Source organism: Dermacentor silvarum, chromosome 1 (assembly GCF_013339745.2).
Source record: "Dermacentor silvarum isolate Dsil-2018 chromosome 1, BIME_Dsil_1.4, whole genome shotgun sequence".
In the NCBI taxonomy this organism is placed as follows: Eukaryota; Metazoa; Arthropoda; class Arachnida; order Ixodida; family Ixodidae; genus Dermacentor; species Dermacentor silvarum.
In genome coordinates, this window is record NC_051154.1 from 61,895,743 (window position 1) to 62,016,637 (window position 120,895).

The following is a 120,895-nucleotide window of genomic DNA, read 5'->3' on the forward strand; positions in this document are numbered from 1 at the left end:
GCTCTTTCATATGAATGCAGCACACATGACAGAAAAAAAAAGAAAGAAACAATCCGGAAAAACAACACAAGGACGTCAGTCGCAAATGGACAATGCATCAATGAATCATTATTGGCGTGTGCTAGTATTAGCAAGTTGTGGTCGACAAACGAAGGAGCATGATACAACAAACGGTCAAGCTCTGAGGAAGATGGAATACTATTAAGGGAAACTGAGACTTCCACCCAAATGTAGCAATTGCTACAATGGAAACCCAACCGGGTTCCTCGAAAGAAAGCCTCGCAATTGAAGAAAAATTCGTCCAGGTCCGTGACTCGATCCCGGGACCACCGCCTTTCCGGGGCAGCCGCTCTACCACCTGAGCTAACCAGGCGGCTAGCAGATGGCAGGGCGAAGTCGAATTTGTCGACAACTCGAAGCAAAGGCAAGTGTTTGATGTAATAGTTCAGCGGAAATCCGCTAGGTGGAGATAAGTAATTAAGGGAAACTGAGACTTCATGTACTGAGACTGGCATGTATATGGGAACAAGGCTGGAATGCAATGGCGAGAACCAACGTCAGAGAGCAAAAAAAGCCGAAGGGATACTTTAGAGGATCATTCCGATTCCTTCGGGCTCGTCTGTTTGTCGATTTGTCGTCCGTTTGTCTGACTTGCTATTACCAAGACATAGATTGAGGTTCATTGCTGCATTGGCCCTTTACCACTGACGTCATCATGCTATCGCTTTTAGGGTTATTCTGTCATGTTGACAGCATTGCTCATAAATGGCCGTCTCGTATGGGAGCAAGACACTTTTAATCGGTGTCTTTGTGGGCCAAGTGAACACACCTGCATACCATCCTCATCCTGTGGGCCCGATTTATAATTATTGTGAATTATTGAAACTGCTTACGTTTATATGTAAACCAAGGTCAGTCCCACTGAAATGTGAAACGCCAACATAACTAAGTAAGCACAAAATAAAGGCACATCAGCTAAAGTCGAGCATGGGCCATCTCAATACTGAGCCGAACTCAAATGATTGCAGCATCATTAAATTTGATACCTGCTTGTGCCACGTGATAAAGTTTGGGCAGCACGTGTCTAATGCGTTGTTGACGACTGCAGCACGCAGCAGCAAGGGACTGGGGTCACGGGTAGGGTGTGTCGAGAACATTGCAAGGGGAGCGAACGCATGCAAGGCGCGTAAAGGCCAGTAAGCAGATTGTCTCAGGTGGTAATGCAAACCGCTGGCGTATCGACAACAGTCTGACGACTATCAAAAATGAAGCGATCGCATTGGTAGTTAGTGCTGCCGCAAAGTACTCGAAGTTTAGAAGGACTCTGGTTACCTTATCGCGCAGTAATGCGAAGAAGCCGAATGCTTTCTGCCTTTTATTTTTCTTGTAAGAAAAAGGCGTAACGTAAGTGCATAGCGCAAGAAACATATTTCCTCTAGATAGGTAGAAATCCAGCGAGCTGCATCGGAATTCAAATATCTGCGGTCTTGTTACAGCCCGCGATTAATAAAAATCGAGTTTTCAAAGCACGCAAGGCGCTGTCTGCGCCTATCTAAATATGAGAGCTCCTTTACATATCTATATAAGCGGCTGTGCACTCACTTGCACGGTGCTGTGTAGGCAGAATGCATACAGCTCTATGGTAACTCTGTGCTTGCACTTCTTGCTTGCATGGCTTCTCGAGTTCCCAGCATTTCAGTAAGAAAAATTCGGCCTTACGCCGCGTCAAAATTTTAGTACCAGCGTTCCTGGAATTCGTAACTTTATATCCAGGAAAGTACTTGCGTCAGCATAGCGCGAAAAGAAGCAAATAACGTGACCGCAACTAAGAAAGTTCTGCGCGAGCTCAAACTGCATTGTTACTCCTAAATTGCCCGTATGGCGTCCTGTGCCTCGCGAGCCAAAGTTACGTGTCTCTTAACGCTCTTGAGTGTTCCGACTCCTCATTTTGCAAATGCGCGAATGGCTGACTTCTTAAAGTGTAGATGTCATACTTTTATTCGTAAATGAGCTTGGAAAGCTGATAAACTTGATAAACTACATGCGATACGCCACGCGCGAATTCTGTGAACATGTGAAATCCCTGAAGGAAGGTCTCGGTATAAAAATGACGTCCATCGTAAACACTTGCGTCATCTCAACTGATGCAGCGTCGGCTTCCTTGCAGAATGTGACACAAGAAAACGCGGCGGACAAAAACGCTTTCGAAACATTGACCGGCTGAAAACAACGGGAGTACTAAGTGCCTTGCAATGCGAATGATGTAGCGGTATGCGGATTGTATGTGAAAGCGCAATATTTTTTTTTCTGCATTTGCATTCCTTTTCGAAAATTTGTTACGCAATATCCAGTGCACCGAAAGCATAATATATTCGAATGGCTAACAGAAAAGGGGTCATGAGCATTGCCTGTGATGCCATCATCTTTTATTCATACTAGAGCCACTCTTGCGGATGTGATGAAACGAGAGAGCGCATTCTGTGCCACTGTCCAGCCTACGTTTCTCAGCGGTATGCTCTGCGTACCAGTTTTAGCCGCTTAGACGACAGACCAAGCTCGGAGGCTAAGTTCCTTACATCTTGGCCTCAGACTTATAGTATGTATACTAGGTCACCAAAGCTCGCGCTTCTTGAAGACAACAGGACTACAAAGACTCTTGTGACTATAAACGTGAGTGAACATTCATCTGCGGGTGCGCGCACACGGACTATCCTTCTTCCTTCTTTTCTTTCTTTCCCCTTTCCACACGTGTGGATTAGCCAACGGAGCGCGACCTTGGTTAATCTCCCAGCCTTTCATTCTTATCTCGCCCTCTCTCTCTCTCTCTCTACGCGACACTTTACGAAGACAAGCGAACGAAGGTAGCTTCTTGCCTTGCTCGGATAGTTTTGCCGTAGCGAGGGCCAAATAACTCTTCCTGTACATGAAGCCGCCCGAAGTCACGACAAATTGCAGGCCGTCTCTTGCGTCGAGCACGTCTGCGCATTCGGACCCATGTGTTACGTCGACTTAAGATGTCGGTAAGACGTCGATTTAGATACGGGGCACAGGCTGTTACCCGTAGTACCCGTGTTATGTCTTGCACTGTCCTTGGTCTCCTGTACGCTGCCGCCATGCTCCACTATACGGTGCCTCCCATAGCCCCTACGTTGGTCTTGGACGTTAAGCCCATTGATTCATTCAATGAATGAATGAATCAATCAATCAATCAATCAATCAACTTCAACATTGCTAAATGATACCATTTCCCAGAGAAGAGTTTTTGACGTGGACCATAAGCGACGGTTACCGAAGGGAAAAATAAATGCAGAAAAATAGGTAGGAAACATTTCCGATAGAGGAACGTTTCGTAAATATACGATGAAGCAAGACCCGATCAAGGGGAACTCTCATAAGACGAATTGTTCATCGTGGTAATTTTCTTCTCCCCGCGACTCCTCAGAACAAGCATCACTCTCCGAGCTGTTCACGTGAATAGAGAGGTATGCCCGGCCAGCAAACGCCTAGTCGAACGCCCCAGCCAGCGCGGCTTCGAGGGCAGGGTTCGGGTTCCGAGGGGCTCCATCTCAATCCTCGTTCCGTCGTCGTCGCCGCGCGTGTGTGTCATGTCCTCCGGACCTGCTTTAAGAAACGAGCCCCGTAATTAACGAACCGCGGATGATTGCTCACAGTCCGCTGGGAGCGCGATATATCACCACGTGCCAACTCCGTTTTGCCTCCGAGGCCGCGCTCATTCCGGCCCCGAAGACACATGGCCTTTACCACATGGGAGGTCGCCATGGCAGCAGCGGCGCAGACACAGCGGCCCGCCGCGGCACGCGCGGTTAAAAGAGAGCGCGCGCGCGCCGCTGCCCTCCGCCAACTTACGGGAGCTCCAAGCAAACTGAGCCAAAAATTGTCCCCGGCCATGATCGTCGCCGTAATAAGGGAGCAAGTTATATAAACTGTAGACACGGCTTCTGGCCAGTACCACTCATCGTACTCGAGAGTAAACACTCTTTCTTTGCGCTTCTGCGGCTCTCCTTGTTTTTTGGCCGCGCTGCGGTGCTCCCGGAATGAGGAGCGGCGGCGGGGGCGGCATGCGAGCGCGGCGGCGGCCCCCGCGTCGGGCCTTTTAGTGCGCGCGCCTGGCACTCGTCAAGCGCTCCCGAGGAAGCCGACCGAGCCCCTCGGCCGACGCCGGCAACAGGGGAATTATTCAGTGTCCAACCAATTATAGATTACCCATTCACCTTCGCCGTCTTTTTTCTCTCTCTCTCTCTTTCCTCGCTGCTCGCGCGGCGCGCCGGTTTAGCCGCGCTTTGGCCTCTTGCCACGCTGCGCGTATTACCCACCTATGGTTCAGCAGATGCCTCGCCGCTCCGAACGTGCTCGGCGACCTATAGGTGCAGTCTTCCTCAAAATTTTCCAAGTCACTGCACGAACACGAGACTTAAGCCAGAGAGACTCTAGCAGCCACTCTCGGGTGCTGTAGGCTCCTTCTTGCTTAACCAAAAAAATACGTCACATAGTCCGACTCAACGAGAAATGACAAAAATAAAGCGTAAGTAAGGATCGGAACGCGCATAGCTCCACAACGTCTTCATAAACACTTCTAAAGCAACGGAATAACCATTGGGGATACCACTGTCGAGGCTAAGTAAGAATAAAAAAAAAAAAAAACTGAGGGGTTCGATTTTTATAGAAGCACGGTATGACACCGACCGTCAGTGAAGAAAAAGAAATACGTAGGGGGGAATTAACTTTTTATTATTAAGTAGGGGTCAATGAGGCTTAAGCTTGTGATAAATTTATTATTCTTAATAAAGGAACGAGGAAGTGGAAATGGGAGGAAGACAACTGGTGAGATCGCGCCCAAAACATGCGCATGAAGCATGCGGCGCATAATTGAACTGCAGCGACGGCTGTCCCCCACCCAATTTCTTGGGCGTCGGACATAGATGAAAAGAAAAGACGAAGAAATTCCGCATGCCTTTTCATAATTCCGCAGGCTGCCTGTATCATTCGGATATATGAAACACGTGCTGAATTGACAGCGAACCCGTATTTACTTCCGTATACAATGCGGAAAGCATATGCAATGTGAAAATGGCTGTAACGGAACGTTTTAGTGGGGTAAAGGCAACAGAGAGATAAAAGACTAGGCCTGAGCAAAACGTCCTATTAAGAAATGAGGAGTCGAGAGCCGGAATGCCATAGAAGAGTACTTCGGAAATAGCATATGCAGCGCATTTAATAACATAACATAAAACGAAAACACAAGGAAACTAATCACCCCTCTGTAGGCACCTCTTTCAAACAAACAAACAAACAAACAAACAAACAAACAAACAAACAAACAAAAAAATATCTGGCGCATGCTATTCTTACGTCTCAAGTGGAAAGTCTAAACTGTGGGATTTACTCAAATCTTTCTTACTCAAAGGGGGCAACCTCAAGCAAGAAGGCCGTAACAATAATTTAAATTATCCGTTATAAGTAATATGATTCATTACTAAATAAAGTTACTAGTGTCTAAAATTCATTACAGAACGCACGCTTAACACATGTAACAACTTTATGGCTCTTATTCCCCTTCGAAAAGACCGAATATCAAACACAGAGTCGGAAAGCTGAGAGTGCTGATAACCTTCGGAATGTATAGAGTAAAATTTAGTCGTTTTGCATTCTTCTGAATGCGAAAAATTCCCAGATCTGTACATTTTCGTTAACATTACACAGTTAGTTAGACAACCAATTAGAATTACGTATCAATGTTATAATTCTCAGGATTTTTTAAAAATACAACCAGAATTTATATCCTGTGTTACTTATCTGCCCGGACTAAGCGATGGCGTGTTGTTGCAGTATGAGCAAAACGGGCCATTGCCACGTAATGTTGGGAAACCAAACATCATTCGTGGTTAGAGAACACTAACTGTGATGTCTTTAATAAAGAAACTGTACAGTTTCCAGATACAGAGATGTATCTGGATGACGTTACACGGAGAAATATTGAAAATATGTTGTAATAAAGTAAATGAATGAAGTATCACACATGTGCCATTTAGAAGTACCTACGAGATATGACAGAGAGCCCTTGGTGTAATAATACTCTAAAGCGACTTCGCAATAAAAAGCGGCGCCTTTTTCTTCAGGCCAAACTGCACAACACGAGTAATCGTTGGGGAGTGGACTGCGCTGCCCAGGCAGAATATGACGCTGCAGTCTCCCCGAGGCTAGAAGGTCATTTTTAGCACCACCTTACCAAGTTTTTTTGACGGACAAACCCCCAGAATATTGGAATATTGTACGAGGAAACAATAAAAACGAGGTGTCATTTAACTACGACTCTGGTGAGCCTGTACCTCATGAAGATTGCGCGCTGGTCGTCAACAATGTTTTTGCAAGCAATTTTACTTCTGTCGAAATAAAAAATGCAACTCGCTTAAGGTTTGAAAGTAAATAAATCATATAACGATGTTTCGGAACAGGCTACGGGTCCCTTCTTCACAACGAAAATGGGCACGAGAGTGGGCCATTATTTATGTGTTAGGTGGCGCAGAGTGCCTATCGGTTAATCTCGTGTTCAGTCGATTGAATATGCAAATATTCTAAGAGAAGCCGTGAAGATAGGCGCTTCTCTCTCTCGATTACGCTCACAACATCCCATTGAATGATGGGGTTAGTAGTCATGCGATGATACGCCAAGGCGTCATTATGTATTTTATTTCCTTTCAAATCTTAGGCGGGAGCCTGTTTTACACATTTTTTTTCTGTTGTGGAAAATATTGGTAATGATATGAAGTGTGTTTACTCTCTTCCCAAGTTTCCGGTTACTATCGAGCCCTCTGGCTACCTAATCGATGCGTTGAAGATTTCATCTTGGTGTAAATAATATAAACTCGAAATGTTTTACACAGACAAAGATATTCTCCTCTCTTTTCCTAACGACAATATTTCAGCAATCACTTGATCTGGATATTTTACCTGAACACTGGAAACCTTGTAAGGTGGTACCGCTTCACAAATGAAGCACCAGAGTCTCACCCTTAAACTATCAACCCATCTCGTTAACAAGCACTCTCCGAAACAGCATGGAGCACATACTATATTCTCACATAATTGAATTTTTGTGGAATGAATTAAAAAAAAAACACGGTTTCAGAACCTAGTTTTCTTGTGAGACGCGGCTATACTTCTTTATGCGCACCGTTTGCATGCCATACTTGACCGGAATTCCGAAGTGGACTATATAGATATTTTTATTATTTCGCCATAGCCATTGACAAAATAAATCACGCACTTCTAATGCTTAAGATATTAGCGCTAAACCTGGATCCTAAAATATTAACCTGGATTGAATGTTTTCTTACTTACCATTTTCAATATGGCATCATTAATGATCATGATTCTCCTTTGACTAATGTGACTTCCGGTATTCGATTCCCACGGTTCTGTTTTAGGTCTGCTAATCTTTCTAATATGTATTAATTATTTACAGGCCTGGATTTCTTCTTCTGTTCACCTATATGCCGATTACTACGTTCTTTATATTCACAATTCTAATGAAAATGACACGCATATTTTACAATTCGACTTCAATAATATCACACTATGGTGCGATAAATATTTAATGAAGTAAAATCCCAACAAGTGTAAACTAATGCGTGTGTCAAGACGAACTGAGTGCTCTTCGATTCACAAACTTTACGATACTTCTTACTTTATACAAATACTGAGGCATACTAATATCTTTAAATTTAATGTGGAGCGCTCACACTGACCGTATAACCAGCAACGCTAACCGTACGGTACAACACTTACGTCGTAATTTTATCAACGCCCTAACTTACCTAAAATTGCTTCTTTATAAAACGCGAGCACGTCCCAAATTACAAGTACGCTGGGTCATTTTGAGACCCTTACCACGGTACTGTCCAAAACGACCTTAAGTTAATGCGAAATAATGCCACTCACTTTATTTTCTTCAATTATCGCGGTACAACCAGTATAACGTTAATGAAATATTGCTTATCTTTACCACCGCTGGTAACTCCGCAGGAAAGTTTTTCGGCTTTGCCTCTATCACAAAAGCTACCATCACCAATACTTACGAAGCGAGCTTATTGCAGCACCTCTTTATATCTCTCTTCTCGCATGAATCAATATAATGTGGGGTATTCTTTCTGTCGAACCTAAGTCTTTCTTCGCTCCTTCATTTCGCAAAATTCTACAAATCAAAACCACCTCCCTGCGGATATTGTGTTCATTAATGTAATATGCTTGTTTTCGAAAATCATTAATCCCGTTGTTTAATCGTTATTGAAAGAAAGTTTTCTTCTTTGTGGTGTTTTACGTGCCAAAAACAGTTCTGATTATGAGGCACGCCGTAGTGGAGGGCTCCGGATTAATTTTGACCCCCTGGGGTTCTTTAACGTGCGCTACAGCGCAAGCACACGGGCGTTTTTTTGCATTTCGCCCCCATCGAAATGCGGCCGCCGAGGCTGGGATTCGATCCCGCGACCTCGTGCTCAGCAGCGCAATGCCTTAGCCACTGAGCCGCCGCAGCGGGTACGAAAACAAAGTTATGTACCTCCTTTTAGTACCAGTAACGGGGTTAATTTCTTTTTCTATCTCCCTGGCACTGTATAATGCAACCATTTCATTATGTAGTGTATTGTATTATTCTATTATTTAACCTGTATCATCTGTCTGCCACATTTTTTTGTTGTTCTTGTGTCACCATTATTTTGTTCTGTAATCCAATCCTCTTTATAATATCTCGGCGATTGAGGGCATTCAAATTAATGAATTCTAACGAATAAGAAGTGCCGGTTAGCCCGGCACATCTCCAGCGTATGAGATACAACGAAGTGCCGGTCAGTCCGGCGCATCACCAGCGCTTTACGCACGGGGCCGGTTCTGACTGCTCGCGGGGTTCTGATTGCCGCACCGAGTTCGACCTCTGACTCCTTGCGTACCCTGTCAATAAACACCTTGACATTTAGTGGAGAGTGCTGGGTACGACTCCATCAACGCTGGAACTTCGAAGCCCAACCCTTCAACCATCTCGGCCCATGCCGGACGATTCCACGCAGCCTTCTCGAACCATGCCTGACTAACCGGCACTTCTTCGTTGTTGTTGTTGCTGTTGCCTCAGAACATGGCTTGCATCTCATACGCGGGAGATGTGCCGGGCTAACCGGCTCTTCTTCGTTACAGAATGAATGAATGAATGAATGAATGAATGAATGAATGAATAATGAAATAATAAATAAATAAATAAATAAATAAATAAATAAATAAATAAATAAATAAATAAATAAATAATTGGTAAAAATTCACGCTCTATATAGTGGCCATACTAGCGCTTACGCGCGCTCCTGACGCGCTCGGTTTCAGTTTCGCGCTGAAAATGAGTCGGAGCACTTTGCACCAGTGTGCGTTAAACAATACCTTATGATGCGCTTTAAAAGACGATTTGTGAACTCGCCATTAGCCACAAACGCCCAAGTGGCTTTGGCGCTCTAATGTTGATAATTAGAAACTTAATTAGCTAACTTTATTTAATTAGGCTGCTAAATGATCCGACAGGGAGTTTTCTTTCGTCCACCCTTGCTTCGAAGCTTGTCCTGCAAAAACTATTCTTGTGTCTTAAATCTCCTATTTTAAATAATTAGAAAAAGTAGTTGCTGAAACAACCGGTACATGTGTGTGTGGTCTCCATGTTTTTTGTGTAAACCGCTTCAAACCCACAGAAGACTGATTCGTCTTCTTCGTAATTCCGGAAATGGTCATGTACTCATTGTACTGTCCCAGTTACCTCGAACAGTTACCTAGGTACCAAAGGGGACAAGAAGGTGTTGCCGCTGGCGTATAGGTTCACCGTTTACACTCGTGATGAGCTATGATCAGTCGTAAAAAAGTACTACGGGCTCACTGTGCACACGACGAAGCAAAGTGATGCTTGGATCCTTGAAGACGGAGAGATTACGATCAGAGTGAGTAGACGGCTACGCAAGTTGGGAAAAGATAATATTTGGTGACGATGGTTATAATATGAGAGATAGGTAACCCTCCTCATTGATCTTTCTAACATACTTATATAAGAACAGCTTTTGTATCTTGCAAGGCTCGCTTGACAAGCGAGCGTATGCGCTACCTACCGGAGAAACAAACATTTCGAGAGGTTCCTCAAAATTGGGGCTAGTCGAGATGCATTTGCAGCGTCACGGACACACTTGGAGGCCAGTTGCCTATGAGAACGAAGACGCGCCAAGATCATGTCAGGTAGCCACGGAAGATGGCAGAAGGTTACGACGCAAGAGGTGGCAACTGCTGAGGGCGCGTGAGCAGTGTCATCAGGAGCCAGCGGAAAGCGAGATTGGGAGAGTGATGGCCACGCCAAGCCGGAAATGCCCCCACATAAACACCGCCAGGACAACCGGAGCCACCAGTGCTCAATTAAGGCACCAGTCCCGCACAGCTGGTGTCGGCAGATAGCCAGGACCATGCCGTCTCAGCCAGTGCCGTTCCCAAGATTCAGTTCCTGATCCAGCCTCCCGATGATCAACACAGCAGACGAGACCACTAGATCGGCTGCGCTATAACAGTAACATTTAGCAAGCAATACCCCTGAAACACAGGAACTCCAAAGGCGTTTGTACTAGGGGACATCTACCGGAAAGGCGCTCGCGCAGGCTAAAACGTAACAATGGAATATCTCCTTTTTGATAAGAGTTATTTTCGAACAAAGAGATATCCGAACTAGATCCTTTATGGACCTAGAATGGGGAACCTCATTCGCAGCTCTTCAACCACACAATGCTTGACAAAGCTTAATGGTGACTTATTAATAATTTTAATTATTGCAAAAACAATTTTAGTTAGCAGTTGCGCAGTTTGTCTGACAGTGAACTTTGGTTGCAGCGATTATCTCAATGCGTTGTAGCCGTTGCCACAATTATGTTCACCACTGTCACGTCATAGCGGCCTCTGGCTGGTTCGTCGCTCAATGGCTTTGTACCCATCCGGCTTACACGGGGCAGCGTGATTCGCACGGTCCTAATTTTGTCAGGGCTTCGAAGCACCGTATATCTTTTTAGCTACCAGCCGTGATTGCTTAGTGACTATGGTGTTGGGCTGCTAAGCCCGAGGTCGCGAGATCGAATCCCGGCCACGGCGGCCGTATTTTGATGGGAGCGAAATGCGAAAACACCCGTGTACTTAGATTTAGGTGCACGTTAAAGAACCCCATGTGGTCCAAATTATTCCGGAGTACCCCACTACGGCGTGCCTAACAATCAGATCGTGATTTTGGCACATAAAACTCCGTAATTTAATTTTTAATTTTAGCCTCTTTAGCTCGACGTTTATTGCTATTCAGGCCAGCGTATCCTAACAACTTGCATTGCGGAATACGCTTGTTCGCGTTCGCACAAAACTCATTCCAGTACCTAGATAGTAAATGCAGGTAGTAACCGTAGTAACATTACTAACTAAAAAAAGTAGTAACCGTTACTATTGACACTCACAAAAAGGTACTAAGTATCACTAATGCGTTCACATACCAAGTACAAAACGTAGTAACGCTACTAACACGACTGTACTATAATTGACAATAAATAATGGCGACTATTTGGTTTAAGCGCCATTTATATTTGTCATGTTTCGTCGAAACCATTGTAAAATTATAATAATGTAAACAAATGAAAACGATAACCGCGTTCTTTTTGTCACATCTATTCGCCATGCTACCTAACGATCATGTTCACAGGGGAAACGTTATGGTACACCTTCAGGTAACCATGCCCAGGAAGTCATATACACACACTCAGAACAACGCACATACAGAAGCCACTTCACGACATGCACTTTATAAACCATATACGAAGTATATCGTTGATGACTTGGTGGAGTACCAGTGAGCCCTTATGTATTAGGATAATTACTCGAAATTATCGACCTGAATTTATAAATATTACTGCCTGCACATAACTGCGCGACGACGTAGTGAACAACTGTTATCTAACATAATGAAGAAAAAAAAAAAAGCTAGAGTAGCTTGCACTGGAGGCGCAATGCACATACAGCGGAGCTGATCGGCACCTAGCTAGTCCTGGCTTTTGGGCTAAGCTAAGCACTACCAAGTCATCTCCAGCATTTTCCAGAATTTATTATTATTGATCGATTATCGATTAGCTATTGATTGGCTATCGATTGGCTATTGCAAGATATTGGCTACGTATTTGGGCTAGGCTAAGCACTACCAAGTCATCCCCAGCATTTCCCGAAATTTATTGATTATTGATCGATTATCGATTAGCTATTGATTGGATATCAATTGGCTATCGATGACTGAGTAAGCTTAAGTAGTCCCAGCCATGCTTAGCTAGACTTATCCAGGCTCAGCTTCGCTAATCACAGGGGTATGTGCCATTGCGCTTGGACGCTTTCTGCACTACCGCCAGGATCGGCCCACATTTTTTGTGGATGACTAACGAACTAACGGCCGGCTTAAACCGCTCCGCTGTTAAAAACATGTTTTATCTTAATTGCACAAAAATGGCACAAGAAAGCTTCATAGACAACGGCCAAGACGAGGGTTACTAGACTTTACTAACTTATCTTCCATGCACTTGAATAGATCACCTATCTTAGTAAATAGGTGCAAAAAGTTAGAAACGTCTGTCGCAGGTAGTACCTGCCGCAGTTACTAACTTATTACTACCTTTTTTTTTTTTTTAAGAGTGTATCTCACTTTCGCCTTTTTTTGCCACATTCTTTCGCCATGCATATGGCCGCTATAACAGTCAGTTGTCCTTGTCCATACAAAAAGATTAGTGACATAAATCTATGGCTCCACTTTACTCAACAATTCGTCTACTGAATGTAAATTCTTTGTTTGCTTGTTCGTATGGTAACGTTTTTCTTTATTACCCAACTGATCCTGCGAATGCGTCAAACCTTTACACTGATTTCAGTTACGCGCGAAGCTGCTTGGGAAAAATCATGAAAAAACAGAAGAGCAGGTCTTACGCGCAATGTTGATTTAGCCGCCAACGTCAGCGATTAAAGTGAAACTATACAAACCGCGTGTACGTAATATGTAGCTCACTTGGGCAGCCCGACACAATCCAGACAAAATAGGATGCATGAAAGGGAATAGACAGGACATCCGTACCAACTTGCTCGTTTTTCAGTTATTCTACGCAATACGTGTGCTATTGGAATAAAAAGACAACCTGTTTTTTTTTTTCTTTTCTTTTTTGCGGTGCATTATTCGTTTCAGCGGACGTCGGGAATCACGCGATAACCACTGTTTAAATTATTAACTGAAATTCACTATTTAACGATTTCATGCAACTGCGGGATTGAAGTCATCCAGTGCTCAGGGCTTGTCCCTTTCAATAGGCATCCTGAAACTTACGAGAGAACCGCCCGAGACTTATGGCGAAGTGTATTGTTATCCGCTTATATCAGAAAGTCTTTCCTAGCACACAGCTAAACAGAAATGTGTATAAAACACGAATGCTGAGCATTGTATTTCATTAATTAAATAATTGTGTAGTCATTATTGTTCAGTTAATGTTATCAACCGACAGCAGTAATGTGCCGCCGAATAGATAACAGCTTTATCCCAACTGTACTGTTTTTCTTTTCTTTTCTTTGTTTCTTTCTTTTTTTTCCTTTCTTTAGAATTGCTAGGTTTTAGCTGAAACGCCTGGTATATATATACGACTTACAAATCGAAGCTACAGTTATCCGGTCGAAATAAACACATTTTTCTTTTTTTTTTTTTCTTTCTTTCTTCGTGGAGTAGTGCGGAAGCAAACTCCTGCCTCGATGGCGTTACTGAAACTGCGATTCAGAAATAAACTTTCGTCGTTTGTCGCTCTGCTGTATGTGTATATGTAATGCGTTCGCACAACTGTTAGAAAAAGAAGGAGACGAACGTAAGCAGAGACGGGATGCCGCGCTTACTCTACGGTTTGTTTCCGCGGCGCCGCTGTGTTTGTTGGCTTGTATTCTAAACGCCCAGCAGAATGGGTGGCCGACCTCTCTTACACGCCACAAACTCCCTCCTTATGCTGACACAAAATAGTTTGCTTTCGTTTGCCGAATTCCCACTTGAGCCGCCTGAATCTGTTCAGCTTTCTCGCTCCTTCCACCCTCTTCCCGCTTTTTTTTTTTTTTTTCCTACTGTACAGGCAAATCTGCGCCTTCCCAGCTTTTCAAAAGTATTTCGACAGTTCAGTAAGACCGCTTATTGTCATACAGCAATATCAAAAGTCGGAACATTGAGTTGTGCTGTATTAGTAAAGTAGGGTTCTGCAACCGCAAAATGGCCACACTTACCGTGACAGGAGGCTTGGTAAATCAGAAAACATGGCCAATCGAAAGACAGGTGGAAACGCCCCCCCCCCCCCCCCCTCCCCCCCCCCTGGTATTTCCACACCAGAGGGCCGTGATGCCACAGATTTTGGTAACGACTGCGCGGTTCCCCGGCACAAAAAAAAAAAAAAATCCAGCGGGCCGACGACGCCGCCAGAGCCCAAGGGCTCGTGGCAGACGCCTAGGCAGGGTGAAGCCACCCCTATTAACTTGCTGGACAAAAATAAAGTTTTCACCTACCTACCTACCAAAAAAAGAAAGAAAAAAAAAGGACTATACCGCATTCTAAAGGAATCAAATACACAATGTAGCGTGTTTAGAGAACTTCTCTTGCGCCAAAATGACCCAAATGCGAGAAGCCACTGTGACATTCATGACGTGACACTGACGTACCAACGGCGATATTTCGTCCCGATAGTCAACATAGAGAAGTTTGGCATTCATTTCTTTCATATGAGTAATAATGAATTATTTTCCCCACCAAGTTAATGAAGATAGGGTTTTGAAGGACTACAGCAAATATTTTATTTACTGTTACTTGGTTAGTGTCCCTTAAAGCTAAAATATCTATAATAAAAAATGAAGGGGTTAGCTCATCTACAAGCAGGGCATGCTACTCCATAGACGCATTACGATAAAAAAAAATTATGCAGGTCCAAGGCACATCTTTGTGAAGCGTAGCTCTCGTGAAGCGGTTTTGCAAATTTGCCCATTTCATTCCTGCTTCTTTGACGTAAAGGAAACTGGCGCGCGTGCACAGGCTTTCGTGCCCCGGTGCGACGCCATGTGACATATTGGCTTTCATTACTTTATTTCCTCTTATTTATTTTAAATGTACCACCCGCTTCTTGGTCAATCCCTTGTTGTGTTGGATATGTGCTATAGTATGAAAATAATAATCATCATCAACACGCGGCGATCACCTCAAAGAGCTAGTTGGCGTTGGCACGATAGAAGTGTACGTGCGATTGGGGCCTAATGGCAGAATACAAGAAATCTTAATGTTGTTTTGCCAGCGAAGATAGGCTGACTCGATTGAACAATTTTATGACGTTTTGTTTTGTCAAAACAGGACATAAATTTTTAAAAAATAGTTTAAAAAGGGATTATGACCTAATGGTAGTTAGAGCATCGTGCTGGGGGTGGGGGCCGAGGTTCGATCCCAACATCAAACACGTAATTCAGTTTCTTTCTTTCTTTTTTATTCTTTTTTGTACTGTGGGCGCCATTTGGCATGACAGCAGCGCTCAGCCAGCTGCCATGGTCGGAAAAGTCCAGGAGGTTTTGCAAGTAAAGCGTCGCTTTAATAAAATGTCGCAGTTCCGCCCGAAAGGCGGAGCATCGATTGCGATAGCAAATTAGTAGAGAGCTATTCGAAGCATGGATAGTAGCTTAATGGACCGTATAAAATTGTAAACATTCGCTTAATTACTAACTAAATAGACGAACACTGTTTCACACGCGCACAGTTAAACATGAACACATCTCGCTCGATGACTGCGGAAACTCGCTGTGAAAGCACCAGACTGAGAAATCGCGCCAGCAGCAGCGGGCAAATTCGTCTCACTTCAACGCAAACTAAACGTCGAATGCACAGCGCATACGAAGCTACCGGCACTCAGGGCATGCACTTTGTCCCCGTCGCAGATCGCTTTGAAGATGAGGCCCGTGCGGGCGCGCACTTAGCCCACATAGCAGATCGCTTTCAAGATACGGCGCCCGCGCGGCCGCGCTGTGAGCAGCAGTCGACGGAACCGAACGCACCCCTCCCTCTACATCTGCCTCTCCGTCGCCTCGCCCCCGTGAATCGCGCGCGAACGAAGACCGCGCGCTTCCGGCCTGCCTTCCTACCTAGCATGTGCTACACTGAGCCGTGATTGCCGGTTCACCCTCGTACGCTTTCACTCGCACACACACGTACGGTGCGTGGCAACGATTTTATCGCCGTTGGACTTTAAACGGAACCTCACGGCGATGGCGACGACAAAAATGCGCTTGGAGTGTCCATATAATTGCTATCGCAATAAAAGAAAGAAAGAAAAGAAGCTCACACACGTGCATTCACCTACACACATGCAAGTATATGCAGAACATTCTTACCAACGAGCAAAGAAGTGGAAATCTTCAACCTGAAAGGCCTCCTGCGCCGCTAAAAGTATTTAAGAGCGGTGTACAAGATTACTTGTGGGAATTACTGCAAATAAGTGACAAGGAATCTTTAACTTACAAGGAATTACCTTACGCTAGCGTTTTGACATTCAACGTAACTGAATAGCAGCAGCGCACGAAGATGGCAGCCCTAGCCATTTGACATACCAATATATATGTATATATTGCACAAAATATACTGCCACATTCAACGCACAGCACGTTGCATGATGCTTCTTTTTATTGTTTCTCTCTTAGCAGAGCAACTTGGTAGTCAACCATGTCATGGAACGCCAACCAGCACAAATATTATATTATCGGTGGATATTAAACATTACATATATCACATTTTGGTGCAGCTAAACAAGCAACAGAATTCTGCTTCTTTACACAAACCATTGCAAGCTTTGCTGTTGTCTCGGTATAAGCGACGGCTTTCTACCGAACGAAGACGTTGAAGACCACGTACGAACTGAACAGGAGCCGTTCGGCCATGCTGGCAGCGAGGTATGTGCCATGTTGAAAAGGAATCAACATCAACAGTGAGGATATATAACGTGGTTAGTTCAGATAAGTCGTTGCATCGTCAACAGTGGACGAAAAGCTAAGCATAAGTTTTTTTCGCATGACTTACAGTCCCAAATGACTAACAATCCCAAAACATTATATAGTGTACCATTCCCCCGGCTTCCTGTCCCACTAATTTAGCACTACAGGATGAAACCGGTGATTCGATTGAAGAAGAAAAATGTGTCGATGTTTTAAACAAGTACTTTACATCCGTATTCACGAAGAAAGACTGCTCAAAATATTCTTAGTGTTGCTGATGTCAATTATAGGTATATGAACCGCACTCAGTTAACCATGGAAGGTATCGCATCCGTAATAACTGAACTTAAAGTATCCACAAGCTCCGGCATTGATGGAATCAACACTAAAATCCTCAAACTAACAATAATTCCTTGCAGTTTAATCATTTACCATATCTTCAATAAGTCATTATACACTTGTAAACTTCCACACGATCGGAAAATTGGCAAGGTGATCATCATCATCAGCCTATACTTATGCCCACTGCAGGACGAAGGCCTCTCCCTGCGATCTCCAAATTACCCCTGTCTTGCGCTAGCCGATTCCAACTAGCACCTGCGAATTTCCTAACTTCCTCACCCAACCTAGTTTTATGCCGTCCTCGACTGCGCTTCCCTTCTCTTGGTATCCAGTCTGTAACTCTAATGGTCCACCGGTTATCCATCCTACGCATTACATGGCCAGCCTAGCTCTATTTTTTCCTCCTAATGTCAACTAGAATATCGGATATCCCCGTTAGCTCTCCGATCCACACCGCTCTCTTCCTGTCTGTTAACGTTATGCCTAACATATTTCGTTCCATCGCTATTTGTGCGGCCCTTAACTTTTTCTCCAGATTCGTTGTGAACCTCCAAGTTTCTGCCCATATGTTAGCACCGGTAAAAAAATCATTTCTTTTTTCGCCAACAACACGGTTTTAGAAAAGCCTTGTCGTGGGAAACCCAGCAGCTAGAATTCCCCCATCACCTATTTTCTAATATGGACGGTAACTTCAACAAAACTTCGGTTGGGGCTAGTTGGTCTATAATTTTAAGGTGACACTTGTAACAAGCAGTAACACAGAGTAACACGCGGTAACACGCACAGACTGCATATATGTCGCTTTTTCTAAAGCTTTTGATCATGTAGCACATTCCTGTTTCATTACTAAACTGTTGTCCCTTAACCTTGACTCTTTCACTATATCTTGGCTCCGGAATGTTTTATCCTAACGCAAGAAGTTTACTTGGGTTAATAACACTTCATCTCCGTTATCTGACGTTACTTCTGGTGTTCCTCAAGGCAGCGTCCTGGGTCGTTTATTATTTCGCGTCTACATTAACGACCTTCTATCTCACATAACATCCAGTAACCGTTTGTTTGCCGACGATTGCATAATATACCGTAAAATTATGACTCACACAGATCATCTGGTACTACGACAGGATCTCGACAAAATCACATTCTGGTGCTCGAAGTGGCAAACGACGGTTAACACTGACAAATGCAAACTAATGACGCTCAGCCGAAAGCAGTCAAACTCGACTTACACGTACTCTCTTAACAATAACTCTATATTGGTGACATCCAACTACAAGTACCTTGGCATTAACTTCACTTCCAATCTTTCCTGGTCAACACCCACTGAAAAAATTACTGCCACGGCATCAAGCACACTAGGATACCTGAAAAGTAATCTTCATGTGGCACCTTCCATAACAGGGAAACTAGCATACCGGACGTTTGTTAATCCACAGCTCGAATATGCATCATCCATCTGGTCACTTCAACAAGTCTATCTAATCAAGTTAACTGGAATCTGTGCAAAACCGCGCTGCACGTTTCATCGCTAGAGAATAATCGCCACTCCGGTGCGACTAACATGAAGACCTAATTATCACTACCATCCTTGGAATCACGCAGGAATGTAGCCATTCTCCGTTTATTGGATAAAATAGTGTACAGCGTGCACGCAAACACCTTGCCACTATCAAAGCCACATCGCATATCCAGCCGGCTTCATAATCAACATAGTTTCACTCGTCTTTTCGCCGCACCCAAGCCTTTAACGCATCTGTACTTCCACGTGCAGTTAGTCAATGGAATGACCTCCCTGATGATATCGTCTGTGTTCATGACCATGTGGCATTTAGAAATAAAATACTAACCATCTATGACTGTTTTTGCTAACCATATGATGGTTAGCCCACTCAAATTTGTATAATACACACTAAATATTTTATTATTACAATGTTACACCATATCTACTACTACATTTTGCCATTGTATAATACCTGGTTCTTGAATTTCTTTTGTTTGTTCTTGTGTTCTTGTTACAAATTTCTGTCAGTCCTCCTCACATAATAGTCCTACATGGAGCCTGTGAGGTATTTGCAAATTAATAAAAAAATAAACCACGTCGAAGCCGGCTTGCAGGCAGAACCACACAGCTTATCATACCATATTTGAGGGCAACGGTTCGCAGCGCGAATGCTTATGCCCGAGGCGTAGGCGTGTGTCCCAGCTAACGTTAACCAAGCTGTTCAACGAACAAAAAAAAAAAAAAAAGAGAAGAAGAGACGGCGCAAGATGCAACTCTAAGACTTCCGGTGTTCGGTCGTCAGAAGTAGCGGTCTGACAACCGCATATCGGAGGTCTTAAAATTGTATTTTGTACCAGTGTTTCTTTAACCCTTTTTTTTTCGTTGAACAGCTTGGCTAAAGTTAGCTGGGACACCCTATATAGTGCAGCATGGAGAGGTGGGTGGCGGAAGAGCTCGGCCACACAGCTCGACGCCAACTTCGGCTAGAGGAGCTGAGCTTGACGGGCCCCGCAGCGACGAGATTGTGAAATAATTCGTTCACGTGCTAGTTGGTACATTTTTCTTGAAAACTGAGTTTCTGCAGTGGTAACGGGCGGGTAAGACATAAAGAAGCGCCCGTCGACGTCGCTTGTGTTCCTTTATGTTCTGTCTGCTTGCGCTGCACAAATTCAGTTTTCAAGAACAGTGACTTAGAACAATGAAAGTGACTTAGAGGATTTAGATAGCCCTGATTGTTGGCCGACAAAACAATGCGAGTGAGGGCCCTTCTGTTCATCGTAAGCCGACAACAAATCAAGATAGAACCGTTACATATAATGTCGGCTCTTAGATATATCTAAAATATACAGACCTCTTAATGAAATAAGCAATGGTATTCAACGGCTTCTTTGGCTTCACCAACTTTCTTATTTGGGCTTCTCATCAACCTATTTTTTATCCACAACAGGACGAAGGCCTCTCCCAGCGTTCTCCAATGTTTCGCTAGCTGAAGTTGGAATCGGCTAGCGTAAGACAGGGATAATTGGAGATCGCTGGGAGAGGCCTTCGTCCTGCTGTGGGCATAAAAATAGGCTGATGATGATGCTTGCGCCACAGATTATGTGCCATGTTGACACGTCGGGTATAACATTCTTAATCGTATATCTAGATACGTGCCCTACTTAGGGCCCCATGTACCTCTCATCTCCATCCTTCCCTCGACAAGCGTCATACATCGCCTTCATCCTAGTGACATCACTGCATCGAAGTCCTGGTCGGTGTCTCACACTGAGCACCCATCTAATTTGGTGCTCGCATGTCGGCATAGCTCGTGAAGAGTGGAGTAGTACATAAGCTTAAACATCGCAGTGAGATTAAAGTTGTGACGGATGTGGCGTATACATAAACCTAAATATTGCATGAGTATACACGCTGCATATTGGCTGAACACAATTGTGCGCATTGCATTTAGCTGTACAGCATTCGATTAACCGCTTCACATTGATCCGACGTGTGTGTTGGATCTGCGTAATTTTTTTTTTTCTGCAAGACGGCCGCCACATGCGCCGCGGAACATCCTGGGCATCATCGGGCTTTGCGGCACCTCGCGCATAAAAAAGGGCGGGTTGCACGAATGACAGGTCTGCAGTACCGACCTCTTCCTGTCATCGCTGCTGTCACTGCTGCTCGAGGAGCCAATACGATGTTGACGCCTTACACAAGAAACCACTACGGAGAAGGTGAGCGTCATTATGAGAGTTATTGAAGAGCAGCAGCGACAAATGACGTGACACGGTCAGCTAATGAAAACACTATCCAGAACCTCCTGCCAGGAGTCCGACGTCCCTGCAACCTGAAGCGGCTTCCTGCTGGTGTCAGCACTGACAGGAGCGGGGCCAGTCAAGTCTTTGACTACACCGACGTTGCGCCTATGCATGACACGCGGCAACCGTGAAGCTGAAAGAGAGAAACTGATAAGATTCTCAAATTCACACACCGTTAAAGAAATGTATACGGCATAGTATAATTGCCAGTGATTTGGTAAAATAACGACAGAATGAAAGCTACAATTTCAGAACGCAGTTTAATATCTTTAATAAAACCTAATTTAAGCCATGTTTTTTGCTCCTTGTACATAATGCAGAATGTTGTGATTGTCCAAAGTACGCAGATGCGAACTTTGAACAATCATGATTTTATGCAAATGGCCTATTTGGCGAAAAAGCCGGTGTCTGTAGCAGCGAAACGGTACCTAAATTCCTATTGGCTGAGACGCCACGTCACGAGCGCTCCTCGGCGGAGCAGAGCGAGCGAATCGTAACACCTGCTGCCGCGTTGCGCGCCAGGTGTTGCGTGAGGGGAGAGGGCATCGCCGCGACGCCACATGACCAGCGCGCCTCGACGGAGCAAATACGGGGAAGCGACGCCGCGGAGCGAGACGGGTTGTTGCCGGCGAGGCAGTCGCGTGACGCGCGCGTGCAGGTGCCGCCGTCTCGCTCTCGGAAGCCGGCGCTCGGTCCGTATCTCTCTCTCACCGCCACTGGACTTAGCAGCTGCACGCGCCTGCCAGCCTTGGTGGCTGCTGCTGTTTCCTCGGTCTCTCCTCGCGCAGGACGTCGGTGGCATGCGGCGTTGGCACCGCAGGCTGCTGCTGCTTGCTGGCTCAGGCAACACGTAAAGCTATGGTACACTACTCGCAGCGCAAAACTCGAAGGACCGCTCAGCGGCGTTCAAGTGGACATTAATGCTTTCGCATTCACAACTCATAAGAAGTGCGTAGGTGTCCTCGGATTTTTTTTCTTTTGCATCATTCTTTGCCTTATACCAGGCACGACGGTAGACAGGTAAGCTCCTGCCTCGCCTCGTTTCGGACGCCTATAGTAAAAAAATGGGTGCCCGATTGTGGGATCGAACCAGGGTCGCCCACAAAAGCCATATGCTCTGTTCATTAGATCAGACGCGTTCCCCCCCCCCCTTGTTTACTGCATGGAAAAAGACAGAAGCTATGTACAAGCTCTAAGGTTCATGTACATACATGCTCAGTCCGGCAAAAGAATGCATCTGCAACAACCATTCGAGCAACGACTCTCGAGCAACGACTCTCGAGCCACGTGCGCACTGCGTACATATGCCACAGTTTCCCGAAAAAAAAAAAACGATTTCGTTGTTCGCGGCGTGCCTGTCGAACATCCCACTTATCTAAAGGCTATGGAGACCAATTAGTACAAGCATATCATATCGATGATTTTCGAGAACATTTAGAGGCAAGAAGCCAAAAGAGAAAGCTGTTGCACCAACATGCATTTTGAAGGACGTTCCGGAAACAATGGACACTTAAGAACCTCTCACCTGTAACTATGTCTTAACGGGGTGGGTTGCTGTGCGCAGTTAAAAGAGAAACGAAAAAGTGCGCGTATAGACACTATAGTGACAGATTTTCTTCTAGTTATTTTAGTGCAAAGTTCAATGTAAGTGGCCCATAATGTTCACTATGGTGTTCACAAGCCACTGCAAAACGCGGAAGATACAGGTCTTATTGACATTTGCTGCCTTTTGGCTGCTTGTTCTCTCTGCTAAGGAACACGCATCTAGATGTCGAAATCAGTCGCCACATAAGTTCACGAAAGCTGCTTACTTAGACAAAAGCTATCAGAATATTGCACGCATGTAATATCGTGGCAAAAAGTGCCTGACGGAGTAGCCGACTATGAGCGATAAGTATATCTACAGTAATAATTAGGTAGAGTTTGAGTTATTTGTTTATTTCGAACGCTTTCAGAAAGAGGAAGCAAAGGAAATTGCTGCTGACCAGATTGTAACTGCCTGGTTTTCTCTGCTGACACCCGAACCGTGCTTTTGCGAATGGTGAACATGCTTATTGCATGTATAACAGCTGGGTTGCGAGATTCGACTGCAACGGACTGCACCGCTGGAGCAGGGTCTCCACTTCCCTGCGGTTGCTGCAATTGTTCGTAGCGGCAAGACCCACGCGTTGCATGAGCGCTTCCATCCACATGCACCCGACGCGCTACTGTAACGACCCCGGCCACTAGTTGCTGCCGCGAAAGGTTCCGCGCGTGATACGCGGGTCGGGGTGCTGTTGTTGAAGGCGGCGTCAAATGGTGATCCACATGTCTTCACTGCTTTCGTTGCCGGCCACGCCGCACTGGCTTGGAACTCATTGCAATCGGGCCTTGACCGCCCATCTGCGCTAGTTTAGCGATTTTGATATGTATCTCGCCCACTAGAGACGAGCTGCGGCCTTTATCCTGGACATGGCAGTATAGAGGTGAGAAAAAATGTGACCCGACTATTACTAACTGAAGCAACAAGCGTGGTGTGAGCGCGCACAAACAAACATGAAGAGATCACACTGAATGACTGCAGACAACGACTGTCAAAACGCTGGCAGGAAGCATACGCCGGTGCGGGCGAAGGTACGTGCGGTCTATCGCTTCAACAGGAACTGAGCCGCGAATGCACGGCTCATAAAGGTCAGAGCCGTGTGGAGATAAGAGACGGTGCGGCGAGCGACGAGCGCGGTTGTTGGCAAAAGAAAAGTGCGCCCCCCCCCGCTTCCTCCGGCGCTGGCTTCCCGCTTCCTTGCTTGCGCGCGGGAGAGATAAGAGACCGTGCGGCCGAGCGACGAGCGCGGTTGTTGGCACAGTAGAAGTGCCCCCCCCCCCCCTCCCTCCGGCGCTGGCTTCCCGCTTCGTTGCTTGCGCGTGGGGGATTAAGTGCGTTCGCTCTCCGTGATAGCGTGCGTCCTAGCACGCTTGCGCTCGGGCATACGGCGCGCGGTGAAGATTTTATCTATACGGAACCTCACGGCGACGGCGACGGCGACGACGACGGCGACGGCGACGGCGACGGCGACGGCGACGCCGACGGCAGAAATCCGGTTGAAGTGTCCATATAATTGCTATCGCAATAATAGCAGCAGTGTGGCAACACATGTGTGTCCCTGTTAGATCAAAGCACTAAATTGGCCAGTACTGGCATATGCCTTGTGGCAGGCACTACTATACCGCCAGATCTGGTCTCAGTTATTGTAACGTATAGGACTCTTACGATTTTAGACACCTCTATTCTCATAAAGCTGGTAGGCGCCGGCGAATTCAGCGCCTCTGCGTTCGGATACCCAAAGACACTCCTCCCTGATTATAGGAGTACCATTGCACACAAACTTGATACAGATGGTACACCTACTCACAGTGCAATCTGCACGATTAGAAATCCTAAAGCAAAGTAAATCTTTAAATAGAGACGCACATTGCGGTGAGTCCCCTTCGACCGTATACACGCCTCGGTTAACAGGGATCTCGTACTTGATGTGCTCCAAACTCATAAATACATATACATCAGCATTAAAATATGCCAGTAACAATTTTTCTAGGATTTAGAATTCAGTTTCATGAGCAATACGAAAGGGAACAGCCATATCAGTACTGAGTGGGCCATAGCGGCTGTGCGCCTGATCATGGGCGTTCCGGTTCAAAAAGGCTATGTTCGCATGTTAGATTTGAATCCGCACAACAGGAGGAACAATCGCTCAAAAACAAATCTAGTGTTCCGCTTCACGATTAAAGCGAAAATTCGGGCTAATCAATTGGTCATCCATAATGAACTATGCTTACAAAAAGGAACATGCCGAATAAACTGCATGGACTTTATGAGTTCAACGTGATGCCTTTTGGCCTCTGTAATGCACCCGCAACAATCGAGCGAATGATGGACACTGTTTTGCGTGGCTTGAAATGACAATCGTATCTGTATTACCTTGATGATATATTGTCGTCTTGGCTCCGGATTTTACGACGCGTCTTCACCATCTCAGGTGCGTTCTGACGTGCCTAACCAAGACTGGGCTCCAACTGAATCTCAAGAAATGCCACTTCGCCGCTCGAGGGTTGACCATCCTCGGCCACGTCGTATCTAAGCACGGCATACAACCTGATCCCGCGAAATTGCGTGCCATTACTGACTTTCCAACACCGACAAATCTAAAAGAACTTCGCAGTTTCATCTGCTTATGTTCGTACTTTCAACATTTTATTCGCAACTTTGCATCTATAATAAGCCCTCTGACACAGCTTCTGGATATAGCTCCGGCGACCTGTCGTCATGGTCTCCAGCCTGCGACGCGTTCACAACTTTACCACGTCTTCTCGCCTCGCCTCTTATCCTGCGTCACTTCGATCCTGCAGCTACGACAGAGGTACACACACGCCAGCGGCATCGATCTCGGCGCCACCCTAGCACAACGAAAACCCGGGCATCCTGAATACGTTGTTGCTTATACCAGCCATACACTCACCAAAGCAGAGCCAAACTATAGTGTAACTGAAAAAGAATGCTTAGCCATCGTATGGGCACTTAGCAAGTTCCACCCTTGCTTGTACGGCCGTCCTTTTGACGTCGTCACAGATCATCACACCCTTTGTTGGCTATCAACTTTGAAAGACCCATGTGGCCGCCTTGCCCGATGGGCTCTTAGACTTCAAGAGTTCGACATCACCGTCGTCAACCGCTCTGGCCGCAAGCATTAGGATGCTGATGCTCTGTCGCGGTCTCCTCTGCCTGCCGACCTTAGTTGCCTTTCAACACTTAACATCGCCTCTCAACATCGACAACACTGCTTCAGAGCAGCGCCACGACTCCTGGATAGCGGCCCTCCTCGACATACTTTCCGACACGCCGATGCTTCCAACCTCTCACGCACTCCGCCGCCAAGCTGTTCACTTCGCCATTCGCGACGACATTCTGCACCGACGCAACTAAGCATCCGATGGCCGCAGATGGCCACTCGTCATACCGCGCAGCCTGCGGTCCGCTGTCTGCGCATACTTTCACGTTGACCCGCAGTGCTACCGCGCCGGGCTCTGCAAAACATACGAACTGCTTCGGCAGCGCTACTACCGGCTAGGAATGTTCACATACGTCCGCAATTTGTTCGCTCATGTACTGAACGTCAGAAATATCCTCCCTGCCGTTCAGCTGGAGCTTTGCAGCCCCTTCCCTGCCTCGCCCGTCCATTTGATCGTGTGGACCACTTCCAATGAGACCCGTTGGTAATCGCTGAACCATCGATGCCGTCGACCATCTTACGCGGTATACGTTGAAACTTCAGCATTCCCTGCTGCCATGGCACGCGATGTCGCCTCCTTCCTGCTTCACTTTTTCATCCTCCGCCACAGCCCACCTCGTGAACTACTCAGCGACAGAGGGCGCGTCTTTCTGTCTGAGGTTGTTGAAGCTTTTCTCGTTCAGTGCCACGTTATTCATCCAGCCACCACTGCCTGCCACCCCCAGACCAATGGGCTCAGAGAACGTTTCAACCAGACCCTGGGGGACATGCTTGCCATGTAAGTCGCATTTGACCACACAGATTGGGACCTTATTCTACCATTTGTTACATTCGCATACAGCACTGCAACCCAGACAACCACTAGCTTTTCTGCCTACTTTTTTGCTCTACGGCCGTCACCCATCCCACACCGTGGACACTGCCCTACCACCCCATTACTTCGGAGTGTATGCCCCTTTCGACCGCAGCACGCCATGCCGAGGAGTGCCGAAAATTAGCACGCCACTTCACCACTGATGAGCAACAGCGCCAGAAAAGGCGCCCACGCTGTACAACCTGTTTTCTCTCCCGGCGACCTCGTCTGGCTGTACCTTACAATGCTCCTGGCCTCTCTTCAAAATGTCTTCCCCGCTTCGATAGCACACATTTTCGGTGAATTATCTCATCGAACCACTGACGCCCCCCTCTGACCTCCATCGTCGTGAACGTGACATTGTTCACATAGATCACTTGAAGCATTACCGTGAGCCGCGCATTGTAGCTACTGCTTTAGATGCCAGTACGGGTGCTTTTTCCTCCGGGGGTGATTGCGATGAAGAAGACGAACATCACGAACTGAAGGTGACGAACACCCCCAACGGCAGCAGCATCGTCAACTCTTCGCGCAAAACAACGCTGCACTTACTGTTCAGAGCGCTGCCCAACGTAACTGCTCTAGCCACCTGTTCAGGACAATAAGGACAATAAACCTCATTTTAATAGAAAGAGCTGTATTTCTTTGTTATTCTGATAGCACAAATCTTACGAGTGTACAAGTCCAAGTACACTCGTGTACTTAGATTTGGGTGCAAGCTGAAGAAATTAAAGTGATCAACATTTATCCGGAGTCCCCCACTAACGCGGTTCTCACACTAAAATCATGATTTTTGCATGTAAAACCCCAGAATTATTTTTTAAAGTTATTGAATAAATCTGGGGCTACACTGTCAACAGTGCGTTAAACAATTCAGTAGCCTTGTGTGAGGTTTAGTTCGTAACTTCCGTACCAAAGGGGTAAAAACGGGTAGCTTCAGTGACTTCCAGCTGCAGCTTGCATCGCTTAGACTAATTAAAAAATGAAGACAATACTAAATTACGAGAGACTCAAAGAGCTAAGAAACGCCAGAAAAGCGCGGCGCACAATAACATTTATACGGCTACCTGGATATTGTAATATTCCAGGCCGGCGCGGCAGCATGAGAAGCATATCGGTAAGATGAGATGTTTTCCCTACGACTATAGATCGTAAGTGATCTGCGCCGCCTTCTAAAAGCCGCATCAATCCATATATATAGAAGGACATGATTTGACTATGATTGCAGGAGTTCAAATCTATTTTCATATTGATTCGCTTATTTATTTATTTACAAGTACCTTACAGGCCTCGCAGATGCATTGTGTAAGGGGGGGGGGGGGGGGGGGCGATACAAAGTAAGAACAAAGTAGGAACAAATTAGGTTAACATCAAAGCCAGTAAGAACAAGCAGAACAAAATGAACAACAGCCGAAAAAATGTCCAAGTAAAAAACTAGTGATATGTATGTCACGTGAATAGGCAAGTTTGAAACACAAAAGAAATTCAACAGCGTGTTGGACAGATCGAATGAAGCGTAGTGAAACAGACTACGCAGTTTACCGGTACTAGTTGGGATAACAAACAGAACCTAATGCAACAGCATCACTTTGAAAAAAAAAAAAAGGGGGGGGGGGGGTGCATGAAACATGGGAGCAAATGGAACAGCTAAGCATTATCAGTGAAATGGTTGATGAGAAGCTCGCGAAATTTATTGTGATTACGCTGAAGGGCGATACTGTTTGGAAGATCATTCCACAGTCGTACGGCACGCGGGAGTGACGAGTAGTTGAAAGCATTAGTGGTGCCGTAGACACGGGCGTAGCTGAAGTCATTGCTGAAGTCAACATTCCGCTTACTTTCATTAAAGGAAATGAAAGTCTTATTATTTGATAACTTCTTGGCACCGCTTGCACGGAGCCCATTCTGTAAGAATTGGGCACGCTGAAATTTTAGTGTGATAACGGCCATGCAGACGAAGACGCATCTAGTCTCCTAGAATGCCCTCTCATGATACGCGAATACATCGAAAGAAATCTGCACTAATGACTTTAGATTGGAGGCCTTTGTTTGTAGAAGTTAATAATTCCGTGTTCAATAAGTGCTATATAGCTACGCGAAAGTGCGCACTTCAAGTAAATTGCAAAGGACAGTGGCATTGTTGGACAGTATAATAGCGTATTCACATACACTACACGATTGCATCAATCAGTTTTGCTTCCACTATTGGTTTGAGAATTACTTGATAACGTTGAGTTGTGTTGACTGTTGTATTTTAATACCGTTCCGTGCGTATTCGATGCAACTAACTCTTTTTAGTGTACGAACTAGGTGCACAAATGTATATAATATGTGTAGAACTGTTCTAGCTCATGAAACAAGATGCCGGCGCCGCATTCACGCGCCAACGTCTTCTCTTTATCACACCAAAAAAAAAATAATAATGTGGGGTCATGTTCTCAACAGTTTATTGTGCTTGTGGTGCAAGTAGGGCAGCAGAAATGCCTTGCTACTCGACCGCTTCCTCTTGAATGTACGCGCGACGCCAGATCGAGGCCTTGACATCAGCGAAAAACACGGGTAATGCTACAAGGAGCGGAGCGATACGATTGAGGACTGGGGCAGGGATGTTTTTTTGGTGCGTGAGGCACGTATCACATTGCTGTCATAACGTCCCGAGATCAAAATAAACACCTGTCATCATAATGTATCTATTCTTCCATCGCACTGACACACACGACCATTCAGACCACTTGCCGCGTAGCGTGCATGATGTGCATGTATAGGATGATCAAGTTTCTCGAAAAAACAAACGGCCGCTCTTTTTGTCGAACGCTTTCGTGGAGCCTTTTTTCGTACATCGGCGGCAAATGTGCATACATAGACAAGGCTTTAGTGAATTTTCGCGGCGGACTGTTAAACAAAAGATTTAAAAGCAGAATGAATATTAGAGGGCTTCGCAACACCTTTCATCGAAACAGCCGTTCCTTTGTTTCTGCGGCTGTCTGCGTCCCCTCGATCGCAACTGAAAGTGTGCTGGAGGGAAGAAGCAGGCCTTATGCAGCACGTCTAGCGGTTGTGATATCAGGTCAGTCGTAAGCAGCGATGTTGCGCATTTTTTCTTTATTATTCTCCGATGCGCTTCTCGGGGGCGCCCAAGGATACATACCATTGTTATCTCTTATCTTCAATGAAGCATTTTAGCGGACGTAATGTAAATAAGAAGACGATAAATAACTATTTCAAGTCGTCTTGTTTCGATTGCTCGATGACGGCGATGAGGGAGTCTTGATGGTGCTACCATCGTGGTGCTACCGTGGTGAAAGGGACGCTCTTGTTGAGAGCATACAGGAAAAAGACCTTCCACATGCGTGCCCACAACACCTTGTGTTTCCAGAAGGACCCAATATAGCCTAGAGCACTGCACGGGCCGATTTTTGCGGCCCGGGCCCGGCCCGGGCCCGTTTTTACATTGGGCGGCCCGCCCGAGCCCGATAAAAACTTTTATGGCGAGACCCGGGCCCGGCCCGGGCCCGGAAATAATCTACGTTACCCGCCCGGCCCGGCCCGCCACCCCTTTACTTTAAGCCCGAGCCCGGCCCAAGCCCGGCTCGAAACCGGCCCGAACCCGGCACGAGACCGAAAAATACATGTTTTTCAGAGTTGAGAAGCCCGAGAATAACTCGCAGAAAGCCCGAGCCCGGCCCGGGTCCGCGTTAAAAAACCCGAGCCCGGCCCGGGCCCGGGTCAAAAAGCACACGCCGTGCCCGAGCCCGGCCCGAGCCCGTGAAAAAACTGCTCTACCCGGCCCGGCCCGGCCCACGGGCCGGGCCAGGCCCGGGCTTTCGGGTAAGCCCGAGCCCGTGCAGTGCTCTAATATAGCCCACAAGGAAGCTTCACACCTTCTTCTTGATTTTTATGAGATTTGCTGCACTCGTGGTAAATACTCCAGCGAAACTGCAAGAGACGCTCAGGCAGATCCTTCGCCGGCCTCGATCACCAGGCTAAACCCGCCTGCTTCTACATATACAGCCTACCGCCACCAAAATGGTGGCAAAACTAGATGAAACACATTTGGATGTTAAGTTTATTGAAACGCTAGTAAGAGTAGGCTGCCTTTCTTGTCCTAACCGATTCAAAGTTGGCTGTAGAAACTCTTCTTCTTCTTTCTGGTGTTTTACGTGCCAAAACCAGTTCTGATTATGAGGCACGCCGTAGTGGTGGGCTCCGGATTAATTTTGACCACCTGGGGTTCCTTAACGTGCACTACAACGCAAGCACACGGGCGTTTTTGCATTTCGCCTCCATCTAAATGCGACCGCCGGGGCCGGGATTCGATCCCGCGACCTCGTGCTGTAGAAACTCGAAATTTTTGTGACCGTGTGCACCTTTCAAAAGCGTTGGGATTCAACAAAGGTGGAAGGATTAATGGTTAGCAGTCGAGATAAGTAAAAGACGTTAATAGTATTGGTGGAAAAAAATGCAGGGAAGAGATTGATAGAACTGGAGTGATTGCAAGCGTAGGTAACGGTGCAATATAGTGATATATGATTTAAATATGAAAGATAACATTGAGATGAAATAGGCGAAAGGCTAGATGCCGATAGATGTAAAACCTGATTACATCAAGCAGGCTAGGTGACTGTCGCTGACCCGTTTCAAAGGGGATGCCGATCATCATCATTCTATAATAATAATCATCATCATCATCATGTGGTTGGCGAATCCTACACGGGCCAAACGTACCTCTGATCTTTGAGAACAATTCAATACGGGCACTGAAGAAATTATAATGAATTTCCCGTCACATTGACGTTACAGAAGACGTGAAGCATGCAGCTTGCTACAGAATATTGAGACGAAGGCGTTGATGAAGGCAGATGCAGTAAGTGCGGATAAGATGGCTGCGGCGCTTCGGGAGTTGCGCTTTGATGGCCATTTTATAGTTTTTTTAAACCTTAAAGGAAGACACATAAATACCCAAAAAATTTTTATTTTCTATCTAAATGTGCAAAACACATAAAGAGTAAGCATAATCACTAAAAGAACATTTTTTTGTAGATTTTTTTCAGCAATAGGAGGTAAACTTCATGCAAGAAACTGGAAGTGGGCTTCACCCCAAGCCACCTTAGGCTTCGTTTTCAATTTGTATAGACAGCTCTCATCATATGTGAACCATAGGTGTACATTTCATTTGCTGTACACCCCACGTGTGACACCACTGCAGCTGAATATCTTCTATCGGCCTGTCTCCCATAACCTTGCTTTCAAAAGGCAGTGCGTCGCGTACCAAACTTCTTACTCGTCCAGTGTTATTGCTCTAAACCAACAAATGACGCTTGCTGCCTGTCATTCAGTGTTGGCCGAAGGCATTTCAGGCATCCTGAAACTCGGCAAGAAGAAAAAAAAAATCTGGTTTGTTGCCTGTAGGCAACACTCGTCAATAAAGGGTTAATAAAGTCTGTTCTGACATTTGTTTCCTATGCCTGGTGGGGGAAGCCGTGTCACGGATTGGGCGTTTCATTGCCTATACATACGCGTATAGCCAATGCATGTGTCGGGTGTGTCGCGTTCGGCAACATGTGAGGTAGGATACGTAAATGCCTACGTTCCGATATATAGGTATCAGTTGCGAAGAAATACACGTGTTCATAAACCTATTTTCGACCAGCTAGATAAATGAACGTTCCTTTAGTGTAGAAGAAAGTGTCGCCCGGAACACTAACACTCCTCCTATTTATCGTTTGAACAGTGTTCCATTAGAATTCGTAACATCTTACAAATACGTAGGTGTTCATATACCAAGTAATTTAAATTGGACAATGCACACAGAATACATTATTAACAACGCTAGCCATATGCTAGGACACTTACGTCGCAACTTTTCCACCGTTCCTTCTTCAGTTAAACTAACACTTTACAAAATCTTAATACAACTAAAGCTTGAATACGATGCTTCTGTATGGGATCCTATGCATGTAAAATTAATCACTGTCCTGGAACTTGTTCAAAATAACTCGACTCGTTTCATTCTCTCCAACTACAATCGCACTGCTAGCATAACAGGCATGAAAGCCAGCCTTTCCCTTCCGTCTCTAGCACACGTCGAAAAATTAGCCGCTTGATCTTATTTCATAACATATACTACCATACATTTCTTCACGTCATATTTATTCTATCACCGCAATTTATGTCCAATCGCATTGATCATCGCTATAAGGTAGGTATTCCATTTTGTAAAACAAAAATATTTTCTGAGTCTTTCCTTCCGCGCACAGCAATCGAGTGGAACCACCTTCCTGCTGACATTGTGTCAATCATTGATAACCAACGTTTTCGCGAAGCACTAACCACCATTATTTAAATACATGCCAGTCTGCAATTGTTATTATTACTCACTGTATCTTGCTACTGTATTTGTTTGTATTTTTTCCCACTTCCCTCTATAATGCCTTCGGCCTTGAGGGTAAATAAGTAAAAATAAATTAGGCCATGCCATAAAGTCAAACTACCCGCCGTGGTTAATGGCTGTGGTATTGGGCTGCTAAGCATGAGGTCGTGGGATCGAATCCCGGCCACGGCGGTCGCATTTCGATGGGGTGAAATGCGAAAACACCAGTGTACTTAGATTTAGGTGCACGTTAAAGAACCCCAGGTCATCCACATTATCCCGGAGTCCCACACTACGGCGTGCCTCATAATCAGATCGTGGTTTTGGCCCGAAAACCCCCATAATTTAAAGTCAACCAATCAAACAAAGAAGGTCGCTTCTAAAGGTGTTGCTATAAATTTTTGAAGATAGGTGAGAGTCGAAAGAGGTAAATGAGATGCAAAAGGCAGGGAGGTTAACCGGTAGATATCCAGTTTGCTAAACCCTGCACTGGGAAAGGGGTAAGGGGAGATATATAAAGAAAAGCACAGAGATAGAGAGGGATATATATAAAAAAACACGAACACACCACAGAAACACGAGTGTGTCACAGTGGTTAAACTAGGTCGCTTGACCGAAGGAACTTGAGTAGAGGCTTTGTCGCCCTCTGGTGTGAAGACCGCATCAGCCGGCTCTCCAAGATCGTCTGCTCAGAAAGTGGCCGGTCGTCGAGGCGTGCGAATGTCGTCACGAGCGACTGTCTTTGGGAGCTGTATAGCAGGGACAATAACAGAGAACATGTTCGAAGGTTTGTTCGCTGCCGCAACTGTCACAGGTAGCACAAGCATTGCTTTTAGTTACCAGGCTGTTCAGTATGCTTCTTTTATAATATCGTTATTTCATCATCTTCCATTAATTGTCCTTATCTCTCTCGCAGGCGAATTCCTTGTATACGGGTATTATGATATTATTTCATGTTACATCGCCCTTTGGTTACTCTTGTATTTAGTAATGTATACCGGGTGTTTCAGCGAACACTTTCAAAATTTTTTTACAGGTTGCCTGTGGCAGATAGCCCAATTCTAGTTCATGTGCGGGTCTACTCGAAGAGAATTGCAATGTGGGTCACAAGCTAATTAGTTAAAAACTTAATTAGTGATCGTTTGTTAATTAGTCGTTTATACATTTCAATTTTTTTCGTGCAGGAAATGTCCGCCTCTTTGAGTAGATCAGCTCATGAACTAGAATTGTGTTATATGCCACAGGCAACCTGCAAAAAAATTTTGAAAGTGTTCGCTGATAACACCCGGTATATGAAAGTGAAAAATTGTGGTGCTCGTGGTGCTGGACCGTAGAAGCAGGGGGTAAGCCTGGCGATCGAGGTAAGCAAAAGCTGAGCGTCTGTTGCAGTTTCGCTGGGGTATTTACCGCAAGTCCAGTAAACCTCTGAGAAATGCTAGAAGGATGTGTACATGGAGCTTCCTTGCTGGCTATATCGGACCCTTCTGGAAACACAAGGTGTCACAGGCACGCATGTGGAAAGCATTTCTTCAGTAGATTATCGATATGAGCTTCCCTTTCACTGTAACTTGGGCACGATGCTAAAATTGTGCAGATGCCAAGTCCTATGGGAATCAGTGAACGCGAAGCTTTCATGAGCTAGTAAGGCACAATTACGCATTACGACAAGAGACACGCTGCAGATTTCAGTGACAAACGCGTCTCTCAGCCACCATGGTGAACCTTGCATGCAGGGCAAGCGCAATGTTTATTCAGCATTAAAACGTATTCAATCATACGACCCCATGTGCTCAAATTTGCGCAAACTGCACCACAGCACCACATTACGATGAGAGACGCGCAGCGAATTTCGGCGACGAACGGAACCCATAACTTCTATCTTCATCGTCCGCTATAGAAGATGCGCGCGCTCATTTTTATAAGTAAACTTGGTACTATGCGACGCGGCTAACGCGTCAAGCATCTCAACAGCGCAAGATTGCACGAGCGAAATTTTAAGGGTGTTTTATTCCGCCTTTGCAGGCATTCGTCCGTAGCCTGTTGGTTAGAGAATCGGCTTCTGCGCTGGGGGAACCGAGTTCAAAGCCAACCATCGAACATGTAATTTCTTATATATCATGCACCCAATGCGAACGGTACGCGAGCGGTTTTTTTTTTTTTTTTTTTTTGCATTGCATTCCACCTCCGTCGAAATCCAGCCGCCGCGTCAGGGATTGAACCCTTGACCTCCGCAGCGCAACGCCATAGTCACTGGGCTAACGCGGCGGGTTACGATACGGGGTGATCATTTTTAAGTCTTCCGGAATTTCTAAAACTCGCCTGCGGCAGATCCCATAATTCTTGTCCTTGAGCTGGATTATTCAGTACATTACTAGCACGAGAAATCGGAACATATATTTCACTAATTAAGTATTTTAATTTTATTTATTTTTATTTATTAAATACTGCGGACACGTGGTCCAAGCAGGGAGGGCGACATATGGTACATACAATTAAAATCAGATAGACAAAACAAACAGAACCATGAAATTCCAAGATTAGGAAGTGGGTTCAACTATACAATTCCATTCGGTTACAGTTCGAGGAAAAAAAAGAAAACTTATATGTGTTTGTTCTTGCAAAGTAAGGGGTTAATGCGTCATGTCTGCGGGGGCGTGTAGTTCTGGTTGATAACTGCGATAAATGTTCAGATGGGTCAAGGGGTAAATTTTTATTGTGAAATAGTTTGAGGAATTCAAGTCTCTGTTTCTTTCGTCTAAGTTCGAGTGGTTCAATGATGTTAATTTCCGTAAGTTCAGTGGGGGAATCACATCTGGAAAACTTGTTAAATATAAATCTGACCGCTTTTCTCTGAATTCGCTCAAGACTATTGATCTTAGTTTTTGTGTACGGATACCAAACTATGCAAGCATATTCCAGCTTAGGTCTAATTAGGGAGATGTAGCATAGCATTTTAACGTTAGATGGGGCTTTCTTAAGTTTGTGTTTCAACAGGCATAGTTTTCGGAAGGCTGAAGCGCAAGTGTTAGTTATGTGATCATTCCATAATAGTGTATTGTTTAGGGTCACTCCTAGGTATTTATAGCTAGTGACTTCATGAAGAGGTGATGGACCTAACTTATATGTATAAAGCAAGGGTGACTTCTTATGTGTCATTCACAGTAGTACGCTTTTATCTGTGTTTAGTGTCATTCCCCAGCACCTGCACAATGCAAGAATATTATTTAAACTACAACATAAACTAGTTTGATCATGGAGAGAAACAATATCTTTAAAGAGCACACAATCATCGGCAAATAATTGAGTTTGTACACCACCTTCAACTGTGTTAACAATATCATTAATATATAGAACAAAAAGAAGAGGACCGAGTACACTGCCCTTTGGAACACCCGATGTGACCGGAAGGCAGCCCGATTTTTCGCCAATTATCTCAACGAATTGTTTCCTGTTAGACAAATAAGCAGAAACCCAAGAGATAAAAATCTGAGGGATTCCTGCATTTTCAAGTTTTAGAATTCATTTATCATGAGGGACCGTATCGAATGCCTTACGGAAGTCAAGAAAAATTATGTCTATTTGTCCGTTAATTCTTGTCAAGGGTTGATGCAAAGGATGAACTACAGTGACCAGCTGTGTGACAGTCGAATACCCTCTTCTGAACCCGTGCTGAAAGTTTGTTGAAATTGAATGCTTTTCTAGATATTTGGTTATGCTTTTTGCTATGATATGTTCGATGAGTTTGCAGCATGATGACGTTAAAGAAATAAGACGGTAATTTTCTACAAGTAGACGGTCTCCCTTTTTATAAATTGGTGCTATTCGGGCTGTTCTCCAATCACTCGGTAATTCAGGCGACAATAATGAAACATGGAATAATATAACAAGAAACTTTGATTAATTACTTCACGGCGCATTTTGCAATGTACGAGTTGTAGCCGGCGAGCTTGCAAGGCGTATCCACTTGAAATGAATATCCAGGATAACACCAGTTTCGAGATATCATTTCCCAAAGTGTGGGAGGAAATACATGCGCATTCCATTTACGTTAGTGCTTCATTGCATAAAGAAGCAGTGTTTTGTTCGAAAAGAAAGTGGAACAACAGTGCATCTTTACGGCGAGTTTGATAGCGCATATCTCCAAACTGGTGTCATTCCTGGAAAATCATTCGAAGCGATTACGCCTGACAAATTCACCAGCTCCAATTCATAAGTTGCAATATGTGCCGTAAAGTAATTAAGAAGTTATTTAGTAAACATTTGTTGATTATTCGAATATGTATTTCGAGTTTTCGTGCAAGTAATGTCCGCCTATGAACAATTCAGCTCGAGGACTAGAATTACGTTATCTGCAACAGCCGATTTTTTAAAGTTCCATAAAACTTAAAATGATCATCCCGTATATCGTGACACAATTTCCGTGAGTTGCGGGAGCGCGGCGTTTTGACTTCAACGTGGAACTGGCAGTCAATAGCGATTACATTATTTCCAACGTGCTGGAAGAGGCTAAGAAAGCTTCGCTTTAAAAAGTTCGCGATGTCTCCTGCGTCGTTGCATATAGCACAGAGTGGAGAATTGGTACGCCCTGTCTATATATGTTGGCGTATAGGCAGATCCTGTCTTTATCCGATGCAGTAGTGATGCTTTTTTCGACGAAACCGCTTGGTTTGATTTCGTCATTTGGTTACTCTTTGGGACATTGACTGTCGGGAGATGTTAGAGTGCTACACATGCAAGAGCATTAGGTTCGTCCTTGCCAGCAATACCAGTTAGGAAGGGGAAAGGGGATTCACTGAAACATCAGCATGAAGCCTTTCTTGTTGAGATCTTTCACGCCCGACACCCACCCGACAGTAGCAAGGCGCCACATAGTGTTGTTGTTTTTTCCAGTGTCAGGCGCCATTCCATGCCTGGGCCTCTTCGATTATCCATCTCTGACAGTCCCGGACTGTCCGAGAAGCTGCACACGCAACGCTCATTGGCTGAAAGCACTGCTTCGGGCAGTCCGGGACTGTCAGGGGCGGATAATCGAAGAGGCACCCTGAAAAATATAGTGGACTGGAGGAGGATTCGAACTTACGATTTTCAGATTATAGGCCGGGTGTTCGACCTCTGCTCCACGCCACCACCACCATCAATCAGGTGATCGAGAAATCTGCGGAGTGCAATCAACCTTTCTGTATGGATGGCTTTCATAGATTATGAAAAGGCATTTGATTCAGTAGAGATACCAGCCGTCATGGAGGCATTGCGTAATCAAGGAGTTCCGGAGGCAGACGTGAATACCTGGGCAAATATCTACAAGGTTTCCACAACTACCTTGGTTCACCACAAGAAAAGTAGAAAGTTGTCGATCAAGAAAGGGGTCAGGCAAGGAGACACAATCTCTCCAATGCTATTCACTGCATGCTTAGAAGAAGTATTCAAGCTCTTAGACTGGGAAGGCTTAGGAGTGAGAATGAACGGCGAATATCACAGCAACCTTCGGTTTGAAGATGACATTGTCCTATTCAGCAACAAGGGGGACGAATTACAGCAAATGATTGAGGACCTTAGCCGAGAAAGTGTGAGAGTGGGGTTCAAGATTAATATGCAGAAGACAACGATAATGTTCAATAGTCTGGCAAGGGAACAAGAATTCAGGATCGCCAGTCAGCCTCTAGAGTCTGTAAAGGAGTACGTTTATCTAGATCAATTACTCACAGAAGGATCATGAGAAGGAAATTTACAGAAAAATAAAATTCGGTTGGAGTGCATACGGCAGGCACTACGAAATTCTGACTGGGAGCTTACCACTGTCATTGAAAAGAAAAGTGTACAATAATTGCATTCTACCGGTACTAACATATGGGGCAGAAACTTGGAGGTTAACAAAGAATCTCGAGAACATGTTAGGGACCGCACAAAGAGCGATGGAACGAAAAATGTTAGGCCTAACGTTAAGAGACAGGAAGAGAGCGGTGTGGATCGGAGATCAAATGGGGATAGCCGATATTTTAGTTGACATTAAGAGGAAAAAATGGAGCTGGGCTGGCCATGTAATGCGTAGGATGGATAACCGGTGGACCATTAGGGTTACAGAATGGATACCAAGAGAAGGGAAGCGCAGTTGAGGACGGCAGAAAACTAGGTGAGGTGATGAAGTTAGGAAATTTGCAGGCACATGTTGGAATCAGCTAGCGCAAGACAGGGGTAATTGGAGATCGCAGGGAGAGGCCTTCGTCCTGCAGTGGACATAAATATAGGCTGATGATGATGATGATGATGATGATGATGATGATGATGATGATGATGATGATGATGATGATGATGATGATGATGATGATGATGATATAATGTTACTGTAGCTTCGGGATATAGATCGAGTGGATGATAATTTGTACCCGATTATGAACATTTCTCCACCTTGTGTATTTCTGCAGAACTGAGTTGGCCAAGTAATGTATACAATTTGCTCACAGCACTCACATTTTATACTTGACAATATAGATGTTAGTGCTTCGTTAATATAAAAACCTTTAGTTTACGTCCTGTAATATTCACTGTTAGTTTAATATCAAACTATTTCCTGATGAGGGAAACTAAACGAGAAATGTCGCCTTTTCTTCAGACGTCACTTAATCTAAAACTGAAGCAGAGAAAGGGGGCAAGCAACTGTGTCAAAGTGCCCATTACATTATTTTATAGTTATACGGCAGCATGTTTAAGAATGTCTGGCCCGTAGGTATTCTGATATAATTTCTATTCAAGAAGTGGCATACATGAATACTGCACCGAAATCAACGCAGAAGTATATGGAACTCTTGCATTTAAGAACCTATTCGCAAGTACTTTATTCGTACAGCCTTGTCGACCACTTCTTTCTATACAAAGCGGCGTTATTCAACATGATGTTTATCACTGGTCATTGTTTTGCCTTTGTTAAACTATATCCTCCAATCCTCACAAAAATTTCCGCATGTGCGAAGTTGCGCTTCCTATTACACATCTATTTTCACTTCACCCATATCCTCCAACTGTTCATTCAGGAAATAAGAATGAAGGCATTCCATACTTATTTTCTGACTTCAAGACTCATCATCTGATACCACTACGTGGGAAAAGAAGAACCCTCATTGGCTGCACCAGCTAAGAGCGTGTTTCGAGACATCCATCCTGTTACTCGGAAGTGAACGAACTAAACCAGGCTCGTTTCACGGACCCTACTGACGTTTTCTACTAACTCCTTTTTGTCGTTATGGCATTGACCCCAACATGAACACAGCTCCTAGTTCACGTTCTTATGACCAAACGGGTTTAGAGAACACTTATTCCGTTTGTCCACACAGTATTTGCTCGCAAGACAGTGATTTATTTATTTATTTATTTATTTATTTATTTATTTATTTATTTATTTATTTATTTATTTATTTATTTATTTATTTATTTATTTATTTATTTATTTATTTATTTATTTATTTCTTACTTACTTAGTGAGCTGTGACCTAATGACCCCGGCAGGAGAGAGAAGTAACAATAGACATGGGATTTATGTTTTAGCAGATTTAAGCAATATACAATACAGTGGTCTGAGTGCTCGTCAAGGTGGAGTGTGTTGAATTGTGTTATTGACTTACTGTTCAAGGCCATAAATCATAGTTGAAATGTTAGTTATGGCATCGGTGTTGTTAAGTTTGAATACTATGCTATTTCATGGTATCCGTAGATGAATAAGTGGTTTAGTATCTGTAAAAAGAATAATGAAATGGTCGGTTATTTATATGTCGAACCATTTTCAATATATCGCCTTTTGTTGTTGTACGAGAATGCGATACTGTGCAGATATTACACAGGGTAGGTCTAATAATAGACGTATAAACAAGTATTTTCATTTCTAAGGAATAGGTATTTAATATGTGCCATAAATACCAGCTTATAAAATGATGACGCACATGTGTTCATACAAGTCCGTGCCACTTCATGCGACTTCAGGACACACGACTTCATTTCAGTGCACATGACAGTTACCGCGGACTGGTTGAAATGTGTAGCTGTAGCACTTATTTAGATCTTCGTTATCAGATCCCTATTTAGATGCGCTATACAGAGTAAAATACTTTAATACATTTTCTATACTCAAAAGAGGAGATGACATGTATCTGTAGTAGAGAGTGTCAGAAACTGTAACTTCATTCTGTCACTTCCTACGCTTTCTCAGCGGCGCATTCTAGCGAGCGCCTCAGGACCATGCTTTCTTCTCCCAGCGCAAGATTGCGATGATTCTGGCTGCAAAATAAACACGTTCTTCCGGACCAACGCATGACTGCTCTGTGTGCGCCTATTTTTGCAAAGGGCTGGGCACTGCTGGCTCTTGAGCCGCAACGGCAGCAGCGGGGCAGTAATTGGAGGTGTCAGTGACTTTAACGCGAAGTGTAGCCGCAGCGCGGTAACCGGGGAGACGGCGTCAGCGGCGGAAACCGTCTGGGCCCGCGCAAAAGCAGGCACGCGACCGCGGCGGCGTGGGGCAACTCGCCGGCGGCGCGCCCCGCTCAGCGCCCTCCCCCAGGGGCGTCCGCCCACTCGAGGGAGACGTTCGGGCCGTCCTGATTTACGATTAGCCCCGCAACCAATGTGGGCAAGGCCCGCCCCCGTTGCTCTTGTTTTGCTTGCCCGTTCTCTCGGGCAGCCTCCCCCGTCCTCACTGCGTGTTAGAGCGAGACAAGTGCGCCAACCGTCAGCTGCCTCGCGTCAGGGCTCTCCCCTCGAGTGACGCAGTAGAAGTGCGTCCGGCGGTTTCGACCTCGCGACTCTCCGGTTTCGGATAGCGCGCCCACATTGCGACAGGTGCGAGAAGCAGAAGCAACAATGGTCGCACGGTACCGCAACGTCAGGCCCCCGGTTTCGTGAGTGAAAGTTGGTGAAAGCAGTGGGAGCAGGCGCTGCCTCGCGGCAGCCGCAGTATGAAGATGGTCAAGGTAGAGATGCCAATGCCCAACACAATGGACAGCACCCACAGTGTAAACCAGCTTTGTGAGCACACCCGTTTGGACGAACTATCCATCAGCATGCCTGCTGTGAGCACCACAAACAACTGCACGTCGAGCAATAACGCCAGTCTCAACGCCTCCACTGAGCCCGACTCTGAAGACAAGGTCGTGTCCACAACAAAGAAGTCTGGAGCAGGTGTGCGGAGACAAGAGAAGCCCCCGTATTCGTACATCGCCCTCATATTTATGGCCATCGAGAGCTCCCCTGCCAAGCGAATGACTCTCAACGAGATATACAACTTCCTTCAACAACGGTTTGCCTTCTTTAGGGGACCCTATCAAGGCTGGAAGAACTCGGTCAGGCACAACCTTTCCTTGAATGAGTGCTTTGTCAAGCTGCCCAAAGGACTCGGACGGCCAGGAAAGGGCCACTACTGGACTATCGATCCCAGCAGCCAGCTCATGTTCGAGGAGGGTTCCTTTCGGCGGAGACCCCGAGGATTTCGGAGAAAATGCCAGACCATGAAGGCTTACACAACGTTCTACCCAACGCCTTCTAGCGCAGGTCTCCTTCCTCCAACACCATACGACCTGCTCAGCCAACAGCAACACCAAGCCGGTGTCCTACAAAGTCATGCTCAAGTTGCAACAAGCCACCACCAAGCCTACATGTCCACCGACCCACAGTCGATGATGCCGTCTTCCACAGCGGCGCTGGCTCCCACGTCTCACTGCAGCTTTGCTTCTACGGGGCAGAACTCACTTGGCCCAATGAGTCACCACTACTTGGCCAATTGCTCACTGCCGCAGCCCATGACACCCATGTCCAGCGCTGGCTCTGGTGATCTTCCCTTGAACTCGTCCATGTACTCTGCCGCGGCTCCGAGCATCTCCATGGACACTATGTCGGCGGCCTGGAGTAGCTGCCCGCCGCACCCGAGCGTGACGCATAGCTCACAATACATCAAGCAGCCCCCGCCTAGCCCCGTGCCTAGCCCGGTGTCCCAGATGCAGAGTCTGCCACCGGACCTAGGCCCTATGTCTTACTCCTCGGGATCGCCAAGCATCCATGGACAATCGCTGTTAGGAAACACTGCGGACAGCATGGACATCGCTTTAGCAGGTAAGCCGCTTTAGAGACACGCTTATGACGAACGCAAAAGTGGAAGTCTTTATAGCAGCAACAAATCACTTCTGTGCTTTCTGCAAAGTATAACCTTTAAGAAGATATCAAACAGTGCCGATATGAAAGGGTGGAACGTTCTTATGTCACACCACAACCGAAACAACCATTGCTTACTTTTTACCTAAATTAGACATTTGTATAGTAGTTTCGGATATGAACGTAGGTATAGTTCTCGCAGAACCCATTGGGTTTTATCCAATACACTCCGATGAAGCAATTTATGGTCCTGATTCGACCACACCGAACTCCTGCAGGAATCTGTCTGGTCGGGTCAGGAAGAGCATGCTTAGGAAAGGACCAAAGAGATGAGTTAAGAACTGCTTTGTCTTCTAGTTAATAGCATAGCTCTAATGATTTCAATAGAAACGAATTTTTGGCGTTTGCCTGTCATTAAAAATGTAAATTTGACAGTCATGTCGCTCCAACGCACACAAACAGTACCCTGTGTGTCTGTTTAAGAAATTAGCAGAAAATGAAACGTCGATATTGATTGTGTTATTGTAGAGCTTTTTTTCTGCGCAAAAACGTATATCTAGAGATTATTTTGCTTATTTCACGATGTATTCTTATACTACAGTCGCCTTGATTCACGTACAACTATAGTGGGATAACAAGGAACGAAACTGACACGTAGATAACTTTTCTTACTTCTTACGTTAATCTATGCATAAGAGGCACCTCTAATAGATATGCACACTAGCGAAAAAAAAGATAAAAAGTTCTGCCTGTGTTGTTCTGTTTTGTTCTGCCTCTTTCAGTCATTAAAACATTAGGTTACAAATGTATTAGGTTTAGTTTGTCTTCGACCTCTTTTATTTTTTATTAGAGACAAACGACAGCGCTTATTCTTTATAGATATCTGTAAAGGGGAACAAAAAGAAAGTGTCGAAGGACACACGCTTTGTCTCCATGTTTGCGTGCCACTTTTGCGTCTTCCTTACTTCAAGTGGGCTAAAACACTCAATTGCACTGTGTTATATTTGGTCATAAGACACATTATTCACATGCAAGCTCCTCCTCTTGCCCTGTGATATCAAATAGCGACAGACATACACGAGGGGGAAGGCTTCTGGGAATGCCCTTATGAATTGTAAACTTTACTGCATGGTACTTTTTAGAGTAGCTTAAAGCAGGTCTCGTTGTCTCTGGGCTGAAGATTTTCTGTAGCGAAGCCAGATGGTGGTCTCTTTTGAGTTAGTAGAGGATACACTTCCTACATAAGTGATGAGATGTGGTTGGACTTACGAATCCTGTGCAGAGGCCAGCTAAAGCATAGTCTCCATAGATGAGTTGAAGCACGGCTGGAGAGATGTGAAAACACACTTGCCTCTTGGAGGGGTGCTTCTCCGCTGTGTGTCACGCGTACAGCACATCTCCCTTGCCCTCCAGTGCTTGCATCTCGACATCTTCCTGTTCCCATTGCACTGTATCTTCATGCGATTCTTTTACAGGGTTGGGTGGCGTTTTATTTGATGTGCTGCGTCTCGTCTCAACTGATAAGAGCTCAGATAATATCAATTGTGCCGCTTTCTTTCCGAGGCACTCACACTTGTGTCACCACTTGCGACGACGAAATTCGGCAATCTTAATGCATCTCCTTATTCTTTCCTTATCCCAAATCCTACATGCACGATATAAGCCAAATTTACAAAGTATAATTATTTGCATGTGACCAGTGTCGCAGACGAATTTATCAGAAAGATGAAGCACAGAGTCCTTGGCGCGCCTGGTTCTTGGGACAAGATGTAGGCGGGTAACTGGTTTTTCTGTGCCTATATTTCGAGGCGTACCTCACCCATTCTCTTCTAACTTTTCCTATGCGCCCCTGGTTATGGCACCAACGACACCATAGTGTACAGCATGAGAAAAGTTAAGACATAAATACCGCGCAATAGTCACTGAGAAGAATCAGTCAAACAAATTTGATGTTACTAAAGACATAAACGTAGACAAAACACCTACCCTCTCAAGGTGCAAAATTGCAAATAGGTTAACATCATGGAGCGTAATCTGCAGCTATACGTTAGTGGTGATCTATGCTCAACAGATGGTGCTCGTAAAGCGCCTAAAAATTCTTTCCGAGGGAATAGGAGCAAGGTGAAACGTCCGGCATGAGTAGCTTAGTGCTATTTCACCACCGCAGCTTAAGAGGGAGACAGAGAGAGAGACAGAGAGGTATTTATTATGCGAGAAAAGCTAAAGTGGGTCTGAACCGAGTTACAGAGCTATAAACTTGATGCTTCATTTTGTTTATTTTGTGATGAACAAATTTTGTAAAAAAAATGAAATCGTAAACAAAACAAAATCTTCTCCATACAGTCGGTAGATTTGAACATTTCTTTTAAATGCAACAAACCTCATCATATTTTAAGCAACCGATCGTGAGCAAACCATTTCTCATTTCCCATGTATTTAGATAAACGCTCTTGAGGTAAATAGTTCGTTACGAGTTCGTTTATGAGAAGGCTGTCATCGAGCTTTCGAAAGCAGTGCCGCCCTTTGCATATTTTTCTTATGAAGTTCAATGCTGTTGCTCTTAGTATGGAGAGCAGAATGAAGCTGTGAACAATTTCTAAAGCATAATGCTCACTTGCCTCCTAATCCAGGAAGAACTGAACAAGAGTGGAAAACTGTGCCTTCTTAATTTTCCCAGCGACGAGAAAGACAAAGTCAATTAACCGCATCATTATGGACAAGAATTAGAGAGGTAGAAACATATTCATGAAACGGAAGAGTTCAGAAATATGTCCGCGTTGATCTGACCCCCAGTATTAAATTTGCTGCATCTCTAACGCTTCACCTGAACTCTCCAGCATGAATGATGGGAAAACAAATAAGGCGAGATAAAATTGAGCTAGAAACCTGAACACTGTCCTTTCAAATTAGCTTTCGCTGTGACTGGCTGGAACTGTCAATGTGAGCGTTGATCGAAAAAATAAAGAACAACTTATTATGCTTCATCGAAAGGAAATGCACTGAACAAAAACTTTTGCTTGAGTATTAGGAATTAGTCAACAAGTAATTCTCTTTTCGTGGTATGTGCGTTAGGTCATGGAATACAGTACAATTTTCAAGATAAGCCGCGTATTATTACTTACTGGGCCTTCTCCTTTGTTACCATCCTGAAAAAATGATCGTTTGTACTTCTGCCACTGCAATTCTTAAAAAAATAAGCTCGGGAGATATTAAAGTTTAGCAGATTCTAGTTTTATTGCTGGTGGAAACAAAACCCAACGCAGGTTCTGAAATGAACAAACTTTAGCCATCAAGCTCTGCTTGAGAAATGTGTACATGTGTGATATAAGTTAAAGGAAGCCTAATTTCATAGAAAACGTTATTTTTATTTATACATGTAACGGATGCGTTTATTTATTTCAACAGCCTCTTATTTATTAATACCATTTCTGTTGTTTTGAACCATGCGGTTAATCATTTGAACGAGATGTTGGTACAGTCCGTAGATATGAACATTTCTTTGAAATGCAACAAACCTCATCAAATTTCAAGCACCCGATCGTGAGCAAACTATTTCTCAGTTCCCATGTATTTAGATAGGCGCTCTTGAGGTAAAGAGTTCACTACGAGTTCGTTACGAGAAGGCAGCGTAGGGTAATGTAGGGTTATTCCAGCTACCGCGTAGGGAATTTTTTTAAGTGGTTGACAACACTTTCGGACAGCTTTAGCTTCATTGGATGCCAGCTTTTTCGTTCCACATAGTAAGTGCTCAGTGCGTCACTGAAAGTGTCGAACGTGCAATAACGCCATCATGTCACTTGGTTGTCGTTTTGCGGCAGGTCATCTGTTTCCCGTAAGCTGAACAAGCACAGTCCTGTGGTACTGATTTGTTTTGTTCTGTGAGACGTTCGACGCATGGTTACATATTATATCGACAGAGGACTAAAAGGCAGCCCATGTGGGCGTTCTTTTTCTGAAAACAGTGGAAGACAGAACATGCTGACAAGACGTTGTCTCTCCGAGGATTTCTGAGAAAATGCCATGGCATACGCATATAGACAGTAGTCACGAAGACGTTGTGTATGATTGCGGCCAGATCATTTTAGCGTTGTAGGGTATTCAGGGCCCGCATTCACGAAACTTCGCTTACGTAAGATCGTTTCCTTTTTGGCCGGTGTCTGGGCGTCTCTCACTCATGATAGCAGTTAGCATGCTAGAAAGATGATCGCTGCGGCAACAGCCAGTTGCGGACGGCACCTACGTACAAGAAGCTTCGTTAATACGGTTCCAGTTATCGCTTAGTCTGAAGGCGGTAAACTTACCTCTCTTGGCTATCTTCACTTCCAAATGCGCCAAACAACGTGAAAGACGAGTGCGTGAGCATCATGATCATGCTTCATCGCGTGAGTGATTGAATTTTTGTAGGCTACGGCGAGGACCATTACAGGAAGCTTCACATCTTAAGAACTATAGATGCCATGTTTTCCATTAAAGTTTCTTAGTCACACTGTGAAGGTTAACCCTGCCGTATCTGATGATGATTTGTTCTTCCTTCTTAGTAAGGCATCTCTCGAGATTTTATTGTGGGGCATGAATATACGTTACGTTACGCCATGCCTCATCACTGTTATCTTTTGCTCTTCTTATCCCAAGAACTAGATGGGTAGCAGGAGCTGAAACTTCAGCTCACCAACAGCAGCGCCATGACACACCGCCTAGCGAGCGGAGGAAACAGTTTTCATTAGCACATACTGCAATTTCGCGCGAACCAATTAGCGCAACGCTCATGGCCATTGAACGTGCTTGACTGGACGCCTTGAGAAGCAAACGTTTATACATGTTTTTTTTTTTCTTACTTCGAACTCTAACTTTTTAAAAGCACAAAACATTTTGAATTGCGTCGCTACAGATTAGGTATCTGCTGAGGTGGACATCATTTACAAGAAAAAGCAAAGCAATTCATTTATAAATTAAGCTAATTGCATTATTTACTTCCTATCTACCAACTTTACGGTGCATGTCACTTGCACATGCACTTTATGTCACTCAGGATAGCAAGCGACATGATGGCGAGGGACACGGCAACTGAACACCTTCTTCCACATTTATGGTAGCAAATTGAAAATTCGTCTGATTCATCTCCCTATATCTTCCCTTTTATGTTTCTCTTTCTTTTTCTTTGAAGGCTAATCGCGTCAGTTGTCGCATTATATTTTTTCACATCGTTATGCGTATTTTAAAGAATCCCGCTGTTGCTCTGAAATGCCAGCATTCATTTGTCACTGCCGAACGCCAACAGAGTGTGGTGCTCAGCAGTAATAAATGAGTCCGCTCTTCCCCATGTTTTTTATCATCACATCGCTTCAGCCGGTGCTAGCAAACCTCTCTGGATCGGGAGAAAGGAATACCACTACGATACACCCGCATTTGCTTAAAATGGGACAAGTAAGTTTCACGTTTAAGGAAGCTTGGGCGAACTACCTTATGTTCAGTTATACAAAAAATATGCAGTTTTATTACGCGGCCACCATGCTTGACACAAGGGAATTCTAAATATACACTCACAAGACTGTTGAATAATTGGACTTGAATTAATCAAACCAAGTTATCTCCTTTAGTGCACGCAAGAAATATTTGCTGTCACAGAAGCGTTTCTTAACTGTAAACGTTATTTTCTTATCTTTAGCGAAAGAGCCACCTTAATGAGTGAAAGCGTTCAAGAGATCTAATACGTGGCTATACAGAATTATTTGGTCGAGGAAAAGCCTTCCTTAGCACAAAATTCATACGGAAGGAAAGAAGACGACAGGGCGCAGAGCTTTGTCCTGTCGCCTTCTTCCTTTCCGTACGAATTGTGCGCAAAGTAAGGCTCTTCCTCGACCAAAGAATGTTTCAGCAACCAGCCCAAACAGCTACTCTGTAATGGAGAATTCTCAGGAATCAAACCGTCGCTGAAGACGAGTGCCAATCAAAGGCAGATGCATGCACCATGCACCTGCCTGACATGCTTCAATGGCATAGCTTTTTTTTTTTCTTTTTTGTCAACGCTGCGTTTCGTTTCTGCCTCATTATTTTGTTATTCTTCTTTCATCAGTTTCTTTAGCCTGCGATGACTCGATGGTGTAAGCCGAACTGACCTTATTTTTATAGTCTACCTCATCCATAAAAATCCAGAGTGAAGAACCAAGAAAGCCGTTTAAGTACAATTTGCAAATCACGCGTAGTACGCTTCTGTTTTTCTTTGTCTTAATCTGAGAGGTGAACATCCGTGCTAAGAAAAACTACGCCTTTAACATAGTGGTTATTTCTAGCACTAATAATGCGGCAGAAACAAGCTGCAGGCCTGACGCGAAGATCAGGCGTCGCAGGGTCCAAGAAGAATTACTACCGTTAAGCCTGCTGCACATGATGTAATTTTCAACGCACCGGAAGAGCGATTTCGGTCTCATGCGACGGAAGTCTTAGTCCCAGTTGTGGACCCTCCTGCTTCTCTCTGCGGCTGCGACCAACCGGTTGGTCGCACGTCGCACCGATGGCAGCGATCACTGCGATATTTTGCCGCAATTGCGCCGAGACCCGCGAGAGCGATTTCGCGGTTTGTTTTGGGAAATGGCGTCGGTCCCTCAACGCAACGTTTATAGATACTTTTTTTATTTATAAACGTTGGCACAACAAGCCATGAACAGTGTATTAATTGAGTGCACCCGTGGATTGCGTAAGCCGTTCGTAACAGGTTTACAGAAGTTAATTGACAGTTGCGTGAAAGCTCAGCCTCATGTCGATTCCAACAAGTGCATCGGATCTGCATCATATTTTTTCCGATGCTGCTGGCTATCTTGGTCGTTACTGGGTGGCCATATTTTGTACATTTCTAGACAAACTTGAATGAATGACTGCGGTGTAATATATTTAAAGCAAAACGCTTACATCGCTGCAAGTACAACAATTAGAACATGATACAAACACATGCGCATAATAAGATGCACACGAAGGCTAAATACGTGCACAGACGGAATCGTACTTCGGTCGAGTTGGCCGCCATCTATTGTAAAAATAAAAAAGCCCAGGCCAACACTGCAATGAGACCGCGCATGATCATGCCGCTTGCCGGGTCCATGGGCTATAGTAGACAGCATACGTGGAACCTAGCAGTTACCTCGAGGCAGCAGCTGCGGACGCTGTTGCATTCCGCAGCCGGCCGCTCAAGTGTAGGAGTGTGCTTAATTGGGCTGGTTGGTCCATGATGAAGTGGGTTAAAACAGTGTGAAGGACAGGACGAAAGCAGAGACGACGTACCAGCGAAAGCAGAGATGACGTACACAGCGCTGGTACGTCGTCTCTGCTTTCGTTCTTTCTTCGCGCTGTCTTTATCCCCTGTATCACTCAAGTGTGTTCAGTCTGTACTTGTACTTAGGCACAATTTTTATTGTCTACATCTTAAAAAATTAATGTGGTCTCCTCAGAAATTTCACAATGTGCAGATTCTGAAACTTGCAAAGGTAACCAGTTATATTCTGTTGTTGTTCATGAAGAAAAGTCATATAAAAGCTTGTAGGTATTGTTAATGCTTAACACTTTCCATCAGAACAATATGTAGTAGGCTATTGACATTCAAGCAGCTTTTCAACAGCAAGAAAAGAAATCAGTTTCCCCTCTTTTTAGCATTTCACGTAGGCGATTCATGCAGGCATAACCATTTGCTAATACAATCCGTTTGGGAATACCAGATTAGATTGTACCTTGACGCTTTCCTTGCACTTTCTTATTTTGGTCGAACAACCTTGTTTGAAATGGCTCTTATTAGCATGCTCTAACATTGGTCTAATACAAGTTAAGTACACGACTAGCTTAAACCTAACAGACTGGGATGCTTGCTTTAATTTCAATTAAAGGAACCATAACATCTGCTCCAGTTGCATATGTTTTTGGTAATCTGGGGTTTTCAGGCCCCACTGTAAGCTAATGTGCAGAAGAAGGTAGAAGCAAACGCATGTCAACGAGATTGTCCAATAGTTACGATAGCTTCCTACTTTACGCTTGCCACTAAGAATACAAAATTCTAGCCTTCTATTTTGTTATTAAAGAAACAAATGTACTCCTAAGAACGTACATTTATTGTTTGCCGTGGGGCTGCGTCGCCGCGCTACGTACTGCACCACATTGATTTAAGCTTCTTGATGCAGATTCACAGTATACTAACAGCGCGAGACACAGGACCGGAAAGTAGACGACGCCCATGTCTGTTAGAATGCTATGATGCTACGTACACGAGTTACTGCAGCACCTACAAAATTTGTGGTGTCGGCTTTTACGCCTTTCAAAATGTTCAGAGAGGACTTCTATACATAATTACAGCACACATGCCGCGATGGAGGAACCAGGCTAGCACTAAGATTGAAGTTCACAACACAAATTTCATTGCATGTTCAGTAAGCACACCCATATCATTTGCCGCTTCCTTCAGGGGCACGGCATGAGCTTTCGGGTTGGTGCAAGAATATGGCTAGGAGCAGGCACTGTTTATGCGCAATTACGAGAAATATGCACACGTCGTTTCTTCCGAAGGTGACGCTAAGCACGGGCAGCGCGAGGGTCTCTCTGCGCTGACATGACGACTTCGCTGCAGCCGAATTCCGAATACTGCTCACGCCATGAGGGTAGCTGTTTGGGGTTTTTGATAGGTCCTCTTGTAATTTGTTGCAGCGCAGGCAGAACGACGCGGACATAGAAGGCACACGAGACCACACACAGCGCTAAACGACCACCTGCGAACAGCTGTTTACGTCTGCCATGTCTCCTCGCACTGAACTCCAGGAACCGCTGTTGCGCACTCCAAAACTAAACTTCGAAGCGTTTTTAAATTACAAAATACGCGTAATATTTGCTCCTATTAAAGATAGGGCAATAATACTGTAACAGACAGGTTTTTTCATTACATTTGAAAAATTATGCGGCGTATGCCACAAAATCTGGCGGCGTCGGCTGGTGCGACGCCCAGGTTTGGGCGTCGCACCAGCCGCATTGTTGAAATCGCAATCGTGTGAAATGAGCCCTCTAAAAATCGCATTGTGACGCATGCGACTGCACCGATTTATTTCACTTCAGTCGCAGCCTTTACGCGACGCTAGACCCTAGTCAGGCCATGATTTGTTGATACTCTATAAACATACAAACAATATATTTGTAAAAGAGTCCAAAGCTTCGGAACACGCAAAAGCACCTATCATATGTCCCAAGCGCATGGCATTATGTGTAGTGCTCTACAACATATTCCTTTGCGTATAAGGTCGCCAAAAGAATATTAACATGTACCCTGACCGGAACTTGTCATGTGGTTGAAATAAAACATGATTCCAGAGAATAAGCACGTAAAGGCTGGCTAACGCCATGGAATACGCCAGGAGCTATCAAGTTTCTTAATGAGCAAAGCGAAAATCACGTCATATACCACGATCGAGCGAATGCTGTGAGACAAGCTAGCATTTATATTTATTTCAAGCACTAGTCTAATTGAGATATAGTGCATTCACCAAGAAAGTAAAAAAACAAAAACTGAAAAAAAAAGCGTGCACCCCAAACTTTGAGTCATGTGGCTTACGCTCCCTGCTCATCCACCATACAGCGACATTTACTATACCGTTGAGAGTTCAAATTTCTAAATACCTAATTAGCAGCGCCACATGCGAAAAAATAACATGTGAATCCTGGAATCAAACCAACGGCAAATATTTGCGTTCACAAGACTTTATACTCAGAAGCGCTCCACCACCGCCTGCATGGTAAGCTTTTGCCACCCGATAGGTTTATATATCTGCGCTATTGCGCCAAGTTTTGTGACAGCTAGCGTTTTGAAAACTGCGATTTCTATGTAGTTTGTCAACACGCCGTTCGAAAAAAAAACAGTCCGAGTCTCTTGAGTTACACAACCACTCTCAGTGACAATGCACGAAGTATATTTGGCAAGCATCGGTCTTTTAACTCAAGAATTCCCTTAGACTCTCTTAGCTAGAGCTTCGTTCGGGTTTCGGGAAAAAAAAACGTTCAGCCGCAAGAAGCAGCTCCACTGCATGCGTTATGGGCTAGTAGGTCTGTAGAACCGCTTCTTTTGAGTGACTTCCCGTTAGTCTCTTGATGGGCGACTAAATATAGATTAGTCCCGACCGCTAGTGGCACTGAATTTATTATTGCAATGCATGAACTTAGAAATGAAAAGAAAGGGTCTACGTTGCTGTGGCTTGGCTCCAGGAAGAATAAACCGAAAGACCAGAGATCCACAGTAGTCATGTTACCATTTGTGCATGACAATCAATTTCGTCGAATAATTTTTAATAGTATATGCATGCGCTCCAGCAACGAACGAAGGTTTTAAAAAATGCTGTTATTGAAAATGGAAACGTAGTCTTACCTAGCAGGTATGCGAAATACGGCTGGGGAGCACGCAATATCAGGAGATGGGCTGTAGACGCGTTCCTGCACGTCGTGCAGGCGGTGTCCTCTGATATCCTCTAAAACCGCAAAGGTTCAGTTCCACACTTATGCCGATGCTGAAATTCCAAATAATACACACCACTTCAATATTGTTGACAAGCAAAAGTTATAAGAAACCTAGGGGTATTCGCTGATAAAGTAAAACATGCATGGCAACTTAGGCACCAGTTAGCACAGTCGGTCTCCCGCTATGTCTCCCGCTATGTTGAAAACACCCGCTTAGTTACGAAAAGGGTCGGATAACAGGCGCAAATATTCGGTGCAGTAAATCTGCGGATTTGTTTTAGATGTGCAATTGAATGGTACGCTTTAAATGAGAAATTTAGTTATGGGACTGTGTGGGCACTTCACACACACACACAAAAAAAAAGAAAACTCTCATGTTATCCAGAATGCACGAGTTAGACATGCATGCAACCGTCAGCTCTTTGCGAGTGTCATGCGAATCCTCAATAGCTTGCGATTGCAAACTTGCTTTACGCTCTGGCCATGCTGCACACTTATTGCTGCATCACTCGCTCGGTCATGTTGGATACTCATTGAAGACGTAGCTCGCCCGCTTTATTGTGCTACGAATTTTGTGTTCTTGTGAAATGTGCTGTAGTAATAATTAAAAATACCTATATTGAAGCTTGCGACAACACGTCAGAAGCTAAAAATGCGAATGCAATTGGCGGAATGCAAGTCTAACTCACTACCCTAAACCGCCTCTGAAAAGCACAGGGAAGAAAATGAACGACAAAGAATTTCCGCTGACGTTTGCGGAAAGATCAGCAATCCTCTCTAGGTAAGAATAAACGTACCCAATATCCTTCGCCAAGAAACAAATGCAGCTTAATTTAAAATAACTAGCCTGAACTACAGCTTCAAGAATTAAAACATATAAGTCTGATCAACGCGGTGTAAAAATTAATATATATGAAAACTGTTGATTTCTGCGTGTCATCCCGCGGCATGCAGGACATGAGCGTGCAAAAGTTAGCTTCCAGAAAATTTGCACGGCACAGTCTATTTAAGAAAATATACGCGTCCTATTTTGCGTCTCTTGAAGGGAAAGAAAATGGCAGGGGTCGGACTATAGATTTATTCACATGATACACCAAAAATAACTTATTAAATAACTTCAGATAAAAATACAAAAGATGGTGAGCAAAGTTTTCAACATCTTTGAGGATGACGAAATTAAAGACTGAATTTGTTTCACATCGGGAAAAATTCGGAATCTCAAGTTGGAGTGTTCAATTATAGTGCAAAACTGTACGCAATAACGTAAATCACAACGTAGAACGAGCACTTTTACGCAAAGAGCAATGAAGTAGTGCCAGCAGTGATTTGTGCATTTCGTTCCAACGTCTGGGGCTTTCGGCAACAGAAGCATTATAGTTCGCCTCGTAAAGCCGACCTTTCGCCATCTCTTCTGATATCGGTCTAGAATATATCTGTGGACTAAAGTGCATAAACGTCCTGCGAACATATACACATTTTTCTGCTAATAAGCGATTCATTTAGGCCATTTGCAGCGTTTTGGAATATAGGAATTGTTTTAATTATAGCGGAAATACAATTGGTCCGAATATTTCAGACGTTCTCTATTGAAATCAGGGCAAATGTGGTTAATAATGATAAAATAGCAACTAAAGAATGTAAGTCATATTGGGGTGCCAAATGAGTGTGGACAAAGCACAAGCCTACCTTGTTGCAAACTGCTGTTCCTTCGACTGTTCTTATCTTCCTGTTTACTTATACACGGTGTCCCACGTAACTTTAGTCAAACGTTAAAAATATGCAAATGCCACGTATGTGGACAGAACCAAGGTAATCTTGTTTGCCGTCGCTTGGAGATACTCAGATAACTTTTTTTGAATACCGGCTAAAAACATAATTAGTCTTAATTAATTAATCAACTTCTCAAATAATATAGTTAACTGAAAAGTGTCAATGAGAAAATTGTAGAGCAACATGAAAAACTCCCGATACAGCTTTCTGGTGCTCAAAACGTGCTAGATATAACTGTTTTTCCGAGCGTTAAAGAAGCCCGCGGATACACGCTATTTGTGCCTCGAGCGGCCAGTCATGCGGCAATTCTGCGTGTAGTCGCGGGCTTCTTTACGCTCGGGAAAACACTTTCATCTAGCAAGTATTGAGCAACAGAAAGCTGTATCGGGAGTTTTTCATGTCGCTCTACAATTTTATCATTGACACTTTTCTCTAATTACAATATTTGTTACGTTTATTAATTAATTAAAAATATGTTTTAGGCGGAATGCAAACAAAAATAATCCGAGTATTTCTAAGCGACGGCGAACTTTACCTTGGTTCTGTCCAGCGGCGTTGCATTAATATTTTTAAAGTTTGGTTTGACGGACCTACTCGACGGGAAGAAACGTTACTATGGCGCCTGCGAATAAAAACTTTTTTTTTCTGAATATCTATTTATTCCTAATTGGAATGGCGGAGAGGGCCAATTGCAGAACAAGCGGCCTAGGAGGAAGAGAGGTAGAGACAGGGAGGTTAGCCAGTGCATAGTCCAGCTTGTTGCTCTGTACTGGTGTCGGAAGGGGGGGGGGGGGGGGCGTAAAGGACAGGGGAATGAAATGATGTGGCATGAAGAAACCTTGAAATACCTCCTGCGTGACTGTCCATAACACGAAGATGGGAGGTTGGCCCTTCCAACAGTTTTAGGGCACTTAGACGTCAGGCCTTCAAAAGAGAGGACACTGCGACCGCGGCCTTGTGCGGCTGCGATGTGCAAAGCCACAAGAGTATTGCTCCGCTTGACACGCGCCAGTCTATATAACCGCCTACGATGAACAGAACGATGAACTCTTCATCGCGTGGCGTCCGTGCATACTGTGAACTTCTCTACTCATATTTCATTCCCCTTTAAAACCCCAGTACAGGGCAGCCAACCGTGCTCAGCCTGGTTAACCTCCCAGCTTTCTCTTATTATCTCTTTCTCTTTTTCTCTCGTGACGTAGCTGTAGTTTCCAATATTGCTGTAGTTTCCCAAAACTCCGGCTCGACGCATGACATTTTATTGAGCTGAATATTTCTGGACTGTGGCCGCATGCGTTTCCGGCGCAGAAAGTCACAAAAAGTTTGGTGCAGTATTCAGTCGACGGGCCTCAGTGGCCTGCCGTGCACAACAAATTTTTGCCTACCTACTTTTCCTTTCTCTCTGTCCTTTACCATCTCTTTTTTAAAATTTTTCGTTACCTACTGCACCCATAGAACACTTTATCTCACATGCTTTGGCTAGACCTCCATGATTTGATTTCTTTGCTTTCTCACTCTCTCGCCGCATTCACAAAACTTCTTTCGAAATTTCCATGCGCTATTTTCCATCACTACAGATGAGTGATGCCTGCCCAAACAACTTAATAAGGCACTTAATAAGGGGCAAAGTGGCTTCTGCCTTGACTTGCATATATCTATATAACCAAAGTGGTGGCGTGGAGCTGAGGTAGAACACCGGGCTTTTAATCAGAATGTTCGGATCCTCCTCCAGTCCACGATATCTTCAGGCATGGAGTGGCGCCTGAGACCGGCAAAAAAAATATATATTGCCGAGAGCTAGTGGGGCTATACTAATCCAGGTGCTAGCAAATTAGGAAGGCCCACTAAGCTTCAATAATGACACTCTCTCACCAGAACAGGAATTGGCCTCCCTGGTGCAGTATTCGGACGCTACCTCCCTCGTGACTCCTGCAATTAATCCATGGCCCCAGTCCCCAGCGGCTGCGGAGCACCTGACCAAGGCGGCGGTCACACCTTGGACGCGGCAGAGGGTGCTAAGAATCTCTGGGTCCGGACAGTCCGCCCCTGGAAACTGAACCTGGCAACGTTCAACATGCGCACCCTCTCGAGTGAGGCTAGCTTAGCAGGGCTGTTTGAGGAATTATCAGGCATTGCCTGGGATATTATTTGCATTAGCGAGGTTAGAAGAACCCGTGAGGCGTATACAGTGCTGACTAACGGCCACGTCCTCTGCTACAGAGGTCTTCCAGGTAAGAGAGAATACGGGGTAGGATTTCTAATCCATAAGGACATAGCGGGCAACATTGATGAATTCTACAGCATTAATGAGAGCAGTCATCGTAATCAAGCTGAATAGGAGGTATAGAATGAAGGTAGTACAAGCCTACGCTCCAACCTCCAGCCATGATGATGAAGAAATAGAACAGTTTTATGAAGATGTTTAATTAGCGAAGAGAAAGGTGCAAACTCAGTATACTGTAGTCATGGGCGACTTCAATGCAAAAGTGGGGGAAAAGCAGTTTGGTGAGCAAGCAATTGGCAACTACGGCTTCGATTCTAGGAACGCTTGAGGAGAGATGTTGGTAGAATTCGCGGAAAGCAATAGACCCCGAATAATGAATACCTTCTTCAGGAAACGCCGCAACAGGAAGTGGACCTGGAAAAGCCCTAATGGAAAAACAAGGAATGAAATAGATTTCATGCTCTCTGCCGATCCCAGCATAGTGCAGGATGTCGAAGTGTTAAGTAGGGTAAAGTGCTACGACCATTGGTTAGGGAGGTCTAGGATTTCTCTCAATTTGAAGAGAAAAACAGTAAAATTAGTCAAAAAGAAATAGGCCAACCTAGACGCAGTAAGGGCAAACGCAGACCAATTCAGGCTGGTGCTCGCAAACAAATATGCAGCTTTAGAACAGAAAGATGGAAATAACATAGATGCAATGCATGAAACCGTAACTAGGCTGATCTCAGAAGCAGCAATTGAAGTGGGAGGTAAGGCACCAAGGCAACCAGTAGGTAAGCTCTCCCAAGCAACAAATGCCCTAATAAAAAAAACCACAAAGCATGAAAATGTCAAACTCAAGAGACCACGTAGAACTCGCTGAACTGTCAAAACTAATAAGCAAGAAGGAAATAAGGGATATTCGAAATATAACGTGGGAAAGATCGAGGAAGCAGTAAAATATGGACGCAGCATGAAATCAGTGAGAACAGAAAGATAAATTGGATGGGAAAAGCAGGGAGGTTAACCACAGTGAGAACAAAACTTCGCATAGGAAAAGGCAAGGTGTATGCACGAAAATATAAGCAGGGAAATATCATTAGCATTTTTGATGATATATAGTAAAAGCAGCAGAAGAATTCTATACCGACCTTTACAGTACCCAGAGCAGCCACGCTACCTTCATTCGAAGTAGTTATGAACAAGATACAGAGGCTCCTTCTATAACTATAGCGATAAGTTAAAAAGGCTTCGCAAGACAAGACCCGAGGAAAAGCGGCAGGAGAAGCTGGGATAACAGTCGATTTAAACAAAGATAGAGGAGACATCGTGCTTGAATAGCTTGCGGCCCTTTATAGGCAAAGCCTCACGACTTAAAGTGTACCAGAGAACTAGAAAAATGACAACATTATACTAATTAATAAGAAAGGAGACGTTAAAGAAATGAAGAATTATAGGGCCATTAGCTTGCTTTCAGTATTGTATAAAATTTTCAAGATAATTTCCAATTGAATCAGGGCAACACTTGACTTCAGTCAACCAAGAGAACAGGCTGGCTTCAGGAAGGGATATTCTACGGTGGATCACATCCATGTCATCAATCAGGTAATCGAGAATTCTGCGGAGCACAATCATCCTCTCTATATGGCTTTCATAGATTATGAAAAGGCATTCGATTCAGTGGAGATACCAGCAGTCATAGAGGCACTCCAAATCAATGAGGACAGGAGACTTACGTGAATATGTTGGCGGATATCTGCAAAGATTCCACAGCTACCTTGGTTCTCCACAAGAAAAGTAGAAAGTTACCTATCAAGAAACGGGTCAGGCAAAGAGACACAATCTCTCCAATGCTATTCACTACATGCTTAAAAGAAGTATTCAAGCTCTTAGACTGAGAAGGCTTAGGAGTGAGGATCAACGGTGAATATCTCAGCAACCTTCGGTTTGTAGATGGCATTTTTCTATTCAGCAGCAATGGGTACGAATTACAACAAATGATTGAGGACCTTAACAGAGAAAGTGTAAGAGTGGGGTTGAAGATTAATATGCAGAAGTCAAAGGTAATGTTCAATAGCCTGGCAAGAGAACAAGAATTCGGAATCGCCAGTCAGCCTCTAGAGTCTGTAAAACAGTATGTTTATCTAGGTGAATTACCACAGGGGACACTGAGCACGAGAAGGAAATTTACAGAAGAATAAAATTGAGTTGGAGTGCATACGGCAGGCATTGCCAAATCCTGACTGGAAGCTTACCACTGTCGTTGAAAAGAAAAGTGTACAATAATTGCATTCTACCGGGGCTAACGTATAGGGCAGAAACTTAGAAGTTAACAAAGAATCCCTAGAGCAAGTTAAGGACAGCACAAAGAGCAATGGAACGAAAAATGTTAGGCATAACATTAAGAGACAGGAAGAGAGCGGTGTGGATGGGAGAGCAAACGGGCATAACCGATATTCCCATTGACATTAAAAGAAATAAATGGAGCTGGGCAGGCCATGTAATGCGTAGGGTAGATGACCAATGGACTATTAGAGTTACATAATAGGTGCCAAGAGAAGGGAAGCGCAGTCAAGGACGGCAGAAAACTAGATGGGGTGATGAAATTAGGAAATCTGCAGGTAGAAATTAGAATCAGCTAGCGCAAGAAAGGAGTAACTAGAGGTCGCAGGGAGAGGCCTTCGTCCTGCAGTGGACATAAAAATATACTAATGATAAGGATGATGATGTAATCAAACATCATTGACAAATCTTAGCACCAACTGCACTGCACGACTCAGAACTGTTTGTCTCAGAACTGCTTACGCGAAGCACTTCCTATATAAAATTAAGCGTCCTCTACAGCGCCCATGAGACCCTTTTATCTGCGCTGCGGCAGTATTGTGCTCATGACCCCAGGAAACTTCTGGTCATGCATTTTAGGCAACCAAGTTCACCAAGAAAAATTAAGAAGTCTGTCCCGTAGTTTACTATAGGCACGTGTTCGTGACGTGATCAAAGATAAGGAATCGGCCACGAGCACCGGGCTCATGCATGTAGCTTTATTGTTGTATTCGCAGTAAAATTCACTTCTCAGACACTCCAACTGGTGCCAGCATGAGATTTCTATATATTGATAGACTACTGTAACATAAGTTGTAATTTTTACCCAACAAATTCCACGGACTGTTCCAGAGGGCTTAACCGGAAGTCTTTTGGGACCATTGTGTGTAAACATACAAAGGGTGCTCCGAGAGTGAACCAGCCGAACACACTAGGTTTGCAGCTTCGTGTGATGCTATTTCGCAGGAAACCATTACTGCGCTTGCTTCCCGAGAGCCGAAGATTTCTGCACTGATGATGCTGCATCTAGCTACGAACACAATGATGTGGTGGATAGAGATATGCAACATTTGTAGTCACTTTCAAGCGCCATGGACACAGGCGTTTATTGTAGCCTTGATAAATCAGCGTATAGCGAAGCCCAACGTCCGTCAGGTTGTCGGATGACGTCATATGCGATGAACTTTTTGCACGATTTGTCACTCAATATCGGCCCGTCAATTAATACGAGATGCTTAAACACCAAAATTAATATTTGGTTGCATAACGTTACAATGTAATTGGAAGCGCATTAACCAAACGAGCTAATTGCGAGGTAACCTATAAATACTTTGCGCGGCATCAAACCATGCCCGTAAAAACTGAAAACAATGTACAAGTGATTACTGAATTTCAGAGATGCAATGCCTAATTGCAGCTATAATAAATTGCCACTCGGAGCTGCATTTAATAGGAGCAGATTTACCTTCACGTCTTCAAGTACCAGGAGCATTATTGTTTTGCATTACGTTGAACTGCGCTCCAAAAACAGCAGCGTCGCCATATACGCATCTGCACCTGACTAAAGTGAAAGAATACTGCTTCTGTAACTCGTATCACAGCCTAATATTTTTGTATGACATTTCAAAATTCAAAAAAAGCGAAAAAACTTGGCAGAAACTTCTTTATTTTTTTTCTTTGTTCTTAAGGGTCACTTTCTTGAGTACTTATGTTATATGTAGTACTACATAGTTTACTTCTATACACATGTAGTTCATTTCAGCATTGGGAGAATGTTTACAAAAAAAAGGAAAGTTTTACGTGTTGGAGGAAGCTCCCCGCAGTTGTTCAAAAATAATAATAAAACAGAGATAGTGTAATATAAATTATAATTATAAAATCCCCACCTGGACTCGATGACAATAAGGTAAAGTAATTTTTGCCATTCAACGTTCGTCGTAAAGCCTAAAACCAACGCAAAGCCCTCCGAACACTGATTTAATTTGGGGCCCTCCTCCGCGGTGAAGTGCGCTTCGTCTGAATAACGGCTGCAAGCAATCTGATGAGCACATGAGTGTACATTTTTTGCCATTTATATTCAGGGACAACGTACGTTACTTACTATCACATGCTGGAACATTCAAATTAATAATGGAACAGTCACTGTTGCTGCAATACGTAATTCGCGACGCTATGTGTATACGAATAGGTTTATCACTTGCTTTGTCATCGTATTAAGCATTTCGTTCCCCTTCAGAGATGAGAGTGCATTCTGCATGCATGCGATGATGAGGAAAATATAGTCCGCCAGTGATCGCAGCACAGAACAGCACAATTTTGTCAGAAAACACGTACCATGGGACACGCAAGCGGCGCACCGCGGAACTTTTCTACTACTATAGTTGCTCCAAGTCGATAATGAGCTTGAACACGAGGGGTGACTGAAATGTTTGGACTTTCAATGAAACTGAACAAGGTAACAGACTTTTTATGCCCTATTTCTTCGACATGATTCCCCTCAAACGCAGCATATTTGCACTAGCAGCGTTGCAGCGCACTGACGCCTTTGGAAAAGAACTCAGCAGGTTTTGAGCCGCACAGGTGTTCCATGGCATCAATGACGTCATTATGTTCAGAAAACGCTGTCCTGCAAAAGCTTCTTCATTTTGGAAAAAGACGGAAGTAACTTAAATTGTAAAGTTTAATGTGCTGTTGTGTCTCCCTTAATTGCAAGGTGGTACGTGCGAACACTTGCCTATCGAGTGCGCAAAGCAGGGCCTGAGTCGCGAGCAACGATTAATCGGCGGCGTCACCTCGTCAGCCTCGTCCTCGATTGTTCACTAAAGCTCCGATAAATTATAAGTCCCGAAATGCACAGTGGATAGTGAGGGGTGCCATAGTGGAGGGCTCCAGATTATTCTGACCACCTGATGTTCTTTAACGTGCACCTTAATCTAAGTACACGAGCGTTTTTGCATTTCGCCTCCATCTAAATGCGACCTCCGCCGCCGGGAATCAAACCCGCGACCTCGTGCTCAGCAGCAGAATGTCATAGCCACTTAGCCACCGTGGAGGGTAGATGGAAGCTCGAAGGTGCCAAATATAGAGATTAGGTGGGTGGCGAATGAGCTTGAATTTCACAATAATGTATTGTGCCACGGCAACCACTTAGGTGCAGCCGGGAGCGCTGTCTTGGTGGTAGACAACTCCTTCCATCAGAAGTTCTGACCCTTTTTTATTCAGGTTTGCTGCCTCACACGTTTCAAAAAAAATCGGTGAGACTTGTCTCAAGATTTATGTCGATGTTAATGCGATTAACAATGAATTAATGTAGCGACACACCAAATTGCCAACGCCGAAATGTCTTTGCAGCTGGTCTCCTCTCTAACGCTTCCCACTACACACGCTGCGCTATCTATCGGCGCCACCCTGAAGTCATTGCATGGTGCGGGTTCGATTTTTGAAAGGCCCTACCTGTCTTAAGTTTGGTGAATTTATAGTCGGCAATCTTCCGTAATCATGTTCAGGACAATGCATACGTTTCCCTGGGTGTTGGCAGTCGATGGCCTCCTCCTGTTCGGCTCGAACAATTTCCCTGCCACACTTAAATTCTTGCGCCCAGCGTCCGATTGGTACGTCAAGAAACACCATCACATAAAGTACGGAACGTGTTGTGGCGGATTCCGAAAAGCGGCAGTTCTTTAAATCTATTTAATCACGACAGGTGCTCAAGCTTTTTCTGAGTGAACAACAGGTGCTTCACTTAGGCTACTTGCAGGCCTTCAAGAAATGACATGAAAATGCTTAGAGACATGAACAGGGTTAGTCGTTGCTAGCCTTACATGTTTCGTGGATACGTGTTATGGTGAGTTACTCCTTGCTCCTGCTTCATGGCCATCCAGCCTCCACTCAAGGAAGGCTCCGATTGCTCGTGGCAAGGAGCCTACGGATATGCTTACGGGTACCGCAGCCTACTTCGAGGGACCTGGTATAAGCAGATGCTCGACAAGCACCTTTGCCAGTACTACGAGCACCGTATGATGATCGTCCTCTACCTGGGGAGCTACTACAACGGACTAGCACTCGCCTTCAGGATAACTTATCAGCATTCGGAGTAACAGTACTGGTCTACATACGATGGTCACTATCAAAGCCATCTTGGACACTGCCGTCACTGCCGTCACTGAGCGTTATTCTTGATATAGACGGCATGCACAAGAAAGATGACATGGCGCCTCTCATGGCCCTATAACTGGTGTTTTGGCATTTGTATACAAGACACATGCATTGGAAAAATACAGGTATATACAAAGGAATCATGTATTGAAGAATTTTCGGCTTCTGCATTTTCACACCGGAACATGGTGAAAAACGAATGCAAAACTGTCACATTGATATCCAACGACATCGGATCTACATACAGTTTTGAAAGGATGAAGTTTATCTGCCAAATAAGAGAAGACATTGTGTCATTTGTACTGAAAGCAAATTGGTGCTTCTAATCATTATGAATCTAGGAGCAGCTTATAAAAACAGAGAAATAGTTCGCTGCACTGCACATACCGTGGAAAATGCATCAGCACAGGGCCATAATATCGTATTTCAGTGGGTGCCCAGCCACATCAGATTAAAGGGCAATGAGGAGGCCGATATACTCGCCAAAAAAAAGAAGCCCTCAACGAAGGAAATCATCGTGCAATCCATATATATATATGTCAAAGTCGGATATCCGGAATGTTATAAACGTCTACCCACGGTTCTGTGGTGAAGGGGTTCGACAGTGATTAAACGAAACAATCATTGTTATATGACATTGGCTCACAAAGAGTATTCAACATAACAGCAGATCTATGTAATTCACAGGCTTCGACTAGAAATGGCATATACAAACAGTTTTCTGTACAGGATACGCCACTCCACATTTCCTGAGTGTTACTACATGTACGATATGCTCATGAGATTGAGAACGTATGCCAGGTTCTTCTTGAGGGCTCAAAATAAACCGTGGATAGAAAAACGTTAACGAAAAAATTAGGAAGTTTGGACAAGCGCCCCTTTATAATGCAAAAAATACTTGGACCGCGGTCAGAAAATCCTCTATAGCAAAAGGCTAAGGTATTTTTTAAAATACTATTTTAGTGAACCCATACTTAGATAAGCGTTTCTGTTCAGTTATATATGAAGTTACGCGCTTATGCTCGGTACTGTGGATGTAACCTGAACGGATATGTGTTTGGACCTACGATCCATTTAGTTCGTGGAGGACTCTTGCTTGCACCTATGTACAAGGACTACAAAATGTGCATAATATTCGGGTAGCGACATGAACGGACGTTAGCGAACTCGTCATTGAGATGTTATCTTTATTGATTTCATTTTTATTTTTCATTCATTTATTTATTTTAGCATTGCCGTTTATTTCTTTATCTTTGGCTGCATAACATAGATAAATGGAGTAGGCTCCAAGGTACTCTTTACCTCAGCCTCTCCACAGCAACCCCTGTATAACAGAATAGAACAGACCAGGACAGAACATGACAGGTTTTACGTGGGAAAAAAATGCCATTTCAGTATAAGACACGCCGTAGTTAATTATGACCACTTGGGCTTCTTCAGCGTTTACCAAAATCTCAGTACACGAGCGTTTTTGAATTCCGCCCCCACAGTACTGCGGCGGCCGTGGTCGGGAATCGAATCCGCCACATCGCGCTCAGCAGCACAGCATGGCAACTAAGGCACCGCGGTGGATAAATCTGTATACAGTTCACTCTGGGTTGACATTAACCGCCATCGCCAGGAGTTTTATTTAACTGTGTGAGAGCGACTACAATCAACCGACAATTACTTGTCCAGAGTGACGAACGCCTGTAATTTGTTGCGGTTGCGATTGCGGCTATACTACGTGGCGACAAAAGTCGGTTCTCTCGTGTAAGCGCTTCGCGGGCGCTTCCCGGCGCGCTGAGAGTTATCCCCGCCGGCAGCCAAAGCCGTGGCCAGATGACAGTTCTCACAAGTGTGCCATGCCTAATGTCGAACACCTACAACGGCGTGTCCCGGCTGTCCGTCGGCTACACTTTCAATTTTAGCGCGGCCCTAATTTTTTCTGACGAGCGTCGTAAAAGAGCTCCTACCCCGGCGCACGCGCGGGGCCAAGCTGCTCGCTCCAAAGAACATAAACAAGCGGCCAGCGCGCGGCTTCCTCCCCGCCGGCAGCCCCTGGCGTTGCGATGCCTCGTGAGAAAAAAAAAAAAAAATACGAGAATAAGGAGAGGTGGGTGGAAGAGAGGGGGTTGCGCAGAGCCCGCGGTTTCGACGGCAGCACGTGGCGGCCGCCGAGAGGAGTTCGCGTGCGTTGAGCACGCGGAGGGGTGCACCAACATAGCTGAGAAGCGATCCGAAGAAAGCGAGGCGGTCCCGCTGCCAATAGCCACAGCGCAGCGCCGCATGCACGGCCGGGCACGCCGTCGGCGGAGTGATGCGCAGCGTTTGGAAGGCTGCCCATCGGCCGACCGGCTGTTTGCTTAGCGCGAAGCCCAGTCGGATGTAGTACCGCTCCCCCTGGTGGTGTGGATGCTGGGGGGTGCTGGCTCGAGGCGCAGCCGGCCACGGCCGTCGCCCGTGCGACCAAGACTACGAAACGCCGAGATGCGCACGACTGCCCGGGACGGTGCCTCGAAAGGGCTTGACCTTTTACTCCGCAGCCAAGTGCAGTACTGATGCCAGAAATCCTTCTTGTCCCATCGTCACAAATGCGCGAATCAATGGCAGGCGCCAAACAGTTGCTTCGACGGTTCACGCGTGACAAGCATATAAGTTCAACGTGATGACAACGCTATAATATCGGCCATAAAGGCACAACGTAAAAAAAATGTGAAAATTATAATTGCGCAATAGAAAATGTACTAGCAGTCTATTTAAATTTCAATTGGGAGCCGCATAGGGTGCATAGACGCACGCGTAACATTCAGTTCGTTGGCATGTCGTCACCCAAAACAGTCGAGCTAGCTCTGCGGACCACTATAGTGTGTACAATTTATCTTTAACGCTTAGGAGCGAAACGACTTTTCACCGGAAAGGAATAGAGTGTTGGTCAGTCATATTTCCTTTGTAATACTTTGTAATACGTGGTAAGCTAAAGCGTGGACATGTATCACCGTTAACTTTGGGGTACTTACGGCGAGTGCCTATGCATAAGGGCTTTCTGTTCTTCACTATAGATCAGTCACACCTTTGACGTTTAAGATGTTGTGCAGCTGAACAAACTATGCTTTTGCGATGCATTTTAGCTTGTCCATGTGGCGTTCGGTTACTATGGCCATTAGCCGAGATGGCCATGGCATTCCGAAACTATGGCCCCTAAAATCACTGATGCACTCTGGTGACCAACATTGTTATATTTCGTGTTACATCCTCTATCGTCTTCCCATGCTGAGTCAACAATTTCGCGTCACCAAAGCAGTGCATAAGAAATCACGCCGCGTCGCTCGCAAGGTAGCGATATTGGCACTTCGCGATATCGGGGACCTCGCCAAAGTGTTGCATTGCAGTATTTTGCCGCTGTCTTAATTATGAAGCTTGACAGTACTTGCCCGTTGCTTCATGACCTCTTTACTATAATAATCACGCCACTGGTTAATGAAGATCCGTGGCAACACTTTCCTGCTTTCTACGCAATGTGTCGTATTTATCAGGGAACCGGAATCTGCTTGGTGTGATCTGTTATCACTCAGGCAGAAAAGTGAGGAGAAACTTGACTGGGGCCCTTCCATTTGTTGCTTTGGAATGTCCAGGACTGTCCGGGGTGGTGCTTTCAGCCAATGAGCGTTGGCGTATGCAGCGTATCGGATAATCCTGAATAGTCGATCCGGCACGACAAGTTGAAGAGTCCCACTGTCACTGCACTGCGCAAGCATCGTTGATAGCTAGTGGCGTCTGCCTGGGATCTTCGCAATTCAGCGCTATATACTGAGAACTCTCGACTCGCGACTGTCCGCTATATACTGAGAACTCGCGACTGTCCTAAGCAGCACAGCACGCTATTGCTGCAGAGGGCACAGCGTCTCACCGTAGCACAGGTACAACGTTATGATGTTTCAATCACTGGTAGGCTAGGAAAAAGACAGTGTGTACGGCGTTTGAACTTGCTGTTCTAATACGCGCAGATGCGGAAAATAGCGCACTTTCGCCGTGAGCAAAACGTGGAGCAACTACACAGAATGAAACCAGCGAAAGAACGAAGGAAAGAGCACGGCGCCACATCGTATACGAGAAACGAGGCCCACTCACGGGCCAAGGCCTCGGGGCAATCGTCTCGGCCCTCGCGCTCAGCATAGGTGCTTGTTCTTGGCTCGGATCGCTTACAACGCCCAAGTCCTTGGTGTCTCACTTTTCAACGCGTCTGTAGAGAAACTGGCAGCCCGTGAAAGGAGACGAAATCTGAGCCTCCGCAGCGCTTTCTGCGCGGGCGAGGAAACTCCGAGAGAAAATATGGGCACCATTATTCTTTCTATCTCGCCTTCGTTTTTCTCTCTCTCACGGCGGGTCGGCCGGGATAGGGATTATTTATTACCCCCTCATCACTACAAGAGGCTGCGAGATAGCAGAAGAAACGCACACATGGCCATTCCTTGCATGTTATAGATTGAAACTCTCGAAGATATTGCAGAGAATTACGAGACTCAAGTTGTGCTCCATGGTCATACACGTATACCTACTTGCCATTATTCCTACCAAGCCTTGTTTTTTTTTTATTATTTAGTTAGTTTTTGGTTTTGCGGAAGTTTCGCAATAACTATCAAATCAGCTGCAGAAAAGCTCCAAATTATAAGCATTTATCAAAATTTTGCGTGTTTAAATGTTTCCTTCTTTTTCGTATACGGGTTTCCACTATTAAGCGGTTAAAATGCTAAGCTATGAATGGACATCCACGAATGTCAAAATAAGCAACAAAAAATAAACAAAAAGTCCTTATTTACACTACCGGAATATGAAGATCCGCGGCAAAACTTTCCTGGTTTGGCTCTTCCAGTGCCTGCGCATGTACATTCAACCCAATGGCTTACAGCATCGGAGGTGTCCTCCTGCTGAGCAGAAAGTCGCATACTATCAGAAGAAACAGCAGCCTCACGCGAATGCCGTAAAAGGCAAAATACATGTATAAAAATACATGAAAGTGCCTCATCAAGTTGGCGTTGATCTGAAGCTCTTTGATAAGCCGTTCACCGTGGCCACTGGCATAGCTTTGAGAAGACAACTAAATAATCTACCCATATAGACTGATATATCAGTGCACTGCTAGACGCTCGTGACAAGGCACTAATTTTGCCTGTTTGCTTCGTTTTAACTGCTGTTGTCAAAGGTTCAGTTTAATTTTGAGTACTCGTACTATGTCAAATGTGTCGTACTATGTCAAACGTGTAACTGTGGCCATTCACATCACAGAAGCTCGAAATTAATCCGACATCCTACATCAACTTCCTATTTCACTGTGGTTACACAGTTCGTACACTCCTGCGCTAGTGGCAACGTCGTAACGCGCTGGCGCCCGCACTTCAACCCCGCTGTACGAACCACTTAGGCATAAGTGGCAATCCGGTCATTGCCCTCCAGACCATCTCCAAGTGCGAGGCCTCTTTCAAAATGTCCTCTTTATGCTCTCGGCACGTAGCACAGCCACTCGAATTGCGTACCGCGTGTTCCATGGGCAACGTCCACCACAATTCGTGTGCGCATAAACACACTGCAGTTTTCTGCTTCGCAGAGTCACTTCTGTTACTACCTTAAATCACACGGCGTGTGACTGGCTCTCATGGCCGTCCATACGCGATGGCGTTCCCGGCCGGAACGTATATAGCACTTGCTGATGCCGTTACGTGAAATCCGGCCCGTTGCTCGCACCGCCTGTAAGCCGTGGAAGGGAAGTCAGCGGCAATACTGCGAAGTGAACGCACGGCTCATCAACACTGGCGTTGTTTTTGTGGGAATGACGCACGCATTTGGAAGCGCAGTGAGCGCAGCACATACCACGACTCGCACGGCTGTCACGTCGCCGCAGATTTCCTGAACGCTGTGCTAAACGAAAACCCGGCTTTCGCGCACTTCCATCCACGCAAACAGGGCAGCGTCCACAGTACGGTATATAAGGGTACAGGTGGCCACTGGCACTATGGGGCGACGTGTCCGCGCGTTGACCTGGATAATAACACTCCCGACCAAATATGAGCCTGAAGTGCACAGTACAGCGAACTTACTGCACTGGTGCGCGAAAGAATTGTGCGTACATTTCTTGTTCCGGGAAGGCTATAGTTCACCATCAGCGTGTTCCCATCTGTGTGCAACAAAACAACGTTCTCAGCGATAATAAATTGTCAGAAACAATCTAATATGCACGGGCGCAAACCATGAAAGCTTAAGAAAGCAGCGTCTGGGTAGGTTATAATGTAAGCATTCCTATCGCTCGATTATATTCCTTTCTTATCGTCCACCACTCACCGCCGCCCAATCCCGGTCATAACAAGGGAGGAGCGCCGCTCATATACCACTGACGGAAGCGGAAAGAGGGACAGCATTGGAATATGAATGTTACATTATTCCGGCACTGAGTTCGCACTCAAACGAACTACTTCCGTTGATGTTGTTGGGCTAAGGGCCGGCGAAAAGTTTGTCGTTACATCTTGTGCCTAATGTTTATGTCAAGTCGGAGAGGCACATTTCCTGCCTGAAATCTACATTGGTGTTGTATTTCTAGCACTAAACGTCATTATGTTTACAGATTGTACAAATTATTTCCAGTTTTCAGTAGCCCGTGATCCAAGGCCACTCAAGTCCTTAATATTTTAAAGCTTCTTTCCTTCATTTAGCCGTTTAGCGTTTCCGAAAGGTAAACGTTCGAAAATTCAACCAGCAGCGATTCCGTGATTATTTGTTAGTCATACGCGAATAAACACTTCGCAAAAGCTACTAGCATAATTGCGCGTACAAATAGATAATCTCATTCTGAAGTGTTGTCTTCTAGCAATTGTGTCTAAGCTTAACTTCACGCACACTGTCCACCAGAACCTCAAGCGTTGTGTTTACGCACCGATGAGTGTATAGAAGCACCACGGAAAAAAACACGCACGTACGCTATGGATCGCCGAACTGCTTATGCCCACAATAACAAACACGGTCGGGTTGTTCAACACGATAAATAGCGTGCGAGCTCAGACGCCGGTAAGTGTTTTTACTCTGGCGCATTGTGAAACGTGCTCTCTATAATAAGCTTAAGTGATGAAACGCAAATTTCTAACAAGCAGCTGCGATGATCACAGGGAGCCGACTGTGCAGTTACTGTGTAGTTACTAGACTTTTCTTTCGGTGCTCGTGCAAGTAGAGACATTTTTTGCGCGCATGTGTTTGCATGTGTATAGTGCTCTTTGATATTTTTTTTATTTATTTAAAGATATCTTACAGGCCCCTAGAGGCATTGTGTAAGAGGGGAGAGTACAATAAAAAATTATGACTTATACAATAGTTAGAATACATATGTGAATACATAAACAAAAATGTAGGGTAAGAAATGTGCTACTATAGTAATATAGTGTTAGAATATGTCCTAGGAAACAAACCGAACGCTTTGGACGCGACAGCTCCCTCGACAGTGAAATGTCACACAGTAAAACATCGTCAACAGAATTACAGAGCAAGCGAGACATAATTAAGCTATAACAAAACAGTATTTAAGGCGTATTTGTACAGCTTTGATTTGATTGATTGATTGATTGATTGATTGATTTCTTTCTTTCTGTACATCTGTACATTTGTACATTTTTGTACATCTGTACTTTTTCTCTTGTCTATTCCTTTTTCGTTGTTGCTTGAGTAACGAATTTCAGATATTGGAATAGCCGGCTGTGATACAGCCAGCCTTCTCATGTTTCTACATCTAAACAGAAAAAAAAACATACTGCAGGCAACCCTATAAAAAAAAAAAAAACGAAAGGAAGCAGGCGTGCGACAGCAAGTGTCAACTACCTTTGTATGTGTGCCTACGTTAAGGTGCAAATTCCAAGCCTTGCTGCAAGGACTGGAACTCTCAGTGTTCAAGTATTGTTCGACAATCAACACAGCTGTTCATTCAATCGGCTGAAATAAGAATAATAATGACAATATGACAATGATCGAGCAAGTTGCCGTCAATTTATATCATTGTTCTGCGCCACGCCGCCAAAAACAAACAAACAATGACAACAACAAGGCAGAGACGACGATCTGACGCAGACAGATCCACGAGAAACGTATGCGTCAACGCTGCTGCTCTATAAGCTGTGCTTTTTAAGGTTTGTTGGTCTAAGTCTTCTCCTACGAAAAAGTAAGGTATGTAACTGATTGCCTGCATCTACATTACTTGTATTTTGTTTTGTCCTGTCTGTGTCTCCGTCATTTCTTTATTTCCTCTTTTCTTTCCTCGTATTTTAATTTCCTCTATTCCCTCCTCCTGAAAGAGTAGGCAGGCGTTGTGCCCCTCTCGGTGGTAGTTGTCAGCTTACTCCCTCCATATTTGCTTCGTGTCCTTGTGTTATATGTGTACAAACCAAATAATAATAATAATAATAATAATAATAATAATAATAATAATAATAATAATAATAATAATAATAATAATAATAATAATACTAATAATAATAATAATAATAATAATAATAATAATAATACCTTACCTCCTTTCGTCTTTGTTATTGAACGATGGATAATTTTTATACCTTTCTTAAAAGCTACAAGCGAGAAATGTTCAGCAAGTAACTTCTACAACCCTTTTCGAAGCCGCTTTTTAGTTCACGAGGGTTGCAATGTGGGCTTGTTGGTAACGCATCTTGGAGCGTACCGCAAACCGTCCAAGCCGCTCTTTAGAATGGTAAATGAGCTATGTGATTTCGACGCATTTAAGGGTTATTTTATAATATTATCTGCACCGACAACAACCATTTTCTAATTGTTTTGCACATAGCCTTGCTTAGACACGCAGGTTCAAGCACGAAAGCACGCATGCACACGCTCGCACGTACAAGCACCCTCACAAAAACGTATAAAGCCTCAAAAGAACGTTTATTGAGCTAGTTTGTTCGTGCATGTACATTCAAACAAGCACGCACTTTGCACAAGGACGAAAAAGAGACTGACAGAGGCGCTGTTCTGTAGAGCCCCTGTCCCGTGTATATGTCTCTTCTCTTCTCGTGCAAAGCGTGCGCTTGTTGAAACCTGCAAACATAAAGTTTCGTCGGATAACTCTCCACTGCTCCCATTCATGAACGTACGACGTCTGAATAACACTCCAATATTGCGATGCAAGCTAACTTCGGCTTGCAGAAGTTAACATATATTGATCCCACCTTTCTTTTTTTATTCCTTTTTGTACTTCGGACGTAGTCTTAGCGCTATTTTCTTTGACGCGTTACAGAAAGGGACCTGCCCGCACCTTCTATAGATGCCAGCATCCATTTACACATACTTAATCGGAAAATATGGGATAATGCCTGTCTACTGGCGGTGTGGTGCAAAGAAAATTCATAGCGAACGCGCGCCCACGGAAATACGTCTTAGAAAGCTAAAAACTACGGCACAATGCACAATTGCGGCGTTTGTAAACACAAAGCGTTCGAATTTTGCAAACCTCGAGACTGAAAAATATTCGAGTAGATGCTGGCGGGCACAATGAATGGCGCAAAGACTAAATTACAGAAGAAACAAGGCAGGACAAAGTCTCGCAACGCTCTTGCGCTGTTCATTATGCAACTTTACCAACCCACCCAACTTGCCACACTTGTCACAATAGTTGGTACATCGCTGGCGATGCACAATTCTTTTCTCTCTCCTTTTGTCCTGCGCCACTATGCGTCCGCCACCGGGCGTTCGCCAGTTTAACTACATAGCTCAACTCTCAGCCTTAACTCATCGAATGAATTCGCGAAACCGAAATTTCTACGAATAGAGGACCCCCAAAGGGAGAGCGCGCGCCAACGACACTCCCGTTCCCTCAATATACTGGCATCTCTCTTACCCTCGTGAACCATTTAAAGCATAGTCAGAAGCCGCGGTTAGCGAGTGACGCTTCAAAGCGCGCTCGCGCTGACAGCATTTGCGCGTAATAACCGAGGGGGCGTCTGGCCAAGCAGGCGTGAAAAAAAAAAAAAAAAAGCTCAGCGATCCGGCGGTGAGAAAGCGGAACCGGCCGGTGTCGAGTTGCGGCCGGGCCGCTGCTGTTGTCACACGTGTATCCTGTCCGCCTCTGGTGGCCAGAGCGATGCACGTGCGCCGGTCGGCCCGCGCGCAGTGCCGACGCGGCAACTCCACCGCTCTTCCGCCCGCGCGCGGTGATTCATAACGCCACTCCTTCGGATGTTGCGGCCGCCTCGATTCTATTGCAGTGTCGCCCTTGTTTATGCGACGGCTTGCGGGCCTTTGTACAACTCTGCTTTCGTCTGAATGCTCCTATCCGCGAGCAGCTGCCCGTTTAGTGCAGCGGAGAGCGAAGCCCGCTCAAGCTTATACGCCGTCTGATCGGACGTCACCGCGCGACGCAGCTGCAGGGATCAGCAGGAATCGCACGCCACAAACCACTGTGCCCAGAGAACGTTTGACGCTGGCGCGACATCAACGAATTCTGCGCTTAAATGCGCGTGAGTAGACAGTGTTCTATATCGAACCCCGCGGCTCATACGCATATGCACGATCCGCAGTGCACGACAAGGCTAACATCCCATATGCTGCTTTGGCTTCTCCGGAAGACAATGCGCCACAGTAGACCGGGACTTTACTAAATAAACATCACTGGTGCTATCTGTCCTGCAGTAGACGTAAATTAGAATTATGATGGTGAGGATGATAATGGTGATAATCATGATTGTCTTCATCATCAGCAGCAGCAGCATCGTCTCTGTTAATAGCACCAACGCGAAGGAAAATATGAGCTGAAAATGGTGTGATTGGCCGAAAGGCACATACAGTAATCGTTTCCTAAGACGGCAATTTTCAACGGTCTGTGTCAAGTTAGCTTCCCCTTTAATAGCCCAAATAAAATAAAATCAAGTGCATTTTCATTCTGTCAAGATACAGAAAGAAGGACTGTGACAAAAAGATGTTTTTCAAAACAGCTTGACTAGTTCACAGCCCCACAGAAAAATTTCGGAGTGGTAACAGCACTACCGTAAATAAAAGTAAAATCGACACTTAACAGACAGCGTAGTACAATTGGGCACACAGTAAGGAATGGAAATGTAAAGCTAATACTTAGTTTCAGAAGAATTTAAGCAATTGTTACAATCTGCATAATAAGGAAATAGAAAACAGTTTCTTTGAAAAAATGAAAATTTGAATACTATCCAGTTACAAATATCTAGGATAAATACACTGTATACAAGAAAAAACAGCATGGAAATCAACTTAGTTACAAACAGCTACATACAATCAAATGAAACAATTAGATACGAGAGTATCGATTTGATACTGAGACAAGCTGCGTAATAAAAACAAGTGCTGAGTAGTCGAAATCTCAGAATTATACATCCCTGTATGTAACAAGCGCATATTCTGCATATGAACAATTAAACAAGTCAAAAGTGTTGAGGTCATATTGATTTAGTAGGGAGGGAAGAGTGTAAGACAAGCGCTCTTTTTCGGAGTTTAATCGTACTGTGTGTACCTCCCAATTTTCTCCATGACGCGGGCGATAATTTAAATGCCTAATTCTTAAGTGGGCTAAAATGCGCCAATTTGTTATGTTCTTACAAGTTTCTAATTTGAATTTCCTGCTTAACGTATAATTGTATGTCTGGTGTATTTTAACTATTCCTGAACTGCAGAATAAAACGTTAGCAGACGCCGCAAAATGCGCATTGAAACTATGCCTAATACATTTTTTGAACCAAGTACGTTTGATTAAGATTAGTGACCGTCGTTGTACCCCATACTAGTTGGCAATAATTTAAATGATAGCTAAAGAGCGAGTGATAGAGCAGAACCTTGATTCCTTTTGGAAGTAAGTATCGAAGCCGACCAATTACACCTGTCATCTGAGCTAATTTTTGCAGAACATATATTACATGGCAATCCCAGCTCATATTCACGGCAAAAATTGTGCCCAGGCACTTAAGATGGTCAAATATTTCAATAGTGTGAGTACTCAGTACTGTGTCTTGATGAGGTTTAATAATTTTATTTTTTGGTCGGAATATAACAGCTTTTGTTTTATTTTCGTTAATGTGCATCGCATTTGCTGCTGACCATCTCTCTAGCGTTTTCATTGTGCGATTACAAGTTCTTACAAGCTCGTGAATATCATGCCCTAAACAATATACTGGTATCCTCAGCATATATAATGTATTTGGCTTCGCAAATAATATTTACAATGTCATTAAGATAGACGTTAAATAATAATAGGCCTAAAATACTGCCCTAATGCACTCCACACAGCAAAGGTTTCACCCCGGAAATAGAGTTGCTTATCCGAAGGACCTGTTGTCTGTTGGATAAATAAGAGTCAATAAGTGATAAGGCGTATGCACGATTATCATAGCAATGCAATTTCTTTAACAATATTTTATGGTTTACTGAATAAAAGGCCTTTGAAAAATCAATAAAAATACCGAGATCTGCTCCGATGGAATGTGTAGCGTAAAGAAACTGAGTGCGTGTACAGTGCGATCAACTCGATCGCACGTGTTCTTCATTTGTCACATACAGTTTTGCCAAATAGAATATCGGTGTTGTCTAACGTCTTCATTTTGAGCATAGTTTTTCATTATACGTATTTGCGCTGTAATACTTTCTTGTGAAAAATTTGATCAGCACGAAGCATATAATTATCTTGAAATAATGAGTCTGTCTTCAAATTTGCATAATTTCCTTGGTGGTTGCAGTACAGTGGCAGCTCGGTACACACCAGAGCTCTGTAACAAAGTTTCGGACGAAAAAGGCAGTTTTATATTTGTTGCGTCTACCATAGTGGAATCAACCTGGCAATTCGATATACAATTCCAACATCTTTAGGTACATATGTGCACAATTGATTATTATGTCTTTTCGAACTTAATTCTTCATTAAACGCCACTCCCAGAAACTTCAGGTCTCTTATATATGCTGCTGTTTCCTGGCGTTATAGTTCATGGTTAGCTCAATGTCTATATGTCTATTGCGTGACCTGAAGACAATTTATGTTGTTTTCGCTGGGTTCGGCTCTAACTTATTCACCGTGCTGGTGAAATGGCGTACCGATTAACAATGTGCTGTAATTTGTTCAGGTCATGTGAGCTAAAAAACAAATTAGTGCCATCTGCGTACATTATCAATTCTGATGAATCAGGTATATTAACTATATAATTTACATAAATTACGAATAATAACGGACTTAATATGGAGCCTTGCTGAAGCTCTAAAACGCTAGACGAAACGTCCTGAATTCGCACGAACCGTTGCCGATTACTTAAATAGTTTTCAAGCAAGCGAGCCACAACATCCCGTACACCGTACTTCAGTTTCGTGATATAAGTAAATCTTGCCAATCTTCACTTGACAGCAAGTATTTAAGATGTTGTAACATGTGATCGCTTATTTTACGATGAAAGCGGGCTTGACGGCCGGCTTTATCTTTCTGGAAGATCGTTTTTGTAACACAAAATATAGGCAGTTTATCGCTTACATCAGCAATCAAGACAGCGGCTCTGATGTCACCGTCACATAAATTTGATAGGCCATACGTCTATTAAAGTGCTCGAAGTTGCTGTTAGTCTAGTGGGCAAATCAGTGTAATTTTTCTAAGCATTGGAATTTAGGAAATTATTCCTCTCGAGTGGGAACAAATCTTTGGAACTAATGTTCACATAACCCATGATAATAGATCCTTCACTTCCCGGTGTTCATGTTGGACTAAGTGCCCCAGAAAAGCACAGAACTTACTCTTATTTCCGTTTGACGGTCTGTAAATTACTGATGTTCTCGTTTTCCCCACGCGCAAAATTAAACATTCCACTTCTTCACACATTACCGAACATTCTTCATTAACCGAGTAGAAATTAGAATCTTTCGCATATACTGCAACTCCGCCACCCCTTTTCTTTTGCCTTAAGCAGGTGCTCTGAATGATAACACGAAAAAAAAAGGAATATGATCACAAGCTGTCAACCAGCGTTCTCAGTAACACAAGTAATATGAATTTCACTCATGTAAATTCAATTAAAACACTCAAATCGTCTAGTTTATTTGGCATGCTCCTTACATTAAGGCGCCCGGCTATGAGTGCCGTTTCTGTAAGTAAAATTTTTCTCAAGTCTATCCAAGTCATAGTAACCATAAGCTTCGTTGTAAACGATCATGAAAAAGTGCTTCTCGGACAGTGCCTGTCTTGTTAGCGTGAGTTCCACGGGCGTCATTTTAATAAGATCGTCCAGATTAGCAATGCAAAACGGGAATGTTGTCATCCCTTCTTGCACATATTTTTCCTTTTGTCGACCAGACGTACCTCCAGCTCACTTCTATTTTTTTTCCTGCTTTGCCTCTGCAAGCAGCTTCTTGTTCTTTTGTGTAAGGCGCTCGTTCGCTTATTCATCGTACCAGTAACCGGCAACGGCTCAATGCACCCGCGACTTGTGCCCCACTGTGACCCGTTTGCGCAGTAGCACAGAAACAATCGAAAACATTTGCAGAGGCAATGTCTTTTTTTATTTAATGAATCGAGACAAGCCTGCAGAGTGCTTCAAGCCTCAAAGAAATTTCTCTGTGCAGAGAAATCTCTGTGCAGAGACAATGAAATAGTTTCATGATAATGGGACTCATGCTGTACAGCATGAGTCCCATTATCATGAAACTATTTCATGCGGGATCAAAACACCGTCTGCAACGCTGCGCCGCGTCCATCAACAGATCGTCAATTGAATGAGTGAACGCTGGCAGCACTGCTCGACCGGTGGGCAAAAACCAAAGTTCTGCGTTGCACACTCCGCCCGTTCGGCGATCGAGAGCCGCCCTCGAACGGGAGGGGGTGCCTCCGATTTCGCGCGTGCCAGCCAGTTTCTACGACGACGCAAACAATAACTAGAGAAGTAACCTTTAGGCTCCGTTGCTTCAGGGTAACTCAATACCCGCGGCCGCACGGCTGACAGCGGGGCCTCATAAACAAGCGCGCCTCCACGCGGGGCCCGGCACGCCGTCGCCACTGCGTGCCGCGCCTCTCGTCGCGCCAGGATCGTCTCGCTGGCGCCGCGATGCAAACCGAATGGGGCGCACCAAGCCGCACCGATCTGTAGCCGCTTCGAGCGATGAGCCCTGCTTTTCGCGAGCTGCTTCCCACCGCCTGCACGTAACCTCCGTGGACGGGGGCGAGCCCGCTGTTTCGACACTGCTCGCAGAACAACGAACGCTCTGGCACGGACCGTATAGGCGTCCCTTTCTCCCATAGCACTTGCACTGGGTGCACGCCGCGTTTAGAATGCTGCGTCACCGCCTGCGAAGGTACATGGACGCACGTACCTAAACCGTTATAGATTTTGTTTTTGAGGCACCAAATGGGTGGTGTCAACTGCCCACGGAATGAATCCCTAATACCCATGGCTACGTTTTCAGCTGCTTCTGACAGAACAAGTTTACAGTACCACGCTGAAGTGAACGTGAATGGAAACTTGTTGTATATGTGCATATATGTTGTTGTTGCATATAAATGGAAACTTGTTACACATGTGCGACGAATTTGGTAGAGCTTATGGAAAAAATACGATGCCCGAGTACTATGGGACGCTGCCCTTCGCCACGACAGTGAGGAGGGCTGTTTGTTTGGGAAATCGTATGTTTGTCGACATGGGTGCTTGTCAATAATTTCCAAAAGAGTTCGCAAGTCTTCATTTCTTCTGAGGAATACATTGTTGCGTTAACAGGAAACAATGACTTAAACGGAAAAGTAGGAAACGATAGGTCGAGCGCTGAACTTCAACGGTTTTATTCTTACAGCAGAGCAGGGAGAATCAACAAATGCGCATGCGTGCGTCAGTGTCATCTAGAGCGATTACAGTGACGTTTTTAAAAGTTGCATCTCGTTGTCAAACAGAAAAACAGGCGTATCGCTAATGCAATTTGTTCCTCTCTCTTTTATGTGATAAGCATCCAAAAGGTATCTTGCTAACTTTTCTTTCTGGTGTTTGATAGGAGCCAGCAATACCCACTTCCTCTCTCAACTTTCAACGTAAAAATATGAGCTTGCTCTGCCGCATCAACTTGCAATAATGCAGCAAGAAAAGTCTATCGGTACTCACTTAAACTGAATTGCGCACACATGCGAAGTTAAGGAAACTCTCCTGCCAAATATATTTCTGAAAATGGTAAAATGTCCAACACCCTATTATATCTTGATCAGCCTTACCTTCTTGTGATGCAAGTAACTTTTGCAGTCTTGAACCGGTAATTTTATCATTTCAAATATATAATCACATGAACCGGCCTCGTTTTCTGCCCTTTTTTCGTCTGTTAGTCTTTCAAGAAATAGGAGTGTTCGGGCAAAACATACCAGCTTTAAAAATCAAATGGCAGTATATATTGCAGGGGTTTTGGTCAAAGGCCTATGTTTCTTGGTTTCCGAACGAATATTTCGACATTTTTCGGCCTGCAGCACTTGTGTGTGCTTTTATGTTCTTGTGTATTCATCTATTCTTGATTTTCGATAACTATACCTTCAACATGCGTAACTTAAACTCGTTCTCACTGTTGTCGACGAGTTGTCGACAACAGCCTTTTAGTTAGGTGCATCAATCGAGAAATTAAAAGCAAACCACGTAAGTTTGTATTTACTTTCTTAGCGCTAAGTTATAAACAAATATTAGAAATGAAAGTAATGCATGTGGATGTTCTCAAGACAGTGTGGAGCATGCAATACTGCAGCTAAAACTGCTCTATAGGTTGCATTTTTTCAACCATAAGGCAAGCGCAGAAACGCCCACGGAAAGAGAGAGACAGGTACAAACTTTAATGATAAGCTAGATGTTAGCCTGGCTAATCGCCTTGGATGCTACTGCAGGTCAGACTTGTACGTAACTAAATGCCTGCAAATATTTACTTGGAATGAATTACATTTCATAGTACTTTCGTAATTGATCAACTACTATTTTACTCGGTAACACTCACTGTAATTCAATTAACTTTTTTTCGGTGACCAATTACATGTAACCAGTTACTTTATTGACGAGACAATCTGTAACAGGTGATGCACCATTGAGCACTTGAATGTGGCGGCCATACAGCAGAACGCCCGCGGTCGTGCCGAAGCCTCGCGGATGCGCATGCTCAGGCTAGCAAACTCGGGAATTTGCGAATTCACGGAGACAATTGCAGCAGCATAATAGGGGTAGCACAAGAGCGGTCCCACTTGAAGTAACAGACCAAATCCACGGAGTTGCGGAACTAGCGTATAAAATAACAGTTGCTGTGAAGGTACGCACGCGAGACAGTAACATCAGGAGTAGCTTCTATGCTTTTGTGGTGGTGTTTGTAGAACTTTGCCAAATGTACTCTACAAAAACGAGGAAAACCTCAAGCTGTCGAGAAACACCAAAAATACTTTGAGAATAAGAATTATTTGCAGCAGTTGCGAACGACAGGCATTCTGTTCTTTGGCAACGATCGAAGAAAATATTCAGGTAAAGCGCAGCTAAAGTATCAATTTAAGTGTGCTATATGCTTGTAAGTTGTAATGCGCAGCTTTTCAAGAAAAAGACGTGTCCTGAGTGCCCCAAGTGCACAAGCACGAGCTCTCTTATATCTCAGTTTCATCTCTGCGCGCTCAGTACTGTCGTGCTCTCGGGAAGCGAGAAATCCTTTCATGCGGCCGACATCTCCGGTGCAAGCGCGACGCATGCAAAACGCTTAGACGGCGCCGATATTTTCGCATTCGATTGGCTTCGACTGCAGGGCACAGCGGAAGCCCGTTGTTGGCGTGCTTTGTCCGCACGAACACTGAGAATAGCTGGCCGATGCCCTCCGCGGCCGGCCCTCGCCGAGGCAGCCCTTGACAGTAATGGCCGCCAAGGGAGAAGCCGCCGCCTGACAGGCCTCGCCGAGGAACAGGAAGAGGCGGCCGGGTGTCTCCAGCTAAGACAATACGGCTGCCTGTGTGTGGGCTCGACCCGCTACGAGGCGCCGTGTTTTTCTTTCACCGGATCAAGGACAGAACGCACGCGGGCGCAAAAACGCACAAAGCCGAATGGTGCACTGAGAAGCCGAGATGTTCCCAGACAGCTCGGTTGGGTCAGAGCTCCATGAGCGCACGGAGGGTCGGGGACGCGACTGTCGCAACTTCCGCCAGGGCGCAACACGGAGTCTTAGGCGCCGTAAATTTCTCCCTAATCACCTGAAACCGCCGAGGTTCCGTCCGCCTGACGACCGGTCGTTCGTCTGTCTTCGTCCACTTGTGGGGGGATTCAAATCGACCAGGCCGACGAAGCCTCCTATACAGAAAGCACTTCATCTAGCTTCAAATTTTTCGCCCTCATAGCGCTCGTATAGCTAGCTACAGGCGGACGCATACATCAGCAGGCCATCGGTGGTGGCAGTTCCCTTCGGCATAAGCGATAGAACAGTTTCGTGGAATGAGCCTTCTTTACCGAGCATGACTTCCCCGAAGTGTTCGTGGACTGTAATCTAGGCTGTAAGCTACGCTGCAGTAAGCTAGGCTGCAAGTAAAAGCAGGTTGCTTTCGAGCTAAGGGATTCCACGGAAGCTTGATCTCCTCTGGCAATGAATACATTAAGGATATTAAATACAGGTGAGCAGATGTAAATAACGCAGTGTGGCACCATGGCACTTCAGCCAAGTCGCTTTCTTTACCGGAAACTTGAGCACATCCTCTTATGCCAGTTTTCTTCTGCACGTACCATCAGCATAAATTGAAACACGAACAGGACAGGACATAACTGATCAGAACGCCTGTTACGCGTAATTGCATGAGAGTGCGACCTGTAATTGCTCGGTATAGCGCGGTTTGTAAGCACGGAGTAGTACCACACGTACGTTCTAAAGTCTGAATTAAGCCACTGTTATAAATGCAGGTGAACCTGGAAACCGAACAACGCATTGGAGTAGCTTCTTAAGTGTTCGCATTTGAATTTATCCTGATAGTACTCGGTACATGAGCATGTACCTGACGCAGATTCGCGCAGACGCTTTTAGCTCTCTGTGAGAAATACTCGATGCCACATATTAAATCTGTACGTTGAACAGTATGAATCGATATTGTAATGGGGATCAATGCGCCTCACCAATCTTAATTTAAACAATAAAATTTTTTTCTGGATTTATGCAAGGCCTCTTTTCTGGAACAGGCACAATGTTGCACAGGATATATACGATCACGAAACAGCAAGACAGCCATTAGGCGGCAAAATTTATATTATTTTATGAGCGTTCGATTAACGCACCTGCAGGGATCACACGCTTCCAAAATTCTGGTTATTTTGAAGCTTTAGAACAGCGAAAGGCCCCAACCCTCCCTCAACCCCCAATCCGCAGCACCACCGGTCTAACACCTACGAGCAATCAAAGGCTACAGGTACACATGCCGACAAGTTCTTGAACGAGATTGCATCACCAAGCACATGATTACCGCCTCAACGTTGAAAATGTAGTGTTAACATTAACTACACACTGTTTGCTCTAAGTGAAAGGCGTCCAGGACCCGTTTCGCCTGGCGTTAGCATTGCGAGAGAAATAGAAATATTCACTTAAAATGTAAGAGTTGGCTCCACCAGAAGGAGCCGTCTGCCGAGCGAAAAAACGCCACACATGCGTAAATGAGGCATCACAGGCGACGCCGCTCGGACGTCTTGCGTCGCGCATGTTTCTTATGCGCACGCCTCCTCGCATTGAGGTCCAAGATCTTGCCCGCTCGTAAAGCGCTGGCTGTGCGCAGCTCCGCTCGGTCACGCAGCACCGTTGATCGAGAAATTTTTCTTGTGCTGCACGAGAGGTGCGTCCTTCGAAAACAAAATGGAAAGTTACGGCGCGGAAAAATAAAGTTTTCCTCTGTTTTGTGTGCGTTTGTTTGGAGAGCAAATGCTGCAGCGGGGTGCTCTTCGACTGCGTCGATATATTGTTTGGCTCAGCCATGGTACAAGAGAACCGTTATATCACTCTGCTCTTAGTTTGTTGATACACGCGAGTTGTCGCGTAAACTCACACGAAGAGGTCATGCAAAGGCCATATGTAAATATACACGGAAGCCCGCGAGCGTTGGGCGATGCTGAGCGTAGGGGCGAACACGGCGGCAACTCTTGTACTAATTGCTTCCATAGAAGTGCCCTGCACCTTACGAGGTGCATGTAAAAACATACCGCTCTCGCTTAAATCATCTCTCCAGCCTTTGTAGCAGTCAATATGCGCCTACAGAAGGGTAAACACACTTGCGCCGGAAAGAATCGGCTTTATCCGCAGACAACCGTTCTACCTACTCCAATATCGCCATATGCAAGTTTTCTGAACAGCCCTTGACTAACGTCGTTCAACCAATGTAGCTTTTATTAACAGCCTATTCTGTCGTTATTAACAACCTTTCTGTCGTTACTAGGAAACTTAGATCAAATGATAATCTAAAAAGGCGTCAAATGGCTATTCCATGAGGTCATACTCTGTAACAGCATGTAGCATAGGTGTACTGTTAAATCGTAAACTCAATTTGCTGCATCCTCGCTGCCTTTCTTGTGACTGTATCTCAGCATGCCATGTATACGCGGTACACACGGTGTGTGTGTTGGGGGGGGGGGGGGGGGGGGTTGTGTGTGTGCGTGCGTGGTAAATATACCAGTGTCTTTTTCAGATTGTAATTGTGAGATTGGCTAAGAATTGGCCCATACCAAGTCACACATGCTTGTCCCACATACCAAGTGACACATTACCCCGCAGCCCAAGAATATGGTAGGCCAAATGAACGAGAAAGGGGGAACCGAGGGTCCCAATTTCTGTTAGTCAAAACCATATGAAGTCAACAGATAATGAAGCCAAATAAAGCTTAGGGGAATGGTTGTTTTAAATGAAATTTAGAGATGTTAAGCTAAACATAAATAAAAGTGGGCGACAAACAACTTGCCACCGGTGGGATCAGAATCCACACACTCTACATTACACGTGCGATGCTCTACCATTGAAGTACGGCGATGGCTATTCCCGCGTCCACATTCTTGCACCACTGGCACCACTTTGTTGGTCAAAATTTCGTGCTGTATATAGACCGATGAATTTGGTGCCACGTCACATTTGCTAAAGCATGGGCCAGCCCAGATTATGAAAATTAAAACCGTTCAGTATCATGCGCTATTCCGTAAGAGGTCCGTGCGTACTTCGTCTTCTCTTGAGGCGAGTAAGACGAAATGAAGTGAGCGACCGCAGCTTCTTCAAGTGTCCATCACGAGTCTGCGCTTATTCTATAGCGCCGCAAAGACAATAGATCATTTATTTTTTCGAGTAGGCGCTTCTCTGTGACAGTGAGAATATTATTGAAAGCTAAGCTAAGCAGACCTGGTCTACATTTATCTGTCCCTGTAATTCTGTTTCTCAGAGCCTCTGTGGATTCAGCAACAGAAATGATGGCTAAGCAGTGTGAAAATATCTTACTGAATCCAATTGATGATCACACGCTTCCAAATACGCTGGTTATTTTGAAGCTTTAGAACGTCGAAAGACGCTAACCCTCCCTCAACACCCAATACGCAGCACAACTACGAGCGATCTGGTTCTTATTTTTCTTATTTAGTTCGGCGTTTTGTGTAGATATTTTTTTGTTCCTGCATTTTCCTGCGCACTAGAATGTTTACTTGTAGATGGCAATTTCCAAAGTGTTCCCCCTCGTTGTCCGTTTCTTTAACCACCCGATTCATGGGCAATCCTGCACTGTCAATATGCGCCAAAAACACTCACGACGACGACGATGACCACACAAAAGCAACAACAACAATAACAACTGTGGGTTGCGCCAGGACACTAGGGAACAACTCCTTGCCTTGCTCTGATAGTTTTGTTACAGCGGAGGCCTAATAAGACGTGCGTCTGGTTGACCTCCCTGCCTTTCCTCCTTCTTTCCTCCCCCTCCTCCTCCTTGGACGGGAAGCCATTTGAGGCAGTGACTGACGGTACGCAGCCTCTTTCGTCCAGCATGTTTCTTCGCAGTTGGGCCCCAGTGCTGTAGTTTAAGGTTCACATTGTCTACATGGAGGCGTATGCGAACAGCGATCCCATGGACTCCAACAATGACTACACCGCCGTAGACGGCAAACGACTGAAGAGAAAATACCACAGGACAACTAAAGACGTGACTGAGCAAGGCCCCACGAGACCGCCTACTCCGACTTACACGATTGCCTAGACGTCGAGGGGCGCCTCCACGTCTCTAAGAATCTAAATTCCATACACAGCCAGATTATCAACACCTATCTTGGTAATGTAGGCTCCTAAAGGAATAATCGAAGTACGGTTCAACAAAAGAAAGCATTGTTACGGTGAAAATAGCGACTTGGGCCACCCTGGATAAAGTGAAAGCCGTGCGCATACTAGGCACATAGGATTCCGCTCATTCATCGTGCACTGTGGTCGCAATAGCGCAGGTGTCATGTCCGATGTTGTCGTTGACATCAGGGACGAAGATGGTCAAAGACTTCAGCTGTGAAGGTCATCAATTTTCATCGATTTAGCCTCTTGACGAGCGTCAAGCTCTTTTCGAGGTAGACACTCTAGTTGATCACGTCAAGGTGGGCTACGTGACCAACCTTTTGTGTCCTTATGTGCTCCAACCACCGCAATGTCGCAAGTGCTTAGCTACACCGTGTCATAGCTGTCTTCACAGGCCAGACGACATGCTTCCGCCGTGCAAGCAGCCATGACATATTTTTATGCACAGCGAAAGAATTTAAATGCTCGAATTGCGATGGACTACATGAGGTAAACTCCAAGGATTCTTTCAAACAGAAAAATGAGGTGAAAATATGCGCCCGAATGAGCAACACCAGTTTGTCAGGCAGTGAGGCGGCAGTGTCAGCGCACCACCGGAGGAGGCGGTCACGTCGTCTACGAGGGCAGCTGTAGGCCCAAACAAGAGCTCCCTGGCTTCAATTGCGCAGGCTCAGCAGGAGGTGGTTAAATCGGCACTGTGGTTGAATCGGCATTGGTTGAGCTTGTCAAGACATGGCGTCAAACGAAGCACGCAGACCCCAACTCGAATGCATGACCACGCTTGCCGCCGCGGACACGGACCTGGGAATGTCAGCACGAGCGACGGCAGTGCGCCAAGACATCATCATCAGATTCTACCATCAAGGCCACGCTCCGGCAAATAATCGACGCCTTACAGCTGCTGCTCTCTCATTTAGGTATATGCCAGTGCCGCGAACAGCTGCGAAAATTGTGCACACTAGAGAGGACATTCTGGATACGCTGCAGTCGCCTCAAACCCTACCTGCGAAGGTGCATATACTGTGAACCGTACACGTACACATTTCACAGAAACAGTATACCGTACAGTTCTCATCATCAACTCCACCATACCACCAGCCTCCTTCCTCTTCACGCCCTGTCTCTGTTGCTCCCCAAAACTCCTTCCCCAGCCAGGAGGAGCAGGCAAGAGGCACGTCCCTCAGGCCAACCTTTCCACCTTTCTCCCAACAAAGTTGCACTCTCTCTTTTTTTTTAGAAATATAACTATGAGGTGACATTATATGTACAGGCTTTGTGCCTTCGTAAATTATTTGATTGTGCAGGTATGCAGTCACACTGCTTTGTCGGTCGTCATGCATTACTTATATAGGCCGGCGCTAATATCTATATATCCAGAAATATATCATGCGAGACACTGATACTGACGGACGCAAAACCGTGGTGAGCGAGGCAAACAAATCTTCGCTTTAATATCAGCTGTAAGTAAGTGCTGGTGTTAACGTTTTCACTTTCGTGGTCATGTCGAACAGTTCGCATTCTTAGTGTAATGGTGAACGGCCTTTCTACTTTCTGTTTTAAACCCAAAAACACGGAAAAACATCCGCCGGTAATACAAAAAAGCCAATGCGTAAAAACATCAGCGCACCTGTTTTTTGGCAAATTTGCCCACTAAATATTTTATCTTAATGGACGCGATCCAGCGTTGTTATAGTGACCGCCATCTTACGCAGAGAAGTCCAAAGAGCGACTCATATCTGTGCATTCTGAAGAGTGCAGTCATAGAGAAAGTGTAGGAATTCCGATTATGATGTGACATGGAGCGACTTAAGATGTTTGCACCGCATTTGAGTCTCGTAGAAACAACGCTTGTCGCGACACACAACCTAACTTCCTTTTTGTGGTCAGAATGACGCACTAAGGAGCAAATTCATGTGCGAGCCCCGCTGTATGAAGCTTCACAGGACAATTTTTTTTCAGTATGTAAAATTTCCCTTTTGATATAAGCCTACACTCCACTGAATACTTATTTCCATATCATCATGAAATACGTTTCACAGGCGTACTTTGCAGCAGAAAAAAAGAGCACACAAACCGAAAAAAAATAATTAGGAAAGGCAACTATTGTCGTTTCTTTGAATAACTTATGCGCTAAACGAATGTATTGTGATAGGCCAAAACGCGCAAAGTGCGTCTCAACGAGCAACAACAAGGACTGCTTACGCGTTTTGTTTTGTCACGTAATATCACCAAGTGCCGCTGGAACCTCCCAACATTTCCTTATCCAACACGGTTAGTGTGTGCCGGCTCCATCCCATGTACCACCTTCATCATTCTGTCATCCCGTGGTAAAATATATGCTATACGTTCGGAACAAATCGGAAAAGGCGCCAACGTGCGCCTCACTATAGTCGGGTACAACTTAAGAAGACAGGAGAGGCCCCGCCCAGATGACCGAAGCGCAGCAGCCGATTTCCTCCGCGACTAAAGAAATAGTCCCGCTGACGCGACTCGCCCCGGCTTGAAGCGCGGGCTGCCATGTTCTTCGTCGGCGGGGACACCGGCCGTCCGGCTCATGACGCAAGTCTTTAGTGCGCGCCCATTGGTGGAGGCTCGTATGCATCCGCCTATGAGAGAGCAAATGCCGCTGTCTTGTAAAGTTGTACACGACTATAAAGTGGTTTTTTTTTTTTTTTTTTTTTTTGCTGTTGAAGGAAACGATGCATTTTCACCGGGATTGCACAACAGTTGCTGCCGCTGTCATCCTATTTTCAATAACGCTGTAGTGTTTCAACACAGCGTGCATTATCCTCTTGAGACCCGAACACAACTATGAGACGTAATCGCTCTTCAAGGTTGTTTTTGTTCACTTTTATGTTATGAATTTGAAAGACAAAGTTTAAAATTTAAATGCCATGGTTAGATGCCAAAAGCTGCGTCTCCATGTCCGTGAAAAAAATAGCAATCTCCATCATCTCGTCATGTTTGCGCTGATAAGAACTGCATTTCATTGCTTAAACGCAAAAATGAAGATGTAACTACGTGTAGTACATTTCCATGTTGCTGCCGCGTCCGGTATTTTCACGCAATCTCAGTGATTTCGAAACACACATCAAGGTTGCTTTCGGCCATCTGGGACGACAGAGAGGTCTATATCGACTTCACAGGCGCCTATGTTGTGTTCCTCCTTCAGTCCTCGTCTTTTGCGCTGTGCAGAGATGTCCATATTGAATCACCAACTCGCCCAAGCTTCCACTTTATCCAGAGAGGTCTAGATAAACTTAGTGTAAAATTTCTGGAAAGCGTATGACAATAATATGAGTAAACCCTCTTCTTTACACGTAGTTACACCTGCACCGTACTTCATACCCAGAATGAATATTTTGCGTCATCACTTCTGAGTGAAATTTTTTAAAGTTGTAGGCAATGTGCAATGTATTGTACAAGGGGTCTTAGGAGGTTATCACCATGAAATTGCACATGCATAGTTTTAACTGGGAAACCGGTGCAGCTGCACATAAATTTGTTGTAACGCTTCGTGTGTGACACTCAAATACGCGTCCACGAAATGTGACTTCCTGATATTGATATAGATGCGTCGCGCTTTTGTCGTCTATAAGGAGCGCTTTTTCGTCATTTGGAAGACAAATAAACACGCAGAAAGCGCCAACCTATGGTTGCTGGGAACAAACATCATGCACAATATCTGAAGCCTGTCTAGAAACCATCTAACACGAGGTCGGTGATCGAGTTTCCGGCCAAGCACCCCACCAACTGCCTTCCGAAGAAGTTGAGGGGTAGAGGAAGCGGGCAACGGTCTCTCGCCACCACTGCGCATCTCCGGGCAAGTGTCTGCAAGGAAAATCGCTGTAGAAGGACGGTCGCTCCCATTTCGCCCCCCACTTCCAATGCCACTGCAACACGGGACACTAATCTAGACACTCTGCTACTTAAAACGCATGAAACTCGACATTGGCATGAGTCGTTAATGGAGCTGGCTGGATGATTTCGGCCATTGAGATTTACATACATTTGGCACACCGCTGTGGGCAAAGCACGAAGCGCTGCTTCTGGTGTCGCGCGAGAAAGGAGCATCCGTAATTTCGATTTTAAAACGAGCACCCAGGATTTTAAAAGGCGCACACACCCAGATTACAGGGAGTACTCCCCTCGCGTTTCGACAATTTCCTCGGGTTTCTGTCTTCTTTGGTGACAGCACACAGATGACGTCACGGTGTAAATGACGGCCAGATCCCTTTGAATAGAGCGTGCATTGTCTGCGAAAAGAAATTTAGTCTCTGCCTGGCCAAAAACAAGCAACAAGACTCAACACCTCCCTACTGCGCAGTAAAAATTCTATCTCGTTAGATGGCCATTTCCAGCCGACACACCTAGACGAATTATACTTATTGATAACAGGACAGTAATCCTGCCCTGATAAGCAGAGACGTGACGCCAGCGTCCTTCGCGACTTCATAGCGGACAATAATTTCATAGACTGCCTCTGAGTGCCAGTTCTCTGTTGGCATTCCACTTATTAAGTTTATGTGCAAGTTTAGATGTCACTTATATTTGCTAAGTGTTGTGTGGGATTCTCCCATTGTGATCTAGTGGCTGCACCAAATAACTAGGCCGTGCTCCTGGTGCTGGTGCCCATGATGACACAACTTCTGTGACTACAAACAGTTAATTATGGACGATAATCTCCACAGGGCACTTACGCAGTTTCTTCGCGAAGGACTGCACGCATTTATTTAATTAATGTGCCGCATGGAAACCCACGCGATTAAAAATAAATGTCTTTGTGAATTATATTACAGTGTGTGCACTGTTTGTTTTATTATTTTGTTATTTCTTATTTGTTTATTTCAGCTTGCTTTCGGCTTTTTTTTTTCATTCCTGAGTGGTGTTAGAAAGTTTGGGATAGCCGGCCGTAAAGATGCATATATTCAGATTTTTCTTCATTTAATAAGAAAATTTCCCGCAGCTGGTAGAGCTAAATCTGCGGCACCGTATAGTTGCAGGACGCGGCAATGACATGTTTAGAATGCGCTCATCAATAAAACGGCTGCATATTCGGCTACCATTATGCGGGGTATATGTTACCTTTCGGAGCAGCGACTACGAACGTTTTCTCGCAAAAGCTAAAGAATGACTTGGCTGGTCGTTGCTGAAACGGCATCCCCCCACCCGCTTGTTAATGTTCTTGTTGTTGTAACGACTAGAACTTGTTAACCAGTTTATCGTATTTTTAACCGTCATTGAGCTTTCGGACGGGGCTCTTCGTGGGCGTCTAGGTTCAGTGGAACCTGCTCACTGCTGAAGCCTTCACTTGAGCATAATAGCTCTGCTGCGCAACCATTCTTGCTCTCTCGTACCTCAGCGGACCTCGCACGTTTCTACGCGCTATGGCAAGGTCGCTGCTCAAAATGTGCTTCGATGCACTTTTGCTTCCGTTCTTGTATGACAAAACCAACGATGCGCTTAGGCAGTGCCTTACTTACAGTGCATACGTGACCATTTAGGAAGAAGAACCAGTGCACAGTCCTTCACTTTCTCTGGCTTTTCTAATTATTCAACGTCGTGCACTTTCCATGTTGCGCATAAGAAAAAACCGACTACATTTGCGCGATGGTTCGGCGGTATAGATGCAAAAGTTCTAGAAAGTTTCGAAGATGTCAAAAATAAATTATTCAAGAATTTTTTTTTCAATGAAACTCAAGAAACATTACAAAAATATACTAAATGTGAGTAAATAGATGTATTTCGTAAAATTGATATAACAGATATAAGATATGCTAACAGATATAATATAAACAAATAGGCAAGAGGGCGGTTAGCCCGGTGCCTAGGCACGACACTACAATAAAGATATCACATTAAAGATACGTACGAGCAGCCAGAAAAAGTGATGGCAGAAATATTTTTGAGAGTTCTACGAACCTTACATGTTAAGATGTAGGCGCAAATTCGTCCGAGGCATGCGCCTTTCAGTTAGATCCGAGTGCTGTGACCTCTCTTTAATGAATTCGCGCAAACTCTTTCGTGTTGGATAATTTACAGTGCAGTCTAGCACGCAACTCTTTTTCGCCACCGCACCTTCATCCTCCCAAAGAGCGCATGATAACACGTTAGAAAAGTGACGATGGGAAGCCATCTCAAAAGTTTCCTACCCGTAGGCCCGTTCTAGCGCACAAGATTTTGGTGGTCAAAATTAATCCTAAGCAGACCACTACACGATGTCTCATAGCCCTTGAGTTGCTTTGGGTTCGTTAAACACTACAATTCTTTTCTTTCTTCGTATTGGGTCTTCTTCATTCAGAATCATTTTAGGAATGAATGTCAGCAATTTCTTGTCAAACAAATGCAACGAAGCTGATGTAATCACGAAATAACTTGTCCTTGAGCTACTTGGTTGATACTTAGTGAAACTATTGTAGCGTAAATAAAACAGACACAAAGAACACAAGATCGCGCGCTACCTCATCGCCTCTGGCACGCATTCGAATAGTCGTGCTCCTTAGCATGGCCCTCTCAAATGGTCTGGATATGCGTCCTCAAGCATAACCCAGGAGCAAATTCTGCTTTCATCTATATTCATACATTCTGAAATCAGCCTACCATCATTTTTTTTAATTCTCCTTTACCGTTCACAAGTGCTTTTTTTTTTCACCAAGAATAAGCGGCAGGCGAGTGCTCACCGTGCCCCTTTCTCTCACGCAGGCATGCGGTTCTCGCACAGCGGTGGCAGTCCGTGCGAACGCAAGGTCTTCTCGACAGCGCCTTTCCCAACCACACCTCTCTCGAGCTTGGGCAGCCTGAGCCCCGGTGCGCCGACATCCGCGCTGCCCCAGCCACTCTACTACGAGTCCAAGTACACCCTCTGAGGCAGCTAAAGCAGCACCGGGCCGAACAGCCCGACATTGTGGTGTATAGTACGCACACTACCCCACCCGCCCCTCTGGACGCTTTTATCGGACGCTTCTCTCGTACTTTGCTGTAAACTCGCAGATTGTCGGCTCTGAAATCGCAAGTTGGCAATGGAGCAAGCATCCCGAATGGGCAAGTTGGTGTGGATCGATAGATGTGTGTAGCACGAACATGTAGCATGGACGAATCAATTCAGGGACGAATACGAGCACTACTTTTTACTAGCTTATTGGGAAGTAATCATCCTCCATATGAGCAGCCAACACTAAATAAAAAGGATCAAAAGAGAGGTGCATGCATATAAGAGAATGTGCAGCATGACAAACAACAATTGCTCGCTCACGTGCCTACACATTATTTTATTTTTATTTTATTTTTTGCTGTATAACATACAGATAAGAAGTAGCCGAGGCACTCTTTACCTCAGTATTTCTACAGCAACCCATGCATAACAGGACAGAACAGGTAATAATTTTTTGTTAGTTATTGCACAGAAAGCATAGCCGTCTCTGCGAGTGTTGTTCGTCTCTTGTTCCACTCGCCCATGTTCTGTGTTCGCGCTACACACAGCTATAGCAAAAGAGTGCAGCACGACTTCATATGAGAGGTGGCCGACAGGCGCATGCCTTAATTTGGACTGTTTACAGACAGTGCATATTTAATCATTGTTGTGCGCGGTATACATTGGTTCATGCAAACTTCAGATTTGACACAGATAATTAGAGCATAAAATTCACAGTGCTGCAACTTCTACTTGGAAGTCAGCGCGAGAAATACTGAAATAATGTTTCAGCATTAGCACTACCGCTGTACGATTAGCGAGATACCATCCCGGCCACCGGCCAGCTACGACCTAGCTATAGCGTGCTGTCCCCAATCCCCTTATCCTCGCTGCTTATACTTCTGGCGCGGCTTTTGTAGCACGCAAAATGCAAGCAGATGGCCCCGACGGGAGAGGTTACGTTAGACTGGTAAAAACTATGCTGAAACATTCTAATCTGACTTTTAAAAAGCTAACCACGATAAGAACATCGTCCAGCTTTCGAAGGAAATAAAAGGACGACCTAGATTGTATTAAGACACCGATAAAAAAATTACTGTTCTAATGTTAGTCTATAGAACATCCTAACAGTAATTTGAGAACAGTAATGAAATGAAAGCTCAATGACTAGTCATAACCAGACACTGAGCTTCCTTATTTCAAGGCAGGAACGAGACCAAATGGTGGTTGCTAAACATTTCTCTGACGGTGACAGTTCTGTTCTTTTATTTCATGCAACTCGAGGCTTCAGACTGCGCAGTCAACGGGTCTGGGCTCTCCTCAAAACAGATTCAACGTTAGTTCATGTCCGCACATGAATTTAAATGGCAATTATTTTTGCTGATATTTAATACCCATGTTGTAGAAACAGACTGCTTTATTCTGCACACTAGCTTCTTATTCGGCCCGTAATGGAACTCTTCTGAATTTTGGCTATGTTATTATTTCTGGAATCGATTATTCAGCTGCATCTCATCTAGTCTAGAAGTAAATTCACGCAAGGCAGAAAAAAAAGCGCCAACGAATAGGGCGCGATAGAAGGTTTTTAAAATAAACATTTTGGCTAGTTTTGGTCACAACAGAAAAAAAATTAACTTTTAACCACAACACTTTGGTTGACATTCCACTAGTTATTTATCAGTTGTTAGTTAATATATTTACCAATACAGATTGAATTTTGATATTGCAGAAGGCAAGAACAAACTTGTTAGCTAGCTAATTTCTTAATTTAGAAAGTATTGTCACCCTTTTTCTTTTTAAGCTGCAAGGAATGTGCCAGATACTAACGCAACCCGAAGTACTTTCAACGCGCGCGCTACCAGTCGTTGCCTCTAGGCGTTTTTAAGTTCAGTTGCTAGCAACACGCCTAAACAACTCAAAAATCGGCCCCCTATGGCACGCAAAATGTTACTGTTCAGTTCAATTCTGGCTATTTTTTAATATTATTATTGCTGTTCTTCTGCGGGGGTGAGTCATTATATTCAGGAAGCTGAGAATCAAAATTTGTAGCCTCTCTAACCTAATTTGAGCCCGCACACCATCATATTCTTGAAAGAGCCTTATTAATTATTGCATCGCGGAGCTCACAGACAATATATAAGTGAAATTTATTCCCTATCAAAACTATTCAGAAAGTCGATTTATACGTTTAACCAATTCACCAACACAAATTTAAAAAAAACGGTAGTTTAACTGCACTATCAAGAACAAGATCAGCGTGTTTCCAGACTTGTAAAATAATTCGGGGAAGTTTAAACGAAGTATCGTGGCTATTCGGAACCCTCCAATTGCAGGTTGCGGTAAGAGGTTGCTCATTTCCTGTTAATACTGTGCCCGTGAGTACACTGAGGCAACCAAAAGTCCAACGTCGTTTGAAATCACGAATTGAGCTCGAGCTGACCTCATCGCAATGAGAATCGGTGCGAAGAGGTTATTAGATCAGTAAATCGTGTTTTAAGGCACTGTAGGCACCGACAAGAAGGCTGACAAGTCAGAAAAAAAATGTTTAACCCTATATTATTCCCATCGCTATTTCCCTGTCGCTTAAACGATTGCTAAATCAAAAGGTATCCAATTTAAAAAAAAAGTATTCCCACAGAAATTTTGCAAATACGAAAGAGTCGACCGAGACTTAAGATGTCGAGGTAAACAGAAATTTGCAGTTGAACCGTGGCTTTCAGTTTTCGTTACACTTTTGGTAAGAAGCATAATACTAGCAGCGAAACACATGCTTTGATTCCCTTTATAACCGCGTAATATGTCATCGACTGTATTTACTTGTATAACTGAGTTGGTCAGAACTAAGAAGCGAGAAGTTTTCTGAAAATAACAAAATTCTCACTGTTTCCACATGACAACACACCTACTCCCCCTTTACTATCCTCTTTCCCTTCAAAAAAAAAAGCCAAAATTACGAAATTCTTTAATTTTGGAGGCTTCTATTGAGTCGGCAGTTCTGACTAACACGACTGGTCGACTCGGACGCACAAATGGCGAGGCTTCATCGAGGAGCTATAGCACTGACGCTACACTTTGTACAGTTCCTTTAAAAGGAAACACATGTGAGGATAGCCTTACGTAAGTGCCTTTACAATTACAGCCGTCATATATGTTTGGCTGGAGACGCAGAGGCTGAGACGTCGGCCTAGGGCAGACTGCTGCAGTGTGGAGGAGACGGCAAGAGAATTATCAAAGGTGTTGAGCTGCTCGGGTATTGAAGCCAATGTCCTCAACACGTTTTCTGTGTCATATAGTATAATTTTAAAAAAAAGCACACCTCCGAAATGTGCGCACCTTGTCACCGTCAATTTCTATTTCCCAAGCTGCAAACGCTGTGCACTCCTTCTCTTTTTTTCATTTTTCTGTAATCGCACGCTGGGGAGTTGGAATAATTTTACTAGCAATCGAACATCGCTCACCCCCCCCCCCCCCTTGTTATATTCAAAATGAAACATGTTATAGTATTAATTGAGGCATGAATGTCCATTTGTGGCCAAGAGATGTCTCGTACACCCCCCCCCCCCCCGAAAAAAAAAAAAAGCACTAAACATGGTCCAACTGTTATATATTTTTTCTTTTTCTTTTGTTCTGCTGCGAATTTCGCCATACCCTTTTGCACTGCACTGTGATTGCACAGACCTGCATAATGTATGAAAAAAAAGCTAGGCATTCGCCTGCTTCCGTGCAAGTGAACGAAAAGTAAGTGGGCTCCTTGTTTCGCATTGCTGCCTGACTGTGCTGCGTGCGCACGGACGCTTAACAGAACGTGTTAGACGGCTTTTAAAGCTTCACGCAGCCAAAAATGAATGGTGTATATTTTGAGGGTAGCACATACCTGGCAACCTCCATTTCTTGTCAAGTGGCTCGAAGATGTTAGTATACTGCAATGGTTGTTTATTTAAGGAAGCACTGGTGTGTGTGTGTGTGTTCTTAAATCTGTTAGCTCCGGTGAATGTTTAGTGTTGCGTTTATTTTTGAAACTGCTTTGTGTCTTTCTTTTTTCTGAATGCATTTTGAAAGAGCGGTATATGTTTACGTGTGCCGCAAAGATTTCTGGTAGCTTCTTTAAAGATGCGCTAATAAACCAACCACGTTAAACAATCAATAAAAACTGTGTTGTGTTGCTGGCGTATTGAAACCAACATCTTCAGCGCGCTTCCGTTAGTATTTATGCCATCGGATAGCTATGAAAGCAGAGATCCAACGCTTTCTATTATAATTATCATTTCGTATATAGACTTTATGCATTCATTCGCGTTTCGTCCCTCATGGACCTGACCAGAGCACTGCGTGAGTGTGACCATGTGCAACGTGGCATTTTGTGAATTATTATATGTCAAGTCCTGGAGTCTAAGCAAAGACTGAGTGAATCATGTTGCATCATGAAAAGCTTCGTTTATTTTTATTTTTTGTCGCGAACAATCGCTTGATGACTTGGCTGTAATAAAGTGATCAGAAATCCTAACACACTTTCTTTATTTCGCACAAGTGTGCAGCCGCAAACGCCCCGATAACCTGTAACATAAGTATTCCAAGAGCACCAACCTGCTTGATATTGTCAGTGAAGCGGCCACAGAGCCACCCACGAATGAAATATCTGACTTTGAGCTACTTACTTATGCAGCTGTTAAGGGGCACATTTGTTTCAGCAAGAACTTTCACACGTTGTTGGTATACCAAATTCCGCATCTTAAAGAGACACTTAAGAGGGAGTATAAAGTTAAGCTTGGTTGACAAATTGCACTCCTGTAATATCATAGGCGTCAGTTATACTGTTAGCATGGAATCTTGGTACGCCATAAACGATGCGATAACGCTAGACGGGCTTGAAGTTCTCGGGCTAGCTCCTCGTGACGTCATGAGATTTTGGCAGCGTCGGCTCGGGTCTAGTTTATAATTCATCGATAAAAGAGGATGACATTGCATTCTAAGAGAATAGGGATAATCTACATAGTGAGTTTTAAGAACGTTTCCGGAACAAAAACATGCGAAAATAATTTAAAACCCGTAGCGTCATACTAACGTGCCGGAACTGTGGCTCGAGAGCGAAACTGAAAAATGTAAACATTGCCTTTTATTTTATCCGCTAATAACTAACAAAAATAAACGCAAAATAAAAGCCGTATAACGGTAAATTATTCCAATCTGACTTTATTCCAATCTCCTGACGTTCAAATTTACGTAACCACCGACGCAAACACTAGGCGGTGACAAGCAGAACTGTTTGAACAGCCAAATCAAACGCTCTCCTCGTTTACAGGAGGTCACTTTGGTTTGAAAGCAAATAGCATTGCCTATCTTGACACATTTTTCTTATCTAATTGACCGACAAGAGGCGAGGAGGGATCCCAAGGGGAGAGGGCGCCAGCGTCTACGATTGGTCCGCTAGCTTAGCGATTGGTCTAGTAGCTCAGCGATCTCGGTAGCGCGCAACCCCCCACCCCATCCGAAGGTTATATATACCGCTAAATCGCATCCGCAGCGACGACGAATTGGCAGAGCTATGTCGTATACTTGGCGAAAGGGCCCGACAACGTTAAATTGCTACCGAAACAAATTTATGATAAGCAGAGAAATCAATTCTTCCCGGCAGCTCCGAGTAGCCAGTGCCAGAGCGATCGGTAGACAGCTTTTATTCATTTCGGAACACAACAGTCTGCGGCTATTCAGTTTTCAGTTTTGTTCAGTTTTGTTCGTCATATTAATGCATCTTTGGCACGTGCACGTAACTTTGACGTGGTGAGTTATCGCGGTTTTGTGATGTCGCGTGACAGACAGGTAAAGTAGGCGCAGCCCGAAAAAAATTAGCTTAGGCCGCATGGCGAAAAAGGCGTAAAATAGTAAACTTTTTTTTTCTTTTTTTCTATTTATTTATGAATAATCATTGCATAACGTCACATGAGATGGGTAGCTTTCGCGGTTTTCGTGACTTTGCGTGACAGACAGGCGAAGTGGGGGTGGCCTGAAAAATTCTTGAGCAATCGTAGAGGGCTAGTACGTGGCAGAAATGGAATAGAAACAGATTGGAATAGCTTTATGTAATAGCGCCCTAAGTTTTGGAAAAATACTTCAGCAGGCTAAATTAACTTGGTGTTCCTCCTTAGTGCCCGTTTAAGAGAAAGCCCCACTCTGGTGCATCATTCTCACCATGCCACTACACACCGCGGACCACATCGGAATCTCATATGCATGGAGGAAGGACTGCAGAGGAGGCGGGAAGAAGCTCGATGTCAGATGCTCCTGTGTAACACAAAGGAAAAAAACACGTTGTGGGGAGATTGAAAATATCCCCCCCCCCCACCTTGAAATAAGGCAGTCTGAAAATAAACCAGGAAATAAACTCCTAAACGCGTGGTAGTGATGCGTATATGCGAGGATTTCAAATCTGACTATGCTTCTTTTAGATTAGAAATTCTATGCGGAAACGTTTTCCTAAGAACTTATAAAAGCACAGAAGCCGGCACTCCAGGTCAAAAGCGGGTCAGGTGGGCAAAGATTCGCGCACAACTTAACTGAAGCAACGCGAGCTGAAACTCGCGTGGCGATAAAATTGAGCAACGCCCAGCATCCAAGTTACAGCACCATCTGCGCGCCCTCCCTGTTAGTTAACGCCTGTCCAACTTCTCTTTTACTAAGTTCCACTATAGCTTGACGCACTTGAGTCTGAAAACATCAACAGGTGTGCCTGCGAAATTCCCTCAAATCACCACAGCACTGCACAACACCGAGGCGTCACATCAAACGGCAAGGTAAGCTTTTGTGATCGCGTCTGGCATAAAGGTACCTACTATTGAACGGGGTATCGCCGTGAACACTTCACAGCAGAGTTTTTTCCGGGGCTCACAGCAGCGAACCAACGCAACGACCATGTGGACACCACGGTTATAAGTACACTCGAACCACGCCACGGCTGGGAATCGTGGTATATAATAGCTGGATCTGAGCATGGTTGGTGTTATAACGGGTAGCATCATGTTTAATCACTTTCAAAACGTAGTTTTGGAAGTACAGCGACAAAAATGTTCAAGGGAGATGAAAGAATGAATGCACTTTGATCGACAGGATAGCTGGAAGTGGAGAAAGTGCAATCATCTGGCGTTACAGTCCACTCGCCAGAATTCACTGCGCGGTCCGGCGACCTTCAGCGACAGTCCGAACTCAAAGGGCGTCCCAGACTACCTCGTTTGTCTGATTATTCTGAGTGGACAGTGAATCCCGTTCTCAGCCAGCAACACTAAATCAGCGCTGAAGCCTAAATATGAAATACTACGCACACTGCCTTCAATACGCAACCAAAGTGGACGCGTCGGTCAACGCATTGATAGGTACACCTTAGGGACACGTATGCGACTTTCGCAGCATATATTTACGCAATACAGGGGCGCTGCCGGTAGGTAACTCATTCGCCGTCACTCCCATCTGCCGTCTATTTAGAATTCGAAAATTTCACTACCTGAATTTCGAGTTTTGCGCATTGAGGCCACTAGATTAAAGTGCTGCGTACAAGAGACCATGACTGAAAAGAGGTACAGTCTGTTTCACACTTAGGGGAAAACTCTGAGGCCTTGCGAGGTGCTCCGAGTTTTCCCCTAAGTGTGAAACAGACTGTACATGCGGTACACGCAGCAAGCAACCAGGCGGCACGAATACCACGCCATCCATTGGTGACCACAGACAAATGCCCTTCGCTGTCGATATTTTTCATAATAATTGCGTTGAACTAAGCAAATAAAAATGTGCCGACAATCAAATCCATACGAACTGTAGCGGTAAGGAAGAGAGGAATTGACAATTGGTTGGTTACGCGGGTGACTAAATACTGTAGACAAGCACATGTGGACCCGCCGTGGTTGCTTAGCGGCTATGGTGTTTGGCTAAGCGCGAGATCGCGGGATCAAATCCCGGTTACGGCAGCCGCATTTTGATGGGGGCGAAATGCGAAAAAACCCGTGTACTTAGATTTAGGTGCACGTTAAAAAACCCTACAGGCGGTGCAAATTATTCCGGAGTCCCCCACTACGGCGTGCCTCATAATCAGATACTAGTTCTGGCAAAAAAATCCCATAATTTAATTTTTAAGCGCAATTTCCATTTTGAATTAATATTGGATGCTGTTTCGATCAAGTTTCAAAGCTGCAAATGATGCAAGCCGTCTTGCGTAAGTTTTCCTGCGTATACTGTCCGATTTTGGCGACTGTAAATTATGCATCACGAGACTGAAAACTACACGACGCACAAGTCAAAGGTGACGCTGGCTGGTTCGTTTTGCTGTTAAGGGCTCAGTTATACCTGCCGCGGCGACACCGTTTAGATGGAGACAACATTCGAAAACGCATTTGTGCTGACACATTGGTTCATATTAAGGACCCCGGATGACCGAAATGAATCCGGAACTCGTTCACTATGTGTATAGTACGGGCTCTAACGTATATGTGGGATGTGCAACCTCATTATTGAAATGCGATGTTAAAAAATTATTTTGCCTCGTTTGTGACTGTTGTGAGTAATCAACCACCACTAACCTCATAATCTTCGAGAGAGAAAAAAAAAGTGTCCTGCTGCCCCCTTTTTTGTCTCGGACTGCTGGCAATACCTAATTCTAAAACCACACATTTTCTTAGCCTGTCAATGAGTATCGCATTTTCAGCTTCTTTTTCACGCAGAGCGTCGATGAGGTTTACGAACAGCCTTATTGCACGGCAGTATCTTTATCTACGGCATCGTACGATAAGGAATATATGTGTGTCTCCGAGAAATAAGACCTTTTAGGAACGCAATGTGACAAGCGCCCTAGCTCAAAACCGCGCGTCAAATAATGAACTGACAAAAAAAAAAAAAAAGTCTGCCGCAGTCAAGCCCCGCGTGTACAAAGCCCACTGTCTGACGCACGAAGCGAGGCCACACATAGACTGCGAAGCTTTTCTCGTCCGCGGCGCAGCCTCGGTTCGGGCGATATGCGTGACGCGGAGCTCTCCTGCGCGCGGGCGGCCGTTATCAGGCGAGGAGCTCCGGCGACGGCCGAGACTGCGGGCCGCCGCCGCGTCTGCGCTTCGTCACCTGACGCCTGCGTGAGGTCGGGAGCACATTTTTTACGAGCGCCTGCTCTGGAACGCAACGCTTTCCTCGAGATGCCCGCACGCTTTCTTCGCCGGTGCAACCGACCCACCCCCCGGTCCTCTCTCTCGGGCGCTTCGCGAGCGGCGTGCCCCGATTGTTGATCCTGCCCCTGCGTGGCTTCCTTCTTCCCGGCGGCCTTCCCGTTTTAGCGGCTGCCGCCCTATGACTTGACCAGCTCATCTCGATGACTCTCGCTGCCACTTCCTTTCGCTGACGCTGAGAAGCTTCGCGGCTAAAACCTTTCGACCGCGCGCCGTGATGAAAATGTACGCCTAAGCGGAGATTCAGCACTGTAGGTGCTATACGTCGACAATGCGGCACATCTGGCTAGAATGTTCGCCGATTCCACGTTACACTGGTGGTGAACTGCATGCGCGAAAGTCAGCTGATCCGAATATACGTTGACAGTACATTGCACATTCATCACGTACCCACAGGACCTGACATAAAGCGATGTTCATATGTGCGTGAATTATTCCGCGCCAAACGGGCCTCAGACACTGCAAATATCAAGCAAATATAGTCCAAGCTGAGTGCGTCACATTTAGCGTTCCCTCCACGTTCTTTTCTTGCAAAACAACTATTCATGATGCGACCAACGACTGAATTTTCACCGAGGAAACGCGTGCGTGCGTGTGTGTGTGTGTGCGTGTGCGTGTGTGTGTGTGCGTGCGTGCGTGCGTGCGTGCGTGCGTTTGAGGGAAAGAGTTGTAAGAGTGCCTGCCAAGTCTCTCCAATGTTTCGTGAAGTTTCCGAATTTGAGCCCGTTCTACGATTTTACGAATGTTACGTCATGTTTTACGAAAAATAAATTCAATTCGTGAGAAAACGTTTTAAAGGCGCTGAAAGATGGGCCGGTGCGAAGTTGTAAAAAAAAAAAAAAATTCACGCAAAAAGTTCATTCTTCTGGCTGCGGAAGATGCCATGTGTCAGGAGGCTACTTCATTGATTCGAGTAAGTTTATACAGACAAGTTCCTGAAGAAGGCGAAATCAGCTTCGGCAATGTCGCTGAAGAAGTCGCTGTGATCTTTTTTAAAAACAACAATATGTTGCTTGTCGGTCTCTGCATACTGTGCTAAGTTTTCTACTGCTTCTGGTCTGCGTGTGAAGTTAAACCATCGTTAAGAAAGTTTCGTTAGACTATCGTTAAACCATCGTCAAGGCGAAATGCTATCCTGATCAACAGCTTATCAACGGTAATGCACACCGTATATTCGTACTCCTTTCTGAGCTGAGAGGACCTGGCAGAGTTGTTTGTTTTTTTCTTGTTTTTTTCTACGGCTTCAATGGTTATTGGTATGCAATAGTTGCCGAGGACGGCAGAAAACTAGGTGGGGTTATGAAATTAGGAAATTCGCAGGCGCAAGTTCGAATCAGCTACCGCATAGCATGGAATTTGAATATTGGAGTTTTACGTGCCCAAACCACGCTTTGATTCAGGCACACCATAGTGGGGGACGTCGGATTAATTTTGACCACCAGGGGATCTTTAACGTGCCCCCAGTGCACGGGACACGGGCGTTTTTGCATTTCGCCCCCATCGAAATGGAGCCGCCACGGCCGGAATTTGATCCCGCGACCTCGTGCTAAGCATTTGATCCCGCGACCTCGTGCTAAACACCATAGCCGCTAAGCCACCGCGGCGGCCAGCAGTCCGCAAGACAGGGGTAATTGGAGATAGCCTGGAGAGGTTTTCGTCCTGCAATGGACATAAAATTGGATGATAATGATGATGATGATGATGATAATGTAATAGTTCTACGATAGTTGCGTGAGTATATGTGCGCGTGCGCGCGCCCCCATGTGTCTTGTGACTTGCGGTTATTTCGCTATTCCTCAGCAAGTACATATTTACAAATTTATATTCAAACATATTTTCTCCTGGCAGGTACTCTACTCCCAATCACATTTTATGCATCCACCGTTTATATAGTATAACTCGATATGTACATTTTCTCACCAAACATTTGAACTGCTTCTCCAGAAAAAAAATCGCAAATTCGAGAAAAACGTAACAAAAACAAAAAAGAGGCTTTAATTTCACATTGTACTTGGTACAAGTAAAAATGCAGGACTAGGTGCTCGTAATAGTGCACATGTTATACGGGGTGATCATTTTACAGTGAAGCTGTTTAAGCCAGCCGTAATTTGTGGTGCGTATCAAGAAACAAAAGAAAATAAACTTTCTTGCCGAGGCGGGATTGGAACTCGCGTACCCCCTGGCCCCCAAGCGAGCGCCGTAACCACTTGGCCACGCTTGCTTTTTTTTCTCTTCTTTATTGCCGGGCTTCGACACAGTACAACGAATGAACACACAACAATAGACAGTACGCCAGATCGCCCAAGTGGTCAAATTGCCACGGCGGCCAGGTGCTGTCATTTTAAAATTCCTTGAGCACTACCAAAGGCTCCAGCCTTGACAGCCACTCAGGAACATCTGTTTGTGCTTTCAACATCTCCAGAAACCTGTGCACACTTTCGCGGAAATACATGTGTGCTGATCTTGCGTCTGGGTCACAAAAATAGCCAGCCATTCGGGAGCGTCATAAACTGTGGAGGCCCATCAGCATAATCTGGTCAAACGGAAAACCATCCTCATTATCTGTTGGCAGGTACCTGATCCCGTAAGAGTCGAGCGGTAATTCTTTTTTAATGGTTCTTTGTAGCACATCCCAAAAATATACCCCTTCCCAGCAGTGAAGAAAAACATGATCTATTGTCTCAAGCTGCTTGCATATGAGGCAGTGGGAACCCCAAGGTAGAAATAAACCCCTTTCCTCTAGAAAAGACTTAACAGTTAAAGTTCCAGTGTGTAACATGAAAAAATTTGGTTCCCGGCGACACCGGCATTTTTTTAACTCTCTTTAAAACATTTCCACCTGGGCCTCCAGAGTATACGGCCCTGTACAAGGGCACGGGAAACACCACGCCACAAACATCCTTGTACACTTTTGTCCTTTTAACGCTACTCAAACACTCCATCGAAAAACGTGTGTTTAAAAATTTGAGACTTACAACAATTTCTCTGAAGAAACCACGAACGCCACCTGAAACATATTGCGTCGTCACCACAAAATTAGGCAATGCACCCCCGAGCCTTTGTTGACACACCATACGCAGGAATGGGTCTCTAATATCTCGGAAAAATAAAAACCTGTTTACAATCTGTCGCACAAACAAATGTCCCAGTCCTAAACCACCGGCCTTCACCTGCCGAAACAAGTTCGCGCGGCTGCACCTCTCCCAACTGGACGCCCAAACAAAGACCGCAAAAACGCGGTGCAGCTTCTGCACATTTACTCGGGAACAATGCAGCACTTTCATTACGTACCACAACTTGCTGATCAAAAAAAGATTGCACACCGTAGCTCTTACGAAGACTGATAGCGCGTTTCCATCTGTCCGCTTTTTCTCGCGTCTCTTGCGCCTGCGCTCGCCAGTACGGATCAGTGTCTTTATAAAATTCCAGCGGCACCCCCAAGTACCTCGGTGGCGTCGTAACCCAAGCCACGTTGGCGAATGTGTCTGGGGTCGAAGGCCATTCTCCGTGCCAAAATCCCAGGCACTTACTCCGTTTACCCCACTTCCGGTTACCTCACTGAAGCGCTTCACTCCTTCGACTGTTCTGGTAATACTTTCCTTGTCCCTGCAAAGAACCGTGACATCATCTGCATAGGCGAGCAATTTAACCTCGGTCGCCTGTAGATTGAATCCATGGATTGCATCGTTCTGTATTATATTAAGACATAGCGCTTCTATATAGATGTCAAACAATACAGGGCTGAGGGGGCAACCCTGGCGCACCGAACGTCGTACGTTTATGGGGGCCTCCAGCAATTTGTTAACAATTAGCCTCGTAGTGCAGTTGCGGTACGCCAAAGTCACTCCCTCTCGGATGACTGAACCGATATTGATGTTGTCCAATATGCAAAACAAAATATAATGTGGCACACAATCAAAAGCCCTTTCTAAGTCCAACTGTAGTAACGCCACACGTGCATATGTGGCATCACAACATTCGAGTACACATCGCGCCTTGTGAATGTTGCAAACGATGGAACGACCTTTGATCCCACACGTTTGGTGAGGGCCGACTATTTCGCCTATAACACTCTGTAGTCTCCCCGCAAGAACCTTCATATAAATTTTATAGTCCACGTTTGTCAGGGCGATAGGTCAGTACGACGATACCTGCTTAAGTTTATCTGCTTTATCAGTTTTCGGAATAAGTACAGTGTGCGACGTCCCAAACGAATTCGGCAATGCATTACTTGGCCACGCTTGCAGAATATGCATTTACGCGAACCATATGATTGCGTTCGAGCGTCGTCGTCTTCGTCCACAGCTGGCGCGTTCGTACGCTCGTGCTCTGCGAGGTGAAGATGTTTTGCGCGCTATGAAAGCTAGAGAGAGAGGTGTCCTGGAACGCGGTGTCGGTGTTGCAAGCTGCGCTATGCAACGCGCAGTGACGGCCGTAAGTCCGAGACGCGCGAAAAGAAATTATCATCACCATGAGTAATGAGATGAAAAGTTCGCGCGCACTTCCGGAAAACGTTGGGCTACGATCCCCAGCTTCGCTGTTTTAAGCATTGCGCGGCCGAGTGCAAGGTTTTTTAAGTTTCCGTAATTTAAAAAAGGTAGCATAATTCTTGTCCTTGAGCTGGATTATTCGAAAAGGCGGACATTACTAGCACGAGAAATCGAGGCACAAATTCAACTAGTTAACCAAAATTCACTAATTAACTTCGTAATTAATTACTTTACGGCACATATTGCAATTTACAAATTGTAGCCAGTGATTTCGCAAGACGTATCAACTTGAAATAATTCTCCAGTATGACACCAGTTTCGAGATATTATTTCCCAAAGTGTGAGTCGAAATACATGGGCGTTCCAGTTACTTAAATGTGTGCTTCAAAGCAGCGTTCTGTTTAAAAAGTAAAATAACAGTGCATTTTTACACCAAGTTTGATGGCGCATATCTGCCAACTGGTGTCATTCTATAAATTCGTTCTAAGTGGTATCGCCTTGCAAACTCACCGGCTACAATTCTTAAATTGTAATATGTGCCGTAAAGTAATTAACGAAGAAGTTAATTATTGTATTTTTTAATTAGTTGAATATGTGTTTTGATTTCTCGTGCAAGTAATGTCCGCCTATCTGAATAATCCAACTCATGGACTAAAATTGTTATCTACAACAGGCGCTCTCTTTCTTTAATATTCCTGAAAACTTAAAAATGATCCCCCCTTATCGAGGAGGTAAACTACATTCGACGTGACTTTGCTGAGTGAGAAAATAAATTGGCCGCGTGTATGCGTGCTTCACTGCAAATGTAACTTATGCGAGTAAGAGTTGTAGTGCTACGTCAGTACACGGCATATGCTTCAGTGGCGTCCTCATAGCAATTCCATGTTAGTACAGTTTTGATCATGCCCTGTCGCATTCGCAAACGCAGCATTTTAAGTTGAGGTTCCTGAACGCATGGCTGAAATTTTAAATCAGGGTAAATTGACTGCACGGTGTGTGTACATGACAAACACCGTGCTTGATCACGGAGGCCTGCTCATTGTTTCAATGATAGGATTGTGGGGCGTGGCACTTGTAGCTCAACACACCCGCATCAACCAGAATCAACGCTAAGTCTTGATTTTTCTTGCTTTAAACAAAAATAACTCCGAATAAATTTCACCTGCTTAATCTATAACGCATGCTATATTTGACACCTAGCCTTGCAATTTTACTTGGATCGCTACAATGGGAAACTACCGCCTCTTTGTGCGTTATATTTTTTTGCAGTTCCTCTTCAACATATATTTAAAAAAAGACAGTTGTGATTGTTGATGAGAAAATATACATACCGAGTAATACATAAATGGCGGGTCAACATGTGACTAGAGTAGCTGCCGTAAGAAAAGAAATTGTAAATATAAATTCGAGAAAGTGGCACATTTTGTCGTTTTAAGAATAATAAATTATAGATTTAATAAATGCCTACAACTTCACCCTACTATTAACGAACTTAGTTCCCAGATTACACGAATAATATTCTTGGAAATATGAACATGCACTTTAATTTTTAATCTATTTTTATGTAATTCGAAGTTTCACCTCCTCGGCGAAAATGTAGTCGCTGGTCGCATGATTTTATTTCCTTCTCAAGAAAGGAACTTGGAGGGAACGCTTCATATGACGCACTGAACTGCGAGGACATTTTATGTAGGGAATCTGAGATGAGGCCGAGTGCATTGTCTGGGATGCTGCGGGGCGTGGAATAAGAAATGTTCAGACCTTTTAATTAGCAGATCTCGGTGGTATGAAGTCCCGCTGATGAGAGAAAACTAGGAAACTTGGTAGGCTCACAATAAAACAGTGCGTAAAAACAAGGACGAAGGCGAGTAACCCAGCACAAGTTCTTCAATTAATTATTACTGATTCTTACTGTTGCTATTCTTCTCATGTTAACACGTAATTTCGCCTTTCCACATCATTTACTTTTTATGAATCTTGAAAGTTTATTTACGATTAACCCCTAAAGTAACCCATCCAATTCTTGGCCAATTCCCCATAGTCGATATGAGCCATACTATTGCGATAGCAATTATATGGACACTCCAAAGCGGATTACTGCCGTCGGCGTCGCCGTCGCCGTGAGGTTCCGTATGACGTCAACGGCGATGAAATCGTCACCGCGCGCCGTATGCTGTATGTGCGAGTGAAAGGGCGCGAGGGACGCGCGCTTTGACGAGGACCGAACGCACGGCGGAGAGCAAACGCGCGTTCTGTGCCGTGCCTCATGAAGGGCTGCAGATTTAAGCGTCTCTTTCCTCCTTTACAATCACCATATATATATATATAGAGAGCAAACGCGACATCTTCCGTCGCGCGAAAGGCCGTGGGGGGACGGGAGGGAGGAAGGGATGCGCCGTTTAGCTGTGGCACCAAATGCCTATTTATATAAAAACGTTGCAAGGCGAGAAGGTGGTAAAGACTTCCGACGCTGCTCGACGAGTGTCCCGTTCTGATCTCGTCGAAAACCTCCCAGCCACCCCTAGAGGCACCGGCAACAGTCACCAACGCCGCGCGTTCGGTGCGAACGCGGGCAAAACGCCGACGGCGTCGACAACAGTTGTGCGCGTTGCTGGTACTGCTGCATGTCCAAGTTTACACAGCTGATAAAACTACTATCCTTACTCCGTATAGCTCTCTACTAATTTGCTATCGCAATTGATGCTTCGCCGTATTTTTATTGGATCCTAACAACAAAATGCTCCGCAAGCTTGTAGTGTAGAAATGCTTCGTTCTTTTTTATGCGAGGGCATCAAATGGCCGATTGAGCGAAAAAGTTGGCGTCTGTCGTCTGGTCAACCGAAAAATGGCACCTAAATTCCCATTGGCTGCGTCGCCACATCACCACACGCGCGTCTCGACGGAGCTGAGCGGGCGAAAGGGGACACCTGCTGCCACATTAGCGCGCCAGGTGTTGCATGAGGGGAGAGGGCATCGCCGCGACGCCACGTCACCCTCACTCTCGGAAGCGTGTGTTATCCGCGCGTTCTTTGTACACGCAAGCTCTTGCCTGCGTTCAAGCGCCTCGGTAAGGCCAAATGAAAACGCGCCTAGCCAACGCCTCCTAGATAGCAGGCCTGTGCATTCTGCTTTATTACGGCATGCTACTTGGACCGAAATTCCCATTGCCAAACCCAGCGTGACGAAAGCGGTGACGTCAAAATCACCGCGGCTTACTCGGGAGCGTCCCCATTAGATTCTATGGCAGTCGGGCAAGGTAGCCTGACGTCACGGATCGAAGTGAACCGGCCTTGTACTATCTATGAAGCGTTGGCCAAGCGTCTCAACGCGCTCGCTTGCCCAGGGGAGTTCATAACTCGAAAGACCGCTCAGCGGCGTACTATTGGACATTAATGCGTTCGCATTCACAACTCATAAGAACCTCGGATTTTTTTTTTTTTTTTTTTTGCTTTAACCGCGTTATGTTGTCACGTTCGTCTTCGTTGCCTTGCATACGCATGTGAACTAAATTTTTAGTTAACCGCATTTCCAGAGTAGAGCTGAATTAAAAATCATGGCTTATGTTGCATTCCTCGAACTTCGTCCACGTTTTTACCACAGTGTTTGTTACATCGTGGAGGAGAAATTAGTGAAAAAGGTAAACGCCATGCTAAATTTTTTGCTTGACTATCACATACAAGCTTTGTGCGCTGTGGGTGTCGGTGCATTGTCGAAACTCTGATGCCCATCTTGAAAATATGATGAAAAAAATAAACTGCTATATTAACCGTGTGTAACTGTAGGCACTGCAGTAAAGCTGAAGCGTGGTATGGTCGCCAGGTAAAGAGCTCACAGCGCTTCCAATCCTCACAGCTCCACTCCAGTGTGCGCGACACTATATATTCAGCAACGTCACTGCAATTTCACACGCAGGTAAGCATGCATGCTCCAACCTCTCCAGACACCTCTGAAATTGAAGATTGTTTGGAGGTGCGTTTGAGAGGTCCCTCGACCCCCCCACCAAATACACAGAACCATCCACCGACAGATCCACGTTTTTTACCACAGTGTTAGTTACATCATGGAGCCGCATTAGTGACAAGTTAAACGCCATGCTAAATTTTTTAATTGACTATCATATACAAGCTTTATGCTCTGTAGGTGTCTGTGCATTGCTGAAACTCTGATGCATATCTTGAAAATATGATGAAAATAATAAACTGCTATATTAACCGTGTGTAACTTTTTGGACTATATACACGCCTTGTATAAACAGGAAACACAACGGCAGCTTTGCCTGAAAAAAAAAAATGAAAAACGACCCCAATCCTTGACTTAGGTGTCTGCTAGTGTACTCGCACCTCGGCGTTGGTGTACCCTGGTGTACTGTTTGGGTTAATATTGTGTTTTCCTTGTGCTTTGTGTTATGAAAGTGAAGTACGACACATCAAATGCTGGTGAATTTTATTTATTATTTATTTATTCCATACTGCTAGCCTGGGTACCAGGCCTTAAGCAGGAGTGGGCATACATAATTTCTGATGACAAAAAGTTGCAACATAAAACATCACAAAGACATAGCGAAAAAAATTGAAAAGTAACTGCACACCGAGAAAAACCTTGCATTTTCTACAATGAAATGCATCACTATACAATTTTTACTACAGGAACAAAAATCAGGATCGGTTCCTCAGTGCATTTATAAATAAATCAACTGTTTCACACCCTACAACATCAGCTGGTAAACAATTCCATTCACGGGTTGTTCTTGGAAAAAAAGAATTTTTGAACGCATCAGTGCGATTTAGAAAATCTATGACTTTCTTAGAGTGACAAAAGCGCACTGCACTTTCAGATGCGGGTTTTATAATAATATCTTGTCAAGTCCAATCTTTCCATGAAAAACCAAATAAAAGAATTTCAACTTTGTGTATTTCCTCTTCTTTGTAGTCGTTCAAGTTCCGCCCTTTGCAAGAGGAGTGAGGGTGACATCTGCCAGCTATAACTATTAAATACATATCGGATAGATTTTCTTTGAACCCTTTCTAGTTTTTTTTATGTTGAACGCAGTAAAGGGATCCCATACTACTGCTGTGTATTCTAACGATGGTCTAATAAATGTCTTGTATGCTAGAAGTTTTATGTCCAGCGTGGCATTTCCAAGCCTCCTCCTTAGATAACCAAGCTTTTTCATGGCCCTTTTATTGCGATAGCAATTATATGGACACTTCAACCGGATTTCTGCCGTCGGAGTCGCCGTCGTCGTCGCCGTCGCCGTGAGGTTCCCTATAGATAAAATCTTCGCCGCGTGCCGTATGCCCGAGCGGAAGCGTGCGGGGACGCGCGCTATCACGGAAAGCGAACGCACTCAATCTCCCACGCGCAAGCAAGGAAGCGGGAAGCCAGCGCCGGAGGGAGCGGGGGGGGGGGGGGGGGGCGCACTTCCACTCTGCCAACAACCGCGCTCGTCGCTCGCTCGCACCGTCTCTTATCTCCACACGGCTCTGACCTTTATGCGCCGTGCATTCGCCGCTCAGTTTCCGTTGAAGCGATATCAAACTTTCTCTGACCAGCATAAATTCTTATCAACCCTTAACGGTCATTATCAATCTTATCAGACTCGATCCAACCATTATCATTCGTCATGAACCTCATCGCAATCGATCCGGTCCTCATCAACCCTTATATGTCATTATAAACCTTATCGGACTTGATCCGCCCCTTATCAACCCTTCTCGGTTCTTATCAGCCTTATCATAATTGTTCCGACCATTAAAATCCCTTATCGCTCTTCAGCACCTTATCCATCCGCGTCGAAACATTATCAACCGTTATGAGACCCATAGAACGCTTCATCACTCCTTATCATCCTCATCAACTTATTGAATGCTTATCTGCCTCTGTTGTGCGACGCGAAGCGCATGAGCCCTCAGAGTTCAGTGGCATTTCGGTCGGTGAAGGAACGCCCCAACGGAAGGCACATCCCGCAACCACCGAAAAGCATTGGGGATGTGGCGTGTTTGGCATTAAATTTTGCAAAATCGGAATTTTCCAGATGTCTACAAGGATCTAAGTTGGCTCTACATGTGGTCCTAGAGATGGCTTTTATTCCACCATCATCAAATCATTCAACAAAGCCTTCACAGAAACTGTTCTTCGACATTTGTTTTACAACACATTGATATGGTTCAGATATATTCACCTTCTGCAAGCGTCGGCGTTTAGTCCACGCGTCTAATAACTACATCCAGTCCGACGGTGTTTCTTGCGCAGCTTACTCACTACGAACTCAAGCAGCAGATTCCCGAAAAAACGACCGAGTGCTTCGCGGTGGGTGAGCGTGCCTGTCGAACATTCTACTGCGCCAAAGGCTATGCAGGAATGTGTTTTCAGTCACCTTGAATTTCTGTGGCGCTTTGTTTTTCTTGTTTTGCAAAGAATTCTGCTCCCATGTAATAAAGAAACAAAATCCGAGGACACCTAAGCATTTCTTACTAGTTGTGAATGCGAAAGCATTAATGTCCATTTGAACGCCGCTGGGCGGTCCTGCGAGTTATGAACTCCTCGCGGGCAAGCGAGCGCGTTGAGACGTTTGGCGCGTTTTGATTTGGCCTTACCGAGGCGCAGTTAGAACGCAGGCAAGAGCTTGCGCGGACAAGGAACGTGCGGATAACACAGGCTTCCGAGAGTGAGAGCGAGGGTGACGTGGCGACGCGGCGATGCCCTCTCCCCTCACGTGCGCGCTGTCGCTGCAGAAGACGTTCCCTTTCACCCACTCTGCTCCGTCGAGGCGCGCTCGTGACGTGGCGTCGCAGCCAATGGGAATTTCCCTGCCATTTCGCTGCTACAGATTGCAGACGCCGGCTTTTTCATTTAATGAGCCTTATGACGCTTTCGCATAAAAGAAAGTCGGTGTTTAGCCCAGTGGTAAAGACACTCGGCTTCTGAGCGTGAGGTCGTATATTCAAAACTCACCCCCACCCAACGTTTTTTTTTTTTTTCGAATTTATTCTGATGGTTTTTTTTATGGAGCGCATCGGGTTACGCGTAACGGACAAACGGACAGATCGACAGATTAATTAAAGAAAGGGATACAGCACGGAACCGCGCGGCCGCTGTGCGCGTTGTCGGCATCTCAACGCCCGGATCTACGCTGCACCCGCGAAGCGTCGGGGAGGAGGAGGGCAGACGGAGGCGCGCTGGGTTGACCTCCTCCGGCAGTTGCTACGGGTTCTGCGTGCGCTATCGACGTACCGCATTCATCTCGTGATCGAGAGGCCGAGCGAGAAGGACGGAGCAGCAACGCAAGCGGCGGTAGGCCGAGCGCGGGTCGACCGACCCTGAAGTCGTTGCCAAGCGCCGGGCACGAGCTGAACAAGTCCGGCAAAAGGCGCGGGCTTGGCGTGCCCAGGAATCTCCAGAAGAGGAAGAAAGGGAAAATGAATAGTGTGAATAGTGCATTACCAAATTGCCCGAAATAATAATCTTTCCTAATAGTACTTTACACTTTATAAACATCAAGAAACTAACATTAAGCCTACAAAATACAAAATGAGCCTTGAAAATCCGCCACACTTATACACAATCAAAGCATTTTTAAAACATTCTACGCGCACTGTACAACAAGGGAATAGCACCCATACGCTTGCGAGTAACCCACGGTCACGAAGTGAACGTCCCTGTAACTTTTTTTTTCTCTTTTTCCTTTTTGTTACGACCCTGACGCGGTGACAAGGACGCCACCAATCATTTATTATTATTGTACTAAATTATCACATGTACAAGTTATGCTTCATTTTATACTCAGCAGTCCCAGAGCAGGCTTCTCTGCACACACACCTGTGATGCGGGAAAGCAAGCTTTCAAGCCGGCCTGACGAGAACGGTTTTCTCTCTGATCAATTCTTCTTTTGTTTCAATTGTTCCTTGTCGTTTATAAAGCTACCGATCATCTACATTTACACTATTATAACGATTAAATCTCTTAAGTTCTCAAATTACGAATTTTTGTGCAGATACAAGGCATTGCACTTGTAGCGTGATAGACAGATTTTGCTGGGGTACTCACCAAAGAATGCTTACGCATTAAAAGAGGGTGGGGGGAGCGTCGCTAGCGAGCGCGAAGCATCGGTGTCATGCGAGTAGAGTAATGCCGAAAAAGATTTCGCTTTCACGCTTGTGACGAAGGTCAGGAGTGTGCTGAATTGGGCTGGTTGGTTCATGATGACGGAGGCAAAAACAACGCGAAGGCTAGGACGAAAGCAGAGACGACGTACGCAGCGCTGCGTACGTGGTCCTTCGCGCTGTTTTTACACACTTCGACGAATTTCTGACATGGCCAGACACTGCGGCGGTTTCAACGAGCACTACGTTCTACTACATGCATTTGGGAAGCCCTGTTCCTCGATTTTTTTTTTCCATTACTTTCAATGTCCTCCTGCACCAGATGCGATCGTACTGTCTCACGGTTTACATGTATCAAATAGTGTGAACTAACCTTTTGTTGCCGTAGAGACTCAACGTGTTACGTTTGGCCGAGCAGGGCTCCGAGCCGAGTCAGGAACACGACGCCAGACGAGGACCAACGTTTTTAATCCGGCATAACTGCCGCCGGAAGATACACAGAATGTCATCGGCGAGGCTTCGCTATCCTTTTTAAATGCCTCGCCGTGACGAAAGGAGAGGGAAAGAACCGCCTCGTAGATAACAATCATGCGCGGCGGCACATTATCACGCCGAACAGGTTCGCCCGGCTTCGGCGCTTGCTGAAAACAGACGCATGCGCGTGAGCACAACACACACAACCTTTCATTTCACTTGTTTTAGGAATTGTAAATATTCGATATTCGATTCGACATTCAACGGACGTTTTTCTCGAATATTCGCATTCGATTCGGATCTAAAATTTTGCAATTCAAACAGGACTATAAATGTCTACTGTTCTGTCCGTACTCAGATGGATGGCAAAAAAGGGAACGCGGGAAAGAGGCAGCGAAGGAATGAACGCGTCGAGGCGCCGTACCAAGTCGCACACGCATGCGACGACACTGCCTAAAATGATCGTCTTTGTGCGTATGGCTGTGCAGTTATAGAACATTAAATTTCAGTGATGTTCATGTAAAAAGGATTTATTTCTCTCTCCCAAGTGCCAGGCAGCCCATTTCTTCCCACTGTGGCAGAGCTTGCGAACGGCGCCATATGATGGGCGGGATTTTGCGAGCGGTCGACGACTGTGAATGGCCGAGAAGAACCACAGTGAAATCCCTCGCCGAGTGAAAGGGGGAAATGAACTGATAAAAAGCGGGGTTTGAGTGCTGTGTAGACGCTCGGAGATGCAAACGCTAGGAAGTGCAAAGACGTTAGCATGTAGACGGCTCCAAGAACCATGGAGCCCTTCGTGTAAAATACCATGTACAGTTGTATATAAAACCCTTTTCTGATCTCTCTGGGCCTCTCCTTCTTCCTGTACCTGGCACGTCACCAGACATGGAACCTTCGTGGCCGCTCGGACCCTCGGACTTCGCAACAACGTCGACTCTCCAGCTGTGAGCGTGGTGCCCGCGAGGAGATGGCCAAACGGCGTTTGGTTTGAAATTTAAGCTCTTTCCGTGGGGCGTAGGGATGTAATACTTAGCAGACACGATCGTTAGCGCACATTGTATGCACTGCACTTGTCAGCTAAAAATGGCCAGACCTGGTGAGGGGCCCTTTAACGCGTGAATCAATGCTTGTTTTCTTTAAAAAATTGACAATAAACGCTTTGTTTATGCCAGAAATGCCCAAACAAACCTCAGGTTTATGAAGAAACACGTGGTTGCGATTTTATGAACAAGAACTATCGCGTATCATGTATGATACACATTGCAGTTACGGGTATACAGTTTAAAACCACACATAAAGACGTTTGTATCGGCGAAAACCTGCAAAAAATATTACAACCCCTGAAAAAACGTAACTCATTGCTGTAATAATCGTTGACTGTTGGGCCAGTTGGCGCATCACGTTGTGTCGTTGAGCGGAATAAGGGCGGAAGGAAACGATGTGGACAGGACAGACGTGGTAATGAATGGAGTGTATTTGTCGCAGCTCGAGATAGTATAAATTTCTTAACAATTTGATGACGCCATTCTTGATTTACTTAATTTTAGCTTCAATATTTAAGCCTGATCCCTATTCGCGCTTCTGTTTTTGCATTTGTCATGTGTATGCTTTAGGAGCTTGACGCAAGCAGAAATAATACCTTCTTCCTGCTCCTGCGCAAGTTTTTTGTTGCTGCTCTTGTCTTTAGCACCTGGAAGACGGTTGGCCCCACGCTGTCTATCGTAAAAACTGCTGGAATTTCCATTTTCTAATATGTTCATTTATATAATGGCGCTAATCAGCAGTATGGCCAGTAAATACGTTTATTTTGCCACCAAACTTGCTTTCTTGTGCCTGAGAGAGGTGAAGATAGCGCTTGCCCCCGTCGCGTGCGTTCTGGCGCCAATAGAGCCGCGCCAGCTAGAATCCGCTCACAGCTTAAGTGCTATTGCTCTGCTAATGTAAACGCTAGGCTAATTGTAAAATAAAAGCTCGTTGTTTGTATTAAAAATATTACCTTTAGCTGAGTACTGATATCATGACCTCCCATAAGACTCGCCCAGACGTTCATTCTAGGGTGCCTCGATGCGCGCGCCTCCGCTAGGGTGGTGCCACACTTTGAAAGTGGTGATGCCGTCGTTACATGCGGCCTGTCGGGACACGCCGCCACCATTCTTTTGCTAAGTCCTCTCTACGACGCCAGCGGCGGGCGCTGAGATGTTTTGTTCGTTTCCCAGAGCAGCAAGTATTTTAAAAATGGTTGGAAGATGATGCCTTTTCCTGGTGACCCGAAAGGCTCGCACGTGTCGTGAAAATTTAGACAGGCTATGTCACAGGGGGTCCTTTTTTTCGCTGCGCGTCTGTGTTTTTCGCTCACTGTTGGTGTGAAGCGTTGTCTAAAGAAAACGTATTACTTGGGTTATTTGTTGCGTTTTAGCATCGACAGAGGTTTAACTCGTAGCTGTTTTACTTCATGCAAACCAGCATGGCGTTTCCAGTCTGCATGATGTGCCTGATCTTGCGTTAAACACCACGAAATATTCGCCTGCACAGCATTTGGTAGCAGAGGCCACGTGACCCAACTTAGATGCACAGAAAATGAAAAGGGAGATAAAGGTCTTCAAGGAAATAAAGTCAAAGTGAAAAGACGAACATCTGAAATAAGCAACACTAGCCGCTTCGTGTCACCGTGTTTTCTGCAGATAAAACTAATTTTATTTTCGTCACATTTTGTCGCTTTGAATAATAGACACGTTGTGTGATAACAGTGCAATGTAAAAATTACAGGCGCAGACTAAAAGCGTAGTAGTTTGTGAAGGTTGAGATTTTCACGTGTGAAATTCAGCCCAAGCCTTACTCCGGTCGCCATGCAGTGCATGTAGCCCTGTCTACACATTCACGAGCGCCGATTTATATTTCCTCGCTACTTTAACACTGGTTTAAACACTATCAATTAAAATTGACCAGCAGACACACTTCGAATACAGCCGGTTCGGACAAAACCGGACAGACTGGTGAAAGAAGTTAGAGCCACAGGTGTTCCCCTTCTGGGAGGAGGTGGCCGCTGGCGTTCGGTTTAACTGGTCATATCTGTATGCGAAAATAGTGGCTGAGCTATTGACAACGGCGCATATACAGCATACTGTAATGGGGCCGATGTGGGCTAAGCGAAGTACAGAAAAAAAATCACCAGCCCTTCCCCTGTCGAGAAAATGGGGGTAAGCGAAGCTTGTCGTGTGTGTATCTGACGTTCGGAAGCCGTCGCCTCGGGATTCTCTGATCGTCGCTGGCGGCGGGTCTTGGCTTCGTAAGCCCTCGCCTCGGGATCGTCGGCTCTTCGCTGACAGCGTGCCTCGGCTACGGAAGCCCTCACGCTAGAATCGGCAGGTCGACGACAAGCCCTTTCCCGAGCGAGTTCAGGATGGCGTTCATCAAACGCAGCTTGCACCTTTGCAGAACGCACCCCGCGTGGCTTTCCCATCTGTTCGCGGAAACTAGCGGCTTTTACATGAATGCGACAGTAGCGCATCACATTTCCTAGCGCATCACGAGTAATGCGATGCGCCACCGTTTACATGTAGCGCACCACCCCTGGTGCGCTGGTGGCAGCACACGCACATCGAACGCAAAGCAGTGCTTGCAGACGCTTCCGGCGTCATGCCACGACGCAGCTCGGCGAGCGCAGCAGATCCACAGCAAATTGCATTTCCTATAATTCCTAATGCGATAATGATCGCGTTTACACGCGAAAGTCGACTTACGCGTCTCAATCCACCCGGCCCTGCCTGGCGCATTAATGTGACGCGCTTTCCTAGCGCATTAGCCCCGTTTACATGGATGCGATGCGCTAGCAAGTTGATGTGATGCGATGCGATGCGCCAGTTCTCGCATTCATGTAAACGCGGCTACTGATCTGAGGGGAGGGAAGCCGGAGGAGCGCGCGCCAACCCGCTTTCCTACCATGGACCTCTTCGATTATCCGTGCCTGACAGTCCCAGGACTACCCGAGACGGTGCTTTCAGCCAATGAGTGTTGTGTATGCCGTCTTTCGGACAGTCCGGGACTGTCAGAGACGGAGAATAGAAGAGGCCCCATGTCTCTCCTCGCGAGACACCAAAGGAACCTGAGTGGTCGCGCGCGTGTCACGTGATCCGTGATCACGCATGTAGCATAACCAATGCGGCAGGCGCGTAGCCAGGGGGGGTGGGGGGCTGATGGGGCTTCAGCCCCCCCCCCCCCCCCCCCGAAATTTTTTCGTGCTGTCATGCACCGCCCACCAAAACAACCACCGGCGCCGGAAATCATTGTGGATTTTGTCTACAATGTCTTTTTGACACTCGAAAAGACATTTCGGCGCGAAAATTGCGAACTCGGGCTGGATTTCGTGGAAAGGCCCATGCACCTGGAGTCACATAACCTAAGGAGCCCCAGCCGAGCACAAAGTTTCAAGGGATTTTTGATAGCGAGCGGGCGCGTCGCGGCTCTCGCAGCGGCACCGGAATCTACGGAGCGCATGGATTTCAATTCCGAAACTTGATGGGTATAAAGTTCTCATACACTTTTGACGCGAAAAGTGCACTGACATTTCCAAAGGCGTGCTTCTGATTTTTAATTCTGGAACTTTCTGGGTTTAATGTTTTTATAAACTTGGGCCAACATGCACGCACTCGAACGCGCGTCTAAGCCGTCCCAGAAATGGAAGCACACGCTCGCAATCTTCCACACACACGAAAATATTAAATATCACCGCGACTGTCAGCTGGCATCTCATAATTTTCTCCAGACATTTTCAGGAAGCGCGCCCAATGTGATCGATAAGCTGGACCAGGGCAGGCAAAGTAAAATAAGAGAAAACAGAAGAAACTCAACGGCCTATTTAATTTGAGACAGTTCTTTTTTCCGGGCGGCAAGGTCTTGCTCTCCGTGGCGATAGGGACACTGGTCCTATGGATTTAAGTAAAGCCCCCGCTGAAAATACTGGTATTTCCAGAACGCTTCATCGCATGCGAGCTGATTGTGGAGATACACATCTGAAGAACCATTTGGAAAGTTGCCCCAGTAATGCCTCGTATTTAAACCAGACATACAAAACCAAATTATAGAAATTTGTGGTGAAATTATCAAAGAAAGCCTAGATGCAAAAGTGAACGATGCAGGCTGCTTCTCCGTACTTGCTGACGAAAAGACGGATATTGCTGGAATCGAACAGCTTACT

The 120,895-nt window shown here is 45.0% G+C and overlaps 1 protein-coding gene across 1 annotated transcript; it reads left to right on the forward strand.

Moving 5' to 3' along the window:
* The first annotated feature begins 41,739 nt into the window (after positions 1-41,739).
* LOC119464295 (forkhead box protein F1) lies at positions 41,740-97,939 on the forward strand. The gene is made up of 2 exons (XM_037725206.2): positions 41,740-43,294; positions 93,228-97,939. The coding sequence occupies exons 1-2, from the start codon at positions 42,145-42,147 to the stop codon at positions 93,389-93,391; spliced, it is 1,314 nt and encodes a 437-aa protein (XP_037581134.1). The 5' UTR covers positions 41,740-42,144; the 3' UTR covers positions 93,392-97,939.
* The last annotated feature ends 22,956 nt before the right edge of the window (positions 97,940-120,895 follow it).

Coding starts and splice junctions, on each gene's coding strand:
- LOC119464295 (XM_037725206.2), top strand. CDS start 42,145: ATGAAGATGGTCAAGGTAGAGATGCCAATGCCCAACACAATGGACAGC. Junction 43,295..93,227: donor CATGGACATCGCTTTAGCAG/GTAAGCCGCTTT, acceptor TCTCTCACGCAG/GCATGCGGTTCTCGCACAGC.